Source organism: Gallinula chloropus, assembly GCF_964237585.1.
Source record: "Gallinula chloropus genome assembly, chromosome: 1".
Taxonomy (NCBI): domain Eukaryota; kingdom Metazoa; phylum Chordata; class Aves; order Gruiformes; family Rallidae; genus Gallinula; species Gallinula chloropus.
In genome coordinates, this window is record NC_140085.1 from 148,472,669 (window position 1) to 148,594,564 (window position 121,896).

The 121,896-nt window shown below is 42.2% G+C and overlaps 1 protein-coding gene across 1 annotated transcript; it reads left to right on the top strand.

Moving 5' to 3' along the window:
- The first annotated feature begins 23,485 nt into the window (after window positions 1-23,485).
- Window positions 23,486-117,584, top strand: RASA3 (RAS p21 protein activator 3). The gene is made up of 23 exons (XM_084264323.1): window positions 23,486-23,598; window positions 35,199-35,302; window positions 46,794-46,888; window positions 59,880-59,956; window positions 83,177-83,257; window positions 86,048-86,120; window positions 90,359-90,438; window positions 94,821-94,925; window positions 95,410-95,566; window positions 96,402-96,550; window positions 98,489-98,603; window positions 99,486-99,560; window positions 100,126-100,249; window positions 101,356-101,462; window positions 102,114-102,191; window positions 103,146-103,223; window positions 103,760-103,833; window positions 107,564-107,670; window positions 108,634-108,716; window positions 112,137-112,348; window positions 113,109-113,212; window positions 114,973-115,156; window positions 115,753-117,584. Exons 1-23 carry the CDS (start codon window positions 23,522-23,524, stop codon window positions 115,826-115,828), a joined length of 2,415 nt encoding a protein of 804 aa, XP_084120449.1. The 5' UTR covers window positions 23,486-23,521; the 3' UTR covers window positions 115,829-117,584.
- Window positions 117,585-121,896: the final 4,312 nt, after the last annotated feature.

The window sequence follows — 121,896 nt, forward strand, 5'->3', positions numbered from 1 at the left end:
GCACTAGGTGTTAGGTAGCTACAGTGTGTAACAATGATTGCTAATTGGACTGCCAGGATGGAGCGAAAATAAATTCTCTTGAAGCCTCTTTAACCTTTTGTGGCTGTGCTTTGTTCCTTGATTCATCCATGTATTTTGGCTAATATCTTGCTCTAATTCTGTGACATTTTTAGTGATTTATTCTTCTTCCCTTTTTCTGTGGTTTAAAAACCATGTCCGATTTTTGTGAAGTTCCTGGTGCATGTTCTTGCTTGTCTCCAGGCTGTGGCAAGCCTGCCCTTACATCATGTCAGCACTATTCTGTCGATTAGCAGAAGAGAACTATTAGTGTAATGTTCCTTTGTTTCCTGTTTCTTTTCTTCTCTCCTTCCCCAGAAAGATTTTTTTTTTTTTTTAGACTTCTCTGGGCTATTTCTGTGGGAGCTGAATTGAAGGGCTTTTTGCAACAGGCAGGATTGTGTAAAAATTGGCTCCTGACCTCAAGCAGTGGTTCTCCCTACAGACCTGGACTGGAGATGAAAGGATTCTGTTTGCATTCAGCTTTCCTGCTGCTTTGAAAGGGAGTGATGTGTCTGTATTATAACAGCAGTACTTGCAAGGGGCTGCTTCCACGGAAGGAAGAGTAACGAGCAGTGTTTTATAAACTGGCATGTGGGGCCTCAGTCTTTCTCTTCAATTCTTACTGGTTAAAAGAGCTAGAAGAAGTTATCAGCGTGAATCTTCTTGTTTGAGTTATCATTCACCTTTCTGAAAAATATTTGGAATTGTAGTCTGAGTGCATATCATGGAAAATTTGCTTTAGAAAATATTGAGAACACTATTAAATAAATCTGAGGCTTGTTCTTCATAAACAAGTTGTTCAGAGATTTTTATCCTCATTTATAGAGGCACATAAAGCCTGCAGTGTGTGAGTTCAGTAATTCCTTATTGCAGGACAGTTACCATTCCTACTGTGAGAGCATGGGGATGACAGGCAATCAGCTTAATCAGAGATGTAAGGGGACATCAGCTGTGGGGTGAGGGGCAGGAAAGGTTTTCACAGCTCTCAGGTAGAAGTGGTTGAGGAGCTCTGTAAACCAAGAAGCAGAGAGAGCTCATGGAAGTGTACAATAAGTTACTGAACATTCCTACACAGCATGGTTTCACTGTTAGTACTGGAGTTCTATGGAGCTCTTTTACACAAGTGCAGTGTTGATTCTGGCACTGTCTAGGTTAGGTTAGGCACAACAAGGAGCTTGAAGTGGACGTGCTTACCTGGTTAAGTGACTTTTTCCTCCCTGCTGGGAAGCCGAACTGTCTGTTCATTAGACACCTTCCTCTGGGTGTGAGCTATTGGCAGTTTGCACCTCTTAAATGATAACAAGTGAGAGAACTTTTATTTTAGGTAATCCACATGATATAGGTGGCAGTCATAAAGCGTTTTTAATGGGAATCTGCCAGGGGAGCAAAGGGAAGGAAGCTTGGTAAATGGGTGTCCTTCTCCTTCCTGCAAGTACACTGTAACTAGTTAAAGCTCAATGATGTAATGGAAGTCCTTGGCAGATTTAGTTTAGGTGGTTGCTTTGCAGTTCTTAACTGTACACGTGCCCCATCCCTTCTCCTTTTGAATGTAGGTTTGACTGACAGCATTTGCTACCTCTGATTCTTGAAGAACACAAGGCAGGGTCTGCACTTAAGGTTAGAACTGCAGTTTCTAATCTACAAGAGAAATTTTGGATATGTGTGTTTACATCTACTTTGCCTTTACAAAAGGGATTAGTGAAAGAGGTACCATTTAAGCATGTTTGGGTGTAGGCCCAACAATGGGGAATGGCAGCCTCAACACCATTTACTTGAGTTTTATGGTTTGCAAGGGAATAATGTTTTGGGTTTGAGTTGATTTGGATTTTTTTAGTTTTGGTTGTTGGGGTTTTTTTTCCCCCCCTCCACAGTGTGGAAAGGTGTCAACTTCAGTTAGCCATGCCAGCAGGAGTTACACAACGTAGCAGGAATGACAGGCTGCTGGACAGAGGATATCCCGTGAATTTGAGAATTAAGCCTGTAGATGCTAAATGCCAAGGCAAGAGTTAATTTAATACCCGCTTTCCATAAATAGAGGAAGTTGATTCATATAGTCACAGCTAGAGAGTACATGAGTGTGTCTGAGACTTCACTGTCTTGCTCGAGACCACAAATAAGCTGAATGATGTGGCGGTCAAGTTGCAAAATCCAGTCGTCTTCTAGCCTTAGAATGGAGCTCAGAAAGACAAAATGGCGTGGAAGGAAACAGCTTTTCTTCCCCCCCCCCCCCCCCCCCCCCCGTAATTATTCTCTTCCCTGCTTAGGCTTTTATTACTCCAAGCAATTTCACTATTCCAGACACTTAAGATGTACTTATGATGTAGTTAAACTTTAGCATCATATGATATTTGATTATACTTGTAGAAAAAATGCCTCTATTCTGTAACTCTGCTAATGCTGTATCAAAAAGCAGCAGAATAAGTACTTAATTTAAAGTTTTTAAAATGTCAGCCAGTCAGCTTTTCAAAATTAAGAGTTGATTGAAAGTTGTGTAGGGTTTTCACATATCTCTGTATAATATATGGGTATATAATCTAAAATAGATAATGTATTGTAATTACATAGTTATTGCACTATATATTATACAAGTAAATTGTATGTGTAGTATATTTTATTATCATATGTTATGTATATCTTTGCTATATATTATTATGGAGAACAGTATTTCAGTGTATGTATATATACTTTACTGACCTCAAGCTCTGTAGTGTTGAGGGGCACTGGCTACAAATTACTACAGTTAAACATTATGGGTGGAAGAATAACAGGGACCATAGCTTGAGATTATGCTGTCAATGATATGCTTGAGCTTATCCAGAGATGAGTTTAGGACTATCTCTGTTTCTAAATGAGCTAGCCACCTGGCACAACTTATGTGTGGTTTATTTTTTGTTGGGATTTTTAAAAGCTTTTTTTCTTTGTTTGTTTTGGGGAGTGAATAGGCACACATATAATGTGAGCTTTTGTTAGGACTGATTCTGCCCTTGCTGTAAAGCTGGTGTCTAACTGCTCTGGTTATTTAATTTCTAGGTATTTAGAAATGTTGGTAGAATGGTTGGAGAAGGCTTGTACGTGGCATGGTCCTGGAGTAGAACAGAAATGGGATTATTTCTCTGCGTATCCTCAGTGGGGTTTGGCAAGATATTTGGATTGGCAGAGTCTACTTTGTTGGTTTTAAAAATAAATAAATTTTTCTGCCTGGAAAAAAAGATGCACATTTTAAGTTATTCAGTATATACCGAATTGAGTAGTCACTTCCAGAATAGAGCCTGCCCAGAAAAATGGTGAAGTACAGTACTGTTTTCTTCACTACTCTAAATGTGAGTGTAATAGACATTAGTAGAGCCTAAAACCTTGGCTGGTGGTTCAGGGGGCTACTGCATATGGCACTTCAGCCGCAAGCTTGTCAGGAAAAACCCTACCAAACTCTTCACTTATACTGAACTTTGTGTTTCCTTAGAGTAGGTGATGAGAACCATAACTTTCATTTCTGTCCAAATTTTTTATTTCTGCTTTAAACTGGGCCTGTAGAAGGACAACCAATTAATTGAGCATTCATTGCTGACTGTCCAAAAATATTGCTGTCCCAGTAGGAATTTTTGGAAACTCTTAAACAGGTATTTCAGCAAGTGGTGGTTCAGTAATACATAGTGTCCCTTAATCTAGGTTTAAAATTTTATAGTAATATATTCTTAAATTCTACTCTTAAGTGTATGGAATGTGCATGAAATGCAGTTGATGGGCTGCAGTTAATGCCAGACCAACACAAATAAAATCCCCTCATTATGTTCACAGGGAAAATTAGTAGGACTTTCTTTTTCTTGCTATTTTCCACACCTATTAATCTTGATTGAAGTTGATAATTGATATCAAAAAGAATACACCCCTATTCTCCTCACCTGTAATTGCTCTATCGTGATGCTGTTAGGCTTTGTTAAGTGTTTGAGAGAGGAGATAAACTATGTTCTGAGCGTTTTCATGGGGAATCTACAGCAACAGCTTTGTGATCTAGGGTTCTATGCAACCTGCAGGTTTTTTCTGTGCAATTTTATGTGTTCTTTGTTCTGCCCTTGTTTTTAATATGCTAATTATGCTATCAAGCTGTTATATATTCTACTGGCAAAATAACATTTGGCTTTTTTTTTTTTACTATCCCATTTGGAGATGCATGAGTGGAAGAAATCATGTACAAGTGTCATGTTTTAGAGTTAATTTTTAAAAATTATCTAGCTCTTGTTATGTTGCCATCTGTTTTCCTCTAGCTTGAAGAGGAAACAGCTGTTGTGAATAATCTCAAGACAGTAATTTTAATAATTTTTAATAGGTCTGCTTACCTTCAGCTTGCATGTGTATCAGAGTGAATAAATGTGCCATTTAGGAAAGGAAATGTGGTTTTATGGTAGGAACTGTAATGAGTTTGTTTGGCAAGGCAGTGATTCTGGTATGTCTCCTCCATAGCTGGAGAGATCTGAGTTAACCGGGCATGCTTGGCTTGCTGTAGCTGTTCAATGTCCTGTGGCAGGGCTGTGATCTGCTGCTGCTGCCCTCCGGGTGCAGTGGCTGGCAGGCAGCTGGGGGCTTGGCTGAATGTGGTGATCCAGTGTAGAGACTGCCGTGGTGTTCGTCTGGGAAGGTTAACTTTCACAAGAAGCAAGGAGGGGGACACAAGCAGGACAGCTGGCCCAAACTAGCCAAAGGGGTATTCCATACCCTATGACATCACGCGCGGTGTGTAAGGGGGCTGCTCAGGGAGGAGGGATCACTGCTGGAGGACGGGCTGGGCATCGGGTTTATGAGTGGTGAGCAAATTGCTTTGTGTATCACCCACTTTGTATATTCTTTTCTAAGTATTATTGTTGTTATTTTCCTCTCCCTTTGCTGTCCTAGTAGACTGTCATTATCCTAACCCACGGGTTTTACCTGTTTTTTTTTCTGATCCTCCTCCTTATCCAACCGGAGGGATGGGTAAGCAAACATCCACATGGTGCTGAGCTGCTGGCTGGACGTAAATCACAATGATAATTCATGGCCCTGCCACGGCACACTTCAGTTTTCTGATCAAGCAGAGGGAATAATGAGCTACATTTGACCTTAGGAAAAGCATTGGAGCTGGAGAACTGGAGACCCAGGCTCTTCAGTTGAAAGTATGCATTTGTAAAGAATTAGGTGCAATACGGACACCAAGAAACATACAGGAAATATATTTTTTTGAAAATAATTATCAGATGGAGACAACGAGTAGGGTGTGGATACACTTGATGTGGCCAGTGGATGATTACCATGTGGGTTTCTCGATTTCATTTTAGACTTCATTTTAATAAGAAGTAAGGGGCCTTATGAAAGAGGTGCTGCACTATGTAAGCTTCAATCACAGTGATGATTCAGCTGAATTAAAGGGAAGGATAGATGAAAGTAGAGAAGTTATCAAAGAATACCCTGAAAAAAGGTTTAAATTTGTTTGAGCTCAAGCATCACAAGTGGACAAGATTTAGTTCTGTTTAACATAGATTGGCTTTCTTCATTGCATTCTATCTAAAGGAAAGGGAAATATCCTGTTAGTTCTGGAAACCTTTCTCTGGCAGAATATCCTATATGTACTAAGAACATACTACAAAAATCTGTTCTATTACATCTGGCTTTCAAAGGAGAGAAGTTCTGATTAATGATTATGAAAACTCTCAGGAAATAAGCAAATAACAATGACCCAGAATGTTGTCATCTAAGTAGATATTTCTTTTAAAGAGTGATATTTTTGCTTATCTTTGGTTGAATAGCAAACTTGGATGTGTTTTCCCCTTTGCAGGTGTATCCGCTGGTTCACTTCCGAATTTACAATGGGAGTATTTTAATTTCTGAACGATTTAGAGCTGGACATAAGAAGCAAGTAGTTTCTTCTGCAGAAGCTCTGCTGCTAGTCAAGTATTTCAAAAGAGGTGCAAAAGTCAGAACAGATGCTTTCTTGTGCTGAAGAATTTTAACATCTGTATTCACAAATGGTTTATCTTTTGGGAAAGTAGTGTCTTTCTTCGGATCTCATGAATCTATAGCTGGCAGCAGATAATGACATGGTTATTTGGTGTGCTGGACTATGCTGAGGTGAACTTTTGGCTCAGTGGGAACTGTTCTTGGGCTTCTGTTTTGTGTACCTACCTACTTACCACCTGGAGTTCCTCTGCCCCTATATTTTGGTACAGCTTACCTCAGGTACCTTCCCATGAAGGTGTTTCCTATCAAAGTAGTTTCTGTTGTGAAGCATTCTTTTGCCAGGTTGCTTTGCCTGAATTGGTGTTCTTTCTGCACTAAAGCCTTTGGGAGCCATTTTTGTCTCTCTTTAAGTATGTGATAGTACTGCTGGAAGTATGCACTGCTAATGATATTTCTTGTCATGGTTACTGGGAGCTGTTTGCCTGCCTTACCATTTTGTTAAAAGGACCACATGCTTTTTCTTGCATGACTGTGGTGGTGAATCCTGGTTTGTGTTCGAATCCCCCTGACTTTTGCTGTTACATAAGTAGGCAAGAGGATCCCCTGGCCACAAGGATGTTGATCTTTACTTAGTGCACAGGGAAGTCCATTGGTGTAAGGCATGTTGGCCAGGCTGGGTTAGCTTTGCTGGCCTCAAATTTTAATAGTTAGCCCTCAAATGCAGTTTCTGCAACATCTCAGGTGGTTGCATTAGCAAAGACTGTAATGCAATTCTCCAGTGGGGTCTTTCACCTGAGGGATCTCAAGTTGCATTTTGAATATGAAGTGCTAGAGAGGGGGAGGGAGTTCAAGTACGGAAGTTAGCTGTCTGCCTTATGATGCATGGTCACAGATGGACTCTGCAACAGAACTGGGATGGAATCCAGATTTTCAACAAAAAAAGAGCTAACTTCTTACTTGGGAATATGAACTTCTTCATAGAATAGCTCTGCTGTGTGGTATTGCTTTGTAAAAACAAGTGGACCGTGTTTGAAGCTACGTGAAACAGGTAAGGGGTTAATTGAAGTTGAATGACTTTCCATTCTTGGGTGTCTGTGTAAAGAAACATTGGTCTTTTTTGGTAGCCAAATGTCTGGTAGATTCATCCCCGTTCCCCAGCATTAAAAATAATGACTACAGAATGCTCACAGATTTGTGTGCATCAACTGTATGTAACTTGTGTTCTACCCTAAAAGGTAAAAATGGGCATCTTTTTATCCAACAAATAGCTTTTGGATAGGCATGTCTGTTTACATGCTTTAAGTTTTGCAGCTGCTCATTGTAAATGTCAGTGAGGAACTTTCTTACAGTCAGTAAAAGTGTCTGATGTAATCCAGAAATCAACTTTATTTTACACATTATCAGAAGTGTTCCCTGACTCCAATGTGCCGTTCTTCTGTAAGCCATGAGTTTGCACAGGGGTTTCAGGACATCATTTGAAGACAAATGAATATTGCACATGTATAGCTGAGCTTATAAATACTTCCTGACACTGGCTGCACAGCTTCACTTAGTTTTAAATTTGTGATAAAACTAGTGCATGCTGTATCTGCAAGAAAAACATAATGTGCATTTTAACACTTGTGTTGAGCTCTGAATAATGAGCTATAAGTTGATGTGTGTGTGGGTGTTATCACTGTTGCCTGCTTGATGGGCCCTGTAAACTGCTGAGGACAGGTTTGACCAAGGTTTTGTGTATTTTTGGGCTTTTGGTGATTGAATAGTTGGCAGCACTAAACTGTGGATTTCAAGCGTTGAGTTTAAACTTGGGTCCTTATTGGTCACTGGACTGAGGAATAAGCTCCACTGAAGTGCTTCCTCTGCCAGAGCATCATTAAACCAACCTATTGTCCCTAACTAGCTGTGTCAGCCTTATGACCCTGAAGTTGGGCCTTGGTTTGATTTGGAAAGGTTTCCAATGTAAGACTTCTTAATTAAAATTATCATCATGTTTCTATAAGTATTTTGTATCACACTGTATTTGGGAATGCTGTGCCTTTGTGCCTTCATCCTGTGAAATACCCTTCACCTGCCCTTCCCTTTCTAAAGCTTAATCTTCCTTTATCATGTATGAATATTCATGTAGGCTTAAGCATTTAATGAAAGAGAATGTGTTCCATGTTTGTACAGCTCTCACTGCAGTTGGGCCTCTGCTACTGAAGCAAAGTCAGAGCAGGTTTGTGCTGTGTTAGGCAGATTTGTGGAACTGAACATGCTTATAAAAATAATACTTTGTGAATGTGTTTCAGAGTAGTTGACAGTTCTTCCTCTTGTTCATGTTTTTGAGTTCCACCTCCTTCCCCTGCTTCTGCATAGGCAAATTAATTCTGCTTTGTCACTAGTAGTAAGTATGCAAAATACTTCACATTTCCAGATCGCTTTACAGACAGTCTTGCTCACCCCAGCTTCAGCAGCTGATGTGACTAACTTGTAAACTGAAACTAGAAGAATAAAACAAAACTAACATTGATTGAGTTTCATTATATTAAGGCTTTGCATAGCTTAAAAATGGAAAGTAGGTCACTTTCCATTTTTAATACCCTGCTGTATTCTTTGCATGAAAACCCAACAGCTGAATTGCAGGCATTTCATGGAAAGTTACACATTTCCCTGTAAACACAGATTTTAATCACAGGAGCATTTACTGAAATTATAGGGGTGTATTGTGGTTTTGACTTGGGTGTTTCCTCAAAATCTCAATGGCCAGTGATATGTTACAGGTGCACACAGCTACCTTAACTTCTGAACTCTGGTTTTGATCACTGCTTGTAAATAAATGACTATGTTCTGCCTCTTCTGGCTTGTTTTTCTGCCTTATTGTGCCTGTATTATCTACACTCAGTGCTGGGGAGCAAAGGAGTAAATGTGTTTTTTCTCTTCCTATAGTTACTGAAGTTGGATAATCTGACATTTGGTTCTCATCATATTGCCTGCACTGTGAGTCATTCTTTCTTGGTTAGGTTTGTTCTTCAGGCCAAGATTCATGTGATGTTCCTTCTCTCAGGGTGATCACATTAGTCACTGTTTGAAATCTTGTTTAAAAAATAAATTGCACTGCAGGTTGATGCCCTGTTTGCCCCCTCCCCGGGCTTGCTCTTTGAGTTCAGCAGTATCATTTTATTGAAAAATGCTTTATAGTCGTGGTAACTGATATATTATTGGAGTCCCATATGAAATTAGTATATTAAATTCAGGACTCTTGATGCTGAAGTGCTATCAAGGAATTGGCTATAAGGCAGGTGAATTTGAAGTGTGAAGTACATCTAGCTTGAACTTGGGCTTCCTTCATTATGCTGTTAAGAACAAAAACTACATTGCAATTACGGTAGTAGCTTGAACTTTGGGAAACACAAATTTAAAAAAACCAGCAGTAATAATGGTAATAACTTGGAAGGCCTCTTATCACAATACTTCAATCAAACTTGAAATATTTGAGACAAAAACTCCCCTTGCAGAAGTATCTGTACCTGGAAAGGTTTGATGGACTTAAGATCTGATGGAGATTTCAAACAACATTAGGACAGTGGCAGTTTCCAGTCCCTATTGTGCAATGTGTTGTTGTGAAGACTCTTGAAGTTCTTTATCTTGGTACTAGGAGATTTTAGGGGTAATGGTTCATTGTGAAGAATAGCAGCCTGATATACTAGCCATGAAGAGAATGTGAGGTGACTAGATCTGATGTTGGAAGCGAGAGGACAAAGTAAGTGCTGTGTGACTGTTGCCGCTTAACCCAAACACTGATGTTAGCTAACTAGTCAGTGGCCAGAGAGAGGAACTCCTTCAAATTGTGATTCAGAAAGCTACTTATATTCGTGCCTCACCTCCTCTTCCATAGGAATCTACGTGAACATTAGGTGCTAATGAAGGCTCAGAGATTGTGTAGTATCATATGAATAACTCCAGGAGCGATGTCTGGTTTGTGTCTTGAGAGACTGAGGGTTCTGACAGGGTGGAGGTTTGCAAGTTGCTGAAATAACTGGCTGTAAACAATGTCATAGTTCATAGGCAAAAGTTTGAGTTGAAGGAAAGATGAATTCATGTTCCATATTAAACTTGATTCTGGCGCTCTTGAACAGCATTATTTTCCATCGTGTAAGTTAACAGTGTTGTGATAGGAAAACACTCATGAAGTAGGTGAAGGTGCAGACCAGTAGGGTAGAATATAAGATTACCTGTAGGAATTTCAAATAGGGTGTTCTTGTGAAGCTTTTTCTGGTGATCTGGTTCTGTCTGTGATTTCCAGCTGATTCTTGCAGGTATCACTCAGTCACAACTGTTACAAGTATTAGGTCAGATTGTAGTTCTTTCATTCTGTGAGAGACAGATTCCTGCAGTGTCTACACAGACATTAAAAATTCAACTTTGGATGAACTTTGTGGGTGCGGATGAGCAGCTCTTAGGAAATGCCCAGCTTCCAAAAATCATTGGGAGTTTTGAAAAATGCTCAGCCTCTGGATGATTACTTACAGGCAAAATTTGTTTTTTAATCTTGTTCCCATTACTCTAATGACTGAAATAAGAGACCTGTGTTTCTTTGAAGTTCATTTTCACCTACTGCATTGGCTTCCTCTGGAAGACCATAACCCTGGGTTTTGGCAGTTACTTCTTTGGTGCAGAGTTGAGTGTGTTTGGTTAAAGCTTTAACTGAAGCGAATTGGATTTTGTACTGTGAGGTGGGGACCTGACCTTGTGACTTTAGGTCAAGCAAGACAGAGTGAATGCGTAGGTATTCCTTTGTGCATATGAACTTCATGTGTTTGAAAGGTTTTTCCCATGGTGGCCACCTCTCAAGTCTGGGAACTTGGATGAGTATTGGTAAGCTTCTTTGCTTTCTCACTTTACTAATACCTGTCAATTTGTATGAAAAAAAACCATTAAAAAAAACCTTATTCTTCCTCCCCTCGCTCCAGAATGAAGTGGCCTGTTTAGGTCCAAAATGGTTTCTTCATTTTCTTCAGTACTACTTTACTTTTGTGGTCATGTACACTAGCTAACTGTTCCTTTGTTATTCTGCTGTCAACAAGTCTGAAAATAGTTTAGGGTGATCTTAGAACTTCTAAGCACTGTTTCTGGCCATCAGTGTGTCACTCTAATGATATCATCTCCTCTTTCTCTTTGTGAAGAAATCTTTGGTTGACTGGATTCAGCAAAGGTGTCTTGGGAAGATGGAAATTTATCTTGTCCAGTGTAGCTCATCCTGCCAGGTGAGCAGTCTGATTGCTATTGACTCTGTTAAAGGAGGAATAATCCCTACAAGAACCTGGGGAGAACACTGATTTTTTTTTTAAACGAATAATGCCTATATGCCAAATTGGAATCTGAAAATACCAGGAGATTAAGTGAATGTTGTATATATTGTTCTTATAAGGTGGGGTGGCATAGTTTGTTTTGAGAGAGAGCTTTTAGCTGCTTTTGTGAAGAAACGTACTTTCATAAAGTTATACCAAAATACACACCATTTTTTGCTTGAAGTATACAAAGGATTTGAGCAGGAAAATCACTTCTGTCATTTTGCAATCAAGAAAAAAATTAATAAAATGAGCAGATAGACTTGCATAGAAATGCTTGCACTTTTCAAGGTAAGTTATTGCCTGAACTTACATCAGTGTGCTTTATACAGTCTGGACAGAAGGACTTTTAGTACGTGTCTCTGCTGACCCCTGTGAGACCTAGTGGGACCGCTCAGCGTGGCAGAGCTTTCAGAGGCCTGCAGAGAGCAAACGCAGAAGGCAGTGGTAGCTGGCATTGTCCTCTCTTCCCTAAATTTCAGTCAGTTTTTCTTCAGCTGTATTTTCTAGCTGAAAATTTTAGGGAATCTTGCGCTGATGTGTTTTTAAGAAAACATTTACTAAGGCCATTGACATGGCAAGTTGAACACTTTAGGATCTTGGATGGTATCATCCATTTCTCTCAATGTGTGGATGTTCTCTAGCTACATCTAGAAATTCTTGTGGCAAACTGTGTTTTGGCAGTAGCTAAGGCAGCCTGGGCATCAGAGTAGAGACTTGTCATGGTTTTTCTTTCCACAAAGAAATCAATAAGCCTGTAGATCAGTTGCAGAGTATCCTTGCTCATTTGTAGTCTTAATCAAGAGTTTAATTTTGCAGCACTGCAAACTGGCAAGTGATTGCTTTGTTAGTCAAGCTCAAATACTTCTAAACATCTTAAAATGTCATAAGGAGAGATGCAATTGGTTTTGTTCAATTAATGGGACAGCAAGCCAGCAACAGGAAATAAGCACCACAGCAACTACGTAAAATGTTGTGAGTTGTCAGTATGCATCTGTGCAGTACAGGCTGATCAACAGGGAAATAAATCTTTCTTTGAAATAAATCAAAATGATTTTGAAGTCCACTGGTATGGAAAAGTCACCTATAGATCGTATAAGGCACCAACCATAGGAATGAGCGAGTGGGATTTATTTTTGGTTCACCATACTGGAAAAAGTGCTTTGTAAATGAAGATCCAGTAAGGAAAGCAAAACAAATATGAAGGATATTGATTATGTCCTAACCTGAGTGGTGTGTTCAGTACTGGAGGCATGTTTGCAACATAGTATTTGTCAGCTGCGGAAGACTGCAACTTGAAAGTTACCAGTTTCCTTAAAGCAATGCCCTCATTCAAAAACCACATGCAAGCACATAGCCTGAGAACTAGTTATGTTCATGCTTTCCTTAAAGGATTTCTTGTTGACATTGTTCCTTGGTATATGCAGTGCTCTTTGTGTAAGAAGGAACACATTAGGAACATGTGGACTAATGAAATGTTGAGACCGTGTCAAGCTTGAAGTAGTTGTAGCCTTGCCTGTTGCTGGGTTTTAAAGGGAAGCTGCTTATTGCTGCAAGTTTGGGGGCAGGATGTTTGAATTTGGATCTTTACAAGGATAAATTAATTTGAACTTGCAGGAAAGTACCTCTTTTCACTGTTTTTTAAGAAAGGCTAAAGTAAAATAAGTTGAGATTTCGCAACCTTTTTCCCTCCCTTATGATGATTAATTTTGCAATTGGAAGAGTTGTTATGAATATGGAGGAAGACACTCTGCTCAGTTAATTCTGAAATCTTAGGTGATTTTCAAGATTGCCTTTAACTGCTGTGCTTTGAGTCACCCTGTTTCTCAATAGCTAGGGCTTTTTGTTCTTTCTTTTTTTAACACTGTGTGGCCAAAGGGCCAAACTGAGTCTGCTCTAAACTCGATCCTGTGAAACGCTGGTTAGTGAAGACATTTCCAAATAAGTAATTCTAAAGGAAGAGCGATTGTGGACAACAGAATTATTAGAGGAAACAGTAACCCTTTTGTAACATTGCTGGTGAAGTTTTGGCTTTCAGTGATGACTCATTTTGGTCCTAGCTGTTGATCTAAGCAAAAGGGAACCTTTTGTATTTTTCATGATACTTCAACAGTTCATAGTGCCACTTGCGATAGTGGTAACGCCCTGGAAGAGAGAGGGCTTCATTCCTTTTTCACGTCTTCTGGGGGGTGTGTGGGAGGGTTTTTTCACAAATATAGCTTTTTTTTTCATCTATACACACACACACACACAAAGAAAGGGGTATACATAGATGGTAATAGTCTTTTTTTTGTTTTGTCATCTGCCTTTTGGGTTTGTGTGTGAACGATATAAATGAATGCAGGTAAAGATGGATATGTATTTTCACAGAAACTTCTTTTTGCTTATGCTGGTGTTTTTTGAGAAGTTTACTTCAGTTCTTCAGCAGTGACTAGGCTCCTTGTTATAGAGCAACTATCTTAAATGATCCTAACATACCAAAATTCTCAAAAGGGAGCGGTTGAATTGTTATTGGATTTTGGTCATGTCTTCTTTGATGTTGTAAATCATTTGGTTGCATTTCCTGCCTCATACTGTTCTTCTAAAAATAGCTGAACTTGCTGTTTTCCCAGCGCAGCTCCATGATGGAATAGCCTGTTTAAAGTTACTTCCTCTCAGCTACTCTGCCCCTCCTGCAGCCCAAGTCCTCTCCCTCATGGCTTCCCACAAGAGATGTTCACTAACTTAAACTTTGCTTAGAAAACATCTTTTATAACTTTAGGAAGCTGATTTTATTTAAAAAAAACCCCAATAACAGCAACCACCAACCAACCTTCCCCAAACCCCACCTCAATAACAAAACACTACACAAGCCACCAATCTAATCAAAGGTCACAATTTAGAGAGACAGAGCAACCTGTAGCCGATTTCCTACTACATTACTGAAACTGGTAGGAAAAACCTCAAGAGCCTCTATTAAATGCAGCTGGGAAGTTGCATGAGATATGTCTTGATGGAGTATTACCTTCAAAATATAAGCTGGATTGAAAAACAGTACATGGAAAGCTAAGTCTAACATTCTATCAACACAGATAAAAAGGCAGTTTGGTTAATTCTTCAGGTTTTTTCTGCAGAAATACAAGAACATCACATGAAAGAAACTTGGAATGCTAACCCCAGAGTGCCACAGGAAAACTGAATGAAAAGTGCTTGACAACACCTTTTTCCTGGCAGGATCCTGCTTTAAAATGATCTCTTCAAAGTGCCTTTTTACACAAAATTGCTTCAGTGTTGTTACAAAGCAGCTGGACTGTGCATTTTTTATTTTGTGGGATTAAGTTACCATCCTAAGGGAATCTTTCGAGAAACCAGACTCCTGCTGCTAGACCACAATATTGGCAAGTAGCGTGCAACCAGTCACATTAATGACTGGAACTGGTTGCTTCTCCTCTTGTACAAACTAAAATCATAATTTTGCAAGCAGCTCTCATGAAACTTGCTGCATAGACCTCTTTCCTTTCAGCCCTGGGATTTGATTAACAGCCCTTATGCTGTGAGCACTTAAGTACTTGAGATCATGACAAGATCTTTTGAGCCTCCTCAGTGTTCCTTGCCTCTTACAAGAAAAGTAAGACTGTCAGCCTGCAGCTTCTTACTGCTTTCCAATGAAAATATCCTCAGCTGCCTCTGTTATGCCTGGAACAGTAAAGGCAAGGTATTTCAATGGTTTATTGACCCTTCAAGGCTGCAAAAGGAGAACTGGGTTGTCTGCTCACACAGAGGGAAGGAGGAAAGAGGGAATTTGGCTACCAGCCATTCTGAGTGATAGGTTTGAGACTGGCCACCATGGGGTCTGTAGCTAATTAGGCTTTGCTATTGTTACATCAGGCAAAAGGGCATGTCATTTGTTGTCTCAGAACAGGTTTTGGAGCAGAGGAGGAGCTGTCTATATGAATGTTTCCAACTGGTATGGACTAAGTTTAATCATGTGAGGGGAGAGGGTGGTACTGTAGTAGTATGGCACCATGTGTGCTGGTGAAGTGGATTGTGCAGAAGGGATTTTAATGGATGCCAAGTGTTCCTGTCACTAGGTTGTGAAGGCAGTAAAGATCCATTAATAAGTACTAGGTCTATGTACATTTAAATAGGGTTTTGACACAGAGTTATTGCTGGTGGTCTTCAGTTTAGTGCCAAAGGATTTTGGGTTGGTGCTGCTTATTGTACCTAAGCTGGGGGCTTTCCACGAGATGCTCTTGTCTGAAAAGTTGAAAGCAATGTATGTAATGTGCTTTGTTTCCTTGCTGGTTACTTGCTGAAGCAGCCCTTGCTTGTGGTACCAGGTGGTTCTGGGATTGTTGGCAAGGCCCAGGCCATCAGTATTGGTTTTTTTGAGGAAGTGCTTTCCCTGAGTCTTCTAATGTGATGAGCATTTCACGTGGAAAGAGACTGGCAGGCAAGGGCTTAGATTAAGAACAGGCCATCTAAAAATCTAATTTTCCAGATCATCAAAATCTGTTCACAGATGGCTATTTTTGACCTGGTTTAGAAATCTAATGCAATCTGTGTCTCTGTGAGAGCAAAGTGTGTGTGTGTATGCACACATAAATACCTGCAGTTAAAGCAAAGAGAGATTATTGGGCAAATGGTGTTTCTAGCTATATCTGTCTTAAAAGAAATCTTATGTTTTCAATATATATCTTTTTTATTTGATATTTAATTAATAACTTCATTTGTTTTGTCTTATTTTGAGGCCATGTGACCTATATACATAGATGGAGGGGAGAGAACACTTTTGACATTTGGCATATATTGCCTAAAAATAATTTATTGCTTTTCATAGAATCATAGAATGGCATGGGTTGGAAGGGACCCCAAGGATCACACAGTTCCAACCCCCTGCCACAGGCAGAGCCACCAGCCTCCAGGCCTGGATCTACACAAGGTTGCCCAGGGCCCCATCCAACCTGGCCTTGAATACCTCCAGGGACAGGGCACCCACCACCTTTCTGGGCAGCCTGTTCCAGCACCTCACCACTCTCTCTGTAAAAAAACTTCCCCCTAACATCTAATCTAAACCTTCCTTCCTTTAGCTTTAGTCCATTCCCCCTTGTCCTGCCATTGTCTGCCCTTTTAAAAAGTTGATTCCCCTCCTATTTGTATGTTCCCTTCAGGGACTGGAAGGCTGCAATGAGGTCCCCCTACAGCCTTCTCTTCTCCAGGCTGAACAAGCCCAGCTCCCTCAGCCTCTCTTCGTAGGGGAGCTGCTCCAGCCTCTAATCGTCTTCGTGGCCTTCTGAACCCTCTCCAACAGTTCCACATCCTTCTTGTATTGGTGCTCCCAGATCTGGACACAGGACTCCAGATGGGGCCTCACGAGGGCAGAGTAGAGAGGGACAATCACCTCCCTGTCCTTGCTGGCCACTCCTCTCCTGATGGAGCCCAGGATACCATTGGCCTTATGAGCTGCAAGAGCACACTGCTGGCTCATGTCAAGCTTCTCATCCACCACAATCCCCAAGTCCTTCTCAGCAGGGCTACTTTCAAGAAGCTCTTCTCCCAGTCTGTATCTGTGTCTGGGATTCTTCCGTCCCAAGTGCAACACCTGACACTTGGCAGTGTTGAACCTCATTAGGTTCCCCCAGGCCCATCTTTCCATCCTGTCAAGATCCCTCTGGATGGCTTCCTTTCCTTCTGGGGTGTCGACCACACCACTCAGCTTGGTGTCACCCCCAAACTTGCTGAGGGTGCACTCAATTCCATCATTGATGTCATTGCTAAAGATGTTAAAGAGCACCGGTCCCAAGACAGACCCCTGGGGGACACCGCTTGTCACCAGCCTCCACCTGGACATAGACCCATTGACCACCACCCTTTGTCTGCATCCTTTTAACCAGTTTCTTATCCACTGAATGGTCCACCTGTCAAATCCACCTCTCTCCAATTTAGTCATAAGGATGTGGTGGGGGACTGTGTCAAAGGCCTTGCACAAGTCCAGGTAGATGGCATCAGTTGCCTTCCCTTTATCTACCGATGCTGTCACTCCATCATAGAAGGTCACCAGATTGGTAAGGCACGACCTTCCCCTGGTGAAGCCGTGCTGGCTGTCCCGGATCACATGCTCTTCCCTCATGTGCTCCAACATGTCATCCAGGAGGATCTGTTCCACGATCTTCCCAGGCACAGAGGTGAGGCTCTCCGGCCTGTAATTCGCTGGGTCATCCTGGGAGGGATGTGACCCTTTTTCCAGTCCCCGTGGACCTCACCGACAGCCACAACTTTTCAGATACAATGGAGAGCGACTTGGCGACCACATCAGCCAATTCTTTCAGGGCCCTGGGATGCATGTCATCCAGCCCCATAGCTCGCTACAAAAGCACACAGGAATACTAAGCTGCTTATACAACTCTATAGTCACACACCAGTTCTTGGAATGTCAATTTTTGTTTTTTACATTTTTGCTGCTTTTTCCTATTTTGAAAGGCAAAAATGATCTGAAGCTTTCTGTTCTGAGAGGTACTTACAGTATAATTACATACAGGAATTATGTACAAATATAACTGTATATGCAGTTACTGTTAATTTCACATAATTAGCACATTGGCTGTTAAGTAGCAAAAATCCTAATGTGATTAGAAGTCTTCTATACCATGACCATGTTTATATTAAAAGGGATTATTTGTTCAATGTATCCCTCTTGAGCTATTGCAGTCATACCCCTCCCCTTATTCCTACCTTACTCCCAAACAGAACACCTTGCAAAAAATGACCTGCTTTCTCAATGTTCAACATTAACACAACTGTTTCTGTTAAAATTAATTCATAGGCACAAAAGTTAATGTGCTTCTAGGTATTGCTGCATGTTTTAATTGACATTGAGTGGTAGTATATTTCTGGTTTAATTAAAATGACTTTCAGTATTGATCACAGACATACTGGCATCTTGATATTTTACATACATGCTGGGGTTTGTGCATGAGCAGCTTTTTAAATGTGAATTGTGTAGACACACAGAGTTCTGATTCTCTACCACATTTTCCTTTTTCTGTTTTTGCTTGATCTATGGATTTTGAAGGACTAATGCTTTTTCAGAAGAAAGAAAACTTGGAAGGAGTAGTTGAGATAATTTTTTCAGATTCCAGCATCTGTATTGCTATAGAGAGCTTAAGGGAGAACAGAAGCAGCTTTCCATTCTTGGCACACATCTCCGCTCTGTTTTTGTTCTTGACATGCTCGCATATGAGCTGCTTTGGAGAGGGCTTTCCTGAATACAGAAACAAAGTGGATTGTTGTTGGCTTGGCTATGTTGCCCTTTTCAGATTTTAGGTATTTGGTTTCTTTACTCAAGTCTTCTGGCTTGCTCCTTGCTACCTGGAGAGCTCAGCTTCTTTTATTTGGTTTATTTCTTTGGAGATGTGTTTTTGTTTGTTTTCTGAAATAGCTTAGGAGATGATTCTCCCTTACCATCTTGATGATAAAATCTAATATGTTGCTGCTAGAAGACAGAAAGCGAAATTTGTTGATAGATTATAAATCTTCCTTAATGTGCTCAGATTGGAAGATGGTGCTGGTGACCCAACACCTAAAAGCACAGGAGTAGCAAATTTTGTTCTGAAAGGTAGAAATAATGCCTGGCTGTCATGCAGTCTCTGCTTTTCAGAAAATTGCACCTGGGGGAAATAGGTCAAAAGTAAAGATGACATAATGCCAAGTACCTAATTTCAATTAAAAATACCAGATGCTTCAAAAAACTTAAGGTGGCAAAATCTTAAGGGAATGTATACATGTGCATACATATTTGTTTATTCCTAGAAACATCCTTAAAGGTTTTTCTTGTGCTCCCAAGCATCAAAGCAGGGCTCTTCTCTGCCTTCTGGGCAGGAGAGCCCTTTTTTTCTTGGTTCCCCTTTATTACCAGAGCCTTAGCAAGGCAGGAATGTGTAACGCTGAAGGGAATAAGGAAAATAAGTATGGCTTGGAGTTTTCCTTCCTCTTTTTACCAGCCTGTTGCCCTCCCTCTGCCTGGTTCAAGCTAGGCTGTCTGCACTGCTGTGCTAGTCCATTTTTAAGCTGTAGTAAACCAGTATTCACAGGGAGGAGCTAGTAAATCAGTGAGGTATACAGAATTGTAGAGTCTATTTTTTTGGGACTTGTCCGAGATACCTAATGCTAAATTTCCCATAGCTAAAATCACCTTTTCTAGGTTTAAATACTTGGTGCTAATTCAAGTGCATCACACAGATACATTGTGTCCAGGTCTGGGGCCCCCAATACAAGAAAGATGTGGAACTGTTGGAGAGGGTTCACTGGAGGCCACAAAGATGATTAGAGGGCTGGAGCAGCTCCCCTGTGAAGAGAGGCTGAGGGAGCTGGGCTTGTTCAGCCTGGGGAAGAGAAGGCTGCAGGGGGACCTCATTGCAGTACCTGAAGGGAACATACAAACAGGAGGGGAATCAACTCTGTAAAAGGGTAGACAATGGCAGGACAAGGGGGGATGGGTTGAAGCTAAAGGAAAGAAGGTTTAGATTAGATATTAGGGGAGGTTTTTTACACAGAGAGTGGTGAGGTGCTGGAACAGGCTGCCCAGAGAGGTGGTGGATGCCCCATCCCTGGAGGTGTTCAAGGCCAGGTTGGATGGGGCCCTGGGCAACCTTGTGTAGATCCAGGCCTGGAGGTTGGTGGCCCTGCCTGTGGCAGGGGGGTTAGAGCTCTATGATCCTTGGGGTCCCTTCCAACCCAGACCATTCTATGATCAGAAGTGCAGGAAACTCTTGCAAACTTGAATGGATTATTCTGTCGCTACAGCTCCAAATGAAAGGCTTATGCTCTGAAACAAAGTGCTTGAGAATTTAAAATTGTCAAGGTCTTGGGTACCTTAGGAGATGTTCAGTTTCTTCTTAGCGGAAGTGGAAAATGGAAGGTTTTTAAGGTGTAGTGACCTCTTGTCCACAAACCTTCTCCAAAGGCTTCAGCATACAGGTACTTCACAAATATGAAGACTGTGTGTGTTGGGGGGGAAAGCAGAGGTGTGTCTTGAAAATACAGTTGATGAAGATGCCTGTTCTATACAGAAGGGTTAAATGATTAAATTCTTGTGCAAATTAAATGATCTCATCAGCTCCGGTGGTTGAGAATACGGAAATGGTGTGTGACTGCATCAAGTATTCTGAGCTTTCCTTTTTTCATTTCAGTAGTTGGAGAACCAAAAAACTGCTGAGCAAATTGTTCAGCTTCATTGTAGACGGCAAAACAGTGCCGCAGAGGGAGCGTTTTTGTCTTGAAGGAATCTAAAGAGCGACTGAAGCTCTAATAGAGAGCATTTGTTGACAGAAAATGTCTGGCTAGAGACCTGAGTCTTTAGCTATGCTTGAAAGCTTGACAAATTTTTTCTTTCTCAGCTGCGTAGTGCTAGAGAAATCTAAAGAGCTGTTGGCTGCAGCCAGTGTTGGGAAGAAACTGTTGTGGGGTTTTGATTGTTTTGGGGTTTGGTTTGGGTTTTGGGCTTTTTTTTTTTTTTTTTGTGAGATCCTACTCAAGTCAATAACATGATTAATATATTGGGGTGGTCATTTAATCCCTTGTTCTAGTGTCAGTGTTTTTGGGGGGGCTTTTCTGCAGTCTGAAGAAAGTAAGTACTGTAAAATGTCTTCTCCCTCTGTCTGCCACCCGTCCCCCACTTTCTAATATTGTGATGCTGGTGAGCTTTATTTTGCTGTACAGGCTGTGCAGACAGTCATTTTCTGCTGTCTTCCTTTGCATTGTATTTAGGTTTCAGTGCCATGTGCTTTTCTACTGTGAGTCTTCTAACAAAGAGGAGAACCGAGTTTCCAAAATACAGCTCTTACAGACTGCTCTGACATAACTAAGTATTAACTTTGGGCACTTAAGTGACTCTTGTGCAGTTCAGAAAACTGGAAACCGAGATCACCAAATCCAGAATTGCTTTCACGCGTGTGTGTGTTCGTGTTGAAGTAGGAAGTGGAAGAGTGTAGAAAAAGGGAAATTGCATAATTATTATATTTTTTTGTTTAATTTTGAACGTGAAAAACTTTGTCCTGTTCTTCTGGAAGAACTGTGGGAATAGTGTGCCAGCCCCAGAGGAAGGCTTCCTTATCAGTCTGCTATTGAAACCCTTCCTGTTGACACGCACGCTTGTTGCTCTCTCTTGGGGACCTTGCCCAGTTGCCCAGCAAAGAGGCTGGCTTCGTGTGACTTGATTAAAGATAATAGATAAGAGAAATTTGGATGGTCAGGACTTTGGGTGAAGAGACAAACTCGAATACCTCGTCCTGTGTGAGGCTGGTATGACATGTGACTAATAAAAGTTGGAGGTTTACCATGGCAGAATAGACTTCGCTGCAGGCTGAGCGAGCCGTCAATAACCCACAATATATTTTTGGCTGAGCGGCTGCAGTGGAACTATTGCTAACACTTGGGCTTAGCCTGAAGCCGTATTGGGCACTCCAACAGATGTTCCAGTCACACCTTCGAATTCCAGCGGAGACAGCTTTTTTTAATACAGTGTCTCACAACTCTGAAGGAAGTGGGAAGGAGGCGATCAGGTTGCATCAGCTGAGCTGAGAGCGCAAACTTACTCAGGACTCTGAAGCGAGGCATTACTGTATGTCTCAGTGTTTTCACGTCCCTTTCTAATGCCATTTTGTATGTTCTGTGGTTAGCTTTAGAAGAATCTGTGCATGTGTGATCAGCCATGTGCAGGTCATTCGTGAGAAGTGTGCACGTGTGGCGTTTCCAAGGGCATGTTGTGAGTCCGTTAGCAAAAGCGTGTGGACGGCGTGCCGGAAGGAGATCCCAGGCAGGAAGCCGCGAGCCCCGGGGTTGCTTTATGCTTTTTCTTTAAAGCTGAGGATGCAGGGTGACTTGATCTGTCCTTGCTGCAGTTATCCAGTGTTTCCATGCACGTTCATCAGAGTGCTGTTGAACAAGTGGGCATGAAGCAAAAAGCGTGTCTGTGTTGAAGACAGGCTTGAAAGAAGCAAGATGATTCTGTTAATAGTATAAAGCTATTTGGGAACTGGAGACTGGGAAAGGCATGTGTCTGGTAAAATGCGCTTCAGCTTAGCTGCAGGCATCTGATAAAAAGTTATATTAGTTACTGTCATTTAGAGTTCCCTTCTCTACTGGCAAGCAAACCTGTGTTCCCTTGGTCTGTCCTTTTCTAAAAAAAATATTTTTATTTTTTATTCCTTATATTTTTACCAGGAGAGGATAATCTTGTTCCTATGGTACATGCTAATAGTCTTTGGGTACTGTAAGATCAAAGGTAAATAAAGGCACGTGCATTGTAGACTTACATTTAGTCATTCTTTGAGGTTCTGGTTTTGTCTTTAGAGTTAAATCACTCATCCATGTAGTGCCAAGGTGCTTTACAAAGCCACAAGGAGCATTACCCAGCTTCCTGTCTGAGAGTTTTGATTCTATCAGTTTGCTCAGCTTTGGTTATTAATGGATATGTAGAGAGGAAAGCTGTGGTTTTATTCTTGTTTTCTAGCCTCTTGGTTACCCTTAGTTGCTCAATCTTGTATAACTTTGTTGTTGTTTTTGGTTAAATAGAGGATACAAACTTTCTTGTTGTAGTTTTGAACTAAACGTGTATTTTGAAGAATGTTCATGACTTGCATGGTACCCTCGTGGGAGGATCCTACACAGCCTCACAAGTGCTAATTACCTCATCAAACTGCCCTGAAGTCCAGTGCTTGGTGTGAGGCTGTTGGCTGTAACTACAGCAACTGTTTTACATCTCCACATCTATGGAGAGTGGTGGAGCTGGGGGTCAGTCCTCCTTTGCTGTTAGGATAAAATCAGCAGGCTGTATCAGAAAGCTTTATTACCATGTTGTCTTCCTGGTATCTTATGGGAGGACTGATTAAAACCTAAACATCAATCTGGGAGGAAGCAGTGTGCACCCAAATATGTGTGAATAAATTGGATGCAACAAACTGAGCTGTTGCTGGCTCCTGCTGAGCTCTAAACTCAGTGACTGTTCAGGAGCCTGCTGCCTTGGAAACAGAATATTGCTCCTAAGTTTAATAGAGTCTTAATATTTGGACAGAAAAATACAATGTAATACTTTGCTTTAGCCATGTTGCTGATACTGCATTAGTTGACAGATGATTAATTTATAGATAACACTTTATATAACCTTCTGGGTTTTTTCTTTCTTGTCTTTAGGTGAAGCAAAAAATCTTCCTACGTATCCGGGGCCAAACAAGATGAGGGATTGCTACTGTACTGTAAACCTGGACCAGGAGGAGGTTTTCAGGACCAAAATTGTGGAGAAGTCATTATGGTAACAAATGCACACACACACATATATATTATTTTGATTCTCTGCTTGCTATGTTTGCTTAGTATTCCAAAGAGACTTTTGGGGGGAGGAGGGAGGATGAATATGATCTTCCTCCCAGTTTTAAGAACACCAGCAGTAGAATTATTGTCACAATTCCTTTCTGTATATGTGGGAAAATATCTTGACCAAGGCAAGTCATATGAGCTGTTTTCCTAAGAGGGTATAACTGGTGCTTCTTCCTTTCTGTAATATTTGTTTTGAGCTCCCCCTGAGCTTTTTTTAGATCTCAACTTACACGTGAGGAGAGAGCACTGAACTCCATTTTGTGCCTGTCTGTGCTTAGAATTATACATTGTTCTAGCTGCCCTGATGGGTGGAGTTGGGGTGGTTTTTTTCTTCCGTGGTGAGGCTGCAACTGAAAGAGGTTTGAACGCAAGATGTCTGTGTGATTATCTTGGACACTTCCTGTGCGATTGTAGAAGTTAAGTGCAGAATGAAACAGAATGAGAAGCGTGTAACAAAAGTTAAAATGCTCTCTTCTGGAAATCCCCAAACTTAAAAAAAAAGGGGAACAAGGCTGGACGTATGTGTATACTCTTCTGAGGGAGCCTTTTTGGGGGGGAAAGTAGTAGCAAGGAGCAGTCAAGTTTACAACTTCTATGTTAAGATATGAGGTGGGAAAAGATTGAGAGCTGAGTAACACAGTTGGGATTTTGCTCTTTGTCTTGTTATTGCAAATAATTTACTTTAAAAAATGGCTCTAGACCCCACTATCCAACCCCTCAGAAGTACCTATTGCATTTAAGAATGTGAGTTTGAGTAGCATCAAGTGGGATTCCCTTAAGTTACTTTAATTGTTCTCTAACATACTTTTTGTCATCTTTTAGTCTTTATTCCCCATTTTATATTTTGATATACTGTACTGGGGTCCATAATGAAGAGTTTTTTGTTTCTTGAGGAATTTAGGTTGGCTAAACATAGAGTGGTTTAGAGTGATGATGCTAACACTTGCCTGCTTGTAGTGTGCTATATTTAAAAAAAAAAAAAAAAGAAGAAAGCAAAGCAGCACATACTTAGTCTGGGCTTTTTCATTAGTACTTGGGTCAACATACTGTAGCCTTCCTGTTCACAGCTAAAAGTTGCACAGTGGGATTTTTATCTGGATGATCATTAGTCCTTCATGGGGACATGGAAGGTGAGGAGTGGGAATCTATAAGAATAGTTAATGTAATTTCCTTGACCCAATCCACTTATTATTCCTTTGAGAAAATGAACTCTTAGTACTAGGAATAAGCACCAAGTGTAATTACTTCAGAGGAAAAAAAATTCCATCTGTCTTTAAGTATCATTATAAAGCTGAAAAGGTACACAGGCTGTGCTGAACTGGAAGGTTTCTGGTCTCCTGTGGAGCTAGGTTGTTCTTGTTAATTGAGGTAAATTCAGAGGAAAACAACACTGTAATCACAAGTCTGGAAACCATAACCAATGAGTAATGGTTAAAAGGTTGGAATTGTTTAGCCTAGAGAAGAGGTCTGAGAGTAGATATAAATATGCAAACGCAAATCAAACTGAAACCAAACCAAAAACCACAACCAACCAAACTACAACCCCCCAGAATAAGGTTGAGTGATGGAATTACTATGTGTGACTAGTATGGATATTGCAAGTAATCATGGACTTAAATTACAGTGGGGAAGGAAGCTTAGGTTAAAATTTATTGTGAAGAAAAACCGTCCTGTTGTTACGGATTCTGAAGCACTGGAGTAGATTGCCTCTGCTGCTCTGTATTTGTTGCAGAAAGCTTTTAAAAGTTTGCATATAATCAGCCCTGACCAACATATAGATCTTCCTGCTTTGGAGCAGTGGTGGACCAGATGACCTCTTAAAATTCCCTTACAGTCCTATTTTTGTTGATCTGAGGGTTGACTAAAGATGATCTCCTCTGCTGTGGTTTCTTCTCCCAGTGGATTCCTGGTTTAAGTGGTAGTCTGTCTTCTGCCTCAGTGAGCTTCTCTTTCCAACTGTTTTTGAAAAACTTGCTTCACAGGCTCTTGATATCCACTTAAACATTGTGATCAGCTGAATTTTGCATTTATCCATACAGGCATTCTTCTGTCATTGGTTTACTGTTGCATTAAAAAAAAATCCCAAAGACATGAATGGAAAAACTAGGACATCTTCCCAATTTGTGAATAGGAATTATTCTGAGTTAGTGAGGCCCAAGTCAAACAGCTACTTCATCTGTAATAGATGTAAACACAGTCATAAAAACAAGTGCACAGACTTCCAGGGGAAGATGTTTTTCAAATGATTTCAGACCATACTGCTGTCGCCTATTGTTTTTTTGTAAGACTGGGATGAGCACATAGCTGAGGAGCCAGTCATGCTGTTAGATTCTTTAATGCATGTTGAGTAACCGTGAATGATTGGGCAGGCGAAGCTTATGAGCCCTAAGGCCCGTGTAATTTGCGTGCAGCAGAGGAATACCTGCTTTCATGGGCAGGGCTGCTTTGCCAGGCTCTTGCCAGCCTTATAGTAAAGCATGTGTTTGGGTCTCTTTTTCTGAGGCAGCGATACCTCAGAAAGGTGGATGTTTGATGGGAGCAGGGATGTGAAGCCAGGCCAGTGCATGACTAAATAATTGAATCCTGTCTGGACATCTGTATGGCTGGCATTGGAGTGGGTGTAGGGGGAGAACACTGGCTCTGCTCTCCTGCTCATGTGTGTTTTCTACTTCTTATCAATGCATGGCTGACACAGGGCTGGCTTGCTATAAAGTGAGTTTTAAGAATAGGCTGTGTTTTCACTCAGACTGGAAACTTCCCCAATTTTCCACTAAGCTCAAAAAATTTATTTTCATGTAGTCTATAGAAAATAAGATACTTTATGTGACTGTCTGAACTTGAAGGCATTTCATACAGCACTCTCTTCTCATTCAGATTTGTCTTGGTGAAGCTTATCTTTTCCAGCATATCAGCATAAAATGACTTTGTTTGCATTAAAAGGCTTATAATTAAAGTCATGCTGAAATATGGTGTTGTGTACTTGGGAATTCAAGGAGTGCTTGTATATTTTATCCCCCCCCCCCCCCTCCTTTTCCCCCTTTTTTGCTATTTTCCCCCCCTTTTTACTCAGTTCAGCCTTATTAAGTTTCTACTAGGCACTGCAGAAGTGTCTGGTTTTTGCAGGCAGGCCTTGTGATGTAAAGCTTTAATTGAACTGGCAAACGGCAGAAAGGAAGTACTACTCTCTCTTCATCCCAGAGGGACTTGGATGAATGTCCAGTTCTGGCTTGCCTGGCATATCTGTGGCAGGGCCTTCATACTCTGCTGATCTCCTGTGTTTTATACTGGGACAGTGTAAGAAGTTACCTCCCTGAGCTCTGTCCTGATCTCCTGCAACAGATTTTTTTATTTCATTAGGCTGTGGGAGAGGCATGAGGAGACAGCTGAGAGCAGTAACCTCTTCAATCCACAAATCATGAATCATTCAGAACTCTAAGAACTGAACCAGCACCTCCTGTTGCTCAGTCTGGTGCTCTTACCAGTGCTCTGAAGAGAATTTCTGTGGGCCTGATGGTCCTTTTTAATTTAAATTTCCATCTCAAAAACAGAGCGGCCAGCATGGTGAGTCTTAATTCCTCTGTCCAGCAGTCAGGTGGGACTCGTAAATTAAAATTAGGAACTTAAATCATCCCTGCCATCCAGCCTCTGTTGGCATCTGTTAAACTTGGTGGTGATACTGCTGCCATGTGCTGGAAGATTGAGGGCTGCTGTGAGGATAACTTGGGTAGTGCCTGACTGAAACACGTGAAGGGTTGTGACATGGGCAGCCCTTTCTATGAAACCACAGAGCAACGCAACCGTGCTGTTTGCGTGGGGCAGTCCAGAGCTATCCAGCCTCTCTGGGGACCTTTGGACAAGCACAGCGCATGTGTGGGTTGGTCAGGACAAGCCCCCCAGCTTCCCAGGAAGAAAATCTTGAACTCTTCAAGCAGCACTGTTTTCATAAACTGTTTGGCACAAGCTTTAGTAAATTCTAAGAAGGTCACATGCAAGTCATAAGGTAGGAGGAAGAGGCCCGTTAGAGCCAGGATTTAATATGCTTCTCTGTTTTGTATTTGTTGTTCAATATTTATATTACCATCATCCACAAAGGCACTGAACAGAATTGGATCCATTCCATATAACCTAGCAGAGATGTAGGTGAAGGGATTAGTTTATTTTATGTTCTAGAAAATGTGAGGTTTTAATTTTCTTTAAATGTACAGATTACAACTTCAGTTCTGAGCTGAACGTAGACAGCTTGACAAGAATGTTGCCTGTTGTTTTACTGAACCAACCACTTAGCTCCCCTGATGTGTGGCTTCAAACTTGAGGCTCCACCATCCAGGACTTGTTCCTAGCTACAGATCTTCACCCAGGAGAAACTTTCTTGGCTTGTTAGCATTAAGGCTGACTTTGCCTTTGCTGTTTGCATCAAATGTTTCCATTCACTTAAAGGGCAGTGTCAGCTGCAACAGGAAATCAAGGCAGCTTCTCAAATCAAAGGTGAAGAATGGAAGGAATGTGACATCTCTAAATTTGTTTCAAGGATATGAATAAAGGCAAAAACTGTCATACATTAGAGAATCAAATGGCTGACAGTGTGTGCTTTAGAGACGTGAGCCAAGCGTCTTGAGTCTGTGATTATTTAGTTCTCCACTATTTCACTGAGGAATTTTTCACGTGCTAAACATAGTGATCAAAGCCTGAATGAAAGAGCAAATGAAGCCAGAGGCACCTTCCCCACCCCCAGTCCTACTTTTTATTTCGGTGCTAGTCTCTAGTGAAGGTAGCAGTGAGAAGAAGTCTGCAGCGTGCTTGTGAGTGTATAGTGAAATGTGCTGTAAATTCATAGTTAAGGCTGTGTTCTCTTTGAGAAGAGGTTGCCATGTATTTGTTTGTTTTAAATCAGGTAACAAAGTCTCTCAGTACCTCTCAGAACTTTCTCTAAGTAGTTCTACTGCTATATTTAATGTTATTTTTTTAATTCTAGGCTTGCTTAAACCTTTTATTTTCCAGTGTTTGGAGTTCATGGCTGCATAGCTAAACTTCTCTCCTGTTCTGATAACATCTTGGATGCAGGCCACTTCTCAGATTTTAAACACAAAGTTGTTTCCCTTACTTGGAGTGTTGCCAAAATTAGTTGCCCTATCTGAGTTAGTTCTATTAGCTGCTTCCATATTCTTAAAGCTGCCAGGTCACCTCCTTGCAATAACAGCTTTCCCCAGCCAGGCCACCTTAAGTAAAGAAGCCTTGAGCTGGATGCTGTAGCATATCCTACTGTCTGTGTGTTCTGTAGCTTCTCTCCTGCATGCTCCCAGCTCACTCCTTGGTGTGCTGTTTGTGCTAAGGCCTGCCATCTCCTGCACTCAACTGCATCTAACCATGGCTTGTATTCTTAGTATCAACAGGTTTCAATTCTGAAAGCACCCCCACACCTTTAAGGGAAAGGGATAAGATGGGTATGGATACAACTTCAGCCTGGCCGGGGGTATTATTAAAGGCAAGGACTGTGTGGCTGCATAGGGAAGTAATACAGCTGGGAAGGTCGCCAGGAAGGGAAGCAAGACTTAATGGAAGGGGGAGAATTGAAGTGAGCCTTGAGACCCAAGGCAGGGTTTATGAATGAGAGCGTTTATCCACATGAAAAGCCACCCATGTGAGTAACAATTGTTGGTGGTGTAGGCTGCTTTGAGTGATTAAAAAAAAAAAAGTAAGTGCAGCTGTAATGTGACTTCTGTTGTTTGTGTGTGTCGTCTTACAGAATATTTTAGGAGGTGACTGGGGGCCAAACGGCTGCTGCTTAAAGTTATCATAATCCCTGTAAGCCTCATTGAGCCAAACCAGCAACTGTCAAGTGAGGATGGTAACTATAGCTAGTGTGTCTGTCTCTCTCTTCTGAGCAGAGGGTTGAGAAAATGCACACTGCTTTATTTTTTTCCTCTGTGTAGTAGGGGTGGCTGTGGCTATTACACTGCACTGTTCCTCTGGCTGTCTCTGCACAGTGACACGAGATAAAATTTGCTTAGGCTTGGTGGATGCCTGGAAGACTGCAGCCTGCACTCTAACAGTGGCCATAAGTGGTATGTTTGGATTTAGATGTTGCCTTGTGTGCCATATACTTCCTGCTGCCTGTCGTCTGCCAAATCCGTGCTTCAAATATAATGGTAGGTATTTTAAATAAATTGTATAAGGAAGCTACCATGACATCTGCCAACTTTGGCTCTTACAGAGCCTGTCTTGCTTGCCTGTCGTGTTGTAGCTCGGTGTCTAGTAGGAGACTGAAGTGTATTCAGATTTTATTTGGCTTGCTGCGTCTGCTTTTGAATGAACCTTCTCTTCTCTACCCTGCTCCCTCTACGTACGCTGGAAAGCAGAGTATAAAACGTATTAGCCAAGTGGTAGAAAAAGCTTAGTAGTAGAAACAAATAAGTGCATTCCTTTGTACAGACTGATTTTGCTTCCAGCTCACATCATGATGTGAACTCTGGTCTTCAGTTCATGCAACAGGATAAATCCAGTATTTCTAAACGCTTTAAAATAGTCAGAGGATGTGGAGTTGTCTGTGGCATGTTAATAGTCCTTACTTTCAATCACAAAAGCAGTTTAAAAAGAAAAAATCCATGCACAAAGACTTCTGGTTTGAGGGGTTTCATTATTATTCAGCATGCAACTCTCTCACTTCATCCACTGAAGTACTGATGCCAAAACAAAAACAAAACTGCTGTAGCGAATCCTAAGTATTGAGAAACAAGCACGAGGTTTTGCAAGACAGCTTGAAACTACAGAAATGTTTCTACACTGAGACATGCTTTATGAAGTCTTTTCCTCTCTGTTAATATTATTTGTGCTGATTTCACTAGATATCCAAAGGTATGAAGTTAAAGTTGCAAACGTGCCTCTGGAGTTTAGGCAGACACAAAAAAGAACAAATTTTAAGCCTTTTCTAGGGGAAGAAGTTTTCATTCATCATGTTTGAAATAAGGATTCCCTTCCTTATTTGCTTTCATTCCACTTGATCTACACAGTAATTTGTTTCCCTTCTCCTTCCCTGTCTCCTCCTAAAAATCTCATGCCAAAACACACATTAGAAGAGATGAAACAATAGATACCTTGAAAGTTGGATAGCTGTACCTGAATGAAACAATGCCTAGAGAGAGCTCTTAGAGATTGATTTCCTAGTATTCCTGCTCCCGTGAGCATTCAGAACAAGCAGGTTTTTGGTGAGGGGAGAGTATGTCTGCGGACTGAAATCCATTGTACTGTTCTTTATGCTTTTAGTGGGCTTTCCTTTTTTGTTTCTCTTCTGTAATGACAGCTGTGGAAGCATCCTAGGGAAAGGATTGTGAGGGTGGGACCTTGTGTGCCTGAAAGCTTGGAGGTAGGGTTTAAACATTGGTGCAGGTCTTTCTCTGTAGTTTCTAGTCCTGTCAGGAAAGCAAGAGACGGTGACTTAGCAACAAGCCCCATTCCATACCTAAATCATAGTTGGTACCTGCACTGCTACTCTTGTTCTTGTGATAGCAAAACTAAAAGAAATTAGTAAATTTTTAAAAAAATTCGTAACAGTCTTTACTGAAGAAGCCGGGTTTGAAAATGCTTTTACTTTCAGCTTGGAAGGAGCTGAATTGCATTTACAGTGGAGATCCCCTGCTTCTGTCTCTGCAAGATCCTGCTCTCAGCAGTTACATTCCATCACTTGTTTCAAGTCCTGAAGATAACTGAAATAATGACAGCACTGGTCTTGTCCGTGCCTTTCCGCTGTGACCATACTGATGTGCAGCCTGTGCTGCAAGATTGAGGGAGGGGACCCTCATTGTTTCTCCTCCTCCCCCTCTTTGAATTACTAAAATTTCTCCTGAACAGAAAGCTTAACTCCAAACCTGGAAGTTTAGTCTGAAGTCACTTGGTTCTGAAAGATTCCTGAGTTTTCAGCTAGGCTATTTGTTTTGGAAGATCTTGTCAGACTCCTAAGGTCTGTGTAGGCAGATGCTGCTGCTTTTTATTAATTGCTATGTCAAAATAAAAGTACTCCAATAAAAGCCCCATCAAACTACTTCTGGCTTTTAGGAGAGAGGGGGCACTGAAGGAGGGATTTAGCTGCTCTTTTGGAAAAACCATTCTGGAGCCCTGGGGCTCATGCTCAACATAAGTTAGCTTGGGAAATAAATCATGGGATTTGACTGCTGCGACCTCTTGCTCTTCAGGTCTGGGTGGGAGACAAAGCCAGTACTGTTCTGAAGAGATACATGGAGGAAAAACAGCCATTTAAGTGGAAGCTGGAAGTATTTGGGTAGTTACTTTTGATACCTTCAGAAAGAAGATACTGTTTCTGCAGAGCTACATGAGATTGGGGCAGAAGATACCCCAAGCTGATACCCCATCAGCTCAATCTTAACGTGCATCCTTACAGTTAAAACTTTGCTGGCTAATTATCCTGTGTGGAGTGAATGCACTTGAGTGGGAAATCTGCTGTCTTACATTAATTAAGAACACAGTGTGCTTCAGGGGTGTTACCTGAGTGATGAGAGATTGTGAATTTACAAGGGTGCAAGATCTCAGAGCGGGGAAAGCCAAGAGCAGAACAAAGCTTCTCTTCTCTTGACAACAGCCGCAGATGGTGTATCCTGTGCAGAACACCAGCCGGTGGGCGCTGCTCAGGCGCCCTGTGTCTGAAAATAGTGACCAGATGTGGTCCCTGCACGGCTAAGGGAGCCTTCCTAGCATTTTTTCTGTTAATCAGTCTTTCTAAGACCAGGCATTGGACTAGATGCTTTCTGTTTGCCCACTCTACTCTTCTGAATCTCGTGTTCATTTTGCTGTGATGTGGGCTCAGTTATCTTCTGCCTCTTGCTGCCACCAGTGATAAACATTAGTAGGAGACTTGCCAAAGGCCCCAGTTGCTGCTTCTTCCAGGCTCTTTCCCCCCCAGAATCAGCTGAGCTGAAATAAAGTCAGTCCCACTTGCATTTACGTTGCCTTTAGAATTCCGCTATACTGAAGCTTCCCTCGTATTCTTGATGGAGGATCGGCTATATAATCTACACTTCATTAAGTATCATTTCATTCTGAGGTCATTAGTGAGTAAACTCATCTGTCATGTTCTTCCAGCAGAAAGGACAATTTTATGGCTGAGCAGAGTATTAGGGCTCGGAATGATGCAAGTGTTTTGCATGTATAATGCCCTAGATATTTGGACAACGTTTGTGCACTTGTGTAGCCCTCTTGGGTTAAGCCTGTGCGTGAAAACTTGCACCAAGTGATGTGCATGGAATGAGGCCCTCAGGGCTGCCAGCAGAAGTGTGGCTGTGGGGACAGCCATATAGTTCCCAGTTTGGTAGAAGCTACCAAAGAACAAAGGGGAACAATGACGGTGAGGGGCCTGGAGAGGAAGACTTATGAGGAGAGGCTAAAGTCCCTTGGTTTGTTCAGCCTGGAGAAGAGGAGGCTGAGGGGAGACCTCATCACAGTGTATGGCTTCCTGATAAGGGGGAGTGAAGGGGCAGGCAGCGATCTCCTCTCTTTGGTGACCAGTGATAGAACGTGAAGGAACCGCATGAAGCTGAGGCAGGGGAGGTTTAGGCTGGATATTAGGAAGAGGTTCTTCACTGAGCACTGAGAGGATGGTTGGGCACTGGCACTGGCTCCCCAGGGAAGTGGTCACAGCACTGAGCTTGGCTGGATGATGCGCTCAGTCCCATGCTCTGACTTGGCTGGCCCTGTGTGGAGCCAGGAGCTGGACTTGGATGATCCTTATGGGTCCCTTCCAACTTAGGATATTCTATGAACTGTGCCTGAAGCAGTGGCTGCTGAGCTCTTGATTCCAAAAAAAAATCCCTTGGAGCAGAATAGGTGAAGGGGACATAACTTAGAGTGCTGAAAGGACATAACTGAGAGTGCTGAATAGGAGGGGGCGGTTGGGACAAACAGTCAAAACAGCTGCCCCTGCACCTTCACAGTAGGGGTGACTTAGGGCTCATGTTGGCTGCCAGAACTTACAGCTGGGTGAATTTGTTTCAAGGAATGGGAAACTGTTTCAGTCATAGAAGTTTAACCTGGGGGTATGCCTTGGGCTTCCTTGTTATCTGGTATGTTCTTCCAGGTGGCTGGTGGAGTAGTAACTTAAATAACGTTCTTGCTGAATATTGAGTGATGTCTCTGGACTTCATGAAATTAATGTGGCATATTCCCTTCCAGAGCAGTTAGCTAATTTGCCGTGCCTGTGTGCTTTAAGTGAGACTTGTCAACTAGCTTTTGAGGGAATGTGGCCCTTCTAGGGGAGTGTATTTTTACTGTAGGCAGAAATACAAGCAAAATTGTTTGATGATGTAAAATATCCTGAAAGAAGCCATGGTGATGACCCATCCTGACAAAATGCTGAAATATTTAAAGTTAATGCAAGGATCTGTTAATAGTTTTTTCATATATAATTTTCTAACATTCAAAGCCTTTGATAGTGATTAAAGCTACAGCACAATTCTGTCCCCTGTTTTTGTGCTTAGCCAAAACAATACAGAGGTCTGTTTTAAAAAGGGAAGAAGGGAAAAAAAAAATCTTCTGGCTTTCAGCCTGTTGGAATTAGATTTATTTTTAAGTCTACATCTGCAGTGCTTGCTGTATTTATCCATACGACTCAAATTGCATGCGCTCATTTAGATCTACTGGAGCGTGAGTGACTGGGGATGAGGAGTCGGTGTAAAGTGGTAGACCTGTCAATGAATAAATAATGTTGAAATATGCTTATAGTTCTTATGAGTAAATCTTTAACCATATAATTGGATAGAGGGAAACTGAAAGGGTTGCTATTAGGTGTCTGAGATTTTCCCCGTTTAAATTGGTAGCATCCAAAGAAAAGCCCCTTATGTCTCTAACGTGTTTTGCGTGCTGAGATAGTGTTTATTTTCTTTAAATCTTGCCTTACTGTAAAAGAACTTACTCTATACAATTCCAGTAAGTAAAAATAGACAGATATGCAGTGCTATCAGGTAACAAGCATCACACACCAGCTCCGAGGCTTAGTTAGCATCAGTTGACTGAATCTGACTTTAAATAAGAAACTTTGTAAGGGATGAGAAAAAAGGGAACGGCTGTAGGCCTTTTATTTTACATAAACTAAATCCTTTTAAAAAACAAAAGTGTAATGAACCACACTGTTTTGCTCATCCTCATTATGTGTATGCTCTTATGATCTCTGTCATAATAGCCTGCTATAAGCATAGAGTGGTAGCAGGGCCTCTCTTCACCCTTCAAGGCACTCTGTTAAGAAATTATATGGTCTCTGCCCTCTTTGTTCAGGGACACTTGTTTTCCAGATAGTTATTTTTATCTGGGGTTTTTTTGTACAGTAAGGAGTCTTGTTCTGGGGACTCTTGACTCTTCCAGACCATCTTCAAAGTAGATTAGTGCTTGAAGGTGAACATTCATGGATGGGAAAGACCATCACAGGCCCAAGTGATGTTCTGGGTACGAAGTATAAACACACCAGCTCCTCCAGGATACCAATACTAATTTATTTATTTTTTCTCTCTTTGTGTATGTGTGTGTTTGTTTATCCAGCCCCTTCTATGGAGAAGACTTCTACTGTGAAATTCCTCGGACCTTTCGCCGTCTGTCATTTTATATTTTTGACAGAGATGTTTTTCGAAGGGATTCCATCATAGGTATGTGTTCATAAGTTGTGATTTTTCTTTACAGCTTACTTCTCTTGGACTTTAACTGTTAGATTGTATCTAGTCTTGTGAATTGGGGTCTTGATAGGACTGACAGTGGTAAGTACTGCTTTTGCCAAGTGACAAAAAGGCCTTTGGTGTTACATATTATGAAAAAGGCTGGGAGATAAATGCTGTCTGTTATGATAGCAAATCCAGATTGCAGTTTAACTGAAATAGGCGATAAAGCATTGTTTAAATGTTGGCAACATTGTTACTGCACTGCCTTGCAGTTTTCCAGGGCTCATTACACTTACTAGCTGTCCTGATTCTGGCTAGGACAGCTAACTTTCCCAAGCAGACAGCACAGGTGAGCTGAGCTGGCCAAGGGTGTTTTCCACATAGCATGACATCACATGCCCCACAAAAGAGGCTGGTTGGAGAGGGGTAGGCCCTTGTAACTTGGTGGTCTGAATGCAGGTGGAGCACCCAGTCACTGGGTCCATAAGTCTTTTGTGCTGTCTCTGTGCGTGTATTCTGTCAGGAGTTCTGTTGTTTTTGTTCCCCTCTCTGTGAGGTCCCAGCAAACTGCCCTTACTCCACCCTGTGCATTTTTGTCCATCTCTCCTCCCCATCCCACTGGGGGATGGAGTGGGGAGTGGGCAGCGCATGGTGCTCAGCTGTGGCTGAACCATGACACTTGCATACAGTGTTGTTAAGCTATGACTACCTTAATGATGTGCAGACTGATAGCTCCTGGTCGTAGGTACCCACAGTATAACAGTGACAGAGTTTTGTAGAGGGTATTGGAGCAAGCTCTTGCCTACAGAATAGCTCTGTGAGACTTCCACTGCCTCTTTGACATGAGCAAGACTATTTGCTGTGTGTTTTATCTGCAGCAAGCTGCATAACACTCCTATTGCCTCTTCAGGGGTAAAAATATTGTAAAACCCTGTTTGTTACTGAGAACAGTTCCCACTTTAAGTCAGTTTAACTATTTGGATATGTTGTTTTTTTTCAGCCTGTCATCTCTTACTTTTGAAATAAGTAGTGTATGACTGTTGTTTTCCTAACACAGTGTAACGTGACTGTAGCTGTCAATGGGGTCTGTATATGTTGACAGAGCTTGCAGTGCCCAAGTTGCCTGATGCTGAGCAATGGTTTGTATAATGCTGTAAACTACATGCTGTTAAAAGTGCATGGGGTGGTGGTGCATATCTCATATGTACTTCTACAGTAGAGTAGTTTATCGTGTGGTCACTAGCTTTCTCTTTAGTTACCCTTTTACATTTTACATATGAGCTGGGAAACTGGGTCATCATTCTTTCTATGTCCCTAATTGAGCTCATGTGTGAACAGCATCTGGCAGTTGGGCATCGTGAGGAGGTCAGCTTCTGATTTTTGAGTGAAGCTTTTAGAAAGCTTTTTGGTCTCTCTAATTTGTAATGTGGAAGTAATACCTGCCTTCTTTCATCTGATGAGCTTCTCATTGAAATTTCCTCATCTGGTCTCCCATGTGTCACTGGATTTCTGCAGCTGCATCAACCCATGAACATGGAGTGGGATTTTTCTTGCTCAGGCCTTTATTCCCCATCTTGGAACAGGGGTCTCTCAACACTTAACACAAGCCAGACCCCTGAAATTGCAAATAGAGAAGTACATATTGTTTCCTTTTCTCCATGTTTCCCAAGTTCCTGTTTTAATAATCAAGCTCTGACGTTGGAGGGGGATTCTTCAGTAGCTGCTAGAGTAATCTTTTCTTAAAAGTCCTGGGAGTAGTTTGTGAAAAGAAGGACCTGCAGAAGATATAAAGAGACTTTTGTTTAGATGCTCCAGTGATTGCTCAGGTTTCTGTTTTTCACTACTTCTTCAGGAAACTGCAATGTTCACTTCTGTATGTGTTGCAGACCCCATAAGTAGGAGAGCTGGTGCGTTACGATACTGATGCAGTGCTGAAACCCAAAACTCCCATGTTACCCTGTCTCCTCTGAGATTTTACAGGGCATATGAGCTGTTGCAGTCTGAATTCTGCTGTTCCCCTCCCTCATTATCACAGGCATATTTGGAAGATCATTTCAAAGATGTGCAAGTGTGAGAAACAGCAGTGGGGAGAAGAAAATACCCAGAATTATTGTCACTTTTGATACTAAACCTGTAAGTTCTGCTTGTAGTGGGAAAAGGTTCTGGAAAGGGAATAGTGCTCTGAAGTAACTGTGTGTGGTTATTTTCAGTAGTTCCTATTGAACAGGAGTCAGCAGCAGCAAAGCTAAGCAGTGGAGTTTTTCTGGTAAAGAGCATTCTTTCATTGGAACACGGTCTGTAATATCTAAAAGGAACAACAGCTTTATGTGTGTCTTCGGCTCAGTCTTAAGAGACCTTTTCTTGAAGAGGCTTGAGTAAGGGAAGTTTAGATGAGGTCTCTACTGAAAAAGTTTGGTCAGGATGGTGCTAGAATAAGCTCTTTTCAACCCAAACTGCCGAATTCTACAAATAGGGCCCCTTTGTTTCCATTACAGGGATTGCTTGTTGTATTATGTCATCACGAGACACTTCTGCTGAAGAAAATGTGGTTACCCATGCTCATCCAGCAAACTGTTTTCTCAGAGAAGGGAGTTGGGGGTTGTGTCTTCCATCCAGGGAGACTAATTTTAAGTTCAGATGTTACAGAGCTTGTGAATTTGCCTATGTTTCCTGTGTGATCGGGTATGTTTAAGACATCTGTTTGCATTGTTTGTTTGGCTAGTTTTTAGGGGGGGTTGAGACAGGGAGAGAACAGAGTGCTTGTGTATTAAAATTGTGAGAATTTAGCAAGTAGCTGGTTTTTGAAGATAGTTAGCTTTTGAATCACTCTTAAGTATTGCCAGAACTTTATCATGGTGTTATAATATGGATTTCCAAGGTGATTTGAGCTGAGAGTAGGCATGGTTTTATTTATTCTAACATGAAATACAAGTTTGTGGTGGTAAATTCTTTAACATCTGAAATTCAACTCTGTGTGTGACAGATGAGAATCCTCAAGGCACCAAAAGTAGGAGGAGTGGGGATGAGAAAATGAAAAACAAGAACCCCCTGAAACCTGACAAACTTCTGAGGAGAACCAGACAGACTCAGAAACTGGCACACATGTGTAGCAGATATGTTTTGAAACATACTGTAGTATTTTGGCATACAGGATGGGAGGATTGTGCAGATAAAGATATCTTTGAGTTTGCATGTTTATTATATTTGCATTTTCATGATCATAAATTGCTAAGTCATGTAGGATTTTGTTAGCTAAACAGATACAGCTCTTGTCTTGGGGGAATCTTGGATGCCAGTTGAAATGGAAATACAATGAAAAAAATGCACAACAAATATGATTTGTGTCTTTTAGATAAAATGTAGCAAATCTGAAGTTACAGTGGAAGTAAACTAGTATGAAGTAGTTGTATAATTGATACTCTGTGTCACGACTGTTACTGGCTAGAGTTAGCATACTGATTCCTATAGTATGTTGAGATGCTTTGAATAGGAAATGTGCTAGTGAAAGTAACATTACATTCCATTTAAAATTGGATTTGTTTCCAGGAGAACACATAGGAGCAGTAGGCCAATTTGTTGGAACACGTGTCTGTGTAATACGTGGGATAGCTATTTCCATCTAGTTGTTACGATGAGAAAAACATTGAGGAGATGGGATTTGGTTGAAAAATTGCCAATTGGTACCCCTCCAGTAGTAATGGGAAAAAAGATACCTCTGGCTGGAAGTGGTAGAAGGGACAGTAGTGCTGCTGAATAAGGCAAATGTAAATATGTGTTCTTCCCTGATTCTGTTTTGATATTCACTTCTCAGCTTTACAACTGTTGAATGAGGCAAGCTGTGCCAATACAGTGAAACGGAAGGCTTTTCTCACCCTTTCACAATGGAGCTAGATTTAGGCACGATATGCCCTGAGCTGGTATTCTCCTAGGTGGTAATGAACAGTTCAGGCTGCCAGGCTCTGACCTTCAACGTATAGATCCGTTAAACAGGGAACGTGCACACCAATTCATTTCACAGGACGCTGAGAGAATAGTTAATACATATGCCCTTATGCCCTTCAGGTGACAAGTACCCAATTATTTTATACTTTAATCACAACTATCTTTGATTTTTAAATTTTTTTTTACCCCAGCACTTCATTGTTCTGGTAGCAGATGTGTGTAACTGACTTGCTAACAACTCTGTTAAGCAGGAACCTGAGCAGAATAAAATGTACTGCCTGTGAAATTCTCAGGGGAAAACGTAAATTGGCCCCTGTGCTGCACTGGGAGGGTGGGAACTTTCCTCTGTAATTACATGGTACTCTCCTGAGTGAGGGGGAGGCTTGGTTGTCATGCTCGTGGGGATGGATGGACGGAATGGTTGTGAATAAAACACAGATGTGAAATGCCTGATCTCTTCAGTGAAGTAGCAGAAAGCCAGAGAGGAGACCAGTGAGTGTTCTGTTAACTATGTTTACTGTAACTTCACTGCTGTGGGTCACCTTCATAGAGGTTACTAGGTCTGTTCTGGAGCAAATTGAAACTCTTGTCGCCATTGTATCCAAGCAGGTTGTAGCTGTCTTCCTGCTTACTACAAGGTGAGCTGCAGCGTGGTGGAGCAGTAAAACAAGATGAAACCAAATTATAGCTCATGGACACTGGCATAGAATGAAAACACCTTGGAACAGAAAGTTGTTTGAGGCTTGCATGTTTGAGGTGGCTGTGCCTTTGCTAATGACTACTTCCAAAGCTGGGGAGTTGTGTTTAATAGAGCTGCCACCATTTATTACCAAACATCCAAGCAAACCACCTACCGTTATTAGGTAACTGTTGCCAAGTGTAACTGAAGCATCACCCCTTCTGATTATTTTATTGGTTTAAAGGAAAAATTGAAAAAGAATCATCCCTGTTAAGCTATACTTCTTGCTTGCTAAGTGAAAGAAATATACCCCAATGTAGCATAAAATAGATACCAAGATTTTAATAGAAAATTGTGTTCCTCTGTTTCCTCCACCCTGACCATGGCTTAGGCAGCAGTCACAACTTGGGTTACTGTTTCCGTGATGTACTGTTGTATGACATGGGAATAATAGCTGCTCAGTATGGTATAAATATAGCTACTAATAAAATAGAGGAAACAGATGACTCTTTCCCACAATGACAAGTCTTGAAGCTAGAAGCTAGAATTATCCTGAGTAGATTCTCTACAGTTGTGTAGAAAGCCGAAAATAAATACTTTTCTGCATAGAATAAATTGTTAGGGTGCCCTCACGGTATCTTTTAACATAACAGATGGTCACAAAAGCAGGAAAACAAAGTTGAGCTTTCAAAAATACTTTTTTTTTTCCCCTTTTTCCTCCTACAACTATACATATTGTAAACAATACTGAGCATAATGTGCTAGAACCTCAACTGTCCTTTTATGCAACCCTCCTCATCAAATGACAGTGTTAATACTATCTGTATTTGGAATTGCCACCATAGATTCATCCTCCCAGTTTACTTGTAACAGCTATAGTTTGAGCTGGGCTTTCTCTGTTTTCTGTGGTACTTGACTTAGCACTAGCAGATGTTAAGCAGTTTCTGTCTGGTTTATGTCTCGCTGAACTAAGCAAAGACTGGGGCTGTGAAGATGCAGTAGCAGTGGCTTCTGGTGGCAGTACCTGAAAGGGGCTGGGGGTGGAGGGGATAAAGGAGATGGCTGTTCTGTGCAGGGGCTCAGTGCCTACTGTAAGGCAGACAGCAGTGACTGCAAGTCTAGCTTTTATAGCTGCTCTCATGTTGCAGCCTGCCATGGGCTACACCACCTTTCTCAAGTGCAGGGACATTTTAAGTACTCAGAAAGCAGCTGGCAGAGAATTGATACCAGAGATGTGGTTGGGTAGGTATTTTCTTTTTAACAGGGAGGAAGAGTAGAAATTATGATATAAGACAAGTGCCTGGCGAGCAAAACTACCCTGATAGAGGATAGCCTGTGCAATGCTGCAGCTTGCTTCTTTTAAAGATAGAAGTTATATCTTATCCACAGCCCACTTCTCTCTGCCACCTTATCCAAGGTAAATCCCACCAATGGAAAAATAAATGAATTGTTGTTTTTAAGAAAACAAACAAACCTGGAGTCATTAATGGAGGTCACATCAGTACTCTGTGTAGGATGCAGTGCTGCTGTGGTCTGCCATTGTCCCCACTATTTCTTACCCACGGTAGCAGATGGTCTAATAGTGCACGTGCTTCATGGTGCACTGCACCGGAGCTGGGAGGGAGCCATTCTGTTGCTTTTAAGTCTCTGAAGCCTTACGTTGCCCCTAATTCTCATCCCTGTTTCTTCTAATCCTGAAGTAGAGAGATTGCTTGTTTTAGTCTTTTTCTGTGTTATGGGAGGGGTGAGTGAATTGGTGCTGTTCTTGAGTAAGGTAGGCATTTTTGTCTTGCAAAGCTGCTGCACTTTGACAAGCTTTCATATAGATAATTATAAAATTTCAGGTAGTCTGGAACAGTAGTGGTGCTTCTTAGTTGGAGATTTCAAGGTAATTAAAGTTTCAGATGGCTTTCACTGCCTAAAATGTTTCTAAAATCAATTCTGGTCTTTCTAGCTATTGAGAGTGACTCTCCTTGTGCACCTTTATATCAGTTATTTTAAATTAAATCACTTACCTAGTGCATCTGTGCATTTAATATACTAACCAGCAACATCTGAACTGGGTTCCATGTCCTCTTACTGCCTAATATTGCAGCACGTAGGAGGCGAAGTGGTCTGCTCAGAGCTGAGCAAAGACTGAATTAATTAGGCATTTGGGGCATTTTAACATGTGACTCAGGCCTACCTCTTTTCTATAAATTAACTGTACTGCAGTCAGTGTTAATGGAGGATGTTGTATTAAAAATATTACGTTGTAGTGCTTCAGCTCACTTGGCAGTGATGTGCAAATTCTGCCCTTTTTCACTGTACGAGTATTCCAAGGTAAAGGTAGCTTAAAGATACAAGAGCTCCTGAAATACTGTTTTTAGTGTTCTGCAAAATAACTGATGGGTTATTTTTCAGCTGTAGCCTCGTGCCCATTTAAAATGACAAACTCTTGTCCTATTGTTGTCTGGGTTGGGTTTTTTTTCAGTAAATTAATATATCTTCTAGTAATCAACATCTGATATAAATATTCACATATTTAAGCTGCAAAGCAAACACTGTGCTAACTGGCAGATGAGCATTAAAAGCTGGGGTGTAATCCTCAGGCCAGCAGTTTATCCTTTTGTCACCAACAGGTAACCCAGACAGAAAGTAGTTGTGACTTGATGGGAAATGCTGAGCCAAATTATCAACTCTGTTTAGTCTTTGTATGGAAATGTGAGACCCTGGATCAGCAAGCCCAGGCACATCCAGGGACAAGCTGATAGGCTGCACTGGCTTCCTCTGGAAGAGCTTTTTGAACAGCAGCAAGAAACTGGCACTGAGGGTGCTGTGTTTCCACACACATTTTGCCAGGCAGTGAAGCCAGAAATCCCTATCCCTCTCTGTTGCCTGTTTCTGCCCCTGTGCCCAAATGACTGCCCATCTGTTAGCTCCCATCTTCTAGCTGTGTTAATGGGGCTTCATTGGGGAAGCTGTAAAACCAGGCAGTTGAAATGATGTGTATTAAAAATGGCAGCACTCCCACATGACCCCTGAAACTTATTTCTTCCTCCCTCCCTTCTCCCAGAATTTTTATTTCCATTATTCAGGGTTGGGCTTTTTGTTTGTTGGTTTTATTTGGGGTGGGCTTTTTTTGTTTGAATTGGTTCCTCAACCGTTCCGTTCCAACCTGCTGCAGGGACAGAGGTGCGTGGGCCAGGAAAGTAGGAGGTGTTTAAATCTGCACCCTTAGGTAGTAACTTCATTCATCTGTGAGCTACCCACATCTTTGAAATAATAGGCTGTTGGTAGATGGTTTTTTTCCCTAAAGAGGGATTCACAGAAGGAGTGGGTCAGGTGTGGCATGTCACATCTTTGTTTTGAACACAGGATGTAAGTTTTAGACGTGACAGTGAAGATCACTTCAGTCTGAACTGGGTGAACATGGGGAAATCGTTGCCATATGGTTGAAAAACATGCAGGAGTGTGTGGGATTTCCCTGATCTCTCCTAGCCTGAGGTCCTGGTGAATGTCAGGCTTTGGAAAGAAGTTAGTGCAGATGAGAAGAGCGCTTTTACTTCATCATTGCTGCTCTTACTGCTGAGAATCTAACTTTAAAAATGTAGCTAAATTCAGTTTTGAAATGACACCTTATACAATTCAGCATGCTCTGCTGTTTCCTGCCTCCTCCCATACAATGTCTAGAAGTTAAAACAGACCCAGATTTTGCAGCCTGGGGCGGCTCTGAGGAAACCAGCAGGAGCGGCTGGGTGCCTCAGGTGCAAGTTTTGGAGTCACCCGACACTGCCTGGCAGCCACCCAAGTCTTGAGAAAGAGCACAGGACAATGGACTTGAGTTTGGGAGTGTGCTGAAGAATCACCAAGAGGAAAATATCCTGTAAATGAGTGGTGGTAAACCTTTCTGACCTCCTGTCAGGTTTATCTTCAAGGAGAATTGTAGGCCCTTGCTGTGTAGTGTCAGGTCAAATGACTGGCCCAGATTTAACCTAGTTCTGGTGAGGATAGAAGCTGTTTGATCCAGGTTGGACGTGGATCAGGTGGTGGCAGAGCAGTGACTGTGTAGAGGAGGTCAGGACCTGACCCTGCTCAGCACCTGCACTGTGCCTGATGCAGGCCTGGTGAGGAGGGGGAGTGTGGGTTGGGTGAGCATATGAATGTGGCCAATGCAGACAAAGAGTTTTCAGCAGAAACTGTGCAAGGCAGATCAAACAATCTTCCATATCAGTAATATACCTTTGTATATGTTTAGCCAAAGTGGAGGCCCCTTTTTTAAAGTCTCTCCCCCCGCCTCTTTTTTTTTTTTCCCCTAGTAGATTTTTCTCCTTTGTGGATCATTTGTTACCCAGTGAAAAACCCTGGATTCCAGCCAGCCCAGTCAATAAGTTTCACTCATTAATAAGACTTGCTTGTGTACAGAGCAAACAGTGCTGTTCAAACAGTTTCCTAATCAAAACAGTTGTACCACCAGGTTAACCCTTTTGAAGCTGGAGGTGTGTGCCGTTGCCTCCGAACACTTCGTGCCGCAGTCAGGTGTGACGATGTGGTCAGGCCTGCCTGGGTTATCTTGCCGCCTTTGATGCAGAGAGCAGTGGAACTCTCTGCTAAAAGAGGGGACAGTGATAACACCATTTATGTTACAGGTACAATGTTGGTGAAATTGCCCTTGAGTTTTCTGTAAGGCCATTCCTCGCATGTGGGAGGAGGCTGCGAAGGAGACTGACAGAACGATAGGAGCAGTGCTCTTTGGGAAGTGCATGTGGCAGGGCTGGAGATTGCTGCAGGAGATTAAAGGGTACAGTGAGGATAGCAAGCAGTGAAAGTAAACAATTTCAAAGGAGGCCCAGAGCAATTATTGGAAGGTCATGCATTTAAATGTATTTCTTTTTCAAAACGTTTTAGAGAAACTAGGTTGCCCACAAGCTGCTGTGGCTGGAAAATGAAAGTAGAAGGTTTGAAAATACAGTCATCATTACAGAGATTCTCAGCAGGGTAACTTGGAGTCCTCTCTTCTGTGCAGTTCAGATGCCTTATTTACCCTTTCTGCTATATTGTTTTGTAGATTTGCGTAATTTAATTACTGCTTTTCTAAGAAGTTTCAAGTCGTTTGCTCTGCATATCCAGTCAAGAGCCTGGTAATGAATCTGCCTCGTTAATCTCTAATGTAATGTTTGCCAGGAGATGGATCTGGTAATCTCTAAAGGGCAAGCAGGGGGAGGAGAGCGCTGAGGGCAGAATGAGCAAGACTTGGAAGGAATGGGTCAGCAGCTCTGTGGAAGCCAGAGCAGAAGTGCTGGCGGATACTACAGAGGACAGCTGTGGAAGGATGGCAGAGTAGTTTAGAAACTGGGACTGGAAATCTGGAAACTGTCACCAGAAGCAGCTTGAGGGTGACAGAAGAATGCAGCAGCAGCTGCAGCAGGGTACGTGGAGCAGCCCAGCAAACAGGGGGACTGGGTGGAGCCATCCAACCACTAAAGAAAAAGGCCAAAATTTGAGGGAACACTGGGGTGTAATAACTTATTGCTGGGACTTTTGTAAGCTTTTAGATTTCAGAAGGGAGAATGCTTTGTGTTTGCTACTTTCATAGTCTTTAATAGTGTGGATTTTTTTTTTTAATGTGTTCTTTTAACATATGCTGGGATAATGTATTGCTGACCTTTGACCAAACTGCATGGGAAATCTCTCTCCTACTGGAAGAGTGTCCATTGGTGTATTTTACCTAGTGGTTAAAGAAAGTCTGTGTTTCTGTTACAAAGCAGTGGCTGCAGACTGTATGCAAGCAACTGGCTCAGGCAGAGAAAGTATCCTAGCAAACAGCATTGCTGAAAAACAGCTTTCTTGAGCCCTGTGAATGTCTCTGTCCCGGATTCTTTTTTGAACACACTGCTTTGCTCAGTGCCTGGGGAACCACCCAGCCCAAAGCAGCTTTCAGAGGATCACGTGCTCCTCAGGCATGCCATGCTTTGCTTTGTATATACAAAGAAAGATGCTTGGAGAAAGTTTCATTGCCCCTCAGAGTGCTTTACATAATGCCTGAGAGAGCCCGGGCAAGGTAAAATTTTCAGCTTTACATATATATTAGCCTTTAGCATACATGTACATTAGTTCACAGCATGAAACCTGGCTGCTGATTGTGTAACCACCAAAAGAAGTAATTTGGTAGGGGTAAGAGGGTGTTTAAAAAGCCAAGGGGAAAACCTCTACTGTGTTGTTTGGTGTGTGTCGTGTGTTCGTCCTGTCCTGTGGTGTCGTTCCCCCCACTCCCTGTATGCGCAGGGATAGTACTCGGGTGACTATGGGTTGTGGAATGCAAACTCTGCAAGGTTTGAGTGAAGGAGGTAGGTCAACAGGGCCTCAATATGCAGATCTGGGAATCTGCTGTGACTTGACATTTCCAGTTGCTGTCCTACAAAAATATATAATGAAAAGCCTCACACTAAAATACTGTTAGTAATAACTGCATGCATGGAATGTTGTTTTGGGATGGTTACAGACATCTGCCTCAAATCTCTCTCCAACAATTTCCAAGCTTTCCCTCTCACAAGCTTGTCATGTCAAAGAAGTAATAACAATATTTTTACTATAAGCATATTTACAAGCTTACCCAGAGCCCTGTGCTCCAGTCTGTTAGGTGAGTATGATGTTAGGCACTTGTAAGTCTTTCACAATATGAAGTGGAAAAAGCTACTCATCAGAAAGAATTATGTATTATGTAAAGTAGTATGCCCCAAAGACATTTTTCTTGCTCTGAATGTTTCTTTCATTCACAGGACAGTCCTTAAATCATTGTTTTAAAACTTAGTTTGGATGGAAATGTACTTTTGGGGAACTATAGCATGTCTTGAACTGTGCTTCTGTTTGTTTTATTTCCAGGAAAAGTAGCTATACAGAAGGAAGATCTGCAGAAGTATCATAACAGAGACACCTGGTTTCAACTCCAGCATGTTGATGCTGATTCAGAAGTACAGGTGAGATTATCTTGGCAAAGGAGTGTCTGTAACAGGGCCACGGGGGGCTTCATGGGTTCCATGGCTCTAAGACAGATGTGTTGCTTCCCTTGGGAAAGGAAGCATTGGTTATTAGTATGGTATAGGTTTCAGTGATACTTGCAACTTGTCTGGGTGTAGGGTGAGTTATGAGTGTGTGTGAATCAATGGGACTAGGATTCTGCCTGCAGAAATAGTTCACGTGCTTTTAATTATCAGGGTTACTGATACAGGGAGGGGTGTGGTTACCAGGTAACTTAAAAACCCTATAAATAACTGCTGTTTCCTCAGGGAGTCAAGCCAGATTGAAAATAGTGCCTGCAGGTACCTTTTTAAATAACTTTGTAGGCAGGTTGTCACAGAAATGGCAACAAGTACATCTTGGACAAAAAACCTACTCCTTGCCAGATTTCTAGGCCCTGCTCCAAGCCCTGGGAATGCTGATAATTGTATCGCTTCAGCTCCATTTAGGGGCTGGTACTTTAAAGATACTGGTATGCAGTGAAACTTCTCCTTTTTTTGTACTTACCCTCTTCTGAAGCAGAGTCTATGTTACAGTGTTAGGGCTTGTAAAAAAAAAATTACAAAAATGCAGGAAATCAAATCGATGAAGCTGGATATCGAGTCAATATAAATCAGTAAATCAGTTACTTTTTTCCTTCAAGATATATTACAGGTACCTTTGGGGCACTCTGTTTACTTAGGGAGTCACAGCCACGAATGGCTGACCTGTGCAGCAGTCCCCATAAACGCTGCTTAGGTGCTGCTGTGGGGTAGGGTCGGTCATGATGTCTTGGCTTTTCAGTCTGCGTGCAGTACTGCACATACCAGGACATGAAACCACACCACGCACGCTCGCTCCACCATGAGGTGTGGTTCTGTGTTAGTGAAGCATGCATGAAAACCCAGTTAAGGTTAGGTGTTCTGATTATTTGAAGAGACAAATAGTAACGCTGTTGTGCGCACGATGCAAAGTCTCGTGACAGCCTGTTCAGTCTGTAATGTTCTCTTGTGAAATATTGATCCTCTTTAATGCCACATTTGAATGCCAGTGGTGATGGAAAGGCTTTCAACAACCTTTTAACTTTGAGGTCTTGTTCTCTTAACCCTGGTCTCCTTTTCTTCTTACCCCAAGGCCTCTTAGGACAGTGACTTTAAAACAATAGATTTAGTGTTTATTTCCTGCAGGATATGAAAACTTTCCCTTTGTAATTTATTAGTTGAAGAAGGGTGGTATTTGGATAAGCTTCTGCATTGTTTATTTTGTTATAATATTTACACAGAATAAGCCTGTGGAAGCTTTTTAGACCAGGGTGCTTTCTAGGACAGCACAATGTAAGTGGTGAACTCATAACAGAAAGGTTTACAGGCAGCTCTAGCTTTTGGAGAGATGAGCAGCAGGGTATTTGCATGCTCTCTCTGTTTGTAATTGTACAGTTTATCACTTCCGCTGCTCTGTATCTTTACAAGAGCCCAACTGTTACAAGATTTTTCTGGGCTCCATGATAAGCATTTATTACAACTAGTGTAAATATGAACGGCCCTCTGATGATTTTGTCCATTTGCTTGGATGTTCCACAGTCATTACGTTAAGGAATTTGCAAGAGTGGTTGTGTTTTCCGTAATTGTGGGAGCAGCTTTGGTAACGTTTAGTGTGAATTCTTAGGTAAGTGAAGACAGCCAAATGGAGGAGTGGTTTGGTGTTTGTGGGTTTTTCTTTGCATTTGTGCTGTCCCAGTTCTTTTTCTAAGTGCTCATTCATTTATAAGACCAAAAAGGAAGAGTACTTATGTTAGCAAGTATTTGGACAGTGTTACTCTGGTTTTCTCCAATTTTAAGGAAAACAGAAATTGTAGGTGGTTAATATTTGAGTGAATCTTTCCAGTACTAGTAGTCAAATAGCAATTCTAGCATGCTGGCTATCAGTTTTATCACTGCAGCGGTTGTCCCCATTGGTGACATAATCTAGTGGATTAAACAGTGGGCTGTGTTACAGGGAACTCCTGCATTTTACTTCTGGTTTTGTTGGTGGTGGGCCTTAATACTGATCTCCATGTTGTAGATCGCTTTGTGGCTATTTAGTTATGCATCACAGCACCAAACTGAGGTAAGCTACTGTCACTCTGAAACTTTAATACAGTGAGAAGTGTGTCAAAAAGAATGCAACTGGCTTGAGGTGGTATGAGTCAGGAATCTTTTTTTTTTAAGTATCAAAGAGACCAGGTTTTTCATTCTTTCTAATTTGTTAGGCCATGATATGGAAGAAACTGGGTGACAGTGATAATCTTCTGTAGGACTTTATTGTCTGCAAAACCTGAAAATATCCAGCAGACCAATCAGTGCAGTCAGAAACCCAAAACCAACTCAAAATCAATGGATTATCAGAATAGTAGTGATCGTCGGTGGTGTGGTTCTCCCATGTCTAGTTCTGGAAGACATTTGACTTCATGTTTTAGAACAGAAAAGCTGATTTGAAATTAGGGATAGTAACATTTCTGAGGTAAAAACTGGTATTTTCAGCTATTTCAAGTTCAATGAGTAGAATTTAAAGCTTTGTTCTTGGCATGGTTTGGACCTTGCTTGGGTGAGTTCCAGAAATGGTACAGACTTTCAAATGGCAACACTGTTTTCATGTCTTCATACATAGCGAGGTAATGGTGTGTGATGGAGAGATTCCTCTTCTCTGAGTCTGTAGTAATACAACAAATAAAGAGCTTTAATGCAATTTGAGTGGATTTCTTAATATTTTTGTGCTCTTTTCGCAAATTTCATTCAGAAGCTATAACTTTAAGCATTCTGATGCTGTACAAAATAGATAAGCCTATACATTAAAAAAAATCCAAATATAAGTTGTAAAGCTATATAACTCTATCAGATTTAGTTGCCAAGATGTTTAGCTTGATGCTCTGCATTCAGTTTTATGGTTTTCAATGTTGCTAATTTTTACTGCCTTATAAAGATGTCTTGTAACGTTGAGGAGAGCAAGGTGAGATTATGACTTGATGAACTTCATGGCAGATGAGGATGTTACTGACAGGAGGACTATTTAGTTGTCAGCCTACCCACATATGAGCATTATTGTCGGATGCTTTAATGCCACATCCATTTATTGCTTGCCAGCAAGATGTACCAGAGTCTGGCATGACTGCTCATCTTGAAGAAAAAAAGGAGGGCATTGTCCATCTCAGCAAAGAGCTGCTAAAAGGACTCTAATCTCACCACGGCTGCTGCTGTTCGGTGTGACGCAGTCCTGTGCCAAGCTGTGCAGGTGCTGTGCAGCTGCTCAGCCCACAGATGCAGATTGGGCATTACCCACCCACATGCCCTTTGTGGCTTTGGTTCATCATTTGATGTAGCAAACTAGCTATTTGAGGTAATCAGAATAATCAGGTGCACACTTCACCAGAGTGGGTGGGGAAGAGTAGCCATAAGGACATAGGGCTGTGTGGTTTGGCAATGAACTGTAATTGCCCCTTGGGGTCGACAGGCTTTTGTTCAGTTGGTAAATCAGTGCCCCCACATCTTCCTGGCTGGTTTTGCTCTTACTAGTTGGAGAGTAACATATTGCATAGTCTGCGGTAGTCCTGATAGTGTATGCCTGGAAAGCTGTTTAGATACAGCCTGGGTGATGAAACAACAGTTGTGCTCCAAGTGGTTAAGTTGAAGCTGCTCTGTGGAGAACAAATTGTGAACAGCAAAATTGTATTTGTGTTTGGCATAAAAATATGAGAAGACATGATTTCTGAATATTTCCTTTCTAAATATACTAAACCATGTTAAATGCTATCAGGAAGATTTATTGTACAGAGTGTGAAATGAAACTTGACAGCAGCAGTTAAATGCATAATTCATGGATTAACTTTCTAGACTGGAAAGCTTGTTCTGAAAATATGAAGCTGTAAGCAGGTGGGTTTGTGCAGATTTAGTTGAAAGAACTGTAAGTTCCCATCTGATGGGCCGTGCCTATTCCTCAGTGGGACGTTACCATGGCCAGTTACCATACCCCATATCTGACGATACAAGCATCCAGCCACTACTGAAAACAGTCTATCTTTTTCACCAAAATAGACTATGAATGATCATGCAGACTCAGCTGGACAGGAGGGATGGGCAACAGAAGGCACAACTTTCTAAGCTGTTTGAAGTCAGTAAGAACATGATGGTGTGCACTTTCCATGGGACATGTCTCTTTTTTCTACCAGTTGTTTGTATTTCAGGACACGCTGTATTCTCATTCTCTTGCTTTCCGACGACTGGAAGCAAAGATTGCCCTGCTATTGTGTGTACAGCTCTCTTGATCCATGAATGTCTGCCTTTCCTTCATATGCAGAAGTTTACCCAACAGTAACTGATTCAGATATTTGCCTGGGGCTGAAGATGACAGATGCTCTCAGTGGTCCATGTGTTCTCAGCAGAATTTAAGCACAAGTGCACATGCAATCTTTAAAAGGCCTTTCCTGTTTTTGAGTTGTTTTCCCTTTCATTTTTTTTTCACAATGACTTGAGCCCTGCATAGTTCAAGTCTGTTTTATGAAGCTTGAGCAACCCAAATACCCTTTGTGTGCATGTGATCAAAGCAGTTAAAGATCTAGAGACATTCTGATTAATACCAAAATGCACCAGCACACTCCAAACCATGTAGTCTGTATATGCCAAAGCAGGGTAGAAATGCAAGGACAGTAAGATCATTCTGACATGTTTTCCTGTGCAGGCTCTTGCTTTAAAAGTTCCCCTTTTCAAGTGTGCTTAGAGTTACTTCCTCCAGAGTACTGACAAATGTGAAATGGTCATGTTCTCTTACAGCTGAGTTCTCAGTCTTAAATGACAGAGTGCTTTTTCCAAAGCCAGTCATGCTAAAGGTCTTACGTAAAACTCATTGTTGGGGGCAAAAAAATCTGACATAAAAACATTAAAATCGCTCATTTCCCCTTCCTCCTTGTAAGAGCTTTATGTCCCTGCAACATATCTATTTGGCTATCAACTTAAACCCCAAAAAACCCTAAACCATGTAAAGGGCAGATAAACAGTACTGAGGAAGCAAGCTGTCCAATTTTAACCTTTGTACTCAAAGGTGCATGCAAAAAAATTTACTGATATTAAGAAATACTTACTTCAGACACCAAAAGCCCTTCCTCCTCCTACCACCACATTAGCATTTTGGCTACACAAGCCCTTAACTATTGTTGATTAAAGATCCCTGTTCTTAAGGATGGAATGATATGAGTGTCAGGTGGTGAACTATACATCATTGGTGTGGAAAACATTACTTGCAGGTATGTTTTGAGGGTACACCTAAAATCCTTTTGTCATGCTGGAAATCACTACCTCTGTCAGCACCTTCCAATTGAATGTGGAATCTGTATCCCAAGTGTCAGGCTTTATGAATGAAATCCTGGCCTTGCCAGGATGGGAGTTTTGCCATCACTTCATCAGAGCCAAAGCTTCACCACAAGCTTCTGAATTAGCTCTTCCCCATTCAGTCCTGTGTGACAGAGAATATTATCCCAGATCTGCAGAGGAAGCTGGAAATGTGTTATTCTGTTACTTTCTTTTGCCCTACCTTTGGAATGTTGTGGAAGTTGCCACTATCTGTCCCTTATCTGCCTGCTTCCTCTTCTGTATAAACGAATTATTTTATTTATGTAGAGCAAATGGCATTCAACTGGACTGGCTCTGATACTAATGGCTACTTATCTTCAACCCCATGTTCTTAAGGAAAACTGGGTTGAGCAAGCTGTCTTGCAGAGCAGCCATATAGGCTGTTTCACTCCAGTGACTGACAGAATTATCTACTCTATTAACAGTTAAGAGCACTCTCTGCTCACTGTCCAACAGTGACGTCAACTATCTTTGTGTGTGTATTTAAATGTTTCTAGCCTACAGATGAGCCACTGATGCATTCTGTACAATCTACTGTAAGTGTGGTTTTATGCAAATGCTGAAAAGAAGAAGCTGCTTCCAAGTTTGGTATCAGTTTTTTCACCACATGCAGGAAATAAATGGGTGTTACCCTCTAGTTTATTAACAGTGGCTTTTAGGTTTCCCTCTTAAGAATTGTTTTGAGAGGTTAGAAGATTCTCAAGGCTGTTTTGCCTACTGACATAATTATTTCAGAAACCTGAATCCTGTGCCACTTACAGTAATGTTTGTGATAAATGCAAAACCCAGTTATTGACCAGATCCTGCTTTGTGTCAGACTTCGTCCCTGTGTGAATGTAAGTGTGAACACGGTGTTCTTATCAGTGCAGAGGGGTAAGACACTCTGCCTGGTTTTGGTCTGTTGCTTCAAAAAAAGGAGTCAGTAACATGGCATGTGGTAAGGAGCACCTACCACTGAATAATAAATTTACATTCTTTCAAAGTAACTTACCTGGATTCTGTATCTGCAGAACACAGTTTGTCTGGGGAAATGAAACCCAGGTGGCTTTCATTTATAGTATCTACACTTTGTATCACACCAAAGTATTTGAGAGGAGGAAAACATCACTAATTATAAGGATTTTGACCATATGGAGGTATTCCTCCTTTAGAGAAACAGGAAGGCTAACGTTGTGCCATTTAAAATGTTTGCCTTTTGCTGAGCAACTCTGACACCCTTGCAGTCCTGCAGACATCCTGCTTTGCCTAGCACATATTAATCTCTGCAGTGTGTTCATTAAAGCTGTTGCACTTCCCTCAGTGCCAGACCAGATTTTGCTGCACCGTGGTCCAGCAGGCAGGCTGGGATCTGGAGCAATGATCCTCAGACCTTTCCCAGCCCCCTGCTGCCCTCTGCCAAAGGAAGGAGCAGCTGTTAGAGCAGCAAATGCAGACAGCAAACAAACTCTTCCTCCTGCTAATGAACCTGCTGTTAGGCTGTGACCTTATGTGGGGCTGCTGATAATACTGTAGAGCTGGATTTACCTAAAGCATTAGCTGCACCCTTGGCCTTTCCTCTCCCACTCCCTCATGGATGGCATTTAGTTAGCCCTTAAAGTTTGGGTCAGTTTTACTGTTTGCTTTTAAGCTTTACAAGTGCCAGAAAGTGACATCTCGAACTTGCCTAAGAGGATTTCAAAGTGGACAGGATCTGTCTAATAAAATTTGCTATATCCTGAAATAAAATTTGGAAAGGTCAGAGGAAGCAGCAGCCCAGGTTACCCCATAGTTGGGAATGGTCTGTGCGCAGCACTGAGTTCTTCCAGTGCTTCTTTCTCCAGACAGCTTCCAGCAAGGGAAAGTAAACTAACTCAGCAGAGGTATTGCAATCCTTAATTTGAGATTCCAAAATAATGAGGAGCTGGTGTTAGTTATGGGCTGTCATTCATGTCACCTGCTTAGCCTACTCCTCTCCTCTCTGTTAACATCTCTTCCCTCATTTCCCCACCCCTTTCCCTCAGCGCTCCAAGAGACTGACTGCAGTCACTGTGCCAGCTGGAGGAAGAGTAAAGAGCTAACAGTGGGTCCCAGTCCTTCTTTCCATGCTCTTGAGCAATGGGCAGAGTTGAGCTGCAGAGCTGATGAGGTTGGGGAGTTGTGCTGGGATATGGGTTCCCATATGGGATAAATGTTTGGAAAACTTTCATGCAGATGCACTCCCACCTTGGAGGGGAAAGCCCCCAGCAAAATTGGGAAGGCTATTGATAAGTAGAATGGTGGGTGACCACAAAACTCTTGTCCAGCAGGTTTAATTGTAGACACATACCTTTGTTAGGACCTTTTCTGATACCAGGTATTGTTCTTTTGTAGAAGTGAGAATTGAAGAGCTCTGTGAGCCCTGTGCATGAAAATAATCTACTTGATATTTAATATACAAGCAAGTAGATTATATACTTCATGTATTTTTGTTCAACAGTGAAGACATTCTTTTCCTTTGATGTTTTTCAGAAGTGAAAGTTTTCTAAAAACTGTTCCATAGTAGCGAGAGAGATGGAGATCTGGTTGGTACTGTTTGAGGGACTTGGGTAGATGTGGCTCCTTTCTTTGGAAATCAGGCAGATTGTCAGACTTTTGTGCGTTTACTGGAGCCTTAGACCACAGAACTTCCTGGTGTTGGTGCTTTTTGTAACTCTTTCCCTAAGAAATCAGATAGCATCTGTTTTGAATTAGATCAGATGTTGCCTCTGAATCGACCCTCAGTTGCTGGATCACGTTGTGTGTGTCAGATTCCAGGCCAAAATGTGTGCCTGTAGCTGCACTCAGAAACGGCTCCCAGCGGTGTCCCGGTGACTTCGCGAACGCCGCCTCCGCGTAAGGCCCGCTGCTTGTTCAAGGTGCTACAAGTGCTTCACGTCAGGGGAGCAGAACTCTGGCATAATAACTTTAGGATAATCTGCAGTCCTGTGTTTTCTTTTCCCCTTCAACATACTGTGTTCAACTTAAATGGCAAATTTGCAGCTGCTGGAAGCACGATGCAGGTAGGTTGCATTTGGATGCTTGTACTGGCTTTACCACTGTCTCCTGGTGTTTCGGGCCACAGTAACTCACAGCTGTATTCCAAGGAGAAATGAGGTGGGCGTAGACAGGCTTTTCTGGTATCTATAAAAATAGGACTTTGATTCTGCTTTTTCTCTTCTTTGCAAGCTTATGATGGGTTTCAGTTTTGTTGGTGGTTTAGGTTTTTTTCCAGAAAACTGTGTGCAGCATTATGACAATGTTAACAAAACTGGAAATGGATTCTAGTATGGTTTTTTTTAGTCAAGGGGATACTTAGCAAGCATAATATAATATCTTTTCCTCAGTAAGGCCTTTTAAAAGTTTCATTTGTTACTGATTTCCTTTTGAATACTGTCCATTTCCCCACAAGAACTTCAATCTACTGATGACTTTGTTAATCAAGAACTGAAAAATGGAAGCCGGCTGGCCCTGTTATGCGATGCTGGCTGTGGTTAGGAGGGACGTATGGCCTATGAACCCACACATCCATATCATCAGGAGTGTGTGAAAAAGGAAGCGTTCAGCAGTTGAGTTGGCACTCCTTCAGCTTGTTCCTTGAAAATTCCTACCCTTCCAAATGTGAGGGGTATGCTAATGAGCATAGCTGCTTCTAGGAACATCCTGACTCTTTCTTTAAGGAAACATTTTTTGGTAATTAATGTGTTCTTCAAAACTGTCAAACCTGCAGCTTCTCAGAATTTTTTTTAATCTGTGCTGAAGGAAAAAAACCCTTTAAAAAAAAACAGGTCTGGGACTGATCCTGAGCTCAATCCCTGGGCCTAGAACAGGGATTCTGTCTGAGCAGGACCAAGCCATCATGTCAGCTGCAAAACAGGGACAGCAGACTTTTTATCCTGCCGCATTATCTGATCTTTCCTGCTTGTAAATGCTGTCAGTAATTGTGTGTACATAGTACACTTGGATGCTCTTGTTATCATCACAGTAGTTCTTTTGATAATAAAAATAAGAATCTCTTTGTTATAAATTCTCAGTAAATAAAGCTATCAGCAGCTCTCTGTCTCTGGTATGTTTAATCCAGTGTAGGTGATCAGCTCACCTTCTGTAGGTTAGATGAACTGTTGATTTTATGATACCGATTCACTGCATGGTTTTCTGCCTTCCCTTTGAAAAATGTGTTATCTCATATTCTGTAAACCAACTAACAGCATTGCTCAGGAGCAGATTTTTTCAGATGAATCCATATGTTTTGCCTAGCAATATAATTGATTTGGGAAAATGCATTCTCTTTACGTAGGAGTTAATTTTTCTGTGAATTAAGGCTGCAAGTATGTTACTGTAGCCTTATTTTAATGTTTTTATGCATTTGAATTTTTAACTGGAAGCAAGTAGTTGTTCTGGGAATAGTCGTAGGGCTGCCAGTCCCAGTGATCCCATGACCTCTGTTTTGCTGTCTGAAGCTTTGAGTCACTTTTGGAGCAGCTGACCATTTTCAAAGCCTTCACAAGAGAAAAATGAGAGCTGCAAGAGAAAAATGGCTCTCAGCCCAAAGGAGGCAGCACTTTATTTTTGTCCTTAATGTAGCTGGGAAAATGTGTGGAGCACTGCTGACTTAAAAAGATTTTTGCAGCTTAATTTCTAGAGTAGGGAGCTTCCATCATAGTCTGCAAGAGCCTGTGAGATTGAGCAAACTGGCACTGTAAGAAGTTTGCATTCAGGCTCACATAAGTGTACTGGAGCACTCTTTCTTTCCTGAGAGAGGTTTGTCTTGCCTTTAAGTTGAGCAGAAATACTTCAATAAACACATTATTGTATCTTCTTACTGTTTTTCTACAAAGAGATATTTTCTCCAGAGTTAATCTCTGTTCCTGTCTCTTAATTTCTTTAAAACTTTTATTATTCTTGATATATCTAGTAAAGCTAATACATAGGGTATCATCAAGATGGCAGCAGAGTTTTCATGGGTTCATAATATGAATTTGTCCTCCAGACACTTGTGGTTTAGCTCTTGTGGTAAAATGTGACCAGTGGAAAAGAACAGTTAAGAGTATGGGGAAAATATAGTAAAATATAGAAGGATGTGGACCTGTTGGAGTGTGTCCAGAGGAGGGCCATAAAAATAATCAAAGGACTGGAGTACCTCTCCTGTGAAGACAGGCTGAGAGAGTTAGTTAGGCTTGTTCAGCTTGGAGAAGAGAAGGCTCCAGGAGCACTTTGCAGTGGCCTTCCAGTACCTGGCAGGTGCCTGTAAGAAAGCTGGGGAGGAACTGTTCATGAGGGCATGTAGCAATAGGACGAGGGGTCTTGGTTTTAAAATAGAAAAGGGGACATTTAGGTTGCATATTAGGAAAAAAAAATTCAACCTGAGGGTGGTGGATCACTGGAACAGGTTGCCCAGAGAGGTGGTGGAGGCCCCATCTCTGCAGACATTCAAGGTCGGGCTTGATGGGGCTCTGAGTGACCTGATCTAGTGAAGATGTCCCTGCTTACTGCAGAGGGGTTGGACTTGATGACCTCTGAAGGCCCCTTCCAGCATAACACATTCTATGGTTCTATAAAATAAAACAAGAAAATTGTCTTGCTTAGTGAAACTTCTCAACTGGTTGTGTGCTTAGACTGTTACACCTGTTACACATAGGTGTGATGGGCCTTGCAGTGCTACTGAGCCTCCAGTGGGAAGGTAAAGAAGTGACTTTATGCATTTGCACAGGGGAATCCTCTTATTGATTAGAACAGGCTTCAGTTTAGACGAAAATGAGAACTGTTGACACTCCTGTGTACCGACAGAGTGAAGGAGGATGTATGTCCTGCTGACGTGATAGGAAGAATCATGAGTCTTGACAGCCAAATCACAGAATCATAGGGGTTGGAAGGGACCTCAAAAGATCAACTCCCCTGTGTTGCTTGTATTTATTATCTTGTTTAAAGTGATAGAAAGGACACTTGGCAGGAGCCATCTTTTTTAACTCCCAAACTGCTTTGGGCCCTTCCCTGTTCAAGATGGCAGCAAGCTGCTGCACTGGCTCTGCAACATGGGCTTTTGTACATCTTGGAGAGGTCTCTTTTTCTGATTTTCTGGACAAACACCAGTTTTATCTGCACCGACTAATTGGCAGGTCTCTGTTACAGCCCTCTGACAGACAAAACTGCTACTGGGTCAGGTTACTGAAAGTATAAGTATATGATAGAGGGTTGAGGGGTGAAAGCATGAAATGCAAGGAAGCAGGAAGTGTGCATTCAGGATGGCACTGAAAGAGTGGTACTGAGAAGGAGGCATCCAAGGAAGGGGAGAGATGGACTGTCACAGCAAGAAAGAGAATGTCTCACAGGCTTCTTCAGGATAAGTATTCAGGCTCTGACTTGAGTGTTTGTTTATACTGCTGAATGTAAGAGGATCAGGGAATGAGCTTGAACTGAACTTCTGCATGCCCATGCTACTTAATTGTTACAGTGCTCCCTGCTCTGCTTTGAACTGCTCTCAACAGCTTTTGTCCAGACAAATCTGCTGTAGAGAAAGTAGGTCTTAGCAGCGTAGGTGTTACTTGAGGCCAGGGTTTGATCTTCACTCTCTTCAGTTACACAGGATAGACACCGTCACAGAGCAGAAGGTTGCTGCAACCAGCGAGAAGGGGCAGTGAAGTCTCTAGCAAGAGTTCTGGTGCAAAAAGAGAATAGGTCAAATCTGGTATATCTTAAGAAATTAGTGGCAACAGAATTGTGTATGAGCTGAGGTAAACCTGAATCAAAGATGACACCCACATTAGAGCTCTGACTAACTACCAGTGTGGATTTTAGGGTCCTTAGGTTATGAAGGTGAATGACTCAATTTCTGCCATGGTGATTTGCAGGAGAAGATTGAGCGGTGCTGGTATGTCAGAGTAGGGCAATAACAAAATGTGGTTTGCATTTACCATATATACACTGTAAGAGTGGTGCTGGGTTGCTGTCAGTGGGAGTAGACGCTCATGTTTTGAAATGTAATAGAGTTAGTAAGCAGAATGCAGATTGTATTCACAATTGCCTTTATTTTCTTAGCATATTTGAACATAACATCTCAGCCCAAGTCATAATAAAGTTTAATGTGATGGTAAGGAATTGAAGACTGTGTAATGGTAGATGCTATGGCAACATGGTTGAACTTACTTTCTTTTTAGTTTCCCAGTGTAGTTTTATTGATACTTGTCTCACAGTTGGTATTATTTAATAGTTTTTATTTTTCTAATGTCAGTATTCATTCATAGCACACTGCTGTGTTACCTTTTCAATGACTGTGTTGCAGATCTTTGCTTAATATTTAAAATGCTAAGCATAGATAAAGCTCTAGCACAGTATTTTTCTGTCCAACCACAGATGCTCCATGTCTCTCAGTAAAATATACAGAGATAAGACAATGGTGGGAATTAGGCACTGAAATTCAGTGAAACAGATACTTAGCTGGATTCTCTGGCAGGTGAAATACCATAGCTATACAGCTATTGCTTAATCTTTAAACTCCTCTGAGAATTACTTGCATTAACTGACTTGCTTTGGTTTAAGTTGAATGGTGTAGCTGGCTATGCATAAAGCTGATTTTTCATATGTTTTTTTGGGTGTGTTTCAGGGGAAGGTCCACCTCGAGCTGAGACTGAGTGAAGTCATAACAGACACCGGTGTCGTCTGCCATAAGCTTGCAACACGGTAGGATCTGAAATGTAACTGCAGAGCTATGAGAAGGGCACTAATTACAGGTGGTGTGCAGTGCTTCCTTTAAAAATAGTTGGAGGAATCAAAACATTGCATTGATTGGGCAGTGAAATGTTCTTTGTCAGTGATATCCTTATGAATTTATAGGATGTAAGATTTTTTAATTTTCTCTTCTTCTCTCCACCTAATCTACATAATTTTCTTCCTAATAGTCTTAAATATTAATAAAGCCCTTATCCAATTTAGTCATGGCATAAATACTAAAAAGAGATCAAAGGATAATATTAACGTCCTTCTGATTTGCATTAAGGACCTTAACAGCTAAGGCAATCTGTAGTACAACTTGTGTGGTGACAGAGTGTTACAGAGCTGACTTAAAAAACAGAAGTCTGTCATCAGTTATTAAAGCAGTCTCGGAACCAACCATCCCATCTCACTCAGACAAATTGAAACTAGAAGCCGCAGGACTCAGATGGGAGCCAAGATTTCTACTTCCTCTGAGGAGGAGTCTGGAAGGCCATTGCTCTCTGACCACACCAAAACCTTTCAGGTGGTTACCTCAGGAGCAGTGGCAGAGCCGGTTGGCTTCTGTCATGATGCTGCTTTGTGTTCTCTGTCTGGCAGAAGAGCTGTCAGAATTGGAGTGCTGGCATCGTACACTTCTAGCTGTTTGGCAGTTGTGTCAAAAGAAACATTGCTCTGCAAGGGAAGTTGCAACCAACCCTATTTTCAGACCAATATTTGACATTTTTTTTTCCCCTGCCTGTGTTAAGGCTTTGTGTATAAGCTCTCGTGGTAGCCTATACATTTAGGACCTCTTAACAAGCGCCTGTGAGCCATGTGGGTGTGGTATGAGGATGTGCTGGGGTATGTGATCTTGCTTGCCTGGGTGTATATTCTCTAGCCACCCAGGCCCTACCAGAGCTCTGCGTGTTTGAGATCTTCCTTTCTGCAGCCTGCTGTGCTGAGGCTGAGTGCATAGCAGGCATAGTCGTTGCACATAGTGCAAGTTTCTGCGTAGGCTCAGAGCTTGAGTGAACTTAGTAACCAGGGCACAATGCCACTGGGACGCAGCTGTACCTCTTTCAGAACAGAAGCTGCTGTGTCAGTGTAGCTGTGCATGATGTGGATGGCCCAGAAGTGTGACCTGAGGATTGTCACTGTGTTGTTTTCCCATTGAACGTGACGGAGTGATGGCGATCACATGCACTCTGAGAAACCAGGGATCAAACCTACGTCTTCCATGTCCTAGGCTGGCACCTTTTGTCCAAGTGTTGTTTGTGTTGCTGTAGGTGATGTTGCTTTGCAGAAGATGGGGGAATAGAAGGTGAGAAAAGGCGGTTTCTTGTCTTTCTATCTGACTGTATCCCAGCAGTGTGAGAGGGTATCTGCGTGTGGGGCACACGGGGTGGTGGGCTTATGGCTAAGCTTGGACTATCCTCAGAGTGGGCCTGGAGGATACTGTGCTTAGAGAGTTTTTTGTTTTTTACTTTGGCCTTTCTGGAAGTACATAGTGGACTCCTTGCACAGAGGCCTCTGGCCATCTCCTTCAAACCCTAATTGTGAGTTAAAATCTTGTGACGTCTGGGACTCTGCAAGCATAGATTAACTGGAACATCCTTCCACTCTCACTGTGGTCTGGTTTGAATAATTAGATGGTCTACTGAAGGACCTTCAGAGGTGTTTGCCTCACTTTGTTTTGTTCTGAAAGCATGTGCCAAACCACAGACAGCTTTCTTTTAAGGGTTTTGTCCTCAGTGAAATTCCTGAAACGTTAGAAATAGGCACCTGAAAAGGTCCTGCTGAACACATAATGCATGCAGCTTCTAGCTTCATAAAAAACAATAAGGCAATGAAAACTTCAACAATATGGCAGCATGCAGCATGTTTTTCTACCTTTCTATTTGTTCAACCAGAAAGGTTTTAAGTCTTTATTCAGACTTTTGCCTATATAGCCTTTATCTGAAGAATTTTGTTCATTTTCTACAATGCAGAGGAAATCCTTAGGTTGGCTTGCAAAGCATTCTGTAACCATGATTTGCAAGGTATTGTGCAATAAATACAATGTATTAGTTGAAATGCATAGAAAGCTCCTGAGTCTCTAACCACTGAATCATAATGTTCAGAGTTTGTCATGATTTAAATCCAGCCCTTGGCTCTTAGAAACAAAGCTTGAAAATCAGAGTGCAAGCAAGAGTATTCTGAAGCCATCTTTCTCATTGTCATCATCTGTTCTGTAGCTGACCTGGGCACGCTTTGACTCTGGCTGGTTTCCACAGCTATTTGTTATTTGAATGGTAAGTTAGACTGTAGCAGCTTAATTAAGGGAATTGGGAAATAAACATATTTCTAGAGTATGGCGTTGTGTTGATGCAGATTTTCGTGGCAACATGTCTTAGAAGTGAGAAAGAGGAAGGGAATGATGAAGGAAAAAAAATAATTACTTCATTGGGAGGAAAGAAAAACCGACTTTGAAATGGAGTCCAGCATTTTCTTCATGCCACACTCTTTACTTCAGGGAGGCATACAGCAAACTGTAGCTCTTAACGTGTTTTTTGCATAATCTGAAATGTCATTCACGTTTGTTCATAGACAGCTTGGTTCTGGTGCTTGCATGTGTAAGAAAAGTGGGGTGTGGTGATTAAGCAGTGCTCAACTAAATCTCTGTGTAGCTGGGATTTGGAAAAAGCAGCAAAGGTTGGAGGGGCAGAACCTTTGTTATAGTGAAATGAGTGAAAAGCAGAGACAGTGTATTAGGGGAGTGCAGCTTCGGAATGAGGTTTGTGAAGATAACTGATTTTCTTGTGGACAGCTCATGAATTTCTCACAGTAAGCAAGTAAGATGAGGCTGCAAAACCACAAGGAAGAACTTTGTCTTAAAAACAGACTGTTCTGATGAATCTAACACTTGTGAACTTTCCTAACTTCCTTTTTTAAGTTTTAAAGAAAAAATTCTTTTTCTTTTTTTTTTTTTTTTAATGGGGCTCTTAACTGCAAAAATGAACACAACCTGGCAAGTGGCCTCACAGTTATAACTAGTTAAACAATTCAGGTCTGCAAGGAGAAGAAAAACTGCTTCCAATAGGCAGCTGTTTAAAAATACCTTAGAGATGCATGCTTTCTCAAGCCCTAGAACAGTGCTTGTTTTCTAAGACATGTATTCAGGCCAAATGAAGACTAGGCCTAATTAGGAAACTTTTTTACCTATCCAGAAAATAAATAAACATGAGTTTTCTTACAAGCTTAGCTGTAGGTCCTCTCCAGCGTGCCCCCTGAGCCTTTGTGCGTTGCTGCTACCTCTGCATTCCAGAAAGCCCCCAAAATGGCTGGGGCCTTGCTGAGCCAGCCTGCAGTCCTGTGGGGCACTGTGAACGGTCAGTGGATGGGTGGGTGGGAACATTCATCCGAATGGAAGGGCAAATTAAAATCTTTAGGTGCTGAGCTCTTGAACATTAATTAGTAAATGAGTTTGAAATACAAAAGATGTGTGAGCTTCCTTAGTGTCTGAAGAGGAAGCAAAACCAAAAAAAGTTTAAAACCTGTTACCTAAAGTGCTCCTTAGAAAGCATTCAATACTTTGATTTAGCCCTAAACCACTAAGCTGTTGTGCTTCATCAGAGCTCTTCAAAGGCCCTATCCTCTGCCAGCTGCTACAGCACAATCTCCCAGGCTCAATCTCTTTTGCAGAGATTATGAGGAGAAGCATTAGTGGATTTAAAAGTTACATTAAGCATACAGATACAAGCACCACTCTCAGAATTCTTGTGTTCCTCAGCAGCTCCTTCTGTCATCCTCTGTAAGAACCACGACTCTCATTTTGCACACACCTGGGAACACTTCCCTGCTTTTGGGTTCCCTCTGTGCAAACTGCTGTGAAACCTGATGGTCCCAGTGACTGGCTTGGACACAGGTGTCAGCTGAGTCTCTGTAAGTCTCTCCTGTCTCTGTTACAGGACTCAGGATGCGGTCATGTGTTCACATCATACAGTGAGTAGATCTCTAGCCTGCTGGACGTGGACCATTGCCCAGGTGCTTGTCAGATAACAGGCAACACGTATGGACTTTGCAGCCTGGTACCTTCGTGTAGCTATGTAGTTTGTACTAACTACCACTGTGCCATGTAGCGAGTCATCTGGTGTGCCAGGGGAAAGTACGTCTTATTCAGTGGGTTCTGGCTTCTCCCTTCTCTGTCCTTCACTCACAAGAGATCTCATGTTGTCTTCTTCAAGCTCTTTACAGCCACAGCCTTCCCAGCCCTCTGTGCAGTCAGCTGCTGCTTGTGCCTACCAACATCTGGCCTCACCTTCCGTTGGCTGTAAAGTAAAAGCTATCTCTTGTTTCCAAGTGGTTTGTCACCTGCCAGAAATCTGTCAATAATTTTATGAGCATTCTAAGGTACAAGGCCATGGAAAGAAGTCACTGAATCACAGAATATTCTGAGTTGGAAGAGACCTGTAGGGATCATCCAAGTCTAACTCCTGGTTCCACACAGGGCCAGCCAAGTCGGAGCACGGGACTGAGCGCATTGTCCAGGCGCTTCTTGAGCTCAGCCAAGCTCGGTGCTGTGACTACTTCCCTGGGGAGCCTGTGCCAACCACCCTCTCAGTAAAGAACCTCTTCCTAATATCCAACCTAAACCTCCCCTGTCGCAGCTTCATGCTGTTCCCTCTCGTTCTATCACTGAAGAGATCAGTACCTGCCCCTTCACTCCCCCTTATCAGGAAGCCATAGACCATGATGAGGTCTCCCCTCAGCCTCATCTTCCCCAGGCTGAAGAAACCAAGGGACTTCAGCCTCTCATAAATCTTCCCCTCCAGACACTTCATCATCATCATCATTGCCCTCCTCTGGACACTCTCGAATATTTTTATGTCCCTCTTGTACTGTGGCACCCAAAACTGCACCCAGTACTTGAGGTGAGGCTGCACCAGCACAGTGTAAAGCAGGACAATCACCTCCCTGGACCAGCTGGCCATGCCATGCTTGATGCACCCCAAAATAACAGTTGGCCCTGCTGGCTGCCTGGACACACTGCTGGCTCATGTTTAACTTGCTGTCAACCAAGTCCCCCAAATCCCTCTCAGCATGGTTGGCCTCCAGTGTCTGACCTCCCACTCTGTATGTGTAGCCAGGGCGGTCCCTTCCCAGATGCAGAATCCAGCACTTGCCCTTGTTGAACTTCATGTGACTGCCCAGCTCTCCAGTCTGTCCAGGTCTCTCTGTAAGGCTTCTCTGCCCCCATAGGAGTCAACAGCTCCTCACAATCTGGTGTCATCTGCAGATGTACTGAAGACACCCTCTAGCCCTGAGTCCAGAATGAAAACATTAAAAAGAACTGCATTTAAAACGGAGCCCTAAGGAACCCCAGTAGTGACCAGCTGCCAGCCAGATGTAACCCCACTTTACCACCACCCTCTGGGCTGGAGCTGTCAGCCAGTTGCCCACCCAGTGCATTAAGTGGTCAAGACTTTCACATGCTTCCTGCTGCTTATGTCCCTGTCCAGCCCTTTGTGCTGACACACGGCTCCAGGCAGCTGCGTGGGCAGTGGTGTGTTTTTATTTCCCCCCCATGTTCTTTTTAAGCTGAACCAGGCCTTAATCCCATGCATCCCAGAAACTGCCCTGTTCTTTTTCTCTAATGCAGAGGAGGGAAGAATGAGCAGCAGGGAACAGGGAAGGATGCTCTTTCTGCAGCCATGCCAGGTTGAAGTGTTTGCACTAAGCCATGAATGGACGATGTGTACCCGTATTCCATGAATACGTCTGAAAAATACTGGCACATGAGCCTCCCTAAATTCTTACTGAGCCACCACTTTCCATATATGGATATCCTTCCTGCTTCAAAGCAGCAGGACTCGGAAAGGAGCCCTAGACCTTTTGTAAACCTTTCCCCACCGTTGTTAGAGGAGCTTTTGTGAAGCATATTTGTTTAGCCCAGAACCCTGGTTCCCCAGAGGCTATAAGGCCTCTGGGCTGGTCCAGACAACTTTCTGCCATCTCTCAGAGCAGCACAGGCTAGGATCAGCAGATATGTGCATTTGTGTTTATTTAATAAACAGCAGGGCTCCTGCAGGATAGCTTTGTAGAAATCCGTAGGCTTCGCTGTGGTTAAGCTACCAGAGGCAACATTTAGAAGCAGTGTTCCGTATTTAGCAAGATGACATCTGACTTCCAGCATGCCTGAAGGAACAGACCACTGAACTCCTTTTGAAAGTCAGCGTGAGCTGGGAGCCTGGCTCCCTGATCTTCCTTTGAGAATTCCAGCATGTGTATGTAATTATTCACATTTAAATGTCTGTATTTATTCAGTGTCCCCAGCTGCTCCTTCAAGTCTTGTCTTATGTCTTGTCTCTTAGGTTTAAAAAAGCTTGAGAACATCTGCTTTGGAGAGCTTCCCCCTCCCCCTGCTCCTCCTTTTGTTCTTCCCCCCTTCACCCCCCCCCTCCACCGTAGCTGTACAGCTAGATAATAACATGTGGTTTAGTAGCCACTGCCCTGTTTCATATGTGGTAACACCATTTTCCAGTAAATGATGCACAAGTCTACAAATACATTAGCAATGCTGAAATTTTATTTGATAAAAGAAGCATTTGTAGCCCTGGTCTGGAAAAAGTGGCTACTGTGCATTAATTCATGAATTAAACTTAAATGCCATGCAGCTCTCTTGAGAGCTCTGCAAGATGTATTCTGACCGTGTGGAACAAAGTTAAATGGGCTGTTTGCAAGAGCAAGCAGGAAAGGAAACAATAAGTAGATATGACATCCCTAAGATAAACACTTCAGGGGTCATTAAGGGAACAGTGACTGAGCTGTGGACATGTAAGAGCTTTAAAAGCCCTTCTGAAGAGGAAGAGGGAGGTAAGGAGGAAGGTGTCATTTGTCAAGTGTGGTTAAAGCAGAAGATCTCTGCCTTGGGCTGGGAGTGGTAGAACTCGGTGATGGTTCCTCAGCCTTCTCTGCTGCATGAATTGAGCACAGAGCATGCAGTGGGCAGCATTTGACCTTCCTCTCTGATTGCTCACGTTATAGATTTTAATTTCCTGGTCCACGAGCTTTGCCGGAAAGCGGTGAGGGCAGCACATTGCCCACAGGTTGGCAACCATTGTCCTAAACCAGCCTGACATTATGGAACCATTTTAAATTCTCTTATGCAATGTGGTATTTCTGAGGCTAGGATAAATGATGCTCCATATTGACAGTTTTAAAGGGTCAGCCTCTGTGTTTTGCTAGGGACAGCTCCTGAAGGGCCAAGATACATGTATCAAGTTTAGTTGGAAGGGCTGAAACAATGGCCATTCTTTTGTGTGTATCAGCAGTCTGCATCCTAACTGAAGAGTAAGAAAACTTGATCCCATCTTGTCTGATGAAGCTTTCCTGTTGTCACCCGTGATTGCATTTGGAGGCACCTTGAAAATACACAGGAGTGGAGCTAGTCCTTCAATCAGGGAATATATTTAAATGCTTTTGTGTCAAATTAAACCATACAGGCATCATCTTTGAATCATCTGAGAATTTTCCTTTACTAACTAGCTTGTTTCCTGCTTTTCTTGTTTACATTGGAGCTAGTTTACTTTCTTGTAGATAACTATCTACATCAGATCCCAAGAACAGGAAAAAAAAGCTGTCTAAAGGGTGGGATTAAAGACAGAACTTGGAAATGCATTGCAGTATTGTATCTATGACACTGAAGACCAAATTTTGTCTGCTTTCTGTTGTGGTTCTTTCTCTGATGCTGAGAAGAGTGGAGAGCAAGAGTGCAGAAAGGGTAGCCAGCAAAGTTCTAGATAGTGCTTTTTAGATAATGCTTTTCTGTGCTGTTTTGTGATTTATCTTTTTTCCTGAATGCTATTTTAATGCAGGAAACACTGGGACCCATTAGCTTGATGCAATTTCTTTCATCTCTCATAATATTCCATTCTGTAATAGGTGGTGATAGTTGTAGTGGTGTGTGAACTCGGGTTACCTGTCAGTGGTGTAGAGCAGGGGTTGCTCCTCTCTTGAGTGTGGTGTGGCACCCGGTCATTTCCAAATCAGAGGTGGTGTTCTGCCAAAAAACCCTACAAGGGAACCAGGAGGTGCTCCCCCATGGAGGCAGTGTGCGGAGGGCAGTATTTCATTACCATGCGAAGCAGCGGCGCTCTGTATGGTGTTTTGGCCTGGTGCGAGGCTGCAGCTCCTGTTGAGCCTGGAAGTAGCCTGAGGCCAGAGCTGGCAGTGGGTGCCCTTCCTGCCATGTTACAGCTCTCAGCGCTCTTTGCCTACATTCAAAATGGGTCGCAGAGCCGCCCTGCCCCTTGGGTTTGCCACTTCCAGGGTTACAGAACATACGGTGATGTGGTGCGCTAGGGAAATTTCTGTTCTGTTGCAGAGGTGCACAGACAGCTCTGAACTTGCTTTGGGGTCAAATGAAGCTTATTTTCCGCCTGAAATAGGAGCTGAATCGGGGCAGGGGGAAGAAGGCATAGCTGTATTGCTGGCTACCAGCAGGCCAGTTTAAAGCATCCATCAATCAGGTCACCTCTTTGTATTTTGAAAAATTTCAACTTCTGTTTGCTGCTGGTGGAGAATGGTAATGATAATGAGGGCACAAAGTGGCTTCAAGGCTTCATTTTCAGTAAACTCAATCATCCATTAAAATGTGTATGCATCTCCTCTCTCTAGAGAGAGCACCCTGCATCAAGCTGTGCAGGATTGCATCTTGGTCGCGCTTTTAATCTTGTGTGTGTTTCATAACAAACTGGGGGGGGGGGGAGAATTGCTCGGAGATTAAATCACACAGTATCTGGTATTTCTATCATGTTAGTGCTGCCATACGGCGGGTTTTAGGGAGTAAGGAGTGGAAGAGAGAAGGAATGCATATCTATCTCTGCCCAAGGCTTTAGCGTAGTACCTCAATTTTTTATCCTTCCACCCAACTCTGGTAGCATTGAGGTTCTACTTCCTGCCATCTGAGTAGTTCTCTCCCCTTTGCTTCTTCATCCCCACCAAAATGTCTCCTAGCTATTTCGTAGCCTAAATCAAGTTTAAATTGCTCACAATCCATCAAAACTCCCCTTATCTATAAATACTCTCTCCTCCTGCTGTTAGGTTTACCACTAAATGAAGTTTCAGTTTCACCTTTTCTATTCAGTGCTTCTTTAGTGCTTCTCCTCTGGTCATGAAGTTCTTTTACTCAAATCACACCCAAGTATCTTCTTTTAAGGGCCTGGAGCATCTCCTCTATGAGGAAAGGCTGAGTGAGCTGGGACTGTTCAGCCTTGAGAAAAAGAAGACTAAGGGAGGACCTTATTAATGTTTATAAATACCTTCAGTATGGGTTGCAGGGGGAAATGGCCAGCCCCTTTTCAGTGGTCTGTGGGGACAGGACGAGGGGCAATGGCCTCAAGTTGGAGCACAGGGAGTTCCACACCAATATGCAGAAGAACTTTTTCACAGTGAGGGTGACAGAGCCCTGGGACAGGCTGCCCAGGGGGGTTGTGGAGTCTCCTTCTCTGGAGATATTCAAGACCCGTCTGGATGCCTCCCTGTGTGACCTGTCCTAGGGAACCTGCTTTGGCAGGGGGGTTGGACCTGATGATCTCTGGAGGTCCCTTCCAACCCCTATGATTCTGTGATTCTTTTCTGTAATCCTAATCAAGAGCAATTTGGATTAGAGTTTTTGGCAGTAGTCAATCCCCAGCAGAATGTGAGCTGAAGTGCTCGCCATTTCGAGGTTGACTCATCACCACATGACTCTTGGGGATATATGTATAAAACTGAGTTTGAAATTCGAGACTGGAATGTAACTCTTTTTAAATCAGTCGGTTTCAACAGTAAGTGCCATTGTTTAAATGGGTACTTCCTGTTTTACACAGAGTAAACAAAGGCTGGGATTACAAATGGAGGCAAATTATTCAAACAGAAATCCTTTTGATAAATGATTTTTAACTTCTAAGCTTGCTTGAGGTCACGGTGTTTGGTGGTGTTAGAAAGCATTCCTTGGGATATCTGTATTTGTAAGAGATGCATGGATTATGAGGACTGCGAATTAACACCTTGGATATGCTGGCAGTACTGAAAACATCTGCAGGTTTACCTCACTGGTGTCCTTTCATGTTGATTGTCTGGAGCAGTTTGGTTACCTTTGAGGTAGGGCTGTAGGAAAAAATAGTTAGCTGTCTTGCAACATGACCTGTATCAAAAAGCTCTTTGAAGTACATGTTGTTTAGCATAATACAAAGGTAGATTTATATGCTGTTTCATTCTGAATGACTGTTGGAATTCCTACCGCTTCTGTGGCAGTCACCATCCAGAACTAATCATAGAAGCATAGAATGGTTAGTGCTGGAAGGGACCTTAATGGTCATCAAGTTCCATCCAACCCCCCTGCCATCTGGGCAGGGACACCTCTCACTAGACCAGGCTGCTCAAGGCTAATGCTGGTGAAGCTTCTGAAGGAGCAATGTGATGGGACACAACTTATAAATTGCAAGTTTTTTATCTGTTGCTCCAAGAGCAGCACTTGCTAAGGTGATACACAGGTAACAGAACAGGGAAGTGGGGACATCAAGGTGTGATAGAAATAAGGGAAGCTGGAGAGTAAAGGTGAAGCCACAGGGCCCCAGGAGCTGAAGTTGGGCTTTTTTGCAAGTATAAGGAGAGGAAAAACATGTTACACAGTGCATAGGAAATGCCTTTCATTAACCGTTGTTCTCAGAACGATTTGTTGAGAGGAAACTATCGCAAGAAGTCTGATGGTGTATTTGGCAATGAGAAAGTATCTCTTTCCCTACTCTATACAGATAAGCTAGAAATCATGTTTGTGTTTCTGGGTACATTGTTGTACTGAGTGTGCAACTGGTTACGCACTGTGACCACATTCTTTCCAGAGTCCACAGTGGTAAAGTCACCAGGTGTCTACCGCACACCTCACCTACCTTTCTTGGTGTAAACCTTGGACTTGGATGTCATTTTGTGATGTTTTCAGTTAAGAGTTGGTTGTGAAATATTTCATCTGTCTTGCTAATCATACATTTGTAACGTACTAAAGAGTTATGAGTGGGAAAAAGTCTTTACATGTACATTTTTAGTAACACTTTGAGATCAGTCACTGTACAAGGTAGCTTGCTAATTCCTCCTCTAATCATTTTGTTCTCTTAGGGACAAAGAGGGAAATATTTTGAAAGAAAATGCAAGATAGCATTCTGACAAGCACAGGAATTGTCAAGGAGGCTGTGCTTTTGGAGGCAGTGTCTGCAATTAATTTTAACTCATTTTACAGTTGACTTGCTTCCAAGCTGATGGTTTTGTAATAATTTCATACAAGCTTCAAACAGAAGCAAGAATGCAGCTAGACTCTATGCTGCTGCAGATGTACTGGCTGCACGTGGTGTTACCCTTTTAGTTGTTTGACAGCTGCTGCTACATTGCCCCGTTCCCCACCCTGCTAGCCTAAACATGGCATTGGTGAGAGGTGGGACAGTGTGGTGGCCGACTCTACCAGTTCATGTACTCTTCAGTCAGAGGCTACAGAGAACTCTGAGCTGCTGTGTGCAGCCTTTTCCTCCACGGGGATGTCCAGTGGTGCTCTCTTTTCTACACAGCCACTGAATTTAACAAAATTTGTAGAACTGGAATATCTTTTGAGATGTCTATCACTTTTTCAAATTTTATGGAAATCACCAGTCGATTCAAAAACATCATTTGGGGGACATTGAGGGCCAGATGTAGACACATAAGCCTGTACCTTTAGGAGACCAGGCTAAAAAGGATGCTGTTAAACTCAGAAGGGTTCACAGGAGAGCTGTAGGAAGAACTGAAGACTTGGTAGATGTGTCTCAGTGAGCAAGTGTTTGATTTATGCAAGAAAAACTCTGAAGCGATGGGACCACTGTATGTACAATACTCAGAGGATTATTCTGATTGTATGGTTACTTACACATTTGTCACAGTGATACCCAATGGTTAGAAGCTAACCGCTGATCTAGCAGGAAACAAGTAGTAAAAGAGGTTTTTTGGTCATGATTTTTAATCAGTGACCAGTTCCCTGTAGAACGTTGTAAGGGTATTTGAATCATTTGGAGTCCTTTAGGTTAAGCTGTGCTTTCTTTCAAGAAGGTGCTCTGGAGATGCAGCAGACATCATGAACTTGTTGCACAGTTTTGACTACATGAGACCTTTCATCACTGTCTTGGAAGAGGCCAGATTATATGATCCCAGTGATCCCTTTTGGTCCCCAAATACGAGGAGAAGCTTAATGCAAGTATGAAATGTTTGTGTAATAGCTGGAATTATAAAGTTGGTGTGGTTTACTAATTACAGCTGGTTATACAGGAATGCCTACCTGACCGTGCCCTAATTTGCATCTTGTTTTTCCCTAAGAAGATCTAAAGTGACAAGACACTAAAACTTTTTTTAAAGAACACTTACTTTGCATTGCTTTTCATCACCGAGGATGTGGTAATGTACATGCAACAACATAACCACTGCTGGGTGACGCAGAGCCTTCTTTGGGATGGGGTATCACTGGTTTTAGCTGAACCTCGGACGTGACTGACCTTTCAGCGTAGAAAGTAAAATGGGACGGGGTGCCAGTATGCACAATGTTTCTCTCCTTGTAGGGTAACAGGTTTCCTGTTCTGGTGTGCTCTCATTGTGAAGGAAATCTCAGCTGGTGCTTTATCCCATCCAACTGGTTGAGACTTCTTGTCTTCCATTAAAAGTCTGTGCCTTCCTCTCCAGGTGCCTTATGGGTATTGTTCCGTGGCCTACGCAGTAGTAGGGCATCACTCAGAAAAGTCTAAATCATTTATGGTTTTTGGTTTGGGGTTTATTTGTTTATGTGTGTCTCCTTCCCCCCGCCCTCCCAAAAAAACCACTGCCTATAAACAGCATGTCTATACTAAGCTAGGTGAGTATTTTCTTAATGTCTTAAAAATTGTGGAGAACCGTAGGAGTCCAGTGCTTTACAGCTGTGGGGTTGCAGAGGGTGAGGCTTTATTAAGAAGGTTTCACTGCTAATGGAGGAGTTTGTTTGTAGGACCCACTTCCTTTGGTGTTTCCACAGAATGGTCCCAAACATCCTGCAGCTTTATATTCACAGTGTGATCCTGTAGGCACAGAAGACTACCACATGTCTCCAGGAGAGGTGGTCCCTGTCTCTGCTGAAACTTGAAAGGAACTTTAGCAGGAGCTGAGCACACCAACAGTCATAGTGGTATAACCAGTACAAGAAAAAAGAAAAGACAGTGATTGATCAATGAAAGTGTTGCACTAGCTCTAACTGTACCTGTAATGCCTTCCATGTGAGATGTTTCTGTATCCACTTCAGTGATTTTTAGCGTAATCAAGTGTCACAACGAAGTAAGAGGCCTTGTAGGACCAGGGGAACTAGTCAAAGTAGGCAAGTCATCATCCTGTGACAGCTGTTTTTTAAATTAATGGTTTATGAATCCTAGTTGATCTCTCCTCTTACCAAAAATCAGAGACATGGAGGAGGATTTTTCAGTTAATTTAATGGGAAAGTCTATTATAAAATGTGCTTTTTGATGCCTGTGATGTTTATGCCTCTGGAATGAAGACCTCTATTCACCTTCACATAAAAAATATAGGTAAATCAAACTTATCAAACCTGGCTGTATGTTGCTCTTTGGGTAACTAAAGAAAACTCCACAGTTCTGCTTCCTTCCTTTCACAAACTGGGTGTGTCTGCTGGTTTGGACTGAACATTTCTGTGCATTTGTTTTTTAATAAAGCATAGTTTTTGAGGATATAAATGCCTTAATTTTAATCTTAAATACCTGATACTGTGTGATTTTAATTTTTTTTACCTCCCCTACTTGATTACTGCATTGTCTGTAATTACAACGAGATATCTTAACATCTTTTTAGTTATGTAGATCTAGACAGCATCAAGTTATTAATACTCTTTCTTGAATTCTAGTTGGAGAACATTTTCATGTTAACCATGACACAATTTGTATAACCGTAATCCTACTCTTATTAAAATGAATTCAGTGCATCAGCGTTACTTTGCAATTCAGTTGGCAACTTAACTGCCATTAGCTTTCAGTAGTGGTGGTGAATCAGCTTAATTTGAATTCCTTAATCAAAATATTGCATGTGTAGGAAAGGACGCTGCCCTTTAATAATAAGTATTGTTAATCAAGATCCCAGATCGTCTCATTATTCACATAAATGTAATCAGAAGATGTTCTGCATTGTTTCAAGTTGTGTTTTTAAAGCATTAAAAGTTCCACCTACCTCAGGTGTGCCAAGGCATGTCCAATACAGAAGGCTGTAGCCTCCATGTAGTATTTGAAGGTACCTTTGATTGTTTTCTAGGTCCACAAATAATTACTGCTTTTATTTTTAAAATGTAGTGTTCTTTTTGTTGTCTTTTTTTTTTTTTAGAAAGGTGTATTTGCTACTGTAACACATCTAATTAAGTATATGAAGTGAGAATCTATGTGAAAGAGTCTTCAAGGTTTTATTGAAGGTATTATTTATCTTTTCAAGGTAGAGAAATCATTATACTTGGACTGGGTAGGGATGAGAAGAAGCTGGATGGGTTTTCAAGCTGATGGTGCTGCAGCTCTTGTTAAGCATCTCATTCCCTTGCCTTCCCTTCCTGTGTGCACCTCCCATGACCCAAAAGTTGTTCAGATTTGGTCCAGACTGTTGGCTGATGCATTCCCTTGGCCCAAGAGCTCTGGGTTATCATGCCTTGTGCTTCAAGTGTATTGTAGCGTGAGGTTTAGATGCTTTCCTCCTCCTGTTTGCTGTACTTCATGCTCTCTCAGTTGTTAGAGATGTCTGTCTGTTCAGGTTGCTTACCAGTGTGACACAATTTTTATTGAAAATATTACTGTCTGTGGCTGAACCTGGGATAGCTGTTTGGCTTGGTTGCACTCAGGAGGAACCCTTGCTCACCAGCTAGGTAGGAAACCCCTAGGTAAGTTAAGGACATGCTGCTTATGTTTTGCTGGTTTGTTTCTTATAGTTGAATACCCCCCTTCCCCTGGGGTGCCTTATTTACTTCTCTGTTATCAGTTCTTTAAAGCTTCTGATTTTAGTCTCTTCCTCTCTTATCTTTTTACTTACATCATAATCAGAACCCTGTAGTAGTCTCTAAAGCTCTTTGTTTGGGTGATCCTTGGTAACTTTTGCCCTGATGACAAGTATCATGTTCCATCTTTGGGTTGAATTTCAGTCATTCCAAAACTAGCTTCTTCATTTTTTGCCTTCCTCCTTGTCATACGGTTATCAGTCTATCTAACAGTTGTAGATTGCTGTGGCCCCCGCTCTCTGGCAGAGGGGAGCAGTCAGGGCATGTTCATGCAGCTCGTTTTGTTTGCTCATGTGCTCACGCGTGTGTGCAGGGTGACATGCTGGCACTGCCTGAAAGGAGGGATTGTGCTGCGTGCAGGCAGCTCCTTCCTGTGAGCAGGTTAAACTTGGACTGGCCTCAGCTCAGACATTATTGCAGTTTGCTTTCCGTAACCCCTGTAGCACCCTGTGCATCTGCTTGAGACCAACCTACCTTTCCAAGCAAAGAAAAACAACACCAGAGGTTTTTGTGTCACTGGCTGGCTTCATTATGGAGCCATTACAGCCTCTCTGTGTCTGACTCCCATGCTGCCTCCTGGTCTTTGGCCTTCTTTCTTTGCTTATCTGCCTGTACAGACAGTATCTCACTGCTTCCATTTAATACTGCCGTAGGCCACAGTCAGCTCAGCTAAAGCTGTTGGCTGGGCTCTAATTGTTTGCTGTGTATTGTAATTGTTGTCGTTTTGTGCTTCACTCCTCTTGCATTCCTCACAGCGCTGCTTTAACACAAATGCTCTGGCAGCTGCCTCCATATATTGTCCCATTCCTTGGCTTCATGCTACATCAAATGCAAACGTATCCCCTTTCCCTACCAGAACTAACATAGTACAGTCATTAGGCAAATTTATCCTTTTCTGGTTGTACCTCTTCTTCTGGAGTTGCTATTCCCTTGTCATTTTTACATGCTCCTTGCTTTGCTGTGACTTGTATTTGGGTCTTCTATCTCCTCTCAAAATGTCCTTCTAATTCCTTCTCCTTACTTACCCTTTCTCTTTACTCTCCTCTCATTCAGCTATTGCTCCCTGTTAATAACTGGGGTTGCAAGTCGGACACCAAGGCAGGAGGAAATGATGATGTCAGTGCCAGTAATAGTCACTATATCAGTGCAGTGCAAAATTTCAGCAACCTGATGTCTTTGTTCAAGGCCTCAGGACACTGTCACAGGACATAATTTAACCATTTTTGATATTAACCCAACTAAAAACTTTTCTGAAGTGGCTTTTAGGAAGCTTCCAACTCTTTGGTAATTGACTCATAAACTGGCTTAACTGCTAATGGATTAACTCGTCGTCCTGTGAGAACAGGATGGCAGACACCCACTTTCTAGTCTGTTCTCTTTATTTAGTACAAAGTACAGATGGTACTCTGTAAATGTGTCGTTTTGAAAGTCTTTCTAGAGCTGATATTGGGAAGTAAATTGGATGTTTTGAACTGTAACATGGAGGACAGCTCCCATATTAATAGCACAAAAAAGTCCACGTGATTTTGAAACTATTAATAAATGTTTAGCTATCTAGTGACATGAGAAAATCTTGCCGTTTATTTGAAGTGATAGTTGGTCTAGGGATGTGTTATGTATTGATGGTGTCTCTTCTTTAATGAAACAGGTTTTTTGCATTGTCTGTAGTTTGGCTGTAATATTACTAATATTATTTGGTTTAGGTTGGGGAAGAAGCCTATTCTCTGATCTGCATAAGCTCTGTCCAGATTTTAGAGGCTGAAATGGGGATGGTCTTGAGTGTATGATGTACCTTGTTTATAAATGCTTCAGAGCTAGTGCATCAAATGCTGTACAGCCTTTATTTTAAGTGAATACACATTGAATGAAATGCTGGATCCAGATAAAGTTGTGCCATTTTTTGGGGGGGGGGGGGGGCGGGGGGAGCAGGATTTCATTTGCTGCCACAGATCTTTGTGGCAAAGTGAATTGTCTTGTGGAAGTGAAAGAAAAAAAAAAGTAGCTCCTGTTCAGAATTAATCCCCTTAATGGTTAATGGGATGGCAAGAGTTTTCTTGTTTGTAAACTAGTAAAGGTTTGTTTCACAAAAAAACCCTCAAAAAGCTCCAACAACCAAAAACAAAAAGAGGGAGGGTATCATCTAAAGAGGATGGGGCACTGCAGGAGTTCTTAAAGAAAAGTGATTTTCCTGAAGGGGCAGTAAAAGAGTCACTGCCAGACTGGACTACTCTATTACAAAGTTAAAGATGAGTACCCTGTTTGATGTTCCCTGAGAAGCCCATTGACTATTTGATGTGCCCTGAGAAGCCCTATTCAGAGGTGCTCTATTACTCCTGGAAGACAAGGTACTCAGGATAGTCTGTATGCTACAAGATGACCCTACAGTCAGTAGAAAAAAAGATCAAAACCAAACAAAAACTAACCAAAGAAACCCAAAAAAGAGAGAGATCCAGAGATACTTAAGAAAATCAGTGACATACCCAGAGCCAGGGAATGTACCTTACCAGACAAGTACTTAGCACAAGCCACAGATGTTTTGGTTCACAGTTGTGACAAATCTGCCACAAAGTTTGCTTTTAGGTTAATACTTCTCTGTCTGGTCAGGCTTACCGCACGAAGAACTGGGTGTTCAAGCAATAATTAGATCACTAGAGCAAGAGAGGAGGAAGAAGTCTTTTGTCTTCGAAATGATGCAGAGAAGAACATGAATATGGTCAAAAAATACATGAGACAGGACAAAGCCTCAAGATAAAGATATCAAAGAGAGGTGAAACAACTGGAGGCTGGAAATAGATTAGTAAGATACATCAGTAACCTTGCTTGGGAACCCAGTATATACATGAAAGCAATTGGAATCCATGGATTAGGTACAGTAATAGACAGCAACATTGTGTAGAAAAACACCATGTGGTTAATTTCTCTTGAGGAATCGCAGTGAGAAAACAGTCTGATTTGAGATAAAAGGATGGGGATGGTATGCTGTTCCCTACCCGAGGCTGAAACTAGGGTAAGAACTGAGCCTGACTAGGTACACTGGAATTGAATTAGTCTAGAAGAACAGTAAATATGGATAGACGTTTTAAAAACTGCTATGTCCCTTTTCTCTGCTCTCTGTTTCTGTGTTGGTTGTCCATTCTGGCGTGCAAAGATGCTGATGACACGTGCATCCTGAACTAATCAGCCTCTAATTTTTAAGTAATGTTTGTGATTCCAAGGAAGGGGTGTGGAACACCCACAGGCTTGGATCATCCTGATGTTGCTCACCTGTGCTAAGCCTGGTTTTGAGTACAATTGTGTAGGGGCTGCCTCAGAGACTGCAGCCTACAGCTTTGGGTTGGCAACCTGGAGGCAGAGAGAATGCCTGTATTGTCAGATGGGAGCTACCTATTCTTAGTTGGAAAGTCGTTTCTTTTTTCAAAGACTTCTCCCCCTTGCCTCCCTCTCAACTTCTGTAATCATGTAATTTAAAAGCAAAAGGGCATGCTCATGGTGTGTTTGGGTTTGAGGTTTTCTTTCACCCTTGGGGAATTTTCCATAGCTTATTTACTTTTGTGAAGGTTTGGTTATGAACCACACTGAAAACTGAAATGTCTTGTTCCTTGAAACCTGTTAATTTTATAAACCACAAGCAAAATACAGTGAGGCAGCTGCACTGAGAGTTTTCCCATATGACCCAGCACTAACCTTAGCCCAACCAGACTGGCTGCGAGGGATGGCTCTCCCTGCCCCAGCTGGGTTTGGGACGGCTCAGGATCAGAAACTACCAGTTGGGCAGAAGAGATCCTACCAGACGTTTTGCCTCTGGGGCCTGAGGAGTTGACTTGTCATTCTTGAATAATCTTGATTGCCTGGGCTCCTTTTTTATTCTCCTAGAACATGTATGTTAAATTAATCCTGCAGATGATTAGAGCAAAGGCATTTCATTTTCACTGGCTTTATTCACTGCTTCCCGGCATTGTGTGTGTTGTGTGTGTCATCCCTGACGTGTGTGTCATCCCCCCCCACATGGAGATTACACTTTTCTTACACATTTCTTTTCGTATCTGTTCTCATCTACTTCATATCCGAACTGTTGATACCCTCCTGGCAGAACTGAGGCTCCATTTCATCGTGTCTCTGAGTAGCTGTCGTTTCGTTGGAGTTCTTTTCCTGCTTGCCAATTAAAGCCAGTAATTTGGTACCAGGTTGGGAGAGGAGGAGTGTTAATTTACCTAGCAGCTTTCTCATGACTGGAAAAAAAATGACCGTAACGAAAGCAGCTCTAGGTTTAGTTTCCTGCAGCTAATGAGGATATACTAACATGAGTCAACCAGAGCTGTGCCTTGTTGAATTTTATTGTCTCTCCCCACAATGCTTAGTAAGATATAAGAAGCAGAATGAGCCTCTGTCCAGACACAGCCTTCCTTCCTCACAGTCCTACGTCTTCAGTCTTTTGCCTGCATCCTTAAACAAGAACTCATTTTAAATTACCTGAAAGGCTTGGGATACAGTTTGTGTCAGCGTCTGTTTCCTGTTTTCCCACATTTTGCTTCTTTCAAGGTTGTTTTTGCTTTTCTTATTCCAACTGCACACAAAGAAACGTCTTACTCTTAAGTCATTGTGACTACATGAGAACATCTGTGCATTTGTTATTTCTTTTGTTTTGTTGGGGGTTTGTTTTTGTGTTTTTCTCAGAGAACATAAAAACGACCCTACCGTGCTAAATGCCCCTCTAGTCTAGTTTAATACTGTTCCTGATACTTGCTGGTGGGGGATACTTCAGATACGGTATGATTGCTCCAGTGTTACACCCTTCTTGATCAGCAATTTGGGCTTTCCTAAACTGGAGGAGGCTTCTGGACCATTAAGCTTTAATAGCTGCCTGCAGACCTACACTCCATGAGTTCATGTAGTGCTGGTTTGAATCCATGTATTCTCTTGGCCTCCACAACATCCCATGGCAATAAAGTTTTGCAATTTCATTACGCATCGTGTGGAAAAAGTACTTCCTTTTGTTTATTTTAAACCTGCTGTCTGGTAATTTCATTATGTGCCTCTTAATTCTTATTTTGAGAGGAAGTGTTCTTCACACCATTCATTATTTTGCAAGCTGTTCATGAATGGATAACTTCTGTTTTCCAAACTGGAGAGTACAAACGTGGGAGAGCCACGAGCCATCAGAAGCCATCCTGTTGTTCTGTTCCATGTGTTCCGTAGGGCACGCACAATTCAAGATGCAAGTGCCCAGTGATTGACATTGCTCTGTGCTCTCCAGCCAGCTAATGATACTGTTCGTCTTCTTAACTGTTCCTGATGGTTGATGTGATAACAGAGGCCTATCCACCAAAACCATAAAAAATTCTTCTATGTGGCAATATTAAAATAAATCCCATCATTGTACAGAGCCCTGGGACAGGCTGCCCAGGGGGGGTGTGGAGTCTCTGTCTCTGGAGATATTCAAGACCCGTCTGGACAACTCCCTGTGTGGCCTGTCCTAGGGAACCTGCTTTGGCAGGGGGGGTTGGACCCAATGATCTCTTGAGGTGCCTTCCAACCCCTATAGTTCTGTGATTCTGTGATTGTGTGTGCTTGTAGTTAGGGTATGCATGGTGGGTTTTGCATGGATAGCTCCATACTTTCCATCATTCAAATCCATCTGTGATTTTATTATGTAAGGATTTATAAACTCTGCATGTCCTTGAGTATAGATCATGCTGTCTGGGAACACTTGCTATTGTCTGCATATTCTTGAAAGGACTGCTGTTATTAAAACAGGAATCATACTCTCCCTGAACATGCTTTGTCTGTGTTTAAATTTCACATAGTTCTTCCTGTATGGATGAGAGCTGACTTGGAAGCTGTTCATCAACAGTAGAAAATTGGCTGACAGCTATAAAGCCATTGAGTTACTATTTCATTTTAAGGAACTTCCAGGCTGCCTTTAAGGAAGGCGGGGGGGGGGGGGGGGGGTTGACACTGACACTTGGTGTACAGTTGTTCTGTTCAGATGGGAAGGTGTTCAGACCACATCTGCTATTCTAGAAGAACTACCAGCAGTCATGCTGTACCACGCTGGCAAAGTTTCTGCTGTGCACATCTAAGTCATATTAGTGTAAGGAAGGAAAATGATCTGTCCTTTACTCCTGAGAAAACCAAGCTGGACCTGCCTCTTTATAAACGCTTTCTGTTGATATTTTAAGGTTTTTCCTCCTGCACTTCTAGCTACTCTACTAGAAGGCTGCAATGTAAAGTTCCCTGTAAGTGTTATTTCTATTCACCTCCGCCCTTTTTAAATTTAAAAAATAGCATTTTCCTTTCAATTTTCAGCGTGTGTATTAATACACAGCCAAAAAAAAAGCTTGTTCTACACCTTCTCTCTAAGGTAGGCTGGGCAAATTCTGGGCCCTCAGTACAAGGACAGAGAATTGCTTGAAAGGGTCCAGCGCAGGGTCACCAAGATGATTAAGGGAGTGGAACATCTTCCTTATGAGGACAGGCTGAGGGAGCTGGGCCTCTTTAGCTTGGAGGAGACTGACAGGTGACTTCATCAATCTCTATAAATACATAAAGGGCGAGTGTTGGGAGGATGGAGCCAGGCTCCTCTCAGTGATGGCCAGCAATAGGACAAGGGGCAGTGGGTGCAAGCTGGAGCACAGGAGGTTCCATGTGAACATAAGGAACAAACTTTGACTGTGAGGGTGACAGAGGACTGGGACAGGCTGCCCAAACAGACTGTGGAGTCTCCTCCTCTGTAGACATTCAAACCCCTCCTGGACATGTTCCTGTGTGATTTAGTCTAGGTGACCCTGCTCTGGCAGTGGGATTGGACTAGATGATCCTTTGAGGTCCCTTCCAACCCCTAACATTCTGTGAATCTGTGGAGTAGGTCTTGGTTGCTTGAAAATAGGCATCTATGAGGCCTCTTGAATGGTGTGGACCTGTCAAATATAGCTGTTCTGGGGGTTTCTCCTGCCTCTCTGGACAGCCAGGGCCCAGGGAAGAAACTGTTAATTCGTCTCAGATGGCACCAGATGTATGTGTTTAGACAACCGTATCACATCTATTGTGTGTTGCTTGGGGTTGAGGATTATTGGAGCTTGTGCCTTCCAGCTGGTACTGTTAGTAAATTTTTCTCTACGGATGTCTTAAAATATTTGTTTGTATCAAAGTTGATGCTACTGAAAACAGTAAAATGGATATTATTTTTCTTGTTGTAGCACCCAGAAGTGTGCAAGATATTTCACACTGCAATAGTACTGCTCACCTGCCTAAAGAGTTTCAGAGTTTGTCTTCAGCACGTTTTTCCAGTTAGGACTGTGTAAACACACCAGCCCAACAGGCTTACCTGCTGGATGCAGGGCTTGTTTCAGGAGGGAGAGTCCTGGCAACTGGCGTTTCTTTCCAGTTGGTGCTGCATTCCTCAGAGGCTTTTCCCTTGTGAAACATGAAACACTTTTTCATTGGTTTGGGAGATTGCATTGGGGTTTCCTTCCAAAGAGATGTCGAAGCACAGATTTCTTACCGTGGTATGCCGTAAAACCCAACTTGTTCCATTTTGTCCCTCCAGTGTCTCTCACTTCTTCAGTGCAGAGCTGCTGAATGGGTTTCTTCAGTTTTGCTGTTTAAAGGTTCTGTGGACAAAGATGTCTGCTTCCTACTGTCTCCCTGTCTGTAGTTAACTCACCTTTACAAATAAGCCCATGCCTAATTTTGTTAAAAGCACTGAGGCCTTTGTGAATGTGATTCTGGGAAATTATTTGACTGCTGCTGGGATCTGTCTGTGTGGTTTGTTTGGCTTTTTTAAGATCTTTTGTTACAGAAGTAAATTCTGTCGGGTTTTGGGAAGGGTTCTTTTTTTTGGTGAATAAGTTGTCACATAATTTTAAAGTGCTGACAGCTCCCATCTTGACAGCAGACTCTTATTTCATGAACCTTAAATTGTTGTGCTTGCATAATATGAATCCTTTGAGTTAAGGTTTCTCTGTAATTTAACAGCATTCTTGACCCTGTAAAGACCAAAATGTGTTTTCAAGTTTAGGTATAAATTAAAGGCTTGTGCTTAGTGACATTCCAGTTCCCTAGTGAAAAGTCTCGTGAAAAGGGAACAGGATGAAAACTTATTGCTTTTACTTTCACTCTGGTCTCTTCCCATCTCATTGACTTGTTTGTCTGTGTTTCTTCTTTTCTAGAGTTTTAGAATGCCAAGGGCTGCCCATCGTAAATGGGCAGTGTGATCCCTATGCCACTGTTACCTTAGCAGGACCCTCCAGGCAAGTATGGCACATCTAAAGCTTCCATTTTATAAGGATGTTTTCTGTTTCCTTTGTCTGTTGGAAATCTGCATTCTCAGATGGACAGATGGGAGCATTTAGACACCACTAGAATATGTGAAGTGTTTGTGTGTGCATGTATGAACCGCTGAATTATACTAGAGGAAGGAATTTGAGGGTTGTTTCAGTTTTGATTTCTGGAAAGGTCTGAATAATCCCCAAATAATTTGAATATCCTGGAGTAGGTAATTTGTGGTTAGGCTTAATTTGTGCATCTTCTCACCTCACAGTGGGAGGCCAGTTTTTGAGCAAATTTATTGCCTCATTTTGGGCAGGGGCAGAAGAGAAAGCTGAATACATCAATATATTACAATGTGTGAATATTTTTAGGTGAATATGTAGAGTATTTTCACTTTCGAGGTGTAGCAAATTAATGTGTATTTTGAAAGCCCTAGGTGGCTCAGTTCTATAATTTGATATATATGGACATGATAGCATGGAAAACATTTGGAATGAGGTTCTGCATAATATGCTTCAGTTTAAATTTGGGATTAAAAATGCCTGTTATAAAAATTTCCTGCTCTGTTGGATGTCACTGATTTATTTTCTGCTTCTGTAAAGTCACATTTTATGTTTGTGCCGTGTTAGAAACAAACCAGCTCTGCTGTGACCTAAAAGCAGCAGATTTGGTAGCATGGGTTATCCTTAATTTTTTTACAACAATTTATTGAAAATACTATAAATAAGACACATTGTTGGCAAATATGTTCCTGGCCTGCAGAGGAGTCTTGGAGACGGTTCTGTGTTCTTCATCTTTGTCTAGGTGTGTTATGCCTTATCTCCAGTAATGAGCTCTGTATTTGGGTTGTACGCTTTGTATTAAGCCTGTAACTTGTTTCAGATAGTACTGGGTGGTGATTCAATGATTTCCTTACAGTTTCAGTGGCTGTTACTGAAACTGTAAGGAGATTCTTTATGACTAACCCTGATATCCTTGAATGTCCAAACTACCTTTCTTCATCTGCTTCCCTCCATCCCCCAGTCCAAATAATGCATGACAACTGACCACGTATTTCCTTTCATAATAAGGAGCATAGCCTCATCTTACTGCTATCTGTTTTTTGGTGGTGGGGGAAGAAGGCTTGCCTCCTATCTCCAGCAAGCAGCATGCAGCTTACTCCCATCAACTGCTTTGTAATTGCCCAATAATTGTGCTTGCTTTAATCGCCTCCCGCTCTACATCCTGCTTCCCAGTCCCCTCCCAGATGGGTTTATCAGTAAAGAGGCTGATTGGCAAGTGTGACTGATGAGATGGGATAGGCAATCTGCCCTGCATCCTGGAGGCGATTAGTCTCTTATCTCTCAGCTCCTCCTAGGAATAGTGGGATATTCTTAATCTGTACATCATTCTCCTCTCTGGATTTTTCAGCGTGTCTCCTTTCAGAGTAGGAAAGCTGCTTTATTGCTGCTGCATTTATGCAGTGCCAAGCATAAAAATTTCAACAAATGTGCTGCTGTTTATTGTGTGATTTGTACTTAAAGAGCCATCAAACTTCCTGTTTCTATGCCTGTATTATATATGGGAAAGCATTGTACACTGGTGGGCTGGCCCATTCAAGTCCCACAGGAAGCCTGTAGCAGCGTTGGGAATTAGACCCAGCTTTGCTTGACCTCTGTGAAAGAATACATAGAGTTGTCCGGTTAATATAAGCAGCTGCAAGCTGTCTAAGCAGCTTTGCTGCATGAGAAATGAGGGATAGATTTTTGGGATGAAATGATTAGTAGGTCAGTTTTCCACATGGCTGATGCACCTCTCCATCTGTGTCTGTCTTATCTATGCCTTCTTATTGCTGCAGAGCTGTAGGGGAAGATCGGTGACACAGGACAACACAGAGCTTTTCACTCATAGGTAACTAGAACAAATCAAGCTTAGGTCCTTAAGGTTTGGAAGTCATCAAACAGGTGCTGGCTGGCCTTAGTGAAATGCTGCTCTGGCTGGCTGTAACCCCATGCCAAGCGGTTAGATGTCTGTATTCTAAAAGACAGGCACAGGCAGATCTCACTGCCCATAAAGGGTGAACAGGCAGTGCTGAATTTTGTCAGGCCTATTGCCCGGTAAGTGGTCTGAAGGAGGAGGTCTGCCATGTCTTGTGCCTTCAGAGCAGTAAGAGACTTCTGCTGAGTGGCACTCATCATAATTCAACACCTTAGCATTAACTAGCTGCTGTTGGGGCTGCAGGGAAGAGGGTGATAATATAGCAATAAATTTATTTCTTACTGAGGAAATAGTTCTGGATTTTTTTTTATTTAGCACAGCTGAAAAGTGTTCATTGATTCCTCAGGCCAGGATTATAAAATCTGAAACACAGAACTAGCTGTGTCAGTCTTCCTGTCTCCTGTGCTTTTACGGTATGAGGAGGAGTTTGTGGGTCACATCACAATTGAGATCATCCCCCAAAAGTTGCTGCTCAGAGCCCCTTTCTTGCCAGTTGCTTTGTACAGATCTAAGATTCTGCTGAACCAAGCAAGTGACAGAATTAGGGTTCAAGGAGTTGTGTTTAAGAGAGGGTAGCAAACTGTGATTACTGCAACTTTAGAGAAATAGGCATGCAGTGAATCCCTCCCCTAAATGTGTGTGAGTGTGTATGCCTTGCTGTGCAGGAGCCACATGGCATTCCAGTTTGATCGGGTAAATCAAGTGGATGACTGTTCCTCAGTGGCTCTGCTCTAGGATCACACTTCTGCTAATGGTGTTTCTTACTTTTTTTTTCTCTCTCTCTCTCAATTCAGAACGGAAGCCAAAAAGACTAAAGTTAAAAAGAAGACCAACAATCCACATTTTGATGAAGTGTTTTATTTTGAGGTTGGTATTTCAAAGGAACGGGCGATAAGCTGAAACACTATACAGTAGATAGTTGGCACAGCATCCTGCTCTATGTTGTGCCAGCTGTCGTCTTTGAAAACTGTTTCAAAGCATGGTGCAGGGGAAAGAAGTACCCAGAATCAGGCTAGCCATCTGCTGAGGGAGCAGTATATTGCTTCAGCTCAGGTACTCTGGAAAGCATCAAGGTGGGCACTTCTGACCAGCAGGCTCTACTCCATTGTGACTCACCCCAGAAGAGTTTTGAAAAAGAATAGTTAAAAATGGGTTCTTTCAAAAGTATATTTTTTTAGCCTGTGGTTTTATAGCTGCTCCACCCTGTGTTTCCCAGTCAATGGGGGGAGGGTTATCTCCTAGGAATACTGAAAACTTGAGAAGAAAAATATACTTAAACATACTTAAACTGGATGTTCTGGCTGTCTACCAGTCTGCTGCAATACCAGCGCCTTTCCCAAGTGGGTGAAACCTCTGCAGCTTTGTTTAATGTAGAGCATTTTTAACAAGTCCAGTTAAGACAAAATATAACTTGGGTCAAAGTGCTTATCTTGGTCCTTTCTGGCAAGAGGGGCTGTAATTGTGGGGTGTCCGTATACATACGTGCGTGTGTTTGTAATTTGAATACCTCTTGAAACTTGTCATTCTGTCTTCTAAAGTATGTGTCTCTTTCTCTGTTCTTTTTTTTTCTTGGACATCTTAGTTCCAGGCTACACTTTACTGTTCTATTTCAGTAGATACCTCAAGAACATAGCTGGCATAATAAAGTTGATGAAAAGCCAGAGTAGTACAATGCAGTTGGTGTATCACTAAAAAACCCTTTTCCGCCCATATTGGTTGCATCATTCAGGTCACATTTAAATTAAAAATTGTTCCTGGCACGGGGGAGGCACCTAGGGATGTGATTTCTCTAGTTAGTTCAGGGAGAGAGACAGCCACATGAGGAAGACGAGCTGGGGAGAGAGAAGCTGGACAAGAGCTGTTGCGCTGTGCACATCTGAGGCGCATGAATTGTTCTTGGCAGTGCCGATTGAGAGGCTTGTTGCTGTCTTCCCTTTTCTACAAACCACAGTCTTTGTCTAGAAGCTGCCAATTGTACTGACTAATCTAAAGTCTGTCACAGCAGCAGCAAAGGGCTCTCATTGATTTGGATTTGAGGAACATATATAGCAAGTTCTCTATTGGCAGGAGCACTTCCTCACTGCCCAAGGGGGTGGAAGCCCTGAGGGTTGGTTGGGATAGCTATCTAAGGTAATCTTTCCCCCAGTAAACCAATACGTCTCTTTCTGGAGTGTGACCTCCCTGCAGACCTAACTTTAGCTAGCAGTGAACCTTGGTGCCTGCTTGCCTGACTCCATTGGAGTGCTGCATGGTTAGTGGGGAGAGATCCCATAGTACTGAGTGCTGAGCTTGCACTCAGAGCTGCCCAGGATTGCAATCCAGCCTTTGGCAGTGACACAAGAGTGATGCTATAGGTAAATAAACTAAAATGGGCTTCCTTATTCGTAACATAAGCAGTTGTGGAGGCATCTGACAGCAAAAGCTCTTTATTGAGAAGGTAATCCAGGAGTTCAGCCTGGAAACCACAAAATCTCACCTGTCTGATTCCTCAGCCTTCTGTGTGCTGCAGAAGCAGTGAACGTTTGGTATTTAAACACCGAACTTGGCAGGTGGTGCCGTATCAGAAGAGGAAGGAGAGAAACAGCATCTTCCAGCTGGAGCTGTGGAGCGGCCTGGAGGCTTCCTTAGCTTGTCTTTATGCTGAGAGCAGTGCTGCATGCGAGTTACCAGCAGAAGGAAAACCTGAACTCAAGCCCATGCCCCAGTTGTTCTGCTAACTCAGAGCAAAATGTTTTCTGTGTGGGTAAGAGCAGAGCTTGGGAAACATCTGAATCAGCCAGAACACTGAAACATAAACAAACCCTTAGCACAGACAGAGCCATCATAGATCTATGTCATTTTGAACGTGGTTACTGCATGTCAGCCTAAATGTCTCCAAGGAACAAGGTTCAGGAGAACTGCTAAGACTGGCAAATACATTCACTAATGAGACATGGGCAGACCTGTGGCTGGTGCCTGCTAACAGAGCGCTCTGATTCCTGTGGAGCTGCACAGATTCACGCTGTTGACAGCAGTGTCACTTACTGCTTCCAAACAGCTTCATCAGCTTTCCTGCAGTCTGCTAGCACAGCGACCGGCCCTGCCTCTGAGGAAGAAGCTGATCTGTAAATGACAGCGAACGAGTGCTTTCTTTACCACAGCCAAAAAGTCGCAGAGAGTTGATTTTTCTAACTGGAAAATGGCTTATCACTGGTTTGGGAAAGCACAGGGCTTATTTAGGGGTGCTATGAGCGAAACTTGCACCTGATAGGAGACATTTTCACCACCGCTCCAGCTGCAGGGCAGTGTTGGGTGCTCAGGGTTTTACATGCAGCTACAGGAAAATGCCTCTCTTACGGGAACTACAGTAGGTAGTGCTGGGGACCTGTTTGCAGTTCTGCACGTGCTAATAAAGATTGAGCCCCTGATAAATGGCTTGCCAGCTTTGCAGGAAGAAAGAGATCATCAGCACAGCAGAGCTGTGCCCCCTTTTTTTTTTGTAAAATGGCACACAGCAGTTAGTTCAGCACTGTGGACTGGGAGTTCCCTCATCTCCAGCTTCATCCTTGGAAGGGATGGGCCTCATACAGCTATCTTTTTCAGGAATGCTGCTCTTGAGCTATATTAATCTGCACACCAAGCAGTTGTGCAGGTGAACAGAGAGACCTTGTCCATGCAGACTCCAGCAAAACTCAGAAAAGTGTTTACTTAAAAAGGGGTGTGCCATAAGTTGCACCTATGCTATAACACTTTTTCTTCCAGCTCTTTTTACAGATAATAAAAGTTTGCTTCCTTATTAAAAATTACACCAGTAGCGTCACAAGGGAAGTAGAAAATGTCATTTGCAGTTAGGTAGGATAATTTCTTGAAGGCACAGGTAAGGCAGTTGCAAAGGTAGGATGAGAAAATTTGTGCTGAGATGCTGAAGTTGAAGGCTGCTCTTGGATTTATGGGTTCATTTGGTTCAATTTCAGCGTAAAGGATTTGATCTCTAGTGCTGCTAGTACTTTTTAGGTTTTGTGCATTGCCTTGAAAGTGGGTCCTGCCTCACATATACACATCAAAAAAGGTTTACTGAGTGTCCCATGCTGAAGATTCTCTCCAGTTCATCACCACTTCTGCAGCTTTATTTTTGCCTCCCTTGTTTGTGTCATCTGATGTAGAATATGAACCCAAGAAGTTAAGGTTCCAATACAACACAGGTTTTGAGGGGGAAGTATTGAGCCACAAACGTATTGACAGCTACAATAAACTTCTGCAACCAAAAGCTGAACCCACACATCACACACACACTTGAATTTGATCAGTTCCTCTGTGGTTTCAGCTGGGTGTGGTAGCCTTTTTCTCAAGTTTCTGACACACCAAATGCAACCCTCAAAGGCTGTTTATCGCACCAGAAAACAAATTTTAAGAAATGTTTGTGCAGACACTTCTGGTGATGCTCTGTGCTTCTATCTACACAGCTATTCTCCCTTTATTTTCTGCCTGTGCTTTGCTGTTCATCAGTCTTGCAAATGTGGTTGGTGAACTGTGCACCTGGTTCTGTACTCCTGATATGCAGAATGAAGATTTGCATCTATTGGAACAGCTGATCTGCTTGGTGTTCTTTGTATCAGCATGATAAACTGACCTTCAGGATATCAAGACAAGCAGAACTTCTCATTTTTAATTAGATACACAAAGATATTTTTTTTAAGGGTGGTTTTGTGTTTGGGTTACCACCTCCCCTTCAGAGTCCCTCATTATTGTCCAGCTGTATTTAAAACTCAGTTAGTTATTGATTGCCCTTTTATTTCTCTAGATGGATTATAAAAGTGGTATTCCTTTCTGTGATTTTTTTTCTTTTTGCAATGTAAACTCAAAGTGCTGTAGTGATATTCAAGACATCCTTTCTCTCTGAAGAAAGTGTGGACTATGTAGTCATTCATGGATATGATTGTGTAACCACCACTTTTGCATGGTGAGGAATCAGTTTAGTCAACATGTTTACTCATATGCACGAATGTTTTCAAAGTCAGGCTGAAGTCACCACTGATAGTAAAAACCTGTGATCCTTCAGAAGTTTGCACAAGATAGGAATGCTGTTGTGTCAGATCAATTCTTAAAAATTTCTTCCTTTTTATTAGGTCACAAGACCCAGTAGCTACAACAAGAAATCCCATTTTGATATTGAAGATGTTGATGAAGTTGACAAAATGGAGATTAGGTAATACAAAACACTTTGTGCTAATAAACTTGTCTTCCAAAGCTGTGTAAATTTGCAGTAGACTCAGTTTTCAAAGTGGCAAGCATGGTGTTATTGTTCATAAGTCAAGATGAGTCTCTGCCCCTGTACGCTCCTTTAGCTTCACTCTCCTGCAGATGCAGGCGAACGTGCGACGGTTCCTCTGCAGGAGAAATCCTTGGTACCCTGTGTACACTGTGTGGATATTAACCTGCACTTGTCACTGACTGCAGCCTTTTGTGTCTGGGCCCCCATTTCCTCCCTCCTTCAGTTTCCCAAGAGAGCCCAGACGCTCTTATCGTGCTCTCAGTTATGTTTTCTTCTATCACTTAATTTTAGCAGCCCATATAAGGTCCTTCTTCCCTGAAAGGAAACTCCTGAGCTCAGTGTTTCTCTGGGGCAGAGGCAGTTTCTCTTTTTTTTTCTGCCAGACTGTAACCCCTCCTTGGCAGGACTGGGTATGATATATGTGAAATTCATTGCACTGGAAAGAAACAACTCTGATTTCAAAACCAAAACAACCCTACCCCACCCCCTGCCACCCACTTAGTACTATTTTAGAACCTACTGACGCCTGTCAACAGTGTCTGTGGAGACAGGTGAACAGAAAGAGTGGAGAGGATACAATAGAGGGTACAGAACTCAGAGGATCGCATGCGTCATACCCGTGCATACACTGGAACTTAGACCTGGTGATCTGGGTGTGGTGTATAGCTGAAAAATGCCATATCTGCATCAGGTGGTGTGAATTTCCCCTTCTCCTGTACACTAGGATTTGGAGGAAGAAAGGCTGAGGGAGAATGGTGGCATCTTCCTCCTCCCCAGGTATTCCCAGTGGAGAGGTAGTGAGGGCTTGTCTCCCAAAATACTCCCTAGTGCCTTCAGAAACACAATTGGCTGTAAGGAAAGGAGGAGAGACCAGGAAGGGGGAAACAATGCTCACTCCCAGCAAGCAAGATGCATCTATATTCACCAAGAAAAGGATGAGGGCTGTTGTAATTTGACTGTCAGCTGCTGGTTCATGTACCCTGTTAGTGCAGCATCACAGCTTTGCCAGACCATTAGTGGCTTGTGTTTGCCATGGCTCTGTGAGTCAGGAAGGGGAAACGGTGTGTGCATGAGAGAGGCAAGGGCTGTACTCTTTCACTGAGAACACCTGCATCGGGCAGTGCAAAGTTTCAAGGGCAGCCCAAGTTGTAGGAGAGGGAGCAGAGGCTCACATTCAGTGCCATGCTGCTTTGGTGCCATCAGTGGTGCTGCACAGCAGATTGCCTACTCCTAGGTCAGAGTGTATTTCTGCAAAGCTTTGCGTGGTGTAGGCTGCAATGAATTAACACGTCCCATATCCCGTGGGATGTTTGTGATGGGATGGGCAACTGAACAGTGTCTAGAGAGTCCCAGTCCGGTCTTTTTAACCACGATGTCCGGCCATGAGCTGATTTTAAAGGAAAGCTGTGATTCTCTGATGGCTTGGTGAGTCTGGAAGGGGACCCTAGACATCGATAGGACAGTGGTTACCCATTGCTTAATATTTTAGTGGATTTTTATTTTGTACAACTGGACTAAATGAAATTATACAGTTGTTCTACTTGCTAAGGCTATTTTCCTGACAAATGACTGTCCACAGTGATAATGTATGTGGAGCTGAACTTCAAAGAAATCTTTCAATTCTTTAAACCAACATGTGACAGTGGTAAAGATTCATAGTTTGTGAGGAGGCTTACAAAATAGTTGGGAAAAGATTAAGCACTTAAATACTAGACAAAAGCAGATAAAGTGTTAGTGTTGGTTGGGCAAACTCTGCCTAGAGGTTTTGTCCCCTGTAGGACAGAGTGGTTTTGTTTCCATCTCAGGTTCCCCATCCACCCCCGCTCACTTCCTCTAGCCTGTTCAGTCAGAGTTAGATTGCCCCCATGCCCTCTGGATGGGTCACACGATTTATGGGTTTAGGGTTTTGTTTTCTTTTTCTCTCCTGAGAAAATGCCATTCCACGGGGTACAGAGGAGACAGTCTCTCATGGTTTTTCTCTGAAGCTAAGTAAGTTTCTCTTTTTGAGTGGGTGTAGGAAGTTGCAGGCAGGGCATATCAACACTTGGGGACCAGATGTTCTGGTGAAATTCATTGTTTCTCCTCCCGCTCTCTGCTGCTCCTTTCTTTCTGAGGCTAGTCTGACCAGTTTTAGAATAACACTTGCCATAATCTTGCCTTCTAAAAACCTCAGGAAACAGTAATCTTTTAGATTCTGAGATCTGACTATTAATTTTATGGGGTTTTTTAAGTGCTGCTTATGCTTTGTACTCTAAGTGCAGAAAGTAATGCTTTCAGAATGCTCATGCCTACTTTGTTTATGGTGTAGTGTGAGATCTACCATAAGTTGTTGGTTCCTCTCCTACACATCCTTTGCACTGATAATTTTTTTTTCCATAACAAGTTGGTGTGGGGGAAACACCCTTTGGCTGCATATATTTGCAAGTGTTTTTGCTAGTGGGCATCTTGAAAGAATTTGGATAAACTAGAAACCAGTAGCTTGTAAATAGTTGGTAAATTTTAAGTTTGACTATGTGTAAATAAACTTCTCAAAATACTCCTCTCCTCCTGAAGCTGCCCTTAGCCATCTGAATTACTTAGCAAGATAGTAACCAACAAGATATGGAGAAAGGGGAGAGGAGGTTGAAGTTTCAAATAAGGGGTGTGGGGGGGGGAGGTTGTGTTTTTGAGTTTGGTTTGGGATTGGGTTTTTTGGGGGGGAGGGCGGGGGGGCAGGGAGGGATTCTTGCCCTGCAGAAATGCTGTCAAAATATCAAAGTTTGAGGAACTTAACCCAGCAGGCATGCAGTGTGAGCTGCTGGTATGTCTAATGTATGAAGCTTGATGCATGAGACACTGTTGAGAGCTACAAGCGTCAGAGGGTTTAAAAGTGGCATCCTCTGCGTTTGCATAAGGTAGAATCATAGAGTCATAGAGTGGTCTGGGTTGGAAGGGACCCCAAGGATCATAGAGCTCTAAGCCCCCTTCCACAGCCAGGGCCACCAACCTCAGGCCTGAATCTACACAAGGTTGCCCAGGGCCCCATCCAACCTGGCCTTGAACACCTCCAGGGACGGGGCATCCACCACCTCTCTGGGCAGCCTGTTCCAGAACCTCACCACTCTCTCTGTAAAATCTTCCCCCTAATATCTAATCTAAACCTTCCTTCCTTTAGTTTTAATCCATTCCCCCTTGTCCTGCCATTGTCTATCCTTTTAAAAAGTTGAATCCCCTCCCTTCAGGTACTGGAAGGCTGCAAAGAGGTCCCCCCGCAGCCTTCAAGGATAAGCTTTTAGCAGGACTATCCACATCATTCCTTGACAAGCCTATCGTGACTTGCTTGAGAGTAGAAAGGTTGTGTGAATACATCCATAAGTGAATGGCTTTGCACCTTATCCAAATTAAAGTTGCTTTTCCAAAAATCCTTGTTCTTTGAAAACCTGTATTTTTTTCCAATGTGTCATTTTCCCCCAAAGTTTAAGGCACATTCAGGCCATCACTTAGCTGTAAAATTCTCCGGTCATCTTGGTTTAAAATAAAAATGCTTCTCAGAGGAAATCTTAAAATACATACAAAACCATCTACCCTGAAGTCTGATACACTTGTTCCGAGGTGGGTTTTGCAGCACTTATCTAAAATGCCAGGTTAGACAGCAGTACTTCTTCTGTGACTCTCAGTGCTGTTGTTTTACATCACAGTGTTGAAGAGCACATGAAAGGGAACTCTCATCTGGAGATACAGAGGAGAACTTGCAAAACGTGATTGAGTGCTAAAAATTATGTAGGTGTCAGTCAATACACTGATTATACAGAGTGGCAGAGCTGCCATAAGGTCTGTACAGAACTAGCTGAGGTGCAAGACATTTGTAAGCTTGACACAATGAACCTGCCCAGGAGGTAGAGTGCTGTACAGGGCTGTGTAGACATTCAGCCTAACTGTGTAAAGCTGCTGCCTGTCTACACTAGGACTGACAGAATGGAGTCCTTAAATAGCTCTACACATTTCCCCCCCCAGGTGTCTATTTGACTTGTATTTTTCCATTACATGGGGTAACCAAGCAGCCCCCTGAATCTTTATCAGTATGGATAGTGAAAATGGTATGGTTGAAGGAAAGGTAAACTAGGGGATTTTTCACTGGTGTTTCTTGAAGGTGAATTGCTTCAGAGATCTAAGGTAGGGTTGTCTCTTTACTGTTTGGAAACCTCAGCATACTGTTTTGAGACCTTCTAACTCATAGGCTTGATGGGGGAAAAACCCCAAGAAATACTGAAAACAAGGTTGGGATTAATTAGGGTTTTTGAAATTGATTATGAATCTCTTACTTGTTTTTATTACAGAGTTGATCTTTGGAATGCCAGTAACTTGAAGTTTGGAGACGAGTTTCTAGGAGAACTGAGACTCCCCTTGAAATTTCTCCGACAGTCTAGTTCTTACGAAGCATGGTATTTGACATTTTTCTTTTGGAGAATAAGTAGAAACATATGTCTGCTGCGAAGACTTAAGAGTAATTACTGCTATGTGATAAAGTTTAAATGGATTTAATGTGTATCTTTTTTTGTAAGCAAGCCAAAGTAATCTTAGAAATGTAAGAACAAGAAGTTTTGATGTTATGAGAAATTTCAGTCTGCCTCTGTATTGCACGTGGGAGTTCTAATACATTGGCTTTATGATATTATTTACTGCAGTTCATCAGCAGTACCATCGTTTCAGTGTGTGGGTTCTTAATCATATCTACATAAATCTCCATGTTCAGAACTTCCCATGTTGCAGTTGGTGCAAAGTAGACTTACAAACTTAATTGTGAGTCTGATTCAGAACCTTCAAGGACTCGATGCATATGTAAATAATGTGTGCATCTGTTCATGTATAGCCTGAGATAACACACTGTTTTAGCACAAACTTTCTGTCTTACTTTTCACATTTCAGGTATTTCCTGCAGCCCAGAGATAATGGCAACAAGTCATTGAAACCTGATGACCTCGGTTCCCTAAGGTTAAATGTGGTTTATACTGAGGACCATGTTTTTTCCTCAGACTATTACAGTCCACTTAGAGACCTCCTGCTCAAATCTGCAGATGTTGAGGTAATTTGTTTGCACTGCTTGTTGTTTACCTACAGATCATGCTCACAGGGGTCTCTCTGAATATTTGTCACTGTCTTGCTGGCACTTTAGTTGTGTAATTACTAGATACTGCAGCTTCCTTTTTGGACCTGAGGGCCTTATTAAGCTCTGCATATCCCTGGTGCTTGTTTTCAGTCCTTGCAGAGAAGATCTTTATCTGCATAAGGTGGGTGAAGGCACACCCAGGAACACTGGTGGTTTTAGCAGAAGCATAATCTCTGTGACTTTGTAATTTGACATGTGAAAATGCAAAGTAAATTTTTAGTCTGATCATTTGGGTTTCCTTTACTGGAGAGAAACAGGTTTACTTGCATAATTAAGAGAAAAAAACAACAAAACCCCCCAAACCAAGAACTAATCCGGAAATGTCAGAAACTTGGACCATATGTGCCATTAGGTGTATTTTTAGCAGTAGTAGCAGTGGCTCTATTTTTTTTGGTACAGGAACTGGGTTCTGTACTTAACTATGGTTTGAAATTAGGAAGGGTTCCAGTTCTTCCTCTTCACTTGCTTCCCAGGCAAAAGTGACAGTCAGTGAAAAAGACACTATTAAAAATGGGAGGAAAAAAAAAGACAGTACTGTAATAGTTTTTTAATTGCTGCCCTCTTGTGATGGGAACTCGCAGCCAAGAAAAACTGGGATGTAATGCCCACCCACCTTATGTACAAGCACCTTTGGGTAATGCCATTGCAACTGTTGTGTGGGGTTCTGCATTAAGTAGCTAATGGGAAAAGAAAGAAAGGATGCTTGTTCTGAGAATATCTGTCAAAGTGTTTATTTCTTTCCACTGTTCAGCCTGTTTCAGCATCAGCTGCACATATTTTGGGTGAAGTTTGCAGAGAAAAACAGGAAGCAGCCATACCTCTTGTCAGGCTTTTCTTACACTATGGCAGAATTGTGCCTTTCATAAGTGCCATTGCAAGTGCTGAAGTGAAGAGAACTCAGTAAGTACCAAATACCAAATTGCTGTCAAACATACCTACTCTGCATTGGCTGGTGTTAGGATCCTCTATTTGGTTTCTAGAACTTTTTGCTAGAACTTAAACTTTGTAATTTCTTAAGTAACTCTTGACATTGTCCCTGTTCCTCCCAGCTGAGTGGCAGACTTCTTTATGAACAGATTCACTGCTCAGAAAATCTAGTAAATTTCATTTTATGAGGAACTCCCATCATGTTTTGTGAAGTCTACTTGCAAGACTTTTATTGTAAGGTCTGAGAGCAGGTATTTGCACTCAATATTTGGTGAGAAATGTGAAATTCTACGTTACTTTTAGCTGTTCGTATGAAAACATTGCAGCTTTATAGTGTGCTAATAAATCATCTAGTGCTGAGTGAAAGTGTTTGTTGAATTTATCCAAATCATAAAGCAAGTTTATTCCTAGCTATGAATATTTAAGGCAAGCTGTGTGTCTAATCTTTCAAATTAGAGGGCTGAGGATCAAAGATGGGATTGGATCTGGCAGTGGATAGCAGAAAATCTTTTCTGTTATCACTTTGTCTGAGTCCCTTATTTGACTTTCTGGTGTGCAGATAGTTTAGTAGTGCAAGATCTGGTATTCACACCAGGCGGATCCTAAAGAACGTTTGTTGCCCCAAGCTTTGTGCCTGTGCAGTCATGATCTTGACTGGCAGTAGAAGAGACAATTGGGAGTCAAGGGGAATGACAGAGATTGACTCTAAAGCAACAGCTTCCTCAGTACAGAATAAAGTCTTTGTGTGGGTTGGCTTTTTTCAGAGTATCTGAGTGATAGACTGTTTTCTTCCTGTAGGTGGGTGTGTATTTTCTGTGCTGCAGGTTGGCTGAAACAGCTTGGTTGCTGCAGTATGTTGAAATTTGCTGCTTTCTTGACAGTCGTGTTCCTGAGACAGAAGGAACAGACAGCGAAGGCCCTGTCTGGTTTTGGGGCTTTCTGGTGTTTGTCACAGGCACTGAGCTTACTGGTTTAGGAAACAAAATTACAAACCCATCACAATAATAAATCACATTGTTCACTGCTGGTAAATGGGTACAAATGTAGTAAGACATTGGTCTGTGTACAAGAACAGGCAAATAACTTCATATCCATTTTGATCTGCTATCAGTAGGAACAAGTTTTGACCATATGGGTGTAGATGAGATCGTTGATTATGTGCCTACCTGCATAATGTAAATTGCTACACAAGGAATTGCAGGTAGGAAGTTAATAGGAAACTGCATTCTCAAAATATATAAGTAATACTAAAAAAGTACAGTGCAGTAGCTAAAGCTTAACTAATTACACTGTCTGTATATCTAGTGTGAGAAGAATTTGGTGGTCTTTCAGAAAAATGTGAGACTCTGCATGGCACCAGCTATCAGCACAGCTCATAGGGCTGAACTGGGATCTGCGCTGTGTGTAAGAGTGTTGTCACAGGACAGGGCTGTGAGTCACTCAGAAAAGATGGCTATGCCATTGGAGCCAGTGTTTTCATCTGCCTCCAGCTTACAAGTACTCATTTTGTAGGAGAACGTAGTAGGTCACGTGTAATGTCCAGTGTTGGAAGTCTAAAAATCCCAGTCTCCTTCCCTGACTGGAATGAAGGCTGTTCAGTAGCACGTGAAAGCGGGTGCGTTTCCCCCTGTTGATATCGCAAAGCCCTTTGATTTGAGCCTGCGTGTGGCTCTGTGTTTGGATGGTGCACTAACAGGAGGAAGAATATCCGTAGCCTCTCTGGACTTGGGGTGACTACTGCTTCTCTGTTCCAGCCTGGAAGAGCACTAACCGCTGCGTGACTGCGTTAGATGGCAGGCTGGTTTGTGCCTTCAAACCCAGATTCCCGTCACCTTTCACAGCTTCTTTTATTTCCATATATTAGCAGTTTATTACAAAGAGACTAAATTACAGAAAATTGTTCACTTCCAGAGATCCAAACACCATTTTCAGAGGAAACTCATTAACTTCCAAGTGCATTGACGAGACAATGAAACTGGCAGGGATGCATTATCTGCAAGTTACACTAAAGCCAATTATAGATGAGGTAAGAGCAGATTAGACTGTTTATTTGATAAAATGTCACTGTAAAAGGCCTTTAGGGAGCAGATACTGTTTATTCCTTCCCTTTTTAAGATGTCTTTGTAGGAATAATGCTTAAGAGCCTGTTTCTGTGTTAAAATCCTGTGTGGTAGTTTAGACACAATCAAGTCACCCAATTTGGAAACATTTGGATTGTGTTAAAGGAAAAAGAAAGTTTCAATTTGTTTAATTTAAGCACTCTGTTTTATAAAATCAACACTTATTTCTGGGAAATTAATAAAGTAATAATGTAGATGAGTAAAGAATATATGCAACACAAAGCTGCTGGGAAGCTACAAGTAACACGTTTCATCCAGTGGATATATAGGGATAAAATTATTCGCAGATAACTGTGTATGTGGTGCATGTATTATAACAGTGGTTTATTATCTATCCACTCCAGAATGGTGGGTGTGGGTATTTTACTGCAGTAATTGGGCAATACTTTGAGACCACAGACTTCCTTTAAATGATTGACAGTTTCACCAGCTCTTGTTTTAATGTTTCATAAAAAAAATGTCAAGTTTTTAAAGACTATAGATATACTTTCAGAGTTGACTGTTTAGGTGAAATAGGGCTTTTCTTGAGCAGCCTTGTGTGAAAAAAGTCTTAATGAACAATTCTTCATTTCACTTGAAGGAAAGAGTAGAACAAATTACTACTGATTTTGTTGGGGGGAAAGGGGACAGGTAATTTACCTTCTGTGCTTTGTCAAAAGAAAAAAAATTCCATTTATAAAGTTGGCTTTTGCCTTTTACCCCACAAGACTGACAGATTACGTTTTTTTACAATTTTCTTTTCTACTTGAAGGTAAACTAATGTATTAACTGTTCACTTTTTTCCCTAGATCTGCCAGGTCCATAAACCGTGTGAAATTGATCCTGTGAAATTAAAAGATGGGGAAAACCTGGAAAATAACAGGGTATTAGATTGTGAATATTTCTTTATTTATTTATTTATTTACACTGTCATATACTTTATTTATTTACTGTCATATACTTTATTTACTGTCATATACTTTATTTATTTACACTGTCATATTTAACGGAGAGCCTCAGACATTTGAAGTTGCAAATAGTTTTGCCATTCCTTAGAATGCACTGGAAGATTTCTTAACAGCATGAACAGTTAAAATTATTTTACAGTGGCTTTACAGTATGCTATAAATTCACTTCTGCCCCCACCCTTGAGGACAAAGACATCTTAGCCTGTGGCTCTACTGGTGGAGCAGAAGATGCACGATGAAAGGGGACAATACGCCATGTGGCTGTATCACTTGACACTTGTTTTTGATGGAAATAACGTGTTTACTTTTCTACTCATATATGTACATTTACCCACGACTGTATCATTGAGTATGAGGCTGATTTGCAAGTATATAATATGAGAGGCTTTTAATCATGCCATTACGAATAAAATCAGGAACAATACCACTTTCCACAGCAAAAAAAAGATACCAATTTTGTCATCATAATTGCATCTTTCAGGAAAATCTGAGGCAATATGTCGATCGCATTTTTACTGTAATTACAAAATCTGGTGTAAGCTGCCCTACAGTGATGTGTGACATCTTCTTTTCACTGAGAGAATCCGCTGCCAAGCGTTTTCAAGGTGAGCTTCTGTGTATTATTTTATTACATGTAGGTGTAGTGTAGCTATCTGCTTCATCCATGATGGATTTAGTAATTGAACAGCGGCGTATCCAAAATGCCGTTTGGAGTGTGTATTAATGTTGGCTTTTCCTTGATTATTCACTCCACAAAGGCATGGCTCTTAATGGTTGTAAGAGTTTTCTTTAAACATCTTTGAAGAGAAAACAACATTTGAAAAGAGCATTATGATGGTGTGCATTTATGGTTTCAAGTTTTGCAAAGCATGCTCAGTTTTCGAATGTTCAGGGGTTTGTAATGGCTCATTCTGCAGACTCCACACAGCTGAATTATTTGCTGCTCACGCGTCAATCTGTTATAAAGGCCAATCTATACATTATTGGAGTCATTGCAGGCTCATTGCCCTCAGAGGCACATGTGCTGTGAAGGTTTTCTGGCTGTCAGGAGAGAATTCTTTCTGCTCCCTCCCAGTTGTGAGACTGAGCTGGCAATTTATAACTGGGATTGAGCAAAAATTGAGCATGCGTTTTCATGAAGGGAAGCAGATTGCAATAAGGAAGTTTTAGAGTAATACGAGGTCAGCTTTTATACTTCAGGAGAGAGGCTGAAGCAGAAAGCCATTTATTGTGCTGCTGTGCTCTTTATGTATAAATAAATAAACAATATTTTCTGTAATTACCAACTGGAATAGATGCATTAGGAGTCTGTACAGCACTTGAGCTCGGGGCTATAACTGGATGACTGAGAGTTGGCCTCTGTGCTGAACGTTTCATAAACTGTGCAAGTTATCCATCATACTTCAGTTTCATAGATGGAATATCAGACATTTGTATGAAATTCCCTGTGTGGTGGAAAAGTAAATGGTGTTCTCCTTGTAGCCTGTGTCACGAATTCCCCTTGTTTTTTAAAAGGCTGTCATTGATATTTCTTTGATTTATGCTAGCTGATCTCTGGCTCCAAATCCTCCCGTAATCAATCCTGTAACTCACAAGTATATACCTTTCCAACCCATGCCTGAGTTAGCTTTCTGAAGGCATTCTGATAATTTCAGAAGGTTTTTAAGGAAGGATTATTGAAATGCTAAGTAGAGGTCTTTTTTCTTAATAGGTGACCTAGATGTGAGGTATACAGCTGTCAGCAGCTTTATTTTCCTGAGATTCTTTGCTCCTGCCATTCTTTCTCCAAACCTCTTTCAGCTTACACCACATCATCCAGTAAGTACTGTACCAACTTCTTCCCACATCTGGATATGGTTCTCGCACCGTAGTCTGTCTATCAAGATTCTTTCTTGAGTTCTTTTAGTAGCCTTTAGAAGTACCTTTGTTGGTTCAAAGATCTCCTGTGTCTCTCTTGGGTATGAAGCATATGTTGAGCCGCGGTATATGTGAAGAACTTGGGAGGTATGGGAGGAACAGTGAAGTTTAAGGACAAAAGTAGATGGTCTGAGCTGCTGTGGAAGATGGTCACTGCTTCATTTTTTTCACGTTACATTCATGCTGGATGGATTGATTGTCAGCAATGTTGGAAATGTTTTAGATGTTAAGCAACTTATCCAAGACTTCTAGTAGTTATTCTTATTGAGAGTGGGGAGCACCTGGACAGTCTTCAAGACAGAAAGCTCTGTTTTTGCTTTCCACGCAATTGCCTTTGGTTCTCTGAAGAGCATTAGGGTAGCTATGAAGCATTATGGCTTAAGAGCCAAAAGTCTTTTAAAAAAGCAACTGTTCTTTTGTAGTGCTTTATTGGGTCTTTTCTGATTTTATGTTACTTTTCTGCAAGTGAAATGAGAAAGAAGGAATGTAGTTTACCTTCCTCTGTTCTATGTTGTAAATAGTTAGTCCATATAACACTGTTCTCTTTCCTAGGATCCCCAGACTTCTCGAACTTTGACGCTTATCTCTAAAACCATTCAAACACTAGGCAGCTTATCAAAATCTAAATCTGTAAGTATGCCATTTTCATTTACAGGCTGGATTTAGGAAAGTGATTTTCCTTCTTTTTATTATTTTTTAATCTTTTATCACTCATTGTAATTAAGCCTTTAAAATGCTTGACTTGTGCTAGGCTTATGCAAAACTGGTTATGATTGCTTTGAATATAAGCCTCTCATGCTCACAGGAAAACTAAATCTGTCTTAATCTGAACTAGATTTCAGTAAAGCAAAACTGTGTGACCAGCCTAGAAGGGCTAGTTCCAGGGCTTTTCATGCCTTGCTTCTTCCAGAAAGACAGTGATCAGGAAAACCCAAGTATTTTATGTGCTTCTAGTACCTGATAGCAGCTCTACAGGATTTTACAGATTGTTTCAGAATTTTAAAGCTCAGCTGAGAAGAATCACCCAGTGAGAGGGAGGTCTGTGCTCTTCTTTTCATACCAGTTCAGTTTTCTGCCAGTGAGTGGTGAGATTAGTTCTAAATGCTCGTGCTCTGGATATTTGAAATAAATCCTTTATACCTAAGGCGCCACACTGCTCTATCTAATTTGGGATCCCTGGTGGTCTAGTTAGGGTTCACACAGACAACTGTAGATGAATCTGTACCTCAACTACAAATCCCTCAAGACAACAGAATTCATTCCTTCTCTCGCACTTTTTGTCAGCTTCTTCCAGGAGCAAGATTAAAAGCCAAAGCAGAAGTTTGAAGCTTTTGAAGAATGCATTATTAACTGCAGTTAATGAACATTTGAAATTCATTCTGCTTTTTTTTTTAAATAAGAATTTGTTACTACTGAATGTGTGCTGTACAACATAAAAGTAATGCTTTGCTTATTTTACCTCTGGACAGAAAAAAAGCAACCTTCTTATCTGCGGTGGCTTGTCTCATGGTCTGCTGCTGTTAACAATAATATTTTCTGTATAAACTGTATTATGATATGCGTGGTTTTGGCTTTGTATTTCAGGCCAATTTCAAGGAATCCTACATGGCTACTTTTTATGACTATTTTAATGAGCAGAAATATGCAGATGCAGTAAAAAATGTAAGTAAGGCGTGTGAGTGTTCTGAAAATCCTGCTGTGGTGTTGAAACTGATATTCAAAATCCTAGAATGTAACATACACTGTTTGTAAACCGGGGGAAAATCAGAATCCTGATGCCAAAAGTTTCTTGAATATTACAGTTCAATTCTGTGCATGTCAGTAGTAGAATCTCTGGATTAGGTTGGATTAACAAACTGCTGCTTATAGCTTGAGACGCGCATGCTTCAGAGGATGCTGTGGAGCTGTGATGAAAATTGTGTAGTCCAAAAGAAAGTGAAAGATCCGTGTAACAAAGGAGAAGCACAAGAACTGTCGGTCATCTGCAGTTTTTCTGCTTAAGAGCATTTGTGCTATTTTTAGTTTACAAGCCAGGGAACCTCCCAAATTCCTCAAGCTTCTGCTGTTACCTTTTGTTTAACTACTTCTAGTAGTTAAACAGAGTATTTTCTTGTATCTGTGCTGTACAAATATTAAAGATTTTAATTTGGGTAGTGCCTTCTAGTAATTTTTATCTGTGCTTTTTGCTCACCTTTTAGTTTCTAGATTTAATTTCATCTTCAGGAAGGAGAGATCACAAGAGCATAGAGCAACCTATTCTGCTTAAAGAAGGGTAAGCATGCTTGTGGAACAAAGCCCTCTACTTGTGTACTTGCTACCATTCTAAGGCAGCTATCTTTTTTTTTTTTCTACCACCCCTATTCCATCCATGTGTTCAGAGAAGAATGTAGGAAGATCCTTGTGCTGCTATTTGTACTCTCTGTGGCTGCTATAGCTAATTAAAACATTTTTTGATTTGATTTAAACGTCTTAATTTGAGTATGTTTTGAAAAAAGTGGAGGAAAGAGGAGCCTGTAGAACTTAATCAGTGCAGTTAAGCAAAATAAAATTAAGTCAGCATTGTGTTAAAATCAGGTTGATTTTTTTTTCCTGAAATCCAGTGAATAAAAGCTGTAAGATTCCACTGTGAAGGCAGATACTGAATATCTTAGTGAGGGCAAAGCCTGCAAATGGAATTTGCTTTTGCTGCCCTGTAAGATCCATATGCTAATCATTATCATGGCCATTTCAAGGAAAGTTTGTGATGCACTTGGAACAGTTTCTAGTTTTAGTATCTTTCCTTTTTTTGGAAGCATGTTCCATATGCAGTATTAGTTTTAGATATTATTTGTTGACATTTTTTGTGTTACAAAACTGAGTTGTTAAGATCATCTAAGTGCATTGTGCAAACAGCTTCTTTGAGCTGGGAGGAAGAAAGTGGAAAAATCAAAATCCTTTGTAGCAAAGCTCAGTAAGCTGAACTGCCACTTGAAAGTGAGCTTTCACAGTCACTCAAAGTGACACAGAAATTAGGTTTTCAATGAAAACATGGCTGGTCCTTCTGCTTAACCTCTGCACTTCACTTCTCTGATGGGCATCTGTCCCTAGAAGCAACTTTGTCTGTTTTACTTCTGTACATTTACCATTCTTTTGGTTTTGAAAATAAATTTATAGTTTGCAACATTTTCCCTCTAACTCTAAACAATTATTTTTTTTTCTGCCTCTGTCTTTCTTTTGCTCCTGTCTGATTTTTTTCTGTCTTTTCTTGCTCGGCCTGTGGCTGCTGTTGTAAGGACTCTTAAACTAACAGTAAAGAAAGTTGATGGTAATAGTTCGTGCAGGTAAGATGGTAGGGGCAGTTGGTGCTTTGCTGTAGCTACGGGCTGACAGCATGTCCTTCCTTCGCAGCAATAGACTTGTCTGACTTAACGCTGGGGAGGAAGCACTCTGTTTAACAATCCTCAAACTCCCATGTAAAACCAGCAGAGAACATTGTTGTCCATGTCTTGATGACGACCAACTCTTTTTTTTTTTGTTTTTTTTTTCCCCACTTTCCTTAAAACAAAACCCTGCTGTAAATAGAGAATAAAGGGCTTTTATCCATAGGGAGAGGCTCCCAGAAGCACTGAGATTTGTTTAACATTTAGTGCATAGATCCCAGGGAACTCACTGGAAGTGATTAAGAAGTGGCTAGACTTTTCAGGGCACATCTTCAGTAGCATTCACATAAATGGTTCTCAAGGTTAAGGAGTTGCCTTCAGCTGTCTGTTTTTCCTGACCTTTTGAATTATTGCCATGTTATATCACGGGGAGTGGCTGGGAATTTTCACAGCCTTTGATTTGATTCTTCTCCAGATTGATTGGCTGGTTAGTGGGTTTTCTGTTTGCCTTTGCAATGTTTTTTGTTTGCTTTTAGTTTTTTTAATCTATCTTTGCTTCTATTAAGAGTATCTAGGTGGAAAGCTATGGCATATCTACTTTTGAATGAACGTACAGTTCCAAATATTAGTCCCTGGCACTTGGGTTTGCTGGCATCGATTATGCTATTTATTGCTGCCTAACAGCTGTCTGCCCAGTCCTCTCCAAAAGGAAGGGAATTAAATGGAGAACTAGTCCTGCCATTCCTGGAGATGAAAGGGGCGTGATGATGCTTTGAAGCAAGGCTAAGGCAGTTCCAAACTCAGGTGTACCTTAAACATGAGAAGAAACAATTGTCTCCAACCACTCAGCACTGGAATGGGTTTCGTGGACTTTTTATCCCTTTTGCAAAGAAATCCTTTAGACTGACCTTATAACTTCTGTGGCTTTGAATGCTTGTCCCCTGTCTGTGAGACATACAAAGAACATTCTTCTCTTGGCCCCGTCATCTGGGAGGAGTGTGATTAGAAATGTGCCCTTAGCTCTGCAATCAGGAGTTTGCATTTTGCAAAGAGTGGAGCTCCCTAGGTGTTTGCATTTTAAGTCACCTTTTAAGTGTTGTCAGGAGAAGGAAGAGAAACTAACTCAAAGAGCATATTGTCCAGCCTGAGAATATCTGCTCTTCCCTTGAGATTTGCCTGAATCTTGAAATAGGAAGACTACCACCAGTGGGCCTGGTGATGACCTGGTTCATGTGGTTTTATTAAATATTTCTCAGTTAATCCAGAAATAAGGATTGAGAGAGTAACTGACCATTTTACCAGTGAGAAGTGTCTACCTAAACTGGTTTAAAAGAAAGCTGTGCCTTGTCAGCTTTTGCCCACACAACTTGGAATGGGCAGCAGGCACCAGCCCAGCTGATTACAGAACTGTAGAACTCTGAAGGAACTTGGGCTTCTCTTAGGTCTTTGAACAAACCTGAGTTCAGTTGGTTGCAGTGCAGTTGTTTCTGGCTACCAGAGGCGAGAAACGGTCTTGGCTGCTATGAGTATTTTAGCTCTGCTACTGAAAACCTTCAACCAAATCATTTGCTGTTCTCTCTGTGTGCTCTTTGTGCTGTATGGTGCCTTCCTACTTGATAAAAACTACTCTGTAGCAAGTAGTTTTTACTGGCTCCCTTATACAACTCTGTATTTGGCGCGATAGTTACTGCAACGTGTAGAGTAGCCGTTACCAACTCACTGCTGCATATGCATACACGGTTTTTTTCCACCAAAAGTGATGCTGACCAGTGTGATGTCACTAGGCTTTCCAAAGTCACCTTGAGGCTTTTGGATTGATTTAGTGGTTAGGAAGGTGGTGGATACATCATGGTTTCTTGTAAGCAAATTCAAATTTGAAATTAATTAAAATTGACAACTCACTAAATGAACATCCCTCCTTTGCCAAAAAGTGGGGGAGGAGGGGATAGAGGGTTCTAGCTTTCAGCTGTCAGATTGCTTTGTATGTTATTGAAAATGTGTTTCTAACTGCAGCATCAATGTGCAATTACAAATGGAGCTGTGTAACATCCTGATTTCGTTTCTAGAGCTTGAGAGTGACTAAAGCATGTAAGGGTACTGCTCTAGAGGCCTTACAACCTACCTTTTCATTATTAAACAGACTCTAAACATTTTGAGCTTTCTCACAGCTCTAGAAAAAAAAAATAGACTTAACAAATCAAGCCTAGCAAAGCCATACTAACCGTGTTCTGCCATTTTTCTGCTGTGACAGGAAACCATTTAGCTGGATTTGTAACTAAAGAAAAGGGCTAAAGCTGCAGTTCAGCTAACTAACTAGAGCCCCTGTGTAGGCTACAAGTCAAGTTATGTGTCTCGCCCCTTACCTAGCTCTGGAGAAAGTACACACTTAACTAACAGATGGACTAAACCTATCCAAACGTGACTTTCCTTTCCTTGTCATGACAAGGCCTCAAAAATTAGAAAATGCTGTCCCACACCCCTACCCCTAAAGCTTTGCAAGTGCAATCATGTATGTGTGTATATATATATATGTATATATGTATATCTATATACATGAATACATATTTTATATGTATGCATATATTTATATGCATGTATATATGAAATCTGGCGGATTGTAACAACTGTTGTCCTGTTTACCAGGTTCATGATAAAGAGAGCACAAGGAAGAAAACGATTTGGTATGAAAAACTTCAAGAAGAGATGGTTTCGCTTGACAAACCATGAGTTTACCTATCAGAAAAGCAAAGGTAACAGAGGTTTGCCAGTCTTTTTTGATACATTACAGCAATGATTAAACATAAGGATTGTGTAAGAGCAGAAGGTTCAGATCTAGATCTGTAACTGTAGGGGGCACAGAGTGGGCAGGTCTGTCAGCTTGTATGTTCTCATCCTTTTTTAGTCTGTCTGTACTGACTGTTAAAGAAGTTTCTTAGATAGCACTGTAGCCTGTGAATTAGCTGAGTATTTTGTAATGGTTGCCTAACATCAGTTATCAACATCATCCATAGGCTTCACAGTTAGGCAGTAGATTTTCCAAGGAAACAAAACTCAGGATACAAATACCTCATTCTGGGATTTGGATCTGTATTGCATTCTCAGATACATCTCAGCTTGATCTCATAAATTCTGTCACATTGACACAACAGGCCACAGTAGACAGGGATTTACTTGCAAAAATGTGCTCACTTTGTTGCCTCATAGCAAGAATTTGACTATTGCCAATTGTTCCTGTCTGTTCAGTAGCACACAGGAAATGCCACTTCCTTCCATCATATGAATAGATGATGACTGAGAGAGATAAGGAAACGGATTCAGATCATGCCAGTCATCATTTCACACTCAACTTTGAGATCTTACATCTTCGCCATCAACATAGTTCAGTTGAGCTGAGAGGAATTATTTCTTTCATTGTCACCTTTTCAGGAAGTACACTGTGTCCTGCTGCAGTATTCAGCCTCCAAGAGCTTTGCTCGTATAACATAGTGCAGCTTAAAAGAGAAATGAACTTCACATAATACTTAAGGACCATGCTAGTAAATCCCTACTGAGTGAAAGTTGTGGTTTTGGTTTTGTTTGTTGGGTTTTTTTTTTTTTTCCTTGAGCAGTCTAAATGATCTTCAGAACTTAATCAGCCCTTTACAGTAAGGACAGAGGGTGAAGTTGAGTTGTGGTTAAGTTGCTCAGTCTCTGTGTGCATGTGTGTTCTGTAGGTGATCACCCGCTGTGTAGCATTCCAATTGAAAACATTCTGGCAGTGGAAAGACTGGAGGAGGAATCCTTTAAGATGAAAAATGTAAGTGGGTCATCTTGGTTAATTTGCTTGTTAGACTGGTCTAGATCGCCAGCCTAATTGCCTTTTTCCCCTTTGTAACCTGGATTGGGTTTCTATTGAAAGATGTACAACCACAGCTGCTTGTTCTGTATATAGTAGCAAGAGTTTCCAAAAGTACAGCCCATTCAGATTCTTAACAGCCCAGTCAGCAGTCCTTGGGTTTCGTGATTGCGGCACACTCAGTACTGACCACTGCTGATCAGCTGTCTGGGCTCCCTAATGTCACACACAGGTAAGATAATCGAGTCCCTGCCCTTTCTGCCAGACCTCTCTGTTGGAAAGGAACTGGCTGCTTATAATTGTGAAGTATCCCAGGATCTTTCAGGGTTTCTTTATCAGTTAATGAAAGTGCATATATATTTGGGTTAGGTCATGTGCCCAAACGATGTTTGTGCTGTGCCAGTATGGTTTAGTATTTTGATTGCCACACTGGGCAATAAAATACAGCTGTATTTCTTACGTATGGAACTGTTCTGCCAACTTCTGTATGTGAGGCATAACCATCCACTGTGTAAGAACAGTTCTTGGGCGTGATGACTTCAGGTGGTACTGGGAGCCTTTTTCATACTCTGCTGCCTGTAAAGTTGAGTACAGTCCTTAAAAAGTTTTATTTAAAGAGAAACAAAAAAAAAAAAAAGCACAGTGTTTTCTAGTTCTGGACACACATCTACTACAGGCTTCTTTATACACATAAATGGTTGTGACTTTGCTTTTCTGGCTTTAGGTCTTTTCTGCCATCTACACTGCTTGTGGGCACCATGCAGGGTAGTGCTCGAACCTGTCCTAGATATCAGGTTCCTCAAATAGCACTTTGTTGAAGTGAAATGCAGTGTTTGACTCCTCAGTATTTTCCCTATTTCAGGTATTATTTTGGAGTTAAAAGATGGAGTAAGTTCACTTGCTTCTAGAGCACATCATTGATGTGCCGGCCTGTCCTAGGGAGCCTGCTTTGGCAGGGGGGTTGGACTCCATGATCTCTGGAGGTCCCTTCCAATCCCTACGATTCTGTGATTCTGTACTAAGCTGGCTCCAGTCATTATAACTCATGTTAATTATATAGGCAAAAGGAACCAAATTTCAAAATAACTCTCAAGCTATCAGAAGGCAGCTGTAACATGTGATGAACTGTTGCAAACTGTACTCCACAAAATAATTTGTGTAGAGAGGAGCTGAGCTACAACTCTAATCAACTCATCAGTGACAGTGGTCTTTAACTTAGCTGAGTCTACCGAGGTAGAATACATCCAAAATATCCTTTTGTCATAAAGATTTATTATAGGAAAAATGTCCCTTTATTATTAACATCAGAAACTATGGGCTATTTTGGTTGCCTAAATTCAGTCAATGAAGGTTGCTACATCCATTCTGAAAGCTAAGGTTCAGAGTCTTTCCCTAAGCCTTAGAAAATGCCATTATCACGTTCCCATGTTAATATACTCCCATTTATCTTGCTCAACATAAATAGAATGCTGCAGAAAGAATTCTCAAAACACTACAGCAGATGTATTTGTGATGGATATTCCATCATGGCTGCTGAGTGTGATTAAAGATCCACATTTTCTGTAAATATTCTCTACGTATCAGTGCTCTGAATGGCACCAAGCGTGTCTTCCTCACTCCTGATAAATCTGCCTGTCTGGCACTAAGGCCAGTAGCCTTCATCTTCCTTAAGCACAGTTCAGGGGATGCAGGGGGGTGGCTTTAGTACCGTTCAGGTCTTCCATGCAGTTTGAGAAGCAACTGGTGGTTTTGCCTAGTGTAAAGGTCTTAGAACCACTTGAAATTCTTGGCTTAGTTGTGAGCTTCTCAGTAACAGTTGCCATATGTTAGTTCGCTTAGGTTGGTGTCCCCTTACACAAAGCCATACTCCTTAAATCTCTTCCTTTGTTGTAAAGCAAAAGGCTTCATTTACCCCAGCAGGACATTAAAATTCTTTTCCCTGTAGTTCTGTGTTCCCTGTTCTCCAAAATCAAACTTCCAGCTATGTCCTGGGAAGTTTTAGTAAAAGGACCCTCTCTTGGGTGTGCATTTTGGAACAATCACACTAGCAGCTCCTACACTGCTTTTTTGCACCTTTCCAATTATTATCTGACATCTGTATGGATACTAAAGCCAGGGAAATGGCTGTTAAGCTTTCTGTTTCCTCTTAGAAGAGGTGTTGTAATTAAAAAACCTGTTCATTCACAAATTAGCAAGTCTATTTGCAACCTACCTCGAGGAATGTGCACCTAAAAGTGTCACAAGGGAAGAAGATGCTGCACCTGGTGCCAGTCTGCAACATTATCCTGACCAGCTAGGTGCAGAATTCAGGCCAGTGTTTCCACTCTTTGTAGTAGGCAGAAGAATTCCAGTGATGGGGATTGATTTTTTTGTTTGATTGGTTTAGGATTTTTCCATGCTCCTCTTTTTTTTTTTTTTTTTAAAGTAGCACAGAGAAAACAACAGTTTGGAAGATATTATTCCACATAAATATGGGCAATGTCATGTCTAATGATTTGAATAATTGAAGGAAGAAGTAGAGAGGGGAAGGATGATACGGGAATTACCTGAGAGAGAGAGGAAAACCCATCACAATTAAGTATTTCAGAAGCTGGAGGAAATGCCCTCCCATAATTTGCAGTTAAGATCACTAACTTGAGCTTGGTTCTTTTCAGTGCATGATCAGTATAATCAAGCAATAAAGCTGTGCAGCAGAAACTTGCCTCTTCAAGAAGGAGGAAAACAAATGCAGTTGTGCCATTTTAGGTTGCACGCTGCTCTGAACAGGCAGGAGAGCTCTAGCTTAGATTTTCAGCAGCCAAGCCTTAGCATAGAATTAATGTGTAATTATTTGAGCCAGAGAAACCATGTTGCTGTGAGTTGCTAATACCACCTATAGTTGGGTGTGAAAGCTATTCAAAGGAAAGGATCATGCTGGAATAGGTGTTTAAAAGACTTGAGATACAGCAGTGTTAAAACAAAGCTGTCACTGAGGCTGGATCCAAGCTCTGGTTTTTCTCTTTTCTGCCCTCTGCTGACTAGCATTTCCTTTCAGCCCTGCCTTGGGTCGCTCTGTCAGCCTTCCAAAACTTGGAGCTGCAACATTACTAAAATTGCATCCCCGAGGCTGACAACTAATCTTGTTGAAGTCCAAGCAGCAAGTTGATATTAGCTGTTTGTAAATCATCTCCTGCAGGAACAGTATATTACTCCTTGTACCAGGTGAAAGGTCTTGTTGTTTTAAGGGCACATTTGCATTTGGTTTTGTGTTGAAATGTATTTATTGGTGCATTCCTTAAGCGTGCTGCGTTTTTCCTATCATAAATCATCGGTCTGAGCCCAGTCTTACATTCGACGACTCATTCCCGTGGTTTATTCTGTGACTTATTTCCTTATTTGCAGATGTTCCAGGTGATCCAGCCTGAGAGAAGAGTCCTGTATATCCAAGCAAATAATTGTGTGGAGGCCAAGGACTGGATTGACATCCTCACCAAAGTTAGCCAGTGCAACAAGAAGCGCCTCACGGTCTACCATCCCTCTGCCTATCTCAACGGCCACTGGCTTTGCTGTAAAGCTACTGCAGATAATACTCCCGGCTGCACACCCTGCACGGGGTAAGGGCTGGTAACGTGCTGCTGGGCTAGGTATTGCCAGGGGTACGTGTGTCCCTGCAGTGTCACCTGCATGTACACGGTTACCAAGAAGGTCTGCCAGGAGCACAGGTGTCTGTGTGTTTCCAAAGGCCATCTCTGTCGTTACTTGTGATACTGACAGTATCTGCAGGCCCTGGTCGAAACGTTGACATTCTTAGAGTCCAAGACTTCGATAGGAGTCGGCTGTTGGATAAGACAGCTTGGTTTTGATCATGTAGTCAGTAAAAATATCAGAAATCCCTTCAGCATCCTGTTTGTACCTTCTTGAAACACCCAATCATCTGCTTCCAGATTTAATTCTAAACTATCTTCTCCTAAGGAGCCCACTTGTCCTCTCTGTCAAATGAAGAGGTACTGTCTTACTCGTAGGAAACTGTTTTCATCTCAAATGACAGAAGCAACAAGTCTGTAGTGGTAGTACCGGAATGAGGGGCCTGGACGGTTGGGAGTTCAGTGCTCTGGCTCCTCCGTCTGGTTACAGTGGACTAATTCACCCGGATGTCTGCATAGAGATGCAGCCCTCTCATGTCAGAGTGAAAGCGTGCACGATAAATCTAGGCATAAAGAAGTTTGAACTTGTCCCTCTTTTCTTTTGGGGAAAAATAGGAACTTTTGAGGTGGTAGGTCTCATAAGTACTTTTACTTTCATCTTTAAGCATTTTTTCATGCCATAATGCACTGTTTAGCATATAACTTCTGCCTCTCTCCTGATACCTTACAGAGGCCTGCCAGCAAATATACAACTGGATATAGATGGAGATAGAGAAACGGAGCGCATCTACTCTCTTTTCAACCTGTATATGCCAAAATTGGAGAAAATGCAAGGTGAGTATGAGAGATCATTGCGTCTTCAGTCTACTCAGCAAGGCCAAAATACCTGTGAAAAACTGTATGTTCTAGCTAGACCAGCTTTGAGAATCATTTCCCTTGTGACACCCGTAACATGGTGGCCATCATTTAACTTGTTTCCCCTTCTGCTGTCTCGAGGCAATTGTGTGAATTATTTTTGGTGCAGTGTGCAGTCTCACAGTCTGTACAAAGTTCTTTGCATGACAAACAGTTGTTTTAAATATGGCCTTAAACACGGCACCCTAAAATAGCTCAAGCACAGAACATTGCTTGGATGCTCTGAATTGACAAATCAGAGCGTGTGCTAAACCAGAAGTTTACTGATCCTGAAAAGAAGCACCAGCAAAGTTGAGTTTTCAGTGGAACATGGTTTTGTGTTACCAGAAGTCATGTGCACATTCCTCAATTCAGATCCCAAGAAGAGGCTGGATGCAAATGGTTACCTCAGGAAGGCTCTTTTGGAATTATCAGTGAAAGATAACCTGTGGATGTCTGTGAAAGCTGGAAGGTGAAGTTTGCGCTAGGAAACCCTTAGTAGCTGAGGGGAGCAGCGATGTGCCATGAAGGATAAAAGAAAGAAGAGACAGCAGAGGAAGTTAGCATTGGTAGGCATGCCAAGAAAAGTATCCGGTATACACAGTGCCAGACTTGAAATCCCGATTTAGCACAGGGAGTGGCAGGGAAGCCTTCACTGTGGCACTGATCTTTAAATAGGACTTTATTTTATAATATGAGATAAGCTAGTGGTGTCAAACACACAGATTGGAAAGCACTTTAATCCATTCCTGGCCGCCGTGCAGTTGCAAACTGAAGATCCCCACCACTTCCGAGCTGTCTGAACCAATGCCCAGCTTTCCCCCGTTCCGAATCCTCACTGCCAGAGCCAGCATCGAGTTTCGGTGTCGGGGGAAAGGACGTGGGTCTGGCACAGGCAGCGCACCAAGGGGAAGGTAACTCGAAAGCTGAGCCTGAGGCAGCAGGACAGCTAGACAGATAGGGAAAAACAGAGTGAAAAATACTCGTCTCTCCCCTTCTAATGTGCTCAGCTGCAGTGCAGGAGTAGATCCCATGATGAATGTGTTGAATGCTCATGTGTCCTGACCAGCGGCCTGGTCTCTCAGCCTCGGCGGCTCCCTGGTAGGAGAAGAAGGCAGCATGATTTCCCCCTTCTTAGAGGACATCCTTAAGCAGGCAGCCAGGCAGTAGTCATGACAAATTCTTCTTCTGTTCACTCTATTAGTCTTGGGGTAAGGGGTAAACATCTTCTGCGACTGCTTCAGCCTGTGACTGCCCTGCACCCAGCTTGCTGCTTCGGGACGGAGAAGGGAAGGCCTAGCTTGGCGCAGGCCGACCCTGCAGCCACTGTGTCACGGGTTCCCACCGTGCGTGCGTGGGGCGCTGCTAGCAGTACTCAAGGGGAAAGCACTGCCTGTGCAGCAGGGACCAGCTTCTCACTGAGCCAGGAGCAGCTGCCAGGCTCACTGCATTTTCCTTACGAGATGAGGAGGAAGGAACAGGCGTGGGCCAGCCCATGTGCCTACCAAGAGCCCAGCAGAAGGACAGGGAACTGCTCCTTTTGCTGTCACTGTCAACCACAGTTCTGTGGTGGTCATGCAGAAGCAAACCGATGAGCTGTATGAACACCAGACTGGGTGTTTTCAGGCTGCATGTCTTGCTTTCCCCCTCCACCCCCCAGCCTCCCTGATATCTATTTCTGTATTTTATTCTTTCTCCAGAGGCCTGTGGCAGCAAATCTGTGTATGATGGACCCGAAGAGGAAGAGTACTCGACATTCATCATCGACGACCCTAAGGAGACATACAAAACACTAAAGCTGATTATTGAAGGTGTTGGAAATTTAGAGCAGGAGCATGCTCAATATAAGAGGGATAAATTTAAGAAGACAAAATATGGAAGCCAGTAAGTATAATGGATTGTCCACGTGGGAATAGTCTGGGAAGCGGTATTTCCCTTGCTTGCACTCTGGCTTTCACCATCCTCACGTTCAAAAAGGATTCTACAAATACAGAGGGTTCATATCACAATGCTTTACTCTAGGACTCTAAGGAATACTTAAATGCTTATTTTTTTAAATGCAGTTTAATTCTTAAAAGTAAGGTTGGAAGGGGGGGGTTGTTTTTTGTTTTTTGGGTTGGTTTGTTTGTTTTTAAATTTTGAACCTGTGCTCATGGAATGAGCAGTAAATTCCAGAAGATACATGTATCTACTGGCTTCTTTTAGAGTGTTGGTGTAAAAATGGGAAGAGTGGCTGATGCAGCTGCATGATGGTATTTTGTGTATGTGTAAATAAAGGAGCATTCTCTGGGAGGCTGACAAAAAAGAGGATCGATTCAATCAGTCAGTTCTTCCAGCTTAAGTAAGATGCAGTATTTCCATTACAACTTTGGAAGTCCAAGTTAGGGAGAAGATTTTGTCTGTTTGCTTTCCATTCTGACATCTTGCTGCCCTGACAGAAGGCTCTGTGTGTAGTGCTTTTTATCTTCCTTTTCTTTTAGGGAGCATCCCATTGGCGACAAGAGCTTCCAGACGTACATCAGGCAGCAGTCAGAGATCTCAGCACATTCTATATGACACACAAAGGAAATCCCAGGACAGTGCTTGAAGGGTCGATCCATGAAGCTAAAACAGCAAAACAAAAGGGAAGCCACACATGTAGCAAAACACATGGATAAGTGTCAAACTCTGAGACTTGCTAAATGTATTCTCTTTTCAAGAAACTGTTATAATAGTTGCTATGCACTTTACTCATCTGGTTATTGACAGATGATAAAACTCTGCCTTCTAGGCAGTTGTTGTCACATGTTATTTTTAAAATTGCTTTGGTTTCTTGGAATCTAGTGATCAGTTCAATGATCACGGTGTGTGGACTTCATCTTGACAACTCCCATGCAATTCCTTATGTTTCGGAAACCAAGCTTGCTGCTAATATGCGGCAGAAAACATATGTATTTTGCTCCTGTTTAATGTATATTATGCCACAGCCCATTGTGCTCTCTTAGGAAAAGTTCAGTAACACTTTACTTTTAATGCCTGCCTTTAGAAAAGAAGCAGAGAAAAAAACCCCAAACCTCTGGTGTAATCTTTTGCATTGTAGCTTGTATTCCGAGCAGGCCTTTTGTTGTTTTGTTTTCTACAGCAGCATAATTTTTGATAAATGTGCACAGTTTTTCATAGAAATTCCAATCTGAATGGTACTCTTGATATTTTTGAGATACAGCCTCATTTCTCCAGACACATTCGGCAGGCTTTGGCTGCGAAGATGCGGTGTCAGCGAGCTAATAAAACTGACTCCCATAGGTGTGAGTAAGAAAGAAATGAACTTCTGTCAAAGCTGCACGTCTCTCTTATGCAGTCCAGTGAACGGTGACCCTTGAAAGTCTGCCAACTGAAAGGCAAGGTAAGCTGGTTTTGGTGATGTTCTGTCACCACAGCGAGAAGAACGGATAGAACATGAGTCTGGCAGCTGACGCGCACAGGCTCCTGGCACAAAAGCCATCAAGACAGGTTTTCTCTGTAAGGACGTTTGAAGCACTGGAGTCCACGCTGTCCTAGTACCACTTGCTTTTCTGGAAAATGGGTTTCTACTTTTCCAAGAATGTTTTTAAATACTTTTTTTTTTTTTAAGAGACTTGTTAAAGGATATTTAGTATATTAACATGCGTAATGGTAACTTGTTAATATTCCGAGTGCAGTGAAAATGGAATGAGCTGTGTATCTCACTAATACCAACAAAAGTCATTAAGGGGGGGAATAAAGATCTGCTAAGTACAAGGTATGTATTTATATATGCTGTTTAGTTGTACATTGTAACTTTCCTCTGTGTAAGGGTCTGATTTACGGACAGCTAGCTTTGATGGCACAGAAGCCTGCATGATGGACTTTAAGCTTCTGTGGGGTAGAAGCTGGTGTTGGTTTTAAGCTGCATTGGAACAGAAAGCATTGAACTACCAGTTTAATGTGAAGATACCTGTATCTTTGCTTAAAGTGTTACAGAGTAACTCTTAACCGTGTCCTCATTGTATCTGATTTGATTTAAGATGGCTGAAGTACTTTGAATGCCTCTATTAGTGATGCTCTTAGGAATGAGGTTTTCTTTTTGTTTGAGTATATATCCTGCTAGATGATAAATGATCTTTTATTCATCTTCACCCAGCAGACTGGGGAAAGGGAAGTAATGAAGCATTGCAGAGATACATTTGGACTCCAAGCTTTTAGCTGCCATGAACTGCAATTTTTAACTTGCATTTGTAACTAATACCGTTTATAAAATTCTAATGAGATCTGTATTGTGTGTTCAACTTGCCAATTAAAAAAAATGTTTTATTTCTGACAACCGTGTGGGCATTGGGAGTCTGTTCGGATTCACAGTGGTCACTGGGGTGCTGCTGGCACAGCATCCACTGTTCCAACTTGGATCACGGATGGAGATCCTGGTGAGCATAAACCTATCTCTGTTGGGGCTGCCGAGTCCCATCTTCACTCTTCCTCCCATCCCCACCCCTTCTTCTTGAGCAGCGTTGAGCCCGTGGGACTCTGCAGCGAAGAAGATTGGGCACCTGAACCAGCCACAAGCTGCTGTGGCAAAGGAAGCAGCTATTGCTCAGCCCCATCAGCACTTTCCTTGTGTTACTGCGCAGCTGTTTCTGCTGCGAGGGGGGGCTGAGACCATGCTGAAAGGTCAGGAGGAAACAGTTGAGAGCACAGCACCCCATATGCATGGGGGTTTGTGCAAATCAGTCTTCTAGAGCTTACCAGTCCTCCCTGGCACTCACGTGGAGTAAGCTTTGGCCCCGAGATGCTGTGTGACAAGCTGCACTCGCTGGTTCTGTGGGAGTGTCTGCAGGAAGGCTGGGCAACAGCCCCTCTGGGATAGAAAGCTGTTGGGATGGGCTCCTTCAGCGTGCGTTAGGCCAGCCCGCTGCCGCCCTGGGCGTCTCCGCCGCTGAGAAGCTTCTGGAGAAGAGCACGCGCGGTAGCGGAGTGACCCTCGTGGTTTAACAGGTAAGCCACAGCCAGGAAGGAAAAGTCAGGCTGATGGTGGAAGACACCTCACCGGTGCCCTGGTGAAGGTGAACTTGGCCACAATTACGCAAGCGTGTGTTTCTGCCGAGCAGCTGTAAACCTGGCTTTACAAGCAGACAGAGTAACTTGACACGGGGTTTGTCAGAAATGAGCAGAGCCAAATGCAGAGTTGCTGCAACTCCATTCTCAGGTCTCTTCCACTCAGTTTCACCCAGTGTGTACAAACATTCTGTTTTCCTGCTAACACCTCATAGCTTAAGTCTGTAAGAAACCTTTGAAAGCCGTTTTTTTTAACTGCATTAACACAGTTGGTGAGAGTGGTGTTAAAAGTGGCCTTCCGGGACTTGCTTCTCTGTCTCCCGTCTGTCTGCAGCATGTGTTTCATATGTTACCTTCAGAAATACTCAGCAAATTCCTCCCACAAGACAGATGATTTGATAGGGACACTTGGGACATCATCCCTTTTATCTGGAATGAAGAAAATAACATTTTAAAAAAATACAGAAAAAAGCATAGACATAAGTAACCATGCCAGGTCAGTTTTCTTTCCTTCTCTATTTCAGACTGAAAGGCAAAACAGTGAATTTTGGCAGAAAAAGATTTTGAAGCCAGGCTGGTCTCTCCTGAGACTCCCGTTACCAAAGATGTTCCTTGTGCCTGTTTTCTCCCTCACAGAAGCAGCACGCTAGGGCAGGGCCCAGCCTGGCACCAGGACCCAAGTGGCCTGGGTCTGTCCCCATTCCAGTTGGAAGGGGTGGTGTCTTGCCAGGCAAAGGTCTTGCCACATTTCAGAAGAGCTCAGACTGGGGCAGCTGGCTGTGAAATTGCACCCCAAGGCAAGATGCCTGATGGGGTTTCCTAAGGAAATGGGCAGGAGTTGACTTGACAGATAAAATCTTGTCACTTGGGTGCTTGTGTTTTCGAGGTGGATGTGGTAGTGATGGAGAGCAGCTGCTGCAGTGATGACATCACTGTTATGCCCTTCTCACTCTGTGGCTGTTGTGTCTGAAGCTGTGCTGGGAGGCAGCTGGATGCAGGCAGCAGGAGTGACAAGCCTGGCACGTGCCAGTGATGTCTCAAAGCTGTGGGCACCAGTGGCGCTTGGTTCTTCCCCCAGTCAGATTTTGATGAGGTCTGTGTATGGATGAGAAGGTTGAGGAACATGGTTCTTCCCTGGTCATGTTTCCACATAAAAGTCATCAAGTGGAAACAAGAAAAGCATGATGCACCCCGGGCAGGGTGTGCAGTTACAAAGAGCATGCAGGGCCCACCACATCTTTGCAAGGCTCATGGGAGTCAGTGACTGCTTGTCTGAGACACTGTGAGAAATCACAACTTCTGTCTACTTGAGAAGCTGGTTTGGGGCTGAGGCAGTGGTGTGATGCAGTTGGCTCAGGGCCCTGAATGTTGATGCGATTCCCACCTCCGCCACATCTCTGCAGTACCCCACATGGTTTCAAGGAGGTCATTTAAAATCAAATCCTCTAAGCACGCTTATAAAGGGCTGTGGGAGAAGCTGGCCTGGATAGCAGGAGAATGCCTGAGCCCTGCCAGTCTCCATCATGAGCTCCAGGAAAGGGATGCTGCCAGAGGGCTGTGGTGTGGCCAGAGCCTGAGGCTGACACTGAGCAGTGCTTGGAGATAAAGTCTTAACCGCATCTTCCCACAAGCTGCCTTCTGTATTCATTACAGCTGGAGGCAAAAGCTCGAGGGCTTTTGGGGAGTCTTTGCTTTCTGTCACTGAGCTGGTGTCATTGGAACAGTAAATTAACTATTCCAGAGCTCAGGTGGGCACTGAAGAAAGGATGGGCTTTTTAGTCCCGTGTTCCTGCGGGTGTAAGATCCTGGATCTGGGCTGCGTAAGAAAAGACTGGAAGAAGCCATCACAGAGCAGATAATTGCTCTGGGTTCCTGAGATAAAACAGGATCCTAAGAGCCCTTCTAACCAGCCCTCCTAAGTTCTGAACAAATCACAGGCGCCTTTCCATTTCCGTTCCCACTCTTCATCTGCTGCTCCAGCCGAGTCACTCAGATTTACCCAAAATGTGCAAATCTCTGGATTTCACCTGTTTCCGCAGAGCTGTTGCCTTTAACCGCAGCGTTGCCCGGAGTTGGCAGATTTACCCACAAAGCTAATGCTGACACGCTGGTTAAAGGACAGGTTCACCACCAGCCTGGACTGAATGTAAAGAATGTTTAAATAATAAAAAGGGAAAGCGGACACTCAAAACCAGCACTATGCTGAAGCTGAACAAAACTGTGCCCCAGACGTGCCCCGTTCTGGTTAATGTTGAGGGCAAACTGTCTCTGCAAACATCTGGGGCCTATATGGTGTCCAGCTAATTTTACTAAATTCACCCAACATCTTTAACCTTTCTCGTTGTTACAGAATCACAAGGTTGGAAAAGACCTGTAAGCTCATCAAGTCCAACTGTTCCTGTCCTATGCTGAACCATATCCCTAAGTACCTCATCTACCCTTTTTTAAACACATCCAGGGAAGGTGACTCAACCCCCTCCCTGGGCAGCCTGTTCCAGGCCCTGACAACTCCTTTTCCTAACATCCAATCTGACCCTGCCCTGGCACAGCTCTGTGCCATTTCCCCTTGTCCTATCACCTCTCACCTGGCTGAAGAGACCATCGCCCACCTCTCTACAACCTCCCTTCAGGTAGTTGTAGGTGGTGATAAGGTCTCCCCTCAGCCTCCTCTTCTCCAGGCTAAACATCCCCAGCTCCCTCAGCCGCCCCTCATGGGATTTGCCCCCCAGCCCCTTCACCAGCCTGGTTGCCCTTCTCTGGACTCGCTTGAGGACCTCAATGTCCTTCTCATGGTGAGGAGCCCAGAACTGAGCACAACACTTGAGGTGCAGCCTTACCAATGCCGAGTACAGGGGCAACAGTTGCTCTGTTCTGCCCTAAAACCACCCAAACAAAATACTATATTTATTATTTGCTTGAGGCCTCAACAAAGGTACCACCTGGATATGGACCCTTGTGTAAACAAGCAGTTCTTGGTACGGGTGACCGTGATGCACAGGTCTGCCATCAGGTATCAAGGATGTGAGTATCTCTGAACTCCAATCCTCAAGCACTTTGGGTTTTGCTTTCTTTAGCAAGTGCTTCTGTGTTATAGCTCACCTATAATTCCTACTTCTCTTCCTCTCCAGGAGACATTCTCTGGTGGCCATGAGATCCTGTGCCCACGAAGGGAATGGCTCGGGAGGCTTGCAGCTGAGAAAAGCAACTCTAAAAATAGTCAGGTTCTTCTGCAATGTCTGGAGACACAAATGCTTTGCCTCCTGCTGAGCCACGGTATTGTGAGGACAACCCCATGGTATGTTTTCCCTTATGGTGAAGTCCTCTTAAAGCTGTTCCTGCTCCCCTGCCCCAGCCGTGGTTCAGCATCCCATTAGCAGCCTAGATGCAACTGAATCAGTGAAATAATTGGGAGCTGTTAAGTGGGAGAGATTCTAGGAAAACCTGGCTCATCCTCCTGACCAGGTTTACAGCAGCCTCACAAACACTTGCACTCATAGCTGGTGAGGTGGGGACAAGCCACCCCAGACAGCTTTGCCATCAGGACACACACATCTCCCAGCTGTCCTCCAAATCCATTT

Coding starts and splice junctions, on each gene's coding strand:
- RASA3 (XM_084264323.1), top strand. CDS start 23,522: ATGAGGGATTGCTACTGTACTGTAAACCTGGACCAGGAGGAGGTTTTC. Junction 59,957..83,176: donor TGCCATAAGCTTGCAACACG/GTAGGATCTGAA, acceptor CTTCTTTTCTAG/AGTTTTAGAATGCCAAGGGC. Junction 96,551..98,488: donor GCTGAAGTGAAGAGAACTCA/GTAAGTACCAAA, acceptor GTTCACTTCCAG/AGATCCAAACACCATTTTCA.